This window comes from Rhinolophus sinicus, linkage group LG03, assembly GCF_036562045.2.
Source record: "Rhinolophus sinicus isolate RSC01 linkage group LG03, ASM3656204v1, whole genome shotgun sequence".
NCBI classification, from domain to species: Eukaryota; Metazoa; Chordata; class Mammalia; order Chiroptera; family Rhinolophidae; genus Rhinolophus; species Rhinolophus sinicus.
In genome coordinates this window covers 158,596,447-158,721,135 of record NC_133753.1, presented here as the reverse complement: position 1 = coordinate 158,721,135, position 124,689 = coordinate 158,596,447, and the positions used below count along the sequence as shown (strand labels likewise).

The 124,689-nt window shown below is 38.3% G+C and overlaps 1 protein-coding gene and 1 long non-coding RNA gene across 5 annotated transcripts; one reads left to right on the top strand and one right to left on the bottom strand.

Moving 5' to 3' along the window:
* Positions 1 to 21,579: 21,579 nt before the first annotated feature.
* Positions 21,580 to 114,544, top strand: RGS7BP (regulator of G protein signaling 7 binding protein). 4 transcript variants are annotated; one of them, XM_019743781.2, is made up of 6 exons: positions 21,580 to 22,425; positions 23,327 to 23,493; positions 81,557 to 81,687; positions 96,606 to 96,753; positions 99,791 to 99,861; positions 103,838 to 104,188. In XM_019743781.2, exons 1-6 carry the CDS (start codon positions 22,261 to 22,263, stop codon positions 104,098 to 104,100), a joined length of 945 nt encoding a protein of 314 aa, XP_019599340.1. In that variant the 5' UTR covers positions 21,580 to 22,260; the 3' UTR covers positions 104,101 to 104,188. The 4 variants fall into 4 exon arrangements, with proteins under 4 accessions (XP_019599340.1, XP_019599351.1, XP_019599346.1 ...); XM_019743792.2 differs by lacking the exon at positions 103,838 to 104,188 and adding an exon at positions 114,465 to 114,544 and having other exon boundaries at positions 21,586 to 22,425; XM_019743787.2 differs by lacking the exon at positions 103,838 to 104,188 and adding an exon at positions 108,046 to 111,681 and having other exon boundaries at positions 21,588 to 22,425.
* On the bottom strand, positions 54,051 to 97,211 carry LOC141570702 (uncharacterized). The gene is made up of 4 exons (XR_012495118.1): positions 97,009 to 97,211; positions 65,703 to 65,750; positions 54,302 to 54,510; positions 54,051 to 54,186 (listed from the first exon to the last, which is right to left on the bottom strand). It is a non-coding gene; the product is annotated as an uncharacterized LOC141570702 (long non-coding RNA).
* Positions 114,545 to 124,689: the final 10,145 nt, after the last annotated feature.

Below are 124,689 nucleotides of genomic sequence, written 5' to 3'. Positions count from 1 at the left end.
GAACTCCTTGAAGTAACATTCTTACTCATTTTTATATCTCAGCTTTTAGTATAGTATCAGGCTATTGATAAATATTTTATGGATCAATAAATTTACTAAATTTACTGTATTCTCCAAACCCCATGATCTCTATTTTTCATCTCAGATGACCTTCCCGGTGGGGGAAAAAAACTGGAAATTAAGTAGAATTTCCCACTCCCTGACTTACATTTCTTATCACACTTCTTCCCTGAGTACTTATCAACCCTCCCTCTATAGTTAATTCCTTTAATCATGGACATGATGGGGGGAGGGGGAATTTTAAGAAAAAGTCTAACATACAAGTAATTGGAATGCCAGAAAGTAGGGAGAAAGAGAACAGATCAGGAACAAGGTTTGAAGCGATATGACCAATAATTTCCCAAAGCGAATTAAAAATATCCACCCACATATTCAAGAATTTCAGTTAACCACAAGAACAACACACACACACACACACACACACACACCACCTTGGGACATCATAGTCAACCTGCTAAAAACCAAAAGCAAAGGAAAAAATTTAAAGTGGGTCAGGTGTGGTGGTGATAGCAAGGAAACATTATTGATGGCTGACACTGCAACATAAACTATAGAAGCCAGAAAAGATTAGAATGGCATTTTTAGTCTGGAAAGAAAAAATAAACTGCCAACCTAGAACTTCACAGTCAACAAAAAATTATTCAAAAATGAAAGTGAAATAAGAACATTTATAGATCAAAACTGAGAAAATCCATTGCCATTAAACCTGCATTACCAGAAATATTACAGAAATTTAGGCTGAAAGAATGATTCCAGATGAATACATTGAACTATGGGTAGCAGTTAAGAGGACTGGAAAAGGTAAATATGTGTCTAATAATTTTTAATTGACTGTTTAAAATAAAAATATTGATAATGTCATCACACAATCTGTAACACATTTACAAGGAAAATATATGACAATAATATCACAAAGGACACAATCAGCATAATTAAAGTGAAAGTACTGTCAGGCTCCTACATTGTTCATGAAATAATAGAAGTACTAATTTGAAATAGACTATAATAAATAAAGGATACACACATCACACATTACATGAAAATGGACAAAACATGCCAAATAAATCTGCAGACTGGATTAAAACAAAAAAAGCAAACCCTAAAAAATCTGCTTACAAGAGACAATTTTAAATACAAGGATACCAAAAGTTGAAAGGAACGGTAAAGGAAATACTATAGAAACAATAACTAAAGGAAAGTTTATTTAGCTATATTAATATAAGAAAAAGGTAGACTTTAAGGCAAGAAATATTACTACAGTAAAGTACACTTTTTAAATGATTAAAGTATTAACAAACACATAAAAATCCTACATTTTTCTGTACACTTTCTCAAGAAGTATAAAGCAAAAACTGACAGAGACAAAAGGGGAAATAGAGAAATCTGTGATCATAGTTGTCAAATTAAAAAGACCTCTCTCGGGATGAAAAGACCTGTACATTGAAAACGATAAGACATCAACCAAAGAAAATGAAGATGACACAAATAAATAGAAAGCTATTCCGTGCTCACGTATTGGAAGAATTAGTACTTTCTAAATTTCCATGCTACCTAAAGTGATCTATAAATTCAATGCAATCCCTATTAAAATTCAAATTGTATAAGACAAGGGATATTTGGGCACAGAGTCACACAGAGGGGACAATGTCATGTGAAGAGAGCCAGAGATTGAAATGATGCATCTACAAGTCAACGAATAGCAAAAATTGCCAGCCATCCCCAGAAGCTAGGAGAGAAGCACGAAGAGATACTTCCTGCACAGTGACTTCCTTCCAAAGAGTACAGTAATGGAATGGGTGTGGGAGGAGAGTAACTTTAATGTAGAGAGACCCAAGAAAGGTCAATATCAATAGTGATGTCATGTCGAAAACAGGCACCCATCAGATGATGCGATGAAAATGGTACTTTACCTCTAATAGTCTTCCTTCCAAAAACTCATAACCCTGGTCCAATCATGAGAAAAATACCAAACAAATCCCTGACCGGTATTCCTAAAAACTGTCAAAGTCATCAAAAACAAAGAAAGTCTAGAGAAATAAAATAAAATTTAAAGTTTAATAAAACTAAAATCAAGCAATGGCCAAGAATCAATAAATTTGAGTTCACCACTCACACCAATTACAAAGCCACCACTCAGAGCCATTCTACCTGCTTCATATACCAGTACTTCTCACACTCATCCATTCAAAAAGTATTCAGTATTCACTATATAGCAGACACTATCATGGGTACTAAGAATAAAGTGATAGCAAAAATAAAATCCCTATTCTGAGTAGTTTACATCCCGATGAGAATGCAAACACTGTAGTTCTTAAAGACAATCAAAAGTGTATGCAGGTTGCTACCTGATCCTCAACATACAATTCCAAGTACACAATCCAGCATGTCCAGGACTAGACAGTCTTCACCGAAAACATTTGGGCACGTTAGCCTACTCATACAAAGGGGTACTTAATGGCCCACAAATGGCCAGCACCACAACAAGTGGACTCTTCCAGACAGAAGCTACAGAATTTAAAGAATAGAATTTTCTTCTCAAAATACAGGAAAGCTATCCATGTACAAAAGAGCTTGTAAAAAAAAAAAAAAGCATAAAATACAGGAAAGAAAAAGGATAGCTGGGAGATGTAATTTGCCCACCTATTTGCTATTTACGTCTACCTGCACAGTGAGTGAGTATCCCAAATTCAACTTACTTAATTCCTTTTCCAACACTAACTCTCATCACACTCCTCCAGAAATAGTACAATGCTCTTGCTACCCCATATAAAACAACAGGATTAATGTAGATGCCCCATTTCTGTGTCTGTACACCCACACATTCACAAACGCATCATTCAGTAACCATGTCTTGTTCATCTATCTGCTGTGTCTCTCAAATCCATCTCCTCCTTTCAATTCTCATTGCCCCACCTTAGGCTTATGACTATACGAGTATAAAGGGTCTCTGGATTTCTCCCTTAACAGATTTTGCCCCATTCTAATCTTTTCCACTCAAACCCCCCCTTAATATTTCCAAAACATCTCGTGGGGTCATGTCACAAACACCTTTTTGATCATTCTCAAAAACCTTGACTAGTTCTCAAATTTTCTACAACCACAAGTTTTATATCCCACTACTCTTTACATTACTACACTGCCTCACCTTAGCACCCATTGTGTTTCCCCGTTTCCTAGTGTTTTCCATCTTTAAATCAATGAGAAAAATGTCAGGTGCGTATCCTAACTTAAGAAAAAAAAGGAAAGAAAACGGTAAATAAAGCCCAGAGAGCTTAAAGTGACTTGCCTCATCCCACACCAGTAGCAAACTCAAACAAAAAAATCCAAACCTAGATAAACATAGTTTCCCCCACACTAATCCTGAGTTCTTTCCAGTCTCCACCTATCCACAGCATCTTATCCTTTACTTAAATTCCAAATGCCTTCCTTGGTCACTTCAGGGTTACAAGTTTGTAACAATCTTTGCAAAGAAGAAAAGATGTGCTAAAAAAAAAAAAATGTGTTCCTATTAGTAGTTACACATGTCTCACTGACCCCAAGCAATTTTAAAATACAGAAAGGGAAAAAAAATAAAAACTGGCAATTTAATTAAGTGCTTACACAAACTACACACAGTGATAGATTCTTTGCACAAAAATCCTCACTTAATCCTGATAAGGAGCAAAACAATTCTCATTTTACAAATGATGAAATAGGGCCTAATGGAAAACTTGGTGCCTCTCGTCTCTTAACTTCCTAGGGCACAAGCAGCAGATCTCAAACTAGCAGAGCTCATGGTTCTGGGCGTGTACTCAAAACTCATTGCTTTACAATCTTGCTGGGCGAACATTTTTGTCTATGAACCTTGCACATCTCCTCAGTATGGATTGTGTCCCCTTTACAGAAAAATAGTCCACTTGTCAAGAACTCTTTAAATAAAACCTATTCTGCACCCACTTCGGTGGTTCTGCCCTTCTACCCCAAAGGATTCTTCCATTCATCCATTAACCAAGGTAAACATCCTTTTTCCAGGCACTTGCGAGTGAAGCTGTGGATGAAGAAAACAGAATAATCACAGCCCTTGCCCTCAAGATTACACATCTGCCTTCACCCCCATCCTGGTCCGGATATTTTCAGTTTTTGCCATAATCCTGAAGGCCCTTTTCTGCCTCTACCATAATTCTAATGTGCCTTTCCTTTTACTATTACTTAGAATCTAGGCACTTCACAATTTTTTTCTTTCTCTTTCCTTTTTTTTTCTTCCGCTGATTTACTACATGATTCTTCAACTGTGGTTTTCTATCACATCTATTATGACACTTATGAAAATAAAGGGAAACCACACTCAAATGGACTCAGAAGGCCAGAAGGGGGAGCTCTCACACAATACCACTCCATGTCCATTACAGGAAAAATTGTCCATTGCAGACCCCAACAGAACTGTAAACAGGAAAGGATCACCAATCATAGCCCCTACAGAAACAGATCGTACAAAAAATCGACTACCACAACAATTCAGCCAATGAGAAACTGTGATCTCTCCGAACTCAACATTCTCCAGTGGAATTTCACTCAAAATAACCCCTGCCAACTTCCTCCTGTTTCTCCATAAAATAACTGTTCCTCTCCTTTGTTTGTTTGACTTGCCTATGGCTTTTACCATAGCTTACTTGTCCCAAATTGCAGTTCTTTGCTGTTCTGGAGTAAACCCATTGCTGCTGATAAAATAACTGATTGTTTTATTTTTAAGATCGACACACCAAAATGCTGTCTTCTGTTGTGGTAGGGGATCTGATACTACTTGTAAGAATAGAGTTAAGGGAAAAACTAATGCTTATATTGAATTATATTTTGCAGCAGTTAATTATGAATGATGGAATCCCAATTAATTACTAAAGTACCTGAGTGTACTGCAATCTCTTGGAATATACCCAATTGGTCATTTGTTCAATTGGTCCTGGATTAAATGGATATAGCTAAAAGAATACAAGGTGGCAAATTTGATAAAATTAAAAAACCAAAACTTGAACAAGTATGTGAACATTAAAGAAATTGAAATGGTGGTCAACGCTCTCTCCTTCCAAAAAGCTACAGGCCAAGAATGTTTAACAGACAAATTGCACACAGATGTTCAGTTTATTGCATGAGATTAATCATGATTCCAAAACCATATAGTAACAATAGAAAAGAAAAAAATTGTATACTCATTTTGTTTATGAATTTGGGTATAAAACCTTTTAAAATACCTAAATCCAATAGTACATTTCAACATTACATTGTTTAGAATCTATCCCAAGAATGTAAGTATGGTTTAGCATAAGAAAAAACATCAATGTAATTCACTAATTTAATGTATTGATATAAAAAGTTGAAATGATTATAGCAAAAAAAGTCTTTGATAAAGTCAAGTCATATTTATTAAAGATTTAAGGAATAAAGGGGCCTTCCTCAGCTTGGTGAACCAACAACATAATTTTACCTAGTAAACTAAATTTACATATGTTCCCTATACGATCAGAAATACAACAAGGCTGACCCCTACCACCACCACTGATTAACAAATTATTGGAGGTCCTGGAAAACACCATAAGAAAAGGAGAAAGGAAGTGAGGGAAAAAGAGTGCAAGGGAGAAAATAATTAATGAAATATAGCAGGTTATGAGAATAAATGACAAAACTGCCAGGAAATCCTCAAAAGACACAGAAAAAGCACTTGACAAGAACCCAGTGCCCATTGAGCAATAAAAATGAGATATAAAAATGAACTTGAAACAAGGAAATTTTGTAAAGATTAACTTAGTTAATACGATACTTAATGGTAAGAATATGAATGCTTTCCACTAAGATTAGAAATAAAGCAAGGATGTCCATTCTCCCTGTTTCTATCCAGCATAATACTGGATGTTTAGCCAATGTAATCAGGCAAGAAAAATAAAAGACATCCAGGTTGTAAAGAAAGAAGTAAAATTCCCCTTATCTGTATATATGATTCTGTGTGTAAGAAATTCTAAGGAATACACATATAAAAAAAACTGTTTGAATTAATAAAGCAGTTCAGCAAAATCACAGGATACAAGGTTAATTTACAAAAATCAATCCTATTTCTATATAATATCTATAATCAACCATTGAAAATGAAATAAAACAATTCCACTCATAAATAGCATCAAAAAGAACAAAATATTTAGGAATAAATTTAACGAAAGAAGTGGGAGACTTATATACCAAAATTTATAAAACATTGTTGAGAAAAATTAGAAAAGATCTAAATGAATGGAGAAAGATATTCCATGGTAATAGATTTGAAGATTCAATATTATCAAAATGTCAGTTCTCTCCAAAATGATCTATAGATTCAGTATAACCCATCAAAATCCCCCCAAGGCTCTTTGCAGAAATTGATAAGTTGATCTGCTAAATCAAATCTGGATCCTAATTATGAGTTACACTTTTCTGTTTCTTTGTATGTCTAATAATATTTATTTGGAAACTAGACATTATATAATATTTTGTAGTGACTTAGAATTCTGTTGTGTTCACTTGCAGATTGTCTTCTGGTTGTACTGTTCACTTGCCTGATTCTAAATTTCAAACTTAGCCTTCCCTGCATTATTCAACTCCTGATATATCTTCAGATGGATGGATGGATGGATGGATGGATGGATGGATGGATGGATGGATGGATGGATGGATGGATAGATAGATAGATAGATAGATAGATAGATAGATAGATAGATAGATAGATAGATAGATAGATAATGTAGCTTTATGGCCCAGTATGGAATTGATCTTCCTAAATGTATACATTCTATAGTTGTAGAATCCTGGGCATGTAATGTCAATTTATTGCCTGATATCGATCTACATTATTTAATTTATTAACAGTTTGAGCTATTACTTATTGAGAAAGTTATGTTAAAATTTCCCATTATAATAGTGAGTTTATCCATTTCTTCTTTTAATTAAGTCAATTTTTGCTTTATATATTTTGAGGTTATAGTATCAGATAGCTTCCTAGTAAATTCAAGTTCTTCCCACCATTAAGTGACTCATCTAACATTGATACCTCTTAAAGTCTATTTTTTTCTGATATTAATAAATCTATTAAGTTAATATTGCATGGAACATATTTTCTCATCCTTTCCACTTTTTTTTGTATCTTTATATTTAAATGTATCTCTTATAAACAGAAAGTTTTAAAGTTTTAAATTTTAAAATAATTACAGATTTACGGGAAGTTGAAGAGATATGTGCCTTCACCCAGTTTCATCCAATAGCTATATCTTACATAACCACAGCGTAGTATCAAAACCAGGAACCTGACATTGATACAGTGTGTGTATAGATTTATATCATTTCATCACATGTATAGATTTGTATGATTACCACTGCCATCAAGATACAGAACGATTCCATCATCACAAAGACCTAAACAGCCAATGTACAAGATGACTTAGCCAACTGATATTCGGCAGCCTTTGTCTGTGCTCTCCCATGCTAAGCCCCAGTGTGGCGTGATGGCAGAGAAATGAAGTGGCCATGTTGGCAGACGTGTGCTAGGACTACACTGAGGAATGTCTGTGGTTCTAGAGATGCAAATGATGTCAGTAGAACCCTGTCTTTGCTTCCCTCTGTGGTGGCTTCATTGTCAGGCAGGCTTTCTTTATGTGGTAGGAAAGAGGGCTACATGAAGCTTCTTCTGGTTCCCATCATCTACAGTTAGTAATTCTAGAGAAAAGAGTCAGGACCTCTTTAATTTGTCACCAGGCTAAATACTGCCACGACGCTGAGTCATGTCCCTAACTCCGGACCAGTCACTATATCTAAGGGATGGATGTTCTGATCGCCCAGATTGGGTTGCAGGCCCATCTTTATGGGATGGGAAGTGGGACCGCATAATTGTAGGCCCTTTCCCTGCCAGAATCATACGGAGGAAGAGAGGCAGCTCCTAAAAGGAAAAGAGGTCCTCTGTCACCAAAAGAGGGGCAGGTAGAAACAATATCTGCCACTGCATCAGTGATTTTGATACATAAACTGGGTTGAGAACGACTGTTCCACACATTCTCCTGCAGAAACTTCTATTCTCAGGGTTTATACTTTCACTCCTACCAGGAGGATTCTCAGACACACATTTTGAGCCCTAATCTCTACTGAATTTCAGACCTGACATTTATCATTATCTGCAGGACTTCTTTCCTAAGAATTCTCATTATCACCTCAATTTAACACATCTAAATCCAAGTTAATTATTTTCCCACCAAACCAGCCCCTCTGGCTTTTGATATTTCAGGCAACGGTCCATCATTATTCAGCCTCCTAAATATAAAATTCTGGAGACATTCTGAATACCTCCTACTGTGTCCTCTTTTATAATGTCTTCCACAGCTTGCCCTTTCCTTTCCCACTGCTACTTATGATCTCCAGGCCCTTATGGCAATAGTTTCTCTCATTCTAATGCCTACCTTATCCATTCTATACATTGATACCAGGTTAATCTTCTCAAAATTAGCCTTTCACTTCCAAAATTAAAAACGAAATCAATTTTCTCTATTGTTCATAAGATACAGTCTAATACTTAGCCTAGTGTTTCAATATCTGTTATAATCTGGCTCCAACCCACTTTTCCAATCTACTTTATTATTTGCTTATACAAATCCTCTGATCCAGCCAAACTGATGTACTTATCATTCCCCATAAACACTATGTCCATCTGAACTCTCCTCTTGTGCCTTTGTTCATACCGATTCCTCTGCCTTGAATGTTCTTCCCATTCCTTTCTCCTCATCTAAGTCCTGCCTCTTTTCTTGACGACATACTTCAAATTTGATTTCTCCCTGAATGAAACCTTTCTTTACAACTTCAGCAATGTGCTGGGTCCTCCCCTACAGACATTCTGGCCACTGCTCATTTAATAACGAAGTATGAGCCCCTCCCTTTTGTAGTCACATAAGTCACTGTGCCACAAGCCAGCTCTGCTCTACTCCCAGCTCCCAAGACTCTCCTCTCGAAGGCAGGTAGTACACTAGAAATCTCCGAAGGCAGATGGTCAACTAGAAATCCCCAGGTCTGAAATCAGGATTGTTGCCAAGGCCCGATGCCTGGTACAGACAAGTTCGTATACCAATGTGGTCATTGCATTGCAGCTTTTCTCTGCTCCCAAGAGTGTTGGCTTGGTCCATATCACTGAACTTCTATTTCAAAATTTTCTTCTGCTCTCCAGTTCTTTCTGGAAAATGGAGCCCAGCTCTGTATCTCAGCCCACTTCTCTGTGACCCCAGAATCTTGTTAAGTTCTCATCAGCCTATTTTCCTCTTCCCCTGTCTGCTAGGAGACTCACTCTGAACAGAGTTTACTCACAGATGATACTGTCACCCTCTATATAGTTTACCATTTCTCCTTCTGTTACCGTAAGTTCCTCTTAGGCAGGCATTTATGTTATTTGACTTTGCATCCTCAGCAACTAACACATAGTAGGTATGAGTCAGGCTTCTTAGAACAACAACAAAAATATCCATGAACAAAATTAGACCTCCATGAATATTTAGGCTAATATAAATCACACCAATTTTGTCCTATCTCTTTGGACACAACATAATGGAAGTAAGTTCCTCATCAAGGATTAATTCTCCTCATTCCAATTCTGTCCAGACTCTCTTCTTCCTTACCAGCCCCTACTACTGTTTTCCCAGAATTCCTCACCATCAGGCATGAGTTATGACATGTAGCATTTGCCATCTTAGATTGATGTCTGTTTGGATGGCTCTGAGAACAGAAATTGTGTCATCTAATATCTTGACTCCCTATTACATAACCTAGTGCCTTAAAAAACACCAGACATTTAATAAATCTTTGTTGATGATAATACGAGTTTGTTGTATAAAATTGAAATGCTCCATTGTCTTTTAGTCTTATAATGAAGCATTACCTATCAATCATTCAATACGAGTTTCTTATTCCTCGGTGTATCATTGGATTGTGCAGACTCAGATGCTTCCTCCAGATGTGGATTACACCCCAGTCTAATTACCTAAGAACTTTTCATTACAATTATAACTATGGAATAACAACAAAGATTAGATTCATAAAAAGGAGAGAGTTATTAGCTCCTTTTGATGTGCAAAAAAAAAAAAAAAAACAATAGTCAAGTAATAATAAAACAAAGGCCTTTCCTTTTGAATTTCTTGATACATCAACTTTTATTTATGTCTTATCTATTTTATGCAGGTCTGAAAGCCTATTGTTACACCTCTTCTCTTACTAATATTATCATATAGAGTAAGAATTATCTTATATCTGCCATTTGGACCACAAAGGCAACATAGATTATCAAAGCAGTCATTTAATTTTAAAAGTAGTAGTTAGAGACTCAATGAATTATTGAGATATAATATGAAGGTATAATAAAGTTGCTTTTACTTTAATCAGGTTACTATTAGAGACCTTATTTTAGAGTTTAGTTTCAATTATCTTGAAGTAACAAAAAACGACTGTGTACATTTGTGAAAGAAGGATGAAGAAACAAAATTATTTTTGCCTGGATGGAAAAAACCTGAAAGGTGACTTGATATGACTCTTTAAGGGTGTAAAGGTTACTATAAAAAGAATAGCGGCCTCATTACCCATGGTCATGCAACAAATCAGTAGAGCTGGTGATGGACTCAGCACTGGCAGTTCTGAAAAAGCCAGAGGTACTGCGGCTGCATTTGTTGCCAAACTGGAAGTCAGATACACTCTCCTTCTGCCAGACTATCAGAACAGAGACACCAGGTAAGTCCTTCCAACTTCCACAGGAATAGAGAGAGGACAGAATGAGCCAGACAGAAGTGGCTGGAATCCATCCTAGTCTGATGTTGAAATCTTCATCTCCCAGTCCCCTGGAGGGTCCATCTTATTCCCCAGTTCCCTCAGGGAGGAAAACCCTAGATCCTCTATGCCTTGAAATTAAGAGACACTCTGCCAATCTAATTCTCTTCCCATTTCCGTCAGAGTTTAAAAGACTTAGCTGCACCATCATATTGAAAAGCCAGTTTTTATTTTAACTCATCTATCTTACTTTAAGTCTGGCAACAAATGCTGTTTATTTCCTATACTCACTAAGGAACTGGAATTAAATTGCTCCAGGGAGAAATTTAGAATATACATAAAGAACAATGTCCTGACTGAAAAGTTTGTTGGATACGAGGACAGGTTATTGAGAGAAATTATAGAATCTTTCCCTTAAACCAGCCTTGAGGAAAAAACAGCCAGATTCTGAGCTGGTCTCCCTAGTGGGAAACTCTGAATGTCCCTTACCACCTTGATGCATCAGAATTTCAGTAATTAGGTTGAAAAGTCAAGAGTTTAAATGCCTCAGTCCCCAAAGCCAGGTAATGATGTTATTGTGTAGGTCTTTATTTCTTCAAGAAGTTATTTTGTTCCATAAATAATGCTGCAATGAACATAGGGGTACATATATCTTTATGAATAAATGTTTTCAAATTTTTTAGGTAGATAAATGTTCTTTATGATCTGGAACCTACCATCACCTCCATTTTATCTCTGACCTCTCTTAATCTGCACCATAAGTAATTCAGCTCTGATGAACTGCATTCCCTCACTTTGGTCCTGTAAAGTCTCAGCTCCTCCAGAAAAGAGACCCTGATACCTGCCCAGTCTGTGGGCTTGTTGTACAGGTGCTGTTCGTGGACATTCACTCATCCCTTCTCTACCAGACTTTATGGATGTCAAGACTAACTCTTACTCATATTTGTAAGCTCCATGCTTGTGTTATGCCATTAAAAGAAATGAATAAATAGCAAATTGAATGAATGAAAGAATGTATTCATAATAAAACTAACTGCACAGGGTTGATGTAAAAACTGGAAAAAAAAATTGTTTTAAATTATTTTATTAACATATTCTAAGGACCTAGATACTTTAAGCCTGGATTTTATTTTCAGTATTGAACTGGGATCAACAACCCTGAATTCCTATTAAGCACTCTTGGAAAGATTGTCTAGACTCTTCTCATTTGCAAAAAATCAGTAGATTTCCATTCATTTGCACTTTCTACCACATTCTATCCCCGGATGCCTTTTATTTCTATAATTATGCCCTTTTATTTTTAAAACATCTATCCTTGCGTATCCGCACTGGTTCTTCCCTTCTTTTTCAAACATGTCCTTTAAAAGGCAAACATACACTTACCAGAAGCTGCCATTCTGTAACAACTGTCCTCTTTCTGTCCTTGTCCCATAGGGTGGTGCCTGTCTGCTTCTTCCGTTTCTTATCCTCATTGCTCAATTACAATTTAGGGTTTACTCCTTGCATTCATTAGATACACCAACTTCCCACAATCATTTCTTCTGACCAAAAGGTATTTTTCTAAGTCCCTTTCCTCCTTCACCCCTCTGGGACAACATACATCTCACTCCCTGAACATGACTGTGCCTTTTGCTGTGACACTGCACTCAGTGGATTCTTCCTGTCTTTCTGGCTGTCCCTTCTCTATCCCTCTGCTGTCTCTTTGCCTCACCCCACCTCTTAAATTGACATACTTCAGGACTTAATCTTCATCCCTCTGCCATTTTTCCTTTCTATACTTACTCATTCCTAGAAACACGTCCCTTCTCAAGTCTTCATTGACCACTTTTTTGCTTCTGATTTCTAAATTTACATCTCCAGCTCTCACCTGTTACCTAGTCGAATATCTTCAATTGCCCAAGTCTACCAGGGAAGCTCCATTTTATAATTTATCAGACTAAGAAATTTAAGTTCATCTTTTATTTGTTTATTCTCATCCCTACCCTGCCTGTATTTTTTCCTAATAGTAAGCAACTTGGAAGCCCACTTATTTTGTTTTGGGACTAGAGCGTGTGAATGTGTAGAAGGGATCATCAGTCTACAGAGATTCTTTACTAAGACTGAATTAGTGGAAGCCTGTGAGGTAAAGATATACCTCAAGAGAGAAAGTCAAACTGGCAAAAATTTGAAAGTTTAATGCTATCAAACTGGCCAGTATGTGAGGCAACAGGTACTTTCATAAACATCCAATGGTCATGTAATTTGATATAGCCACTTTAGAAAGAAATTTCAGAGTGTCTCTTACAAATGTAAATGCATATGCACTATGACCCAGCAATTTTACTTCTTCATGTATACTTACAAAATACATACCCTCGTATGAAAAAGAGGGTATGCTTAAGAATTTCATGGCAGCATTGTTAATATTATTAAAAAATGGAAATAGTCTAAATGTCCCAACTAGAGAATGGCTTAGTAAACTGTCATATGTCTAGTACTCTAGAATACTATGCAGGATACAAATTGAAGTACATGTGCACTAATACAGAAGCCTCTCCAAAGACACAGTGTTGGGTAGAAAGAAGAAAGGCATGTTGCAGAATGACACATATATTTCTATAAATACATTCACATATAAAAACAATATTGAAACACTACCTATAATAGAAGATCTCCACAGCAAACTCATGAGAAGGATTATTTCTGGAGAGGCAGAAGAGGCCTGTTGCTGGGATGGTGGTCAAAGAGGACTTTATCCTTATCTCAATGTAATTTTTTTAGAATAAGGAAAAATTATGTTTGTATTAATTATGTTATTATTAGAGAGACAGAAAGGGAGAGACAGAGGGAGAAAAGGAGAGAGGGAGAATGAGAATAAATGAGAGGAAAGAAAGAGAAGGAAAGAGGGTGAGGGACAGAACCAAGAGGAAGCAGAGAATGAAGCAAAGGTGGGAAATGGAATGGCCAGAAATGAGCCAGTGCACAGACGGGTCAAAGGACAGGTAGGAAACTGGTACTGCAGATACAGCCTGTCCACTGCAGTGTTCTTCCAGCATGTTTTTCAGCATACTTGGCAGGCCCAGAAGTGTCCTTAAAGGAACCAAGTTGTGTTGGAGAGAGTTACGACTGCAGACAGGGTTGGTGGGACCAGCAGAAGGAAATAGGGCCAACAAAACAGTAGCTGACTAGTATCTGAGTATGGTGTGGTGCAGATTAGGTTTAGACCAGAGCTGTGATTAGCTAGAAAGAGGTTTAGTCAATGGGCAGGAGGTCTCAGTAAAATCCATAGACAAGACAAGCTGGAGTTTGGCCAATGGTACACGTCTTATGTACATAGAAGGCAGGAATGCTCTATAAAGCCAGAGTTGGATGCAGATTTCACGGATAATAGTTAATGAATTTTGTTATTTCAATGGGAGCTTGAAATACCTGTTGCTTTTTACCTTGGAAAGTTCAGATTGTTTTTTAAACTATCTAAGAAGATAAGGTAATGCTATGTGAGGTAATGCTTTGACCTTCAAACACTATTAAATTTCTCCCAGATTCTTACCAGCACAGAAAGGGACCTCCTCCACTTGGAATATTACAACAGCCTAAGAAATGGTTTCACTATCTCTTCACTCCAATGCATCCTACATACCATTGCCAAATTAATTTTCTTAAAGCAGCATTTGCCTCTTATTAATTCACTTAAGAAATGGCAGTGGTCCTCTTTTGCCCATCATCTAACTCAACCCAGCATCAGGATCCAATGTCTTTGTTTTGCTCTAAAATCTGTAAGTAATGTGAAGCACGCCATTCTTAACTAACATTAACTCCCACTCTACCCATAACTTGCATCACTGATTCCTGAGAACACTGGGGTTCAGGTTCCAAGTCCATTCCTTCAAAAATACAGGAAGTCAAGATAGATAGATAGATAGATAGATAGTAGTCCTTTCGGGTATCTGCTTCCCAATGTGACCTCAAATCATGATTATTATTGCCATCTATCTACTTCTTACCTACTACTCTCATTCCTTTCCTAAACCAAAGGAACCAGGTCATTTATCCTACTTCTGTGACCTCACCCACACAACTTTCACCCTAGCCTTTCTTTCTTCTCTTCAATTCCGTCCAGCCTCTTTATGCATCCCACTTGTGTCTTTGCTCCTACTATTAGCCAACTGTACAAAAGCTCTCCCCATTCTTCCATCTCTCAAGATTCTACAAATATCTATTTCAGGTTGCATTTCTATCATGTAGCCTTTTCTAGTCACGTCAGCCTACAGAGGGTGATGCTGTCACAAGATTCCTCCGGTATGTAGATACATCAGAAAATAACTCTAATATATATTTTATTGTTTTCATAATTTCATATGTGTATATATTCATCTCCCCAGTGTAAGTAACTTAGAAGGAAGAATCATATTATTAATTTTATTGTATTCTCTCTAGTCTTTAACACAGTACCTTGTTTATAGTGGTCACTTAATAAGTACTAGATGATGGGTTGATTTGATGTATTCTATAGTTGTGCACAATTATTCTTTATGTATTATAATAACCAGGACTTTCTTGGTGGCAAGTGGTAGTAACCCAAATCAAATTGGCTTAATTTAAAGGGATTGAGGTGATCTAACTGAAAGTGTAAGTGTAGTTTGACTTAAGGGAAAGCTGGATTCACATGCTCTAATAATATCATTAACAATCAATCTTTCTACAATTGCATCAAAAGAATAAAATACCTAGGAATAAATTTAACCAAGGAGGTGAAAGACGTATAAACTGAAAACTATAAGATACTGATGAAAGAAATTGAAAACGACATGAACAAAAAAATGCTCATATATTGGAAGAATTAATACTGTTAAAACGTCCATACTCCCCAAACCAATCTACAGATTCATTGCAACCCCTACCAAATTCCAATTTTCCACAAAACAAAAAAGAACAGAGTTCTGAAATTTGTATGGTACCACAAAAGATAGTGAGGAGTCAAAGCAATCCTACAAAGAACAAAGCTGGAGGCATCATGCTTCCCAACTTCAAACTATATTACAAAGCTATAGTATTCAAAACAGTAAGGTATTGGCATAAAAACAGACACAGATCAATTGAACAGAATAGAATCCAGAAAGAATCCCATGTATATGTGGTCAATTAACTTATGACAAAACAGTCAAGAGTATACAATGGGGAAAGGAAAGTCTCTTCAATAAATGGTTCTGAGAAAATTGGACAGCCACATGCAAAAGAATTTGTTACACCATACACAAAAATTAACTCAAAATGGATTAAGTACTTGGATGTAAGCCCTGAAACTATAAATCTCTGGAAGAAAACACCGGAGGTAAGCTTCTTGATATCAGTCTGGTGATGATTTTTTTTTAATCTGACACCAAAAGCAAAAGCAAAAAAGCAAAAATAAACAAGTGAGATGGTAGGAAATTAAACAGCTTCTGCACAGCAAAGGAAACCGTCAACAAAATGGAAAGGCAACCTACGGAATGGGAGAAATTATTTGCAAATCATGTATCTGATAAGGGGTTAATATCTACAACATATAAAGAACTCATACAACTCAATAGCATAAAAACAAACAATCCAATTAAAAATAGGCAGAGGATCTGAATAGACATTATTTTACAAACATTCAGATAGCCAACATGTACATGAGAAGATACTCAACCTCAGTAATCATCAGGGAAATGTAAATGAAAACAAAATCAAATCAGCTCACACCTATTAGAATGGCTATTATCACAAAGGCTAGAAATAACAAGTACTGGAAAGGATGTGGAGAAAGGAATTTCTTGTGCACTGTTGGTGAGAATGTCAATTGGTGCAGCCACTATGGAAAATATTATGGAAGTTCTTCAAAATGTTAAAAAATAGAATTACCATATGACCTAGCAATTCTACTTCTGTGTATTTATATGAAGAAAATGAAAACACTAACTCAAAGATGTATGCACCCCCATGTTCATTGCAGCATTAATTACAAAAGCCAAGATATGAAAGCAAACCAAATGTCCACTGATAATGAAGAAACTGCGATGCACGCGGTGGAATATTATTCAGCCATAAAAAAGAATGAAATCGTGCCATTTACAACATCATGGATGGAATTTAAGGGCATTATCCTACATGAAATAAGTCAGGGAGAGAAAGACAAATGACAAATACTGTAGATGTGGATTTCACTTATATGTGGAATCTAAAAGAAAAAACTAAGCTCATAGATACAGAAAACAGATTAGTGGTTGCCAGAGACATGGGGTGGGGGTGGGTGAAATGGGTGAAGGAAGCCAAAGGATACACGTTAATAATTTTAGAATAAAAAATCATGGGATGTAATGTACAGCATGATAACCATTGTTAATAATACTGTATTGTATATTTGAAAGTTGCTAAGAATAAATCTTAAAAGTTCTCATCACAAGAAAAAAAATTCTGTAACTCTGTATGTGACATATGTTAACTCGACTTCCTATGATTATTTTCCAGTGTATACAAATATTGAGTCAATATGTCGTACACCTGATTAGCTGTTTTATACCTAATATACTGTTGGGTGTTAACTGTACCTCAATAAAATTAAAATTTTAAAAATAATCCATCTTGCCCTATCTCTCCCTTCTGATTTCCTCTGGTTTGGCTCTTATGTAGTTTTTTGACCATGAGCCACAAAGGCAGCCTCCAGACTTTGATTTTATCACCCTAGCAACCCAAAGGAAAGAAACTCTTAAGTTAAAAATATATAAAATTGCACTTATGTAGGTCAAAAAATGTGGAATAATGGCAATTTCATATGTTTCAACTTAATAGTTTCAGAAAAAGTCCCAAGGCCTAAAGTTCATTGGTTCAGCTTAGATTTCATACCCATTACTAAACCAATCATGGTGGCCACTAGAATGTAGTACTCTTATTGGCCAGGTCTGAATCATATGCCCCCCTCATGAGCCATGTGACAAAAAATGAGAGAAGACTGATTTCTCAAAGGAAACTTAAGGTGCTATCATCAGGGTAAAAAGACAATAAAGACAGGAGGTAAAATACCAGATGCCAACCGTGCATATAATGTGGAAATTTTCCATGAAGATAGTGAAGCCTAAACTTCAGGGAACCGCTCTTGCATATGCTTCTTCTAAGACCACATATCTAATTTTGTATTTAAATTTTTGGACTCTTTTTCTTAAATAAGGGCCTCCAAATTATATAAGCTTCAGGATCAACAAAACCTGGAATCGCACCTAATAAAAATACTCAAAAATATTTGTAAAATTAAGCAAATGTGTTCGCAATATAGTGTACTTTCTCTTGTTTCTAGTGGAAATAAACTATTTATTAGATGGTGTCATCACTAAATCTTTATAATAACATGATCTCTCTTGACACTAACAGAAAATAACTTGGCCATTCCCTTTGGATCTCCCCAACATCTCAGACCTCAGTATCATAATGTATTTTTTGTTGCCTCTATCACATACCCACACAAATAAGGTCCTTTTTCATCTTTGCCCCTCCTTGAACTTTACTCCCAGATGAAATCTGCCTCCCAGTATCTCCTTTCACAACATGCCAGTCCAGTTTGAGATGTGCATCTCTGGGTCCCACTGTGGTTCTTTATAGCACAAATTTGGAGAAATTTACCAAGTTGCTCACATTCACTCTAAACTAATATTCATATTTTTAAAATTCCAAATCAAAATGAATTCTCTAAAATTACCATAGAGATAACGTGAACCATAAGGTGGATTTTATATTGCAGTGACTCTAGGATGTGACTTGGGTTGAAACTGTATACCTACAGAGGACCCGTTACTGGGGTTGTGCCAAAATTGGGTCTGGATAACCAGCAAACATGCCCTTGTTGTTGGGAACTCCAGCTGCATTCACCCTTCTATTTGACAGCCAGATAGCCCCAGGAATGTAAATTCATGCTGTTTTGAATGTGGGGGAAGGTGAGGGAACTCAGCCTGCCTGCTGCTATTCTGATTACAGCATTTGTCCCTGGGAGAGACAGCTCTGGTCTGGCTGCTATTTTTCTCCCCTCTCAGGAAAATGGCTTGGGCTGACTCTCAGGGAAGGCCAAGGGCCATCTACCAATGAGTTTCTGCTTACTCCCCCAGCAGGTTTCCAAACCTGTAGTCCTCAGATGTGGTACTGAGTTTGACCCATTTATCCCCTTCCTCCTCCTCCTGAAAGAAATATGGCATAGAAACAGGACAGTGCAATAGTGTTGCCTTCCCCCCCTCTTTTCATTTGTCGAAACTGTCTCTAGGCAGAAGAAGGGGGGAGTAGAAACCAGATGGTTGTAGCTAGAGTAGAAACCTACTACTGAGGAGCTTTGAGGTGCTCAAATCTGGTGGCAGTCACTATTTCCCTACAGGGAAAGGGGACGAAATTACAGGACGGTGGTAAAGATGTCCAGAAGCCTGACCTCCAGTGTCCTGTATTCTCTATCCTATATCCATACATGTAAAAGGCAACCCCTTTTCCTTTATTTCCCCAAAGTACCACCAATCTTGGGCTAGAGCAGACTTTCAGTTTGGTGGGGTAGGGGGTGGGGTAAGAGGTAGTTAGTGGTAACAATGGTGTTTATGTCACAGGACTTAAACAATTTACAAATGAGTATTACTCATCCTTCCTTCAAGCCCCTTATCTCCCCTGTGCCTTCTTCCTCAGCAACCCAACTGCTCACTAAATCCTAGAAAATCCCACCAAACCACCTGATGTGTTCCTCAACCTCTCCTCTGTATATACATGAAGTAGAAAGAAAATTGAGGGTGAGGGCAACAGAACAGTCAGAGAGTTGGCTAGGAGTTAACCACTTTTATCTTCCTATATGTGGACAGATTCAGCCAACTGACGAGCCCCTCACCCTAGTCTCTGGACCATCTAAACACCTGGAGAACAGCAGCACACCAAGGTCTGGGGTGGGGGGCTGATGCCTCCCTCCCCGACTCTTTGTTAGAGAAAACTGACCCTCAAATCTTTGGTGAGGTACTATGCAAACGCAGCTGAGTGTCCAACCCGATATCAACCTGTTAGTTTTCTTTTTTCCTCCTCAACCAAATACATGGTGTATTTTTCAACACTACTTCCCTAACTTTCCAACACGAACTAGGCGTTCTATAATTCAATTCAATTCTGACACTAAGTCTCCAGAATTAGTGTCTGCAGACCGCACAAGTTTAAGGGCTCAAGCCCGCAAGACTGCCTTTACTTCCCAGATCAATTACAAGAGTCAACTCCCTAGACTACCCTCACTCCTATTCGACTTGGCTACAAAAATGGAGGGGTTCTCACAAACCCCCTCCCCCTCAGATTTGATCATTGCTAGAATGACTCACAGAACTAGGGAAAGTGCTTCCCTTAGCTGTTTATTCTAAAGAGTACAGCTCAGAAATAGCCAAATGGAAGAAATGCATAGGGCAAGATACGGGAAGGGTAATACCCAGCTTCCACGCCCTCTCTGACCATGCCACCCTCCCAGCTACTCCATGTCTTCAACCCAGAAGATTCCTGAACCCCATCTATTGGGAGTTTTTGTGGAGATTTCATTATGGTTTTTCATGATTAAATCAATCTCCAGACCCTCTCACCTCCCCAGAAGTTGGAGGGTTGGGCTGAAAGATCCAGGCCTCTAACCAAGGCTTGGTCTTTCTGGTGACAAGGGGCTTACCGCCCTTATCATTCAGGGAATTCCAAGGGTTTTAGGAGTTCTGTGCCAAGAACTGGGGACAAAGACCAAATATCTTTCTTGTTATACCACAGCACCCTTAGTTTACCAGGCTTGTAAAAGAAATTCTAAAGACACCCTCCCTAGAGTGTTAGTTAGCCTCCCTGCCCAGATCTGGCTGTCCCTTAGGACCCGCCATGTCCCCTTAAGAGACTAACCAGAAACCTCTGATTTGTCCTTCATTAGGCTTTTCAACACATAATTAGTTCTCCTGTGGCAGACCTCTTTATCTGTCCCCTCCTAATAAATCATTCATGGGAACAAGTATTCTCAATGTTGGAATTGAATACCCACTCTACCTCTCCTCCTCTCAGAGGAATCTTAGGCTGTAAGTGGAAAGGGCAGACTTAAGTGGTCCAGGAACTCACTCCCACCCACTTTCATGCAGGCATCCTTTGCACTTTGTGGGGCCACCTCCATTGTCCTCTGGGTCACTGATGTCCCATAAAAGAGAAGAGGGTAATTTTGAGTGGAAAGGGAGGTCTGCTGGCTCTTATTTGTTAAAGGCTCTATTGGGAAACTCTCAGAGCTGGGGATCTCGAGATGCTGGAATTGAAGACCAAGAACTTTACTAATTAAAACGGAATGAAATGAGGACCAATTTGACTGATGGCCTCTGTGCATTCTGTCCCACTAGCTTCCTGTCCCCTTCCCCACACACACTGAGCAAAGACAAAAAGCAAAAACACAACCTCAGCAAAACCTCAGGGAAACAAAGCTTTCCTCTTTCGTTATCAAGAGATCCTTTTGAAGCAAAAACCTCACTCCCTCCTAGGTTTGGGCTTCGAAAATCTGTGGCCCCAGGCAGTCTCAGATATGAGGGCCTCAAGTCCACACCGGTTGATTAGAAATCCCTGTTTAGATCCCAGCATGTGACAATGTGCTCCACTCTGATGACACTTTTCGTTTCTAATAATAGAGCAGATGAAGTAATATTGCAATTGATGTTCCCAGGGATTTGATTGGATAAGTGCATAAACCGTGGAGGGGAAGGGGGCTGTATGGATGGATCACATTAGTATTCCGGTCCTATCAACGTGCAGAGCCACGAACAACGTCAGCGGGACCGATTCCCTGCGTCTGCCAGTCCCACCACAGATTCATTTGGGATCCTCAAACAGACGAGCCCATAGAGACGCGGGATCAAGGCAGCTGATTAGAGCCAATTGCCTGCTTCGGGGACTGCCAGCCCTTTCAGGCCTGGCAACGGGGGAGGGCGGGGGAAGACAAACCCAGAGCTACTGCAGGAAGACGCTGAAGCAAGAGCGACACTCACCACCCCCTGGTCCCCCCCCCCCCCCCCCATCTTGCAGCACAGGCTTTGAAAGCTGCTCCCCCATCTGAATGGAAACTCGGAGCCGCCGGGTGGCGCGTTCCTTCTCACCCAGCCTTGCAATCCATGTCGAGGGGAAGACGGTGCGAACCCACGCCAGCGCCCAGCTCCCGGGACAGGGCCAGCAATGCTACTGAGCAGAACTTGACCGAGCCCCTTCCTCACTGCTAGTTGAAGCAATGCTGCACGGCACAGCCAGCGCTTCTCCGGATCTCCTTCAAGCTGAAGATTACCCACCCGTGCAGACAGCCCCAAACCTGTGACTGCCTCGCCTTGGGTCCTCGCTCCGGCTGCTTGGTGGCGGCGCGAAGGGCAACAAACGGGCCGCCCGCGCCGGGGCGCACTGCACCAGCGGCTTGGACTTGGTGGATGTGTATGCATGAGTTCTGCACCGAATGGGCGCAAAAAGCGCCCCAGCCGACCCACCCGCTCCTCGATCTTTCAGATCAGCAAGCCCCAGCTGCAGAGCGGGGAGTGGGAACGCAGGGGCAGCGGCTCCGAGAGCGCCCACAAAACCCAGCGAGCCCTGGACGACTGCAAGATGGTAGGTGAAAACTGCACCGCTTTTTTTTTTTTTCTGGAGAGGAAGTGGGGGGAATCGTGTATGTTAATCTTTTGCTTGAGTGCCAGCCACTCCCCCACCCTTAGCTCCTTCATGCCAATTATGTGCACATGCACTATTTTTAAATCTGCTGTCCCTCAGACTCAGGGTGACACTCTGACCCCGCAGAGAAGTGCCACGGCAAGGGTCTCGGGGTCAGCGGTTATAGGTCGTGCCTCTATCCCCTCCGAGAATGGTGGATGCGAAAGACACTGTGAACTGGCTTGCTCACCAGGGTGGGAAGGGAACGGGATGTGGGGTTGCTGATCTGTGGGGAGACAGTAGCAAACAAACCCAAACAGAGCGCACGGGGCGCTGCGGAGAGGACGAAGGTTCCAGTGCAGAGACTGTGGCCGGTCTTTCCATCAGGCTTCGGAGACTGAGCAGTTAAGTGGTCCCACAAGAAGTGAATGGTTTGCCTATTACAACCTACCTTTGGCCTTTCTCCCCGTGCAACCTCAAATCCATATCCTAGCTGTAATAGAGGGGAGCAGTCTATGGTTGAGTTCCCAGAATCGCTCTCTAGTGACCTGGGAGTGGCAATGGTAACCATCCAAATATGCTCTTTCTGGCTCTTCAGAAACTGAGTCTGAATGGGTGGGGCGAATAGGTCTGGAAATAGAGCTTCCATGATCAGACTGATCAATGAAAAATAAACACTTGCCTTGGACAAAGAGAATTTACCATCTTTGTTCCTTAATCTTTAAACTATTTGTAAGCTTTTTAGCTGGAAATTGGCGGGGTGGGGGTGGGGGGTAAGGTGTTAGTGAAAGCCCCTGTTTATGTACACCAAAACAGGAAATTTTCTGATGTGTTTCCTGAAAGAAATTCACTTCTTTTCTAGCTTGTCCAGGAGTTCAACACGCAAGTGGCCCTGTACCGAGAATTGGTCATTTCTATTGGGGACGTCTCTGTCAGCTGCCCCTCACTCCGGGCGGAAATGCACAAAACAAGAACCAAAGGCTGTGAAATGGCCCGTCAGGCACACCAAAAACTTGCTGCCATCTCAGGGTAGGAGACTCTTGGCATTATTTGGTAATTTATATACAGGATGTATATATGCTGACAGATATTTGTGGTGGCCAAGGCCTCAGAGATGAACTCTGCAAATACGGTGTTTTAACCAATCACCATGAAGTCAGAATTCTCTAGAGAGCTATAAACAAACTATAGGCCAAATCAGAATCAAACGTAGTATAACTCTTTCTATATATTGAAGATTTTGGTCAGTGATTTTTTTTTAAATTAACTTCTAATAGGATGGACACAAATTGGAATTGGAAGCTTAAGATATTTTGTAGAATGTTTGGGCATCAAACAGAAGTTATATCATCATGCCTGAAGATTACTTTGTCATCTGCTGCTAAACATCTAGTGCACAAAAGGCCTGTGCAGTAGAGAAAAATCTTTGGTAAATCCCAGATTTACTGAACTATTTATATCATGAGATAAATTCCTACACTACCATTCAAAATAAAACCCTAAAACAAAGTCTTGGATATAAATTACTCTCTTCACTATAGTGTATGAAAGGGAAGTTGTTTTTCTTGTTGTTTGTAATTTCTAGTGCTTTTTCTTGAGGGGAGGGATATAGTTGACACGTAACATTATATTAGTTTCAGGTATATAACATAATGAGTTGATATTTGTATATACTGCAAAATGATCACCACAGTAAGTCTAGTTAACATCCATCATCATACGTAGTTAATTGTTTTTCTTGTGATGAGAACTCTTAATATTTACTCTCTTAGCAACTTTCAAATATGTAATACAATATTATTAACTATGGTTGTCATGCTGTGCATTACATCTGAAAGGAAAGTTTTAGCATAAGAAAACTTTTTAAAGATTGGGGAAATTCACTAATTTAACTAAACCTAAGCTGTTTATGAATCACCCCCTCAATTATTTTTACTACATTTATGGATTCCCAAACTTATTTTAGGTGATAATACAGTGAATGAAAACTTCTCTCCTGGGACTCCATCCACATTTTCCTGATCTCTCTATATTGGAAAAACAGTTAATCTTGGATTTTGTTCATAGTTCCTATTTTCCAATAAATACATCCAAAAAGGAAAAAGGAATTTTTATATAAATACATGATAGCCTTTATCTGTTTATCTGTGTGAGTATGGCTTTATCACCATAGAAGTACAAGTTAGTCAGACACACTTGATAGTGCTGCAGAATCATTACTTGTAGAAATTAAAACTAATTTACCTATTTGAAACAATCACTCTTTGCCATCTCTTATGCCAATAATATGTACATTGACAATTATTGGGGTAAAAAGATCTGAAACCCATATGTTGCCTCTCTCAATAACTACTTTACATTTGACAACAGGCATTTTATATCATGAAAAAAGATACCCTATGCTAATCTCCTTGAAGTGAGAGACAAATAAAATGTTATTTTAGTGGAAAAATTGAGAAGCCTTATCCTTTTTTGTTTTAACTGTTATGCTGTACTTAATAGGAGTGAATCTAGGAGGCAGAGAGGAATTAAGCGTGTTTCTTCAGGAATTGGGGGAAGAAATGCAGCTGTGATACATCCCAGAGAAGAAGGGAGAAAAAGCTATCAAACAAAAGTAGAATAATGATGGTTTAAAAACGATAGAGAAACAATGATTCAGAAGGAAAAGCAGGTTTAGAACAGATAATTTTATGCTCAGGGCTAAGGAGCAGCATCTTTGTAAACCTTGTGTCCAAGAGTGTACTATGGGGTTATAGCCAGGATTCCTTTAAGTTGGAACTAAACTTGATGACATGTTCTAATCAGAGAAGGTGGACTGGAGAAATGAACAAGGAGTTCAATTTAGTCTGTTTACTTTTTTTTTGAGGGGAGAGATATAGTTGACATGTAACATTATATTAGTTTCAGGTATTGTGAACTTGTGAAATTCAGGTTCTTCTCATCATTCAGGAAACAAAGACCTGAAACTCAGTTGAGTTATGAGGATTTAAGGTGGATTTTATGTACTCTGGGGTTTGGAGCCCTTCGCTCCTTGCTAACATGTTATCTGAGGGTTGATGTTATCAGGGGCAGTTTTATCAGTGTTAGTGGGAAAATATTTTGTTCTTAGAGCCTTGCAAAGGGAAAGCCAACTGTATAAAGTGTTCTAGGATAGACTTTGCAACATTTTCCTCCTTAAAATGATAATTAAATACAGTTTAACCTTCTTTCTTTAAAAAATGACAGCAATATAATTGAAGGAAATCCCTTTAGCTCTTCACCCTCTGGGGTTCATTAATGAAGGATGTAATTCCCCTTGGTGGAATTCCGTTCCTAATAGTGCTAGTTATGTGGGATCTCACTTCCACTGGTTCCTTTTAAAATTTAAAGCAGCAGTAAATAAAATAAAGATTCGTGGGTAATATGTAGAATGACTGGATTTGTTGAGAGCCCATTATTTGTTTGCACAATCCCCTTATTCACAGAATCATCTCCTGAGGGAAGGACTGATTATTTCTAGCCTACAAATGGGTCTCAGAGAAGTTAAGAAACTTGTCCAAAGTCACACACCTAAGAAGTGGCATAACTCTGCTTCAGCCTACATTTGCATGCTTCTGAAATCTTTCCTCTATATAATGCTGCCATTTAAAAATGTATTAATGTAAAAAGGAATGGAGTACTAAGACATGCCTACATATGGATGAACCTCAAAAAAATAAACTAAAAGAAAGAAGCCAGTCACAAAATACCACATATTACATGATTCCATTTCATATATGAAATGCTTAGAGGAAGCAAATCTATAAGAAAGAGAAAGTAGATCAGTCAGTTGCCTAGAACTGGGGGTGGGAACAGGAAGTGACTGCAAATGAGCTTGAGGGATCTTTTTGGGGTGATGGAAATGTTCCAAAATTGAATTGTGATGGTTGTGCAACTATATGTTTACTAAAAATCATTAAATTGCACACTTAATATATGTGAATTTTATGGTATGTAAAGTATTCCTCGAGAAGTGCTTTTATAAAATCACTGTAACACTTGCTTTTGTAGTATTTGTTCTTTTCTACATATGTAGCTTTTAGTGAAAGGGATATGAGTTTTAACGGATGGAGAAAAATGAAACTTGGCTGTCCATGCATTCATCAAAATGCCTGCCTGGTAACTAGCACTAAGCTCCAGTGTTTACTCTGTGTAGGAATACAGGTGGGGGGAAAGGAGTAAATGAATTCACTCATTTCTTACCTACACAGATTACTCCTTTGTTGCCTAATACCTGGCTTTGGGGCCTGAGGAGGGAGACAGGGTTCAAAGTCAAGAGGGTAAAAAGAGGATGAGGCAAGATAAACAGGAAAAAAAAATGTGTTAGAATTGAACAAACCGCAAATGCTCCATCCCTTTTGTTCCTGACCAATTGAAACCCTTAAGGACGGGTGACCAATAAAGAAGAAAACTCAGACTGTGTTTTTCACTAACTGGCTAGCGGTAAGACGGCCATCTTCACACACACAATCGAAACACTTTCTCAAATTAAGTTTAGATCAACAGAAGTTCGGACACAGCCTTTTCTTTCAAAGGCATCTGCTGTTTTCTGGACTGAGCCAGCCAGGTGACTGTTAAATCTCCTCTGACTGGCCTGATTTACCACAGTTATTGTAACTTTACAACGCTGATCCTCTCTAGGTATTAAAGCTAAGAGGGGACTAAAAGATCACTTTAGAGTGGTCCCCAAACTTGTTTTAGCAGCAGAATCCCCATCAATCTAAACGTGGAAAGCAAGATTTATGACTCAAAATGGCACTGCTCTGTTTTGAGGGATGGTGTGTGTGTGTGTGTGTGTGTGTGTGTGTGTGTGTGTGTGTGTGTGTCTGGGCCTTGTCTCCTTGGATTTCCTTCCCAAAATCACTTCTGAGACAACGTCAAAGAATTCTTAAGGCTCCATGGCACAGAGAATATTGATTTTGGACAATTACTTTCTGTTATATTTGAGGAGTCTGAGATGCAGAGGATTTAAGTGACTTTAGAGGCAACCTGGTCAAGTATACAAGAAGATGTTGCAGTCAGGCTGACCTGGACTGAATATTGTCTTTTGTGACCTCGATGGAATTATACTTAATTCTCTGAATCTCAGTTTGCTCACCTGTAAATTGTGTCATGCTCTCTTATGTAGTTGAGAGACTTTGGGGAGCCATGTATGTGATGACCAGCCTATCATGGCACTCTGCCAGTCCGAGGCTCCTCTAAGACTAGAACCCAGATCTCTCAATCCCTGGTCTATTGCCTGTTCCATCAACCACACCAGCTCCTGAGAATGAAGAGAGGAATGCACAGCACACAAGCTAGGGGTGACACAAAGGAGCCAATATCCTCCAACAAACCCCAAGAGTTTATGCTATGGTAGTGAGCTGGTAGTTAGGATTTCTTTTTCAATGCTTCTGGAGTGTCTGTTGCACTGGCTCTTCACAGCACTACCTTTTGTTAGCAGCTGCTGGCAAGAGTGAAAGTGAAGTTTAAGTATGATAATGTAAGAGGCAGTGTATATTGTGATGGGAAAGAGATTTGACCCTAAATCAATTAGGATAAAATCTTGGCTTGACCACTTGCTAGGGATACATATGTATTGATATGCAAATTACTTCTCAGAATGACATGGTAGTGTTTTAGCACATAGACTTTGGAGCTAAACTGCCAGTGTGCAAATCTCAGCCTTGCCATTCACAAACTGTGTGACCTTGGACAAAGATACTGTCTTTTGTTGCCTCAGTTTCTTTGGTTAATAAACAATAGGACCAAATTATACATTTTGTGAGAATTAAGTTAACATCCACTAAGCACTTAAAAGACAGCCTACCAAACAGTAAGTGTTATTATTAAGTTCAAATTAATCTTAGTGTAATTATTAATAAGATTTAAAATTGAGGTGGTCAAGATACACTTATATAAAATATATTTATCCATCAAATATTTTTCAAATAAATATTTTGGCTGGAATAAATGCTTACCTTCATTTCTTCCATTATGTTCTGATGAATTTTCCAGGTTGAAGTTTCCCAGATGGCTATCAAAAGACCTCTTCTTTAATACCTTAAAAACAATATGGAGATGTGAGGATTCAAAAGTAGTTAAGCTGAGAAATACTATCTTTGTATAAATCAGCCTAGATTCTTCATAAATCGTATACTATTTATGAAATTTTTTGGCCTAGTTCTGGTATAGGCTCTGTGACATTGACCAAGTCTGTTATATTCTCTGTACATCTCAATGAGTGGGTTGAATTTGAATGCTTTCTGAGTCTTGTGGCTTTATCGATCCAACGTTCTGTTAATTCATGTAGAATCATATACACGTTGCTTACAGAACTGAGCTATGAAAACACACGCACTATGGAGGAAATTTGAAGACTGAATTCCAGAAATAATTTGTCAAGCTGTGAATATACTATGATCACAAGAAGAATCTTAATTTCCTAATGGCGCTCTGGAACAACATAACGAATATCCTAGATAGAGATCCATACCCGCAGATTTCAGGTTTCTTCCTCCAGCAATTATTTTCCTGACCAACATGCCTATGTTTCTCTCCTTTTCTCCATTCCATCTCTCCTCATGTTCGTTTTTCCTTCTATTGTATTTATTGACGGGGGGGTGGGGGGGAAGGGAGGGTTGTTTTAGTTTTGTTTGATTCCTATTTTATTTTTCTGCTCTATTTTTCTACTCTCACTTCTAGCTGGTTCTTGTCTGTTCCTTATTTTGTTTACTAGGTAGTTGAGAGGAATGAGAGAGGGAGAAGAGACCTGCAGCTTAATCAGTAATGCTCCCTTTCAACACTTGGGCTGAGACAGCAGCAATTACGTGTGGTGGTAGAGTACCGAAGAAGTGGTTGGTGACTATGGAGGCAGCTCTTTCAGCTTTCTTTGATCCACATGCTGGAGGAGGCCTTAAGTGTTAGTAAAAGAGGCCTGGTTGGCAGGCATGACAAGCAACTCACTCTGTCCTTTATTTTCCTTTCCTATTATAGGTGTTTTTGCTTTTAATTTTTTAACTCTCACTGGTCAAATAGTGAAGGGTGAGTCATATCTGCACCAAAATAATATGCTATCCATCAGAGATAATGATGGGAGAACAATTCGGTATTAGTTTGCTAGGACTACAGTAACAAAGTATCATAAACCGGGTGGCTTAAACAACAGAAATTTCTTGTCCCACAGTTCTGGAGGCTAGAAGTGGAAGATCAAGGTGTAGGCAGGGTTGGTTCCTTCTGAGGGCTGTGAGGAAGAATCTGTTCCTCTCCTCTAGCTTCTGGTGGCTTGCTGGCTATCCTTGGCTTTTTGAAGCACCTCTGCCTTCATCTTCACATGTCCCTTTCCCCATGTATGTGTATGGGTGTGTTCAAATGTTCCCTTTTTATCAGGACACCAGTCATATATTGGGTTAGGGGCCCACCCTAGTCGAGTATGATCTCATATTAACTAATTATACCTGCAATGACCTAGTTCCAAGTAAGGTCACATTCTGAAGTATTAGGGGTTAAGATTTCAACATATAAATTTTGGGTGGTAGGGGTAGACATAATGCAACCCATAACAAATTTACTTGACCCATCTGCAGTTGAGTGCACACTTTGGGTTGTTTTGCCTAGTATTTTGCCAAGAATTATTACATACTATTTCAACACTTTGGCACAAAAACTTCCCAGTGCCCAGTGTTTTATCATTTGCCAAACTGTAGCTCATATTAGGGGTGGGACTGTGACCATGGAATAGAATGTTTTCTGTATGAAATGGATGTGTTCATCAAAGTACTGAATCCCCAATATGGTTAGCACTTTGCTCTCGCCAATTTAATTACTAGTATCTGAAAGGGGAACAAACATCCAATTGCAGAAGAGAATATGGGGGGAAGCAAAAGAGGCACCTACTCCACAGGTAGGGCGTTCACTTTCTCAGGTGTGCGAGGGAGCAGGTGGTAGTTCCTCCCTGGTGCTGGTACTATTGCTTAAGGACCATAAGCATACTCTCGAGCAAATGACAAACTACTGACTCACACCAGATTAAAGAAGAGTGTTATTATTGGCAACAAAATGAAACATGATGGAATCAGGACAAGTGCTCTCCCATTGCTTATTGAAATTTAGCCATTTTGTTTTGAACAGACCTAATGACTTTCACCTTGTTAGAACCTTCTTAATAGATTTTCAAATTAGAGAGAAAATTGGATTCTAAAACAAACTTTAGGAAAATTCATCATTTTTATACAGGAAAGCAAGGTTGCATTTCATTCATGTTTGCACCTTGAATGGCAAGCTCAGTGAGGATATGTGTGTCTTGTTTGTTCATTAAGTTTACTTGGTATTTTAAAATCTGTTCTTAAAAGAAACTGTCTTGACACAGATTTTAGTAAGAATTGAAAAATTAGATTACATTTTATGAAATTTTATTACATTTGGCTGTTATTTTTTTTGGGGTTGTAACTGTAAAGCCAATATGCTGGTTTTAAACAATGGAGGACTTAAAGAGCACACCTAAGATCTATTTCGAGGCAAGGTGTTTATTATTACAATGAATCGGGAAAGCAGTGTGTATTTTAGAATTACTCATAAAGTAGTTATGCTTAATTGAGGTCCTTGATGAAATATCACCCTACTCTGTCTGCTTGGTGGCTTTGTACCAAATTGTGAAATAACCATTTTACATTGAAACTATCTTTTAAAACCATTCTTTAAACTTTTAGCCCTTAAAAGTTTAGTTGTGCCTCAGCCAAAAAAAATATCTACATAAAACAGCTCCAGGTCAGTAACTATACCACCAGTCAGTTCATTTATTTCCTGTTGTACAAAAAATACTGAAGAACTCTTGAAAAACATTTAATTGCTTGTCTAAATACATATGTTACATATATGTAAACAAATACTAAAATTTGTGAAACAGACTCTTGTGAGGATAAAGTGTCTGAGCCTATACATAGAAGAGCTGATTTAGCAAATAAAGGTTTTCCATCTAATGGGAAACTCTAGACATCGTTAGGTTAGCAAAAACAACTTAACATTTGCAGCGGTAGATATATAGTAAACTAATCATCTACACTGATTTAACTGAGTTGGAGTTCAAGGGAGAAATACATACTAACCCAAAAGTTCAAACCTCTAGTATATTCTTCAGTCACTAAGAATAAGTATCTTGAAGTCTCCCTCTGCCCCGACTCTGTCAGTTACCGAGTCCTGTAGTGTCTTATCTTTTTCAGTGTCTATTCTCACTCCCTCTTCCCCCGCCCCCATTTCTCTGGCCATTCTCCTAGTTCAGTCCCCTCAGGCCGTCAACTACTGTAGCGCCTCCCAATTGGTCTCTGCACCATCAATCCCTCACCTCTTCTTTTCAATGTATTAATTAGATCCAGACTAATCCTAAAATTCTCCTCTGATCTCATCACTTGTTTGCTTTAAAACTTCCAAAGATTCTGCATTGTCTAAAGTGGTGTTTCTTCAAATGTGATCTCTGAATTGCTTGTCTCAAAATCACCTGAGGTAACCTGAGCTCTCAAGAACCAAAATCTCTGGGGAGTGAGGCCTGGAAATCCAATATTTTAACAAGCCCCATCCCCCAGGAGATTCTTGGACATGCTAAATTTGAAGCCTGAAGCAGCGATTCTCAGCACACTGGAATCACTAGGGAAGCTTAAAAAAAAATTGCTGCTGCCTGAATTCCATCCCTAGAGCTTCTGATTTAAATGGTCTGGGATGCAGCCTGGGCATTGGGCTATTATTTTTAAAGCTCCCCAAGTGAGTATCTGTATCAAAATGGACTATATTTGGCTACATTGAACAAAAAATTCAAAATAGCAATTGCTTAAAGACACCAGGGTTTATTCTCTCACAGAAAAGCAGCCCTAGAATGGGCAATTCAAAAGTCGTATGGGGGTTCCATGACATCATCGTTGTGTCGCCCATTCTTAGTGTATGCGTTCCACCCTCAACCTCACTTTATGATACAAGATACTATAGGAGCTCCACCTGTCAGTACATGTTCCAAACTAGAAGAAGGATGAAGGGCAAAAGGCCACCCCTCCCCGCTGGTGTCAGCTCTCTTTAATCAGTCCGAAACAAAACTTCTTCCAGAGCTGCATTGTAAGGTCACACCTAACTACAGGGAGACGGGCAATGCATCCTGTGTCATTGCCACCTTCAATTAAAAGATGACTTTATTACTAAGGAAAAGAGAAAGAATGGATCCTGAGAAACAACTACAGATCCTTGTCACAGCCCCCAGTTTGTATTCCTGGACTTGTCTTTTACCATTTAACTTGTAAATTCTTTACTTACTCAAGTTGGTCTGCTTTTTCCTCCTTTAGTGTGTGTAACAGGATGGCTCTATCCTATGAGGCTACATCTATGGTTTCTGTATGTAAAGGGCTCTCTAGCTATTAAAGAAGTCATTTACTCTCCTGAATGTCAAGGTCTTACTTGCAGTGTCATCATAGCCCCCTATGCTCCTCACACTGAAAACGAGAACAGAGGGCAGGGTCCCAAATAGAATAAGATTTAACTGCTTTTACATGGACTCATGGAAAAGATAAGCAGTTCAGGAACCACTTCGGAGGGCAGTAAGTTGGGCAAGGTGCCTTTGAAAGGGCTCAGATATAACTTTCACAAGGCAGGATGTGAAATGGGATAGGGCTTGCAGGGAGTATAAGTAGTGGCACTCAAGAAATCAATTAAAAAAAAAAATCTACCCAAGGTTGAGTGGGACTCTCTTTTTTAAAACATTAAACTTCCTTTAATAAATTAAAGAAAACATTTCATCAAGAAGTGAAAATCTAATGAGCTGTATTAGGAATAAAAGGTAGGGAGGCAGGGTTCCTTTCCAACCCTGGAAGTTGTCTCCCTTTCTGGGAACCTATTCACGAGCACCCTCCATATGCCACATGCTCTTTTTGGTGCTGGAGATATAACCGTTCTGAATAAAATAGACAAAGTCCTTGCTTTTACGGTGGGGGGGGGGGTGGTGATTAAGAAGTGCTCTTGTCTTAGTATGTGTGTCCCTGCCAGATTCACATGTAGAAATTGTCATGCCTGATGTGATGGTATTGGGAGGTGGCATGTTTGGGAGGTGAATAGATCCTGAGGGCAGAGCCCTCATGAATGGGATTAGGGCCCTTATAAAGGAGGCTTCAGAGAGAGCCCTAGCCCCTTCCGCCATGTGAGGGTGCAGCAAGAAGGTGCCAGCTATGAACCAGGAAGAGAACCCTCACCAAACACAACCATGCTGGTGCCTTAATCTTAGATTTCCCAGCCTCTAGAACTGTGACCAATACGTTTCAGCTGTATTGGTCACATTCATTGGAAATGAATATATTTCCCAATAGGAAATATTGTCATCTATGCTGAATAGATTTATTCATAATTTATGGAATTATGGATTAAATACCACTTATGACCTAACTACTACATATAACATTATTTATATGAGGCAATGAGTTTCAAATTCGTCTCTTAATGATCTCATTATAATCTCGATCATGGATCATCTTGCAGCTTATTCCCATATCCAGTAAACCCTGCCTCCCTACCTTTTATTCCTAATACAGCTCATTAGATTTTCACTTCTTGATGAAATTTTTTCTTTAATTTATTAAAGGAAGTTTAATATTTTAGAAAAGAGAGTCCCACTCACCCTTGGGTAGATATTTTTTTTTAATTGATTCATGATTCAAGTACATCAGGACTGAGATTTCTGTAGTGTTCTAGGCCTTTTCCTCAAGGTGCCAAGATTACTACTTCAGTTCGAGAAATTGTGTCCATGTTCCAGGCAAATAGGAAAGGCAGAGAACAAAAAGCAAAGACATAAACCAATTAACTGTGACCCTAAATCACCTAGTTCATCGTATTTTGTTATAGCACTCAAATGGACTAAGACAAAAAGAAACAATCAAAAGAGACAAAGGACATTTCAGATAGTGATAAATGCAGTGAAGAAAATAAAACAGGATATTATTAAAGAATGATGGGTGCAGTGTGGGTAGTTATTTTCAGAAAGGGTATTCAGAAAGGCCCCTCTGAGAAGGTAACATTCTAACTTGATATCTGACTTTGAGAAGGGACCAGTCATGTGATGATCTGAGAGGAAAGCATTTTAGGCAGAGGGAACGGCAAGTGTAAAAGGCCCTAAGGCAAACCAACCTTGGAATGTCTGGGGGAAAGAAAGAAGACAAGTTTATCTGCTTGGAATTATCTTCATCTGCAAGTAACATAGGCCAGATTTCAGTGAGCTAATTAAACACATAAGAGTTTATTATTTCTCACATAATTAAAAACCCAAGAGTAGGGATAACAAGCACTGGTTCATGATTCAAGTACATCAGGACTGAGATTTCTGTAGTGTTGTAGGCCTTTTTCTCAAGGTGCCAAGATTGCTACTTCAGTTTGAGAAATTGTGTCCATGTTCCAGGCAAATAGGAAAGGCAGAGAACAAAAAGCAAAGACCTAAACCAATTAACTGTGACCCTATTTAAAGGACTTTCTCACACAGCTACTTCCATGAACATCTAGTTGTCCAGGATCGTGTCATGTGGCTTTCCTGGCTACAAGTTTTATGATCTGATTTACATACATCTCTCTCCATACTAGCTGTCCAGTGAGAACAAAAATGCCCCAATCTGTAAACCAACGCACTGCTTCCTGAGGTGTCCTTACTTAGCATGACTCGGGAAACAGGAAGAACAGAGCAGTTGTATGGCAGAAGTGAGGAAAGGGGTGCTGGAATGGGGAGAAAGACGTGCAAGGAGATCCCTCAGCATCTATCTATTCTTCCTGCCAATATTCTTGTTGCTTTGTTTGTTCATTTACCCATTAAACATGGAACCCCTACTATGGGCCAGACACTGTGCTAGGCTTCGGAAATATAAAGCTAAATAAAACACAACGCCTGCCCTTAAGTAGCATGTCAGCTAGCATCTGTGTAGGGATAGATATGTCATCAAATCATTGCAAAACAGTGTGATCAATTCTGTGATAGAAATATGTAGATAATATTATACAGGCACAAAGGAGGCACAAATCAGCTCTGCTTGAGTGGGTGCAGCCAGGAAAAAAGACTTCATAAAAGGCACGCTGCCACTTGGACTGAGCTTTGAAGAGCAAGCAGCAATGTTCTTCCTTTTATATTTGTGTGGCCTTGGGCCTCCTACACTGAATAAACCTTAGGGGAAACTATTTATCTTGAACCAAGGGGAAACAGAAATAAGAGTTGAAATGTGCGGAGAACCAATTTATATGTTGTAGTACCCTTTACACATACTACTTCATGATAAAATGAGTGCACCTGAAATATTTACTTAGAACCCAGAGAGATAATGCTGTTAAAGTTTGACATGTTTGCTAAGAAGTATTTACCAAAAAAAAAGCATTTACCTGCAAGTAACAGAGACTAGCCCACAGTAGATTACTCACAGAGCCAATTATGTAAGTAGGGGGGAACTGGGATTATTTCACCAGTTTAAGCATGGCAGCACTATTGTTCTTGTGATTCCTTTGACTTTTCCCTTATGGTTCCAAGATGGTGGCTCCACCTAAAGCAAATGAGGATCCAGGGCTGTCTCTTGATGAGACATGCCTGGAAGCTTTCCAGAGCACCCAGAATGCTAGATATATATATATTTTTTTTTTAAATCTCCACTGTATAGTAAACTTCCATTCAGAAAGTGGACATATTTAGTCAAGATATTTAGTGGAACTGGGGTATGAGCTCTGGCCTCTCTGAGGCCAGCGTCTTTATTCTTGACGCTATGCTGAGCTGTTCTCCCAGAGAGCCCATTTCTTTCTTGGAGACGCCCCAGGGTTCGCCCACCTGCTTTCTTTCCCTTCCACTGCCTCCAGCTATTATTTCCACTCAGTCTCTCTCCTCCCCTGGACATACTTCAGGACAAGGACCTCTTCAGCAAGCACACAGCTGATCTGAGTGTTTTTAAGATTTGTTCCTCTAGTAAGAAGAGGAAAACAGTTATGAAGGAAAAAATAACAAAATTATGGCCTTACTGAAGCTGCCAGGAGAATATGAACTGATGTTGGCTCTGCATTCTTGAGGCCTCAGCACTTCTCTCCGTGCCCCCAATTTCTCGGACTTTCTCCCTCCATACTATGTTTATTCAAATGGCTCCATCCTTGGTCACCTTCCTTCTTGTTTGTTTGCCTGTGCGAGTACTAGAAATGACCACATCAGATCAGACTCTGACCCAGGTCTGGGTAGGCTGAATTCTGAGTATCAAGAACTGACCCACTTGTTCCCAGTGGAGGACATTTGAGAAGGAGTGGGACATCCCATTAACATAGTGATATTGGCTGTCCAGTGCCACCCCAGGACATCAGTGAGTACAGGGGTGAAAAGAGAAATTGGAGGTAAGGGTGAGAAATCGTACCAAGTGCTGGAGAGGCTCAAAGGCAAGACAGCTTCCACTGGGGTTATGGGAACACTGAAGAAAGTTACATTAAGGCTAGTGAAAACACAGGAATGCCTCATAGGAAATGAGATTGGGAAGAGATTACTAGACCAATCTCAAAACACCATTGCTTAAAATACCCAAATCCCTTGTCAATAAATCCATAAGACTCTTCTTCCTCCAGCAAATGGAGTTTAAAATCATAGTAGTAATCATTGAAATTGCCCCCCTCATGGAATTTCCAGCTTGGGCCAGAATGATGGCTTATGAGAGCTTCAGGCTCTGATTCCCTTCGTGAGTCTAATTTTGAAGCATTCCAATTTGGTTTAGAGTTCTTATTGCCATTCTTGCCATCACTGAGCTGAGGAATTACATAAAGATGATTTTTTTTTCCCTCTCTCAGATAGTAACAGTAAACAAATAGTTTGATTTTTCATCTTTCAGTGTCATATTCCTATCATTCCATTACTGTGGCAATTCCTAATTGTTTTAGAATTAAAGAATAAATCATTCCCCTTCTACTGAACCAAAATATTTCTGATGTAGGATAATATTAGGTAGAAAATATAAATTAATTCCTAAAATTATCCCTGGTATATAGTAAGTAAGCACTTCATGTTTCTTGAATTATACATCTCAAACATTTTGAGTTTGTGTCATTATTTCTATACAAAGGGGGATGATTAAAAAATAAAAAAGTATTGCACTCCATCTGTCCTATTCTGCTATAAGAAGAAGCAGGTAGAGTAAGAAATGAGTAATGGAAAAGTGAGTCAAGGATAAATCACCTTAAGATTCTTGTTCCTGTTCTTACTAGCACTTTATTAACTTTTGTTAAAATCTGTTTTGGTTTCACAATAATCCTCATCTGGGCCCTACTCAAAAATAGTGCTGGTATAGAAAGACCTTCTCTGTGAGGACCACTACAGAAATTTCAACCCCAAATGACTCAATGAGGCAAATATAAATAGTCAGAATCTGTGGTTGTGATTTGGGAATGTATTGGATAAGTACACCTGTCCTCCATGGAAGAGAAATACTCACCCCACTGAGAGATGAGTAGAAGGTCCTTCTCAAACTGGTGTATTAGGGCTCTATAGAGAAACAGAACCAATAGGTAGGAGTGTGTGAGTGTGTGAGTGTGTGTGTGAGTGTGTGTGAGTGTGTGTGAGTGTGTGTGAGTGTGTGTGAGTGTGTGTGAGTGTGTGTGAGTGTGTGTGCGTAAAATGAGTAATTGGTTCACACAATTTCCTATCTGCAAGCTGGAGACCAGGGAAAGCTGTGGGATAGTTTAATCAGATTCGAAAGGTCTGGAGAGCCCCTGGTGTAAGTCTCAATCCTAGGGAGGAAGGCGCCTGATGCCCCAGCTCATGCAGGCAGGCAAGAAGGGGTGAATCCTACCTTACTTCACCTTTTTGTTCTATTCAAGCCCTTAAAGGATTGGAAGATGCCCACCTACACTGGGGAGGGTCATCTGTTTTATTCAGTCGACCAATTCAAATGCTAATTTCTTCCAGAAACATCCTTACAGACACACCCAAATGTTTAACCAGATATCTGGGCATCCTACAGCCAAGTCAAACTGATATATAAAATTAACCATCACACTTGGTCAGTTCCCTTGACCACACAGATGGCTGAAAGCCCTAGAATCCATAATTCTCAGAGTATAGCTATGGGAAACCACCTGTGGACACTTGAGAAGCTTTCTCTATCTGCACAGCCAGAGGGGAGAGTTGAAGAAGCCCCTACCAGTCAGCACACGGTCAGGAATCCAGAAATCATTCACCCCTCACCTGGGAGTAACTGTCTTGGGGAAGCACAGGAATTAAAGGAGATTGCTGTATCTTCTAAACTGGGTGACTCGCAGGAATATTTTTCACCCTGTGAAGTCATGTTTTCTTACTATCTGAAGTTTGAGCTCGAATGGCTGCATCTGTTTGAGTACTATACCATCGCTGAATAATGAGGAGACTGCTCAGATTATTTTAGGCCACAGCACACACCATAATGCAAAATCACTCAGCAAATGTTCCTTCCATGAAACAAGACTTTTAACTGTTTTATATTCATAGATTCAATCTTTTTGTTTTCTGAGGATGAAATATGTTTTAAGCTACCACGTCTGTTCAGACTGAGTGTGGCTTTAAATTATTCTCTAAATTTTAGTATTAGGTTATTGTACAGGCACCAGTGTAAATCTGATGTGAAAATGTGAAGCGAGTTCAGATATCTATTTAGGTGTAATCTTCACAAAAGAAATGTCATCACAGTTCACTCCAGGAAAGTCTTGCTTCACGCTTCAGCATTACAAAGGCACTATCCAACTTCTGAGAAGGAAATTCTGTGGGATGTGAGGGGGAAAGAGGCAGGGAAGAAGAATGATTCAGCTGGAAAAGAAGAAAGAAAATGGGGAAGGACGAACTAATTTGTTCTCTGGGAACTATGCTGATTAAGGAGTTGGTACTGCCAGGAGATAAAGGAATGAGATCGAAGGGAAAATAAAGGGGATATGCAGCCATAGGGTCAGTGGTTGAGGCGGTGTGTGATTCAAGGTCTGCAAATTCACGTCCATCGGGGGGCTCAGATAGGTGATGTGATAAAGTGAAGCAGATCAGGTAGGGCGATAGTGGGGGTGGGGCACGTGGCTCTGAAGTAGACAGCTGCCACCCAGGCTTCACTGACTGCTGATTCTCATGTGGAAATGTGGGCCAAACGTGCTGCCTTTGTGGCTTATTTTTCTTGAGGATCCATAAATTCATGTTTGTATGTGAAATAGCACGATGTTTAAATGTTGGACAATAGAAAAAGTTTGCCAACCAGAAGTGTCCCTCAGCCATTAGTGTCTACCTCTGTTTATTACCCCCTGCTTGCTTGCTCTGAATATTTGCAGATTGTTAGAGAAATGCCAGGATGTCTCATCAGTTTGCATTTGTATTAATAACTATAACCTGTATTACCTTCTTAATTGTTGCTTTCCGCTTGGCACATAGTGGAGTGTTAAAACTTGTCAATACCTGTTAGCTCATTGAGAGAGAGAGAGAGAGAGAGAGAGAGAGAGAGAGAGAGAGAGAGAAGGAAAGGAAAGGAAAGGAAAGGAAAGGAAAGGAAAGGAAAGGAAAGGGAAACAAACACCCACCAAATATATTTTAAAAAGGGAGAATATATTTTGGCTTTGAATTGTTAGTTAATTAAGGCCACACACATGTTAAACATGTCTGGAATTGAACCTAAGGGAAAAAATTCCTTTCCAATACTCAATGTGTCCATATTCCAGACTCAAGGTTTGATGTAGTCCCGTGGATCACCTATTCTTCTCTTGCACTTTCCACTGTTTACCCCTCCCTCCAACAATTACAACTACAGCTACTGGGGCCCCATATTCCTTCCTGGGTGAGATCCTTCTGGCTCCCTACCATTTCAGAGGTTCTTTTGGCCTACACCTGTAGAGCTAAAGTGGGTGCTATATACTATTCCTTGACTTCTTGGAGCCTTAGAGGCACCTAAGAGGTATATTTAACCTTTGCTGAGTAAACAGAACTCGCTATCACTAGAGATTTACAGGATGCAAAGTGCTTCCACAAACATGTCATTTAATCCTTCACCACCTCTTTGAGACAGGAATTATTTTCCCTATTTTATACATGAGGAAACTGGAGCTCTAAAAGGTGAAGTGTCTTGCTTTTGGCCACGTAGCCTGGGAAGGACAGAAGTGGAATGAGAAGCCAGGTCTGTTGCTTTCCCGTCCATGGCCCTGTCCACTGGCCCATGGGATACCACTCTCCATAATCCCCCGTTATTAAGGAATTTTTGGATAATCAGAGCTGACACCATCCAGATTCTTTTATTGCTTGTAAATGAGCACATATCTCTTCCATTTGTACTCCCTCCTTTACCTTTGGTTGGTGTTCTGATGTATTGTGCAGATCTGAGGAATCTAGATCATAACAGAGATAGCAGGGAGTTCCCAGGAGCAAATCCGCCATAAGGAAGAAGGAATCTGCCACGTCACTATAATTTGTAAGCATGGTATTCTGGGTTTAACATGGCCCCTGAATTCTTCCCAACCCAGGCCCTGGGATGGAAGCTGGGGGTATGAACTGAAAGCTGGATCACTGAATGCTAGAGCTTTGCAGTCCAATTAACTGCTTCCAGATGCTTCTCCAAATAAATGGAGACAGAGCAAGCAGTCTTTTTTTAACTCTCAGTCTCTGACCTGGAGGATGGTGGATAAGCTCCACTTTCCTCTGCCTCAGGGTACAATTTCCAGGTCCACTGCAGCCAGGAAGGGGCACTGACAGTGATGGTCAAGTTCTCATCCAATTGGCACCTCAGTGGGACAGTTGGGGCCTGAGGCTGCAGAGGTTCGGGGCAGCTACTGTGACAGTGAGCAGCTAAGGGACTGTTTAGAAACCTACCAGTATTTTGCAGATATACCACCCTGAGGTTCTTGGAAATGCCTGGGGAGCCTGGCTGCCACCAAGCAGGTGGGGGCTCAGAACCTCTGAGAGCCGAAGGCTAATGCTAAAGGGCTGTATAGCTGTGAGTACAGGTGGTGAAAAGCCCAAGACACAGATTTCCCTCAAGCTGCAGCTCCTCATTTGCCCCCAGCCCTTCTGTACTAGCTCTAAAGCAAACATTCTTGTAACCAAAGCAGTTACAAGAATAAGCACACTTCCCTTTCAACTTGCAAGACAAAATACCCCACAAAAAATTGATTAAGTCACCAGAGTAACATATTTAGATGCTGGCAGCTCAAGAAAGAGAATTATGGGATGTTCCAAGGAAGCTCTGCCTTTAACTTGCAGAAGTAAATGGTGATAGGATCCCAGGACACGTCCCTGTGTGATCTTGATTCCAGAAGCCCCATGGGATAGAGCGGTGGTCCTAACCCTGCGGCACACTTAACCCCCAGAGGAGCTTTTGAAAATCCTATACCCAGACTCCACCTCAGATCAATTAAATCAGAATGGCTGTGGGGAGGGCCAGACATGATGTTTTTTTTTAAATCTCCGCAGTTGATTTAAGAACCTGCAATAGGGATTGAAGATGTGGAGGCAAGAAGTCCAGACTGGCGATCAGTTTAGAGTTTCAGCCAAGCTTTCAACTGAGTATTTTGATCAATTCCCATGACTACGCTGGACTATAGTTTTCATGTCTTATCTAAGTTTCCTTTAAGCTGCAAAAATATGTATGTACATTACAGCATCATTTGCAACAATGCAAAATGAGAAATGCTTAAATATCCAATAGAAGATTAAACAAATAACAATATACCCAGGTGCTAAAATACTATGCACACATTTCAAATGACATCAAGTGAAAAACAGATTCTAAAATAGTTTTATAGTATGACCCCATTTTTGAAACAAAGTGAAAATTATATAGCTAAGATATAATTGCAAGGATGTACACCAAAATCTTTACAGTTTTCCTTTCTGGATAAGTGACTTTCATTTTCTTCTTTGTACATATCTGTGTTTTCTATAGTCTCAGTATCACTAAAGAGTCTGTACTAAATATTAAGGGAAAACTTCTATTCACACATGTAAAACCTTGATTACCAGTTTTGAATACAGTTCTAGAAAATCTCAAAAATAATTATACTTGTATATGTAGAGTGCTAGTGCTCATATTTCTTAGGTAGCTATCTGCAAAAACTTGACGCTTTATCTTCTAGGTTGCCTACAGAAATGTACTAGTCTTAGATTTGTTCATGTTTCTGATTTGGAACTAGCAATCTAGAGGGAAAAAAAATGAGTGAAAGCATTTCCTATAGTATTTGTTCTGGGTCCTGACGGGGCTGCCCCCATTTTATTTGGAGAGAATAATTAGAGAGGAAGCAAGAGTGAGAAAGTCAGGAGGACAGGGAGCCAGGAGAGAAGGCTTTTGATTTGTTTTTCTTCCCTAGATCATTCTATCCTATTTTTACCTGGTGAGTTGGTGGTTACGAAGATAAAATGAGAGACATAAGTAAAAGGACTTAGCCCACATTTAGGCACACAAGTCCTCACTCAATTTCTGTTCATTCACTCATGCTTCTAAAAGAAATAACTTAGCTACTTACCAAATGTGTCACCTCAGAGTGTTCTCATCCCCAGCAAGCCTCCATTTCCACCCCTGAAAAAAGTGAGGAGAATAATAGTAGTATTAACCTTACTGTGTTGCTGAGAATCAAACGATGCGATGTAGGTGAAGCACTAAGCAAACACCAAGCACATAATAAGAGTTAAATATATGCAACTATTATTATTACACCTATTCCAGTATTCCTTAACCAAAAAAAAAGAAAAGAAAAAAAACCCTACAGTATTGATAAGATTTTCATTGTAATCCAGAAAAAGAAAATTGTACAACCTTATAGCTTTAATAGTTTGGGACAGGGATGATACAAATAGTTTGGAAGATTATTATTTTGATTAGTAAATGTATTTAAATGTATTTTTTTTCACCATTTCAGTCCTAAAAAAAAAAAAAAAAAAAAAGGTATTACTTCAAGTGTTCAATCCCTCTGTGATTTAACACCACAAATAGAATATTTCATTTCAGAAAGAATGCCTCCGAGAAATGATTAGCCACTGATAAAGGCGGTTACACTAGAAAATGACTTTGAATGTAAGGCAAGTATTTTTCTGTTATGAAAATGATTAGGTCTTAGGAAATATTTTCAAAGCAACATAGTGTGTGCATATAATATAACGAATGTATCTTGATTTTTGTTGTCACATTCAAGGTTCAAGAGAACCAGGACTAGGTAGAGAAATGGGGGAAAAGAAACTTTGACCTTGATGGTTTCAGTTCACAAATTTTATTGGAATAAATAGGGTATAAAAACAACATTGACAAATGTTTCCCAAACTTGTGATGCCCAAAGGAATCACCTGGGTAGCTTTAAAATAATATTAATGCCTGGTTCCCTCCCTCAGAGATTCTGATTTACATGGTATAAGGCATGACCTGAGCTCCAGAATTTATTAAATATCCTCAGGTGATTCTGATGCATAGACAAGTTTGAGAACTACTGGCATAGAGAAAGGATCCACCTGAGCAAACATGGTCCACAGTGTCTCCTCTCCCTTTTCCTCAAGGGGATGTTCCCAGGTTGTGACAATGAAGAACAGCCCACACATGGAACACTCTTTCCTTTCCCTCCTTTTTCCTGACCTCTGCTGCTGGAAGAGTTACACTGACTGCCCAGAAACAATTTATGTTACATCCTCCAAGACCAAGAACCAGATCTCAGACTGTAACCCTCACTGTGCCAGCCTTACTCCACCTCCTTTTCTCTAATCTCTGCCTCAATTTTCACAACCTTCCTTTAGCTGTGCCTGCGTCACATGACCAGAAAACTTCCATTTATGTCCACTTAAGAGGTTTCAATTCTACCCTAACTGGCATCAGTAAAGTGGGAAATCATGTTTTCACCACTAATTTTAGCCCGAGTTCCAATAGAAGCCTTGAAGGATCTGGTGATCAATAGGCAAGTGAGCGGTGGTTTGAGCTCTGCTCCCTATGAGTGTCTGTCTGTAGGAGAATGAGACAAGATGGGTCAAATAGAACCTTAGCTTTGGAATGGAGAAACCAGGAAGTAACCTCCTCATCTTTTCAAGATAGTTTAAGCTTTACTGCTATCGGAATTAATGCGGTACTTTTTAAAACTAGAATTTGAAGCCACCTCCCAGGCTATATCCAAAAAAGTAGCTAGGAAATACATAACAGATGTGGAGTATGTGCAAAATGAGATTATACAGAAGGTTTTGTTGGCCTAGAATTATAAAAATAACTCTAAGATTTAAAACTGCTTTCAGGATCAAAATAATCTCATATTGTTTTTAGAACATACCTGTGCGGTGTTTTTATTCTTGTGATATAGGTAAGAAAATAGAGGCTCGTAGAGATTAAGTTACTGGCCCAAGGTCATGCAGTCAATAAATGGTAGGGTCAGTACTTGATTCAAAGTCCACTAGACTTTCACTGAAATTTCTTAGATAATTTAACTTTTTGCACTTTCCTTCATTTTATTCATAACTGCCAGGAATAGGCTTCACTCTGTTATTGATCAGTAATTGAGAAGATGTATCAATGAGGGGGTTTTGGTTTTGTTTTGCAAGCAAGAGTAGCATGCTCTAGATACCATAAGCAAATAGGATGATTTATTGGAAGCTTATGGGGTGGGAGGGTCATACAATCAAATGGGGAGGCTTGAAGAAGGGCTTGGAAAATGGACATGAACCAAGGAGGCTGCACAGACTACATCGTAGAAACGGGCTAGCCAAGACGTTGCCTTAGCCAGTGCCTGACGGACACTGCTGCCCCAAATGTGTCTTAACCATCCCTTCCTTTTACGACACACACTGTAGCTTCAAGCCTTGGTAGGAATGCCCAATGCGTCATGTGCAGCATCCTGGCTGCAGGTAGGGGGAGAGAGGCTCTCCGCATTTCACCTTCACAGCAGGACACTGTGACCCCTCAGTACCACTGATAATGGGGACAGTTCCAATAGGAAGAAGGGTTAAATGTTGGATGGTCAAAGAAATGACAAATGTGTCCTGCAGAACAACACTAGTTTTTTAAAAAATATATCTCTTTTTCTTGCAGTTTTAGAAAATCTCATAAGGAGGTTTCTAAGGAAAATTGCAAGCTACTATAAAAAGATCTTTTAACTTAAAAAAACACACCTGTGGTTCATCGCTCCAAATCATTGGAGACATCAAGTCAATTTGCACATTAAGCAAAAAACAACGTTCTGCACCTGGGGAGTTTTTTAGTGGGTCTTTAGGGTTATCTCTCTCATTAGCTTTCTAATCCAGCTCTGGACCCATGAGGAAGTTACCCCATGCAGTAGGGTCAGAGCTGCTCTAAGCCAGCATCTGAAAACACACTCCTTGTTTGTTTGTTCACTCAGCCTACATTTAATATGCACTTTCAAATGTGCTGAGCACTAAGATTTTCAGTACCTGGTTCTGGCAAAGATAAAAACTCATAATTCCTCAAAAAAAAAATATTGATTGTGCATGTGTATGGTGGACCTGTCCTTGCATGTGTCCTTTCGTGTGTGTGTGTGTGTGTGTGTGTGTGTGTGTGTGTGTGTGTACTGCAATGAAGGAATTAGAGATGATCTAATTTTTCAAACCGCATAGGGGATTTAGGTAATTTATAGAACCCCTTTATTAACACTGGAGTAGCAGAGAGACAAATATGCCAGATGTGTTAAAATTTTTCATCATCTTCAAAATTCACCTCCTGCTGTATTCTATATTCTATAGTTTCCTACCTGCTAGATCTTTTTTACTCTTTTTTGCTATACGCATACACACCCAACTGAAAAAGAAAAATTCCTTATCAGTAGGTACTGTTTTTAGAGAGAATCTCAGGTCTTGCAAGATTTTGTTGCATAAATCTTTTGGCATGCTTACTCTTTCAGAAAAATAGGAGGGAGCTCACCAAAGACACATTAATACTAAAATCAGTCTAATTTAGGTGATAAAAACTGAGCCGGAGCCATATATGAGAAGAGCTCAACAGTGACTTAATGTTATCATCGTTTAAATCTTTTTCTAGCCAGGGCAAGCACCACCACAATCTGTTGTAATATCCTCTTTTCCTGAAGCTGTACCTGAGTTGTAGCAGCTCAGTGTCTGTTTCCATAAACCAGCACAGAAAGAGCTCCCTAAAACACGGGGCTTAATTTGCAAAGTGTAGAGAAGCAGAATGGGCTTTATAAAGAGCACCTACTCTTAGGAGAAATTGTACAAATGCCTTTTCAAGTGTCAAAATAATAACCTTCTGTTTCTAGAGGTTAAATGTTGGAACGTGGATGTTTGCTTCTTTAGGTATCTAGAAGGCCAATTCACTTAAAAACAATGTCTAATGATGATCTAGTATCCCACTTCACAGAGAAAGTTAAAGCTGCTTTGAGCATGAGGTGTTCAAATACCTCTACGAATGAAAGTTTCTCTAAGTTCCTGAGTCTCTAGGGGACCACGCTTACCTTAGTTCCCATTCGATATTCTCTTTGGAGTCGAGCACTCCCCATGCCCTCACACTCGCTAGCCAGGCCATTCTGCTCTGGGATGTTTGGGTAGCAGGGGGCTACATTCACTGCCAAGTCAGCCCACGCTGCAACCTGATCACTGGTGTCTCCAGACTACCCCCTTCAGTACTGCTCTTGCCTCTTATATCTCTGGATCTTTCCTCACAGCTTCATCCCATACACACACTGAATGAAATCTAGGCTGCCACCCTTATGCCTTAATTTCCCAAAGCACTGCTAACTTAAAACTGCTGTAACCAGTCAATATCCCCTTCTGCCCAATCATCGCCTGGATGCCCTCCCTGAGAACTCTTCCATCTATCGCTGTGGTCCAGGTGACAAGTATACCAGGTTCTCCACCAAACCCACATGGAGCCCTGTTGTTTCTTTTCTCTTGAGTGGATCATCACCCCCCACCTCCATTCACTTATCTTCTCACTGCTTCTGAAATGTCCTCAGCCTTCTTGTTTTCTTCCCAGCTTTAGAGAGACCTTCCCCACTTTAGATGTGGTTGATGATACTGAAACTCGGCCAGGATGAAATAGGCCTTTCCATCCTGGTTGTATTAATGAGTAAGAAGCTGTGGAAACCTCTAATACTAGGTTCTAATGCAACGGCTCTATTTGCCAGATTTCATGGATGTTGCAAAGTATGTTTTATGAGGTCCAAAAATATCCCCTAGAACAGGGGTTCTCAACTGTGTTTGCATATTAGAATCACCTGGAAAGCGTTTACAGCTCTTGATGCTCAGGTCATAATCCACATTAATTACATCAGCACCCTTAGGGTGGGACCCAAGCTCCCCGGGTGATTCAAATGGCTAACCAAAGTGGAGAAACCACTCCCCTTGAAAGTGGCAGGATTAGGAATTAAACATCAAGATCATCACCTGATCTGTTTTCTTCCAGAAATAAATTTAAGTGCCTACAAGAGATCTGGACTTTGAGAACAATTTCACACACATTCAAAGCTCCGTTTTTTGTTTCGTTTTGTATTTAGACACATTGACATAAAACTGTGTTACAGGAAAAGGCGGAGGTGACTGTAATCTTTTTTTCCTCATGTCTACTTTTGAGCGACAGTTACTCTTTCGACAAAGATTTACTAAGCACCTACTGTGTACCAAGCAGCAGGGGGTGCCCCAGGAAATAAAGCACACATGATATGCCCTCAAGGAATTTAAATCTGCTAGAAAACATATGATAAATAAGAAAGCAAATAAACGAGATAATTGCAAAAATGGTATGTGTACAATGTAATATAAAAGGATAACGTGACAGCAAGTGTGTCACATCCAGGAGCAGGGAAAGGGCCGCTGGCCCGGAAAGTAAGTCTCCGAGGGGGTGATGTTTCACTGGAGACATGAATGGTAAAAGGAGCTGGCCATGTGGTGATCTGAGGCAGAACATTCCAAGCAGGAGAAGGAGCGAATGCCAAGACCCTGAGGTAGGGACAAACTTGGCAAGTTCCACAGCCTGACAGACTGGAGTGTGGTGACAGGGTGGGAGAGCAGGACAAGGCAAGGGCACCGAGCAACTTAGACGCTAGCCTGGCAGGGCCTTGTTAAGTCACAGGGAAAGGTCGATTTGATTCAACATGTAGTGAAAAGCCATTGGAGGGTGAGATTTATGATTTTAAAATGTGTGACAGCAAGAGAGAAGTCAGTTGCTCGGGTGATAGTCGCTTATTTTAAGAGGTATTGTTTTAGAGATAAGGCCAGAAGGACTTCCAGATGGATTGAGGGTTGGAGGGGGTGAGGTGGGGGGAATGAGGGAAAGGGAAGAATCAAAAATGAGTCCTTCATTTTTGGCCTGAGCAACTGACTGGATGGTAGTACCACATGATGAAACAGGGACGTCTGGCTGAGGCGCTCTTTGGGGGATGAGAAAGCAAAAATCAAAAGCTGTTTAGACATTATAACTTTGAGATTCCTTTAGGCATCCATTAATATCCATTAGAAGCTAACGTCCATTAGGACAAGTCTGGAGCTCAGAGGAAAGGTCAGGGCAGTAAATTTAAATTTGGAAGTCATTGGCATAGAGATGGTATTTAAAACTTTGGGACTGGATGAGTTCACTTAGGGAGATTATGTCGCTAGAAAACAGAAAACAGTGAAGGACTGAGCACTAAGGTACTCTTATAGTTTAGGAAGAAAAAAGAGATCTAGTAAAGGAGACTGAGAAGAGACCAAGGATTTAGGGTTGTGGGCCCTGGAAGTCAAGAGAAAAAAATGTTTCAAGAAGGAGGGTATGATAATTGTGCCAAGTGCTGCTGAATTGTCAAATAAGAGAACAGAGGGACCAGTGGATTTTGTGGGAGAGGGGTTTTCGGTGACTTTGACATGAGAAGTGGCGTCAGAAGTTCAGACTAGTAAGTTAAAGAGACAATGGGAGGTGAGGAAGTGGAGACGGTGGCTATTGACAAGCCTACCAAGAAGTTTTTGCTGTGCCTGGAGGCATGCACTTACTCCTTATCCTGATGTAGACCATCTGATAGGCAGACCCATTACAATGTGCACACTTCTCTTGTCAGGGCACAAGTGGCCACATTAGATGACTGATCCCAGTTTGAATGTCATATATTCAGTCCATCCCCTGATTGGAATAATGGCCTCAAGAAACTTGAAGGAATACTTGGGGTAGGGCCGGTTCTGTTCTCACCCCATGCAATAACTTCTGGAAAGACGCTTCCTACCAGCTTCACCTTTCCAGCTAATCATCATAACCAAAGAGCAAAATATATGGTGAGCTTCCAAAGCTATAAATAAAAGTTGATTACAAATGACAGGAAAGGCTACCTAACATAGAGAGCTTTAATCTTAAATAGCCTACAGTAAGACTTCCTCACATTCCTATTCACTTCCACTTAAAACTTGAACAAATTCATATGGCTTTTGGATGAACTAGATTTTCACCTTCCTTGCATAGCAGATAAGAATACACACATTCTCCTTCATGGAGATTAAAGGGTCCTGCCAGCACGTTTGATGTCGTGGCCTTAAGAAGCTACTGAAAGTGTTTGGCCAGTTACTATCAGTGCAACAGCTTAATATCAGTTTTTAAAAGGCCAAAATCTAGTCTTTGGGAGAGAATCTTGGGACTCAAAATGGATAACACAAAAAAGTTTCAGAGACTTAGCTCTCTGGGATATCCATCGAGACAGGCCCCGTGGGGTACAGTCACAGTTGAAACGAGTTACTAGAGAGGTGCCAACTTAAGTCTCTACTTTACAGAGGAGGATAATTTGTAACCCTCGAAGTCAAAATACCTAGCAGCTCTTGCCCTACCTAGCAACTCTTTCAGAACTGGAGTCCAGAAGTTTCTTCAGGTAGATAATATCCTCATTAAACATTAAGGAACAGCCAAAAAGTGGCTCATAATCTAGGAGCAAGGTCAAGTTTGAAGACAGAAGCCTGTGACCACAGCAGTAAAAGGAAGATCGTTCTGATTTCTGTGGACAAACCTCAGTTGGGAGCAAGAGATGGTGATCATGGTGAGAAAGTAAAGAAGTATAGGAAGTTCTGTTCAACTATTTGAGGAATCCAGTGGGCATCAGCTATCCCAGGTGGGGGGAGCCTGGGGAAAAAGAAATTGTGTTAATCAGGATGATTGTGTTCCTTCTGGTGTTTATTTTCATGTACATTCACAGCAAAAAAATCCAAATATGTTTAGTAGTAGCAGTGGTAGTAGTTGTTGTAGGATGAAAACCTTGATCCTGTTTATATTTATTCCTGCAACTCACCTTTGTGCAGAGAGGGGTTGATTTCTCATCAAGGTAAGGAATACATGTTACATGCTTTACTTTTCAAGACAAAATTTATATAAAGCAAACATGCAGTCTGTCAATCAACCTACATGTCAAGTACTATAAGTATTCATTACTGACATTCAGTTATTTGAGTCATTGGAGTAAGGGAAGGTCTCCATTCTCTCTGTAAAACTTACTAAAACCCACCTTGGACTGCTGCCCCAGTAGTTGGCTTGTACTCTTATGCTTATCAAGAGTCAGTTATATTGGTTTCCAAATCTGTTTGTGTTTATTCTGTAATTCTAATTAGGTAATCTGATGAGAGAGAAGAGACAGAAAGAAGCCTGTGAGTATTAAAAACTTAAGTAGTTGAATACTTTAGAAACTGATCATAAAAGTGAGCTGGTAAGAAAAAAAAACACTGCTATCAAATTAGGTGTGAACAAGATAACTGTAAAAGGCTATGAACAATGATCATGAAATTCTAGGAGGACTCTGCACTTGATGTGCATCACAAGTGTCTTTAAGTTCTTGCTGCACTTTAAAAAAATTAAAAATGGAAATTGGAGATGATACAGGATGGGTGTGGTTTTGCCAGATGGAGAACCCCAATCAATGGATCTATACTCAAAGAGAAGACTTTCACCAGAAAACTGGTGAATGAGTGTATATTTATCAGCTTAAAATAACAGTTTAAGATAGAGTTATAGCTGATTAATTAACTACCCAGTTAGTTGTCCATCACAGTGACACTGGGCAAGAGAGTTTCTCCTGTATCTGCTAGGGATGTTCATTTTGGGGACTCTGAGCTTTACTTCTCACTAGAAGCTTACCTAACATTATTTATATTTAAGAGAGATATCCTAGGAATGTGTTAGCCATGAGTTCAAGTTCTATCCCTGATCAGTCAGATCCTCAAAAAGCTACATCACACATCACTTTCCTCTGGATTATGATGGAAATTCCTTCACAGATATATGATTTTAGTCTTAGACTCCTGACTTTTATTGAGGATCCATAAAAGAGATGATTGTATGACGAATATTTCAGTCAAACTGCTATCTAAGCTTTCTGACATAGTATTCAAAGCCTGGTACACGAAGAACCACAAGATAAACTTCATTCAGTGTTATATGCCTGAAGGCAGCCGTGCATAGGAAGAGTGGGGAAGACAGGAAAGGAAGAGAGAAATTGTAGCCTTAGGCCTGTCTCAACCAATTAAATATAAAGCTCCTTTTCCCTCTGCTTTCACATGTTTTCTTGTGGATTTACGAATTTTAAAAGTTGATAAACTGAATAAATATGCACTATTTTGTCCACACAAACCATATATATATACATATATATATATATATATGTGTGTGTGTGTGTGTGTGTGTGTGTGTGTACATATACGTATATATAGCTAATTTTAATATATCAAAGTTTTGAATGCACTTATAAAACTTAATTTTTTTTCAGCCTCAGCAATCAACATTTCTTAAACTTTTCCCTTTGAGTCTCCCTGCTTTATTTTTATTTTTTAATCTTTTAAAAATGTATTTAACCTACATATAGTAAAATTCAACTTTTTTTGTGTATTTCTATGAGTTTTGACAAATGTATAGAGCTGTACAATCACCACCAACATCAAGATACAAAAGAATTCCTTCATCCCCAAAATATTCTCTCATGCTGTCCCTTTGTAGTCACACCCTCCTCCCATCCCCAGCTCCTGGCAAACGCAGATTTGTTCTTTATCCCTCTACTTTTGCTTTTGTCAAAATGCCATATAAATGGGATCATACAGCATGTAGCCTTTTAAATGTGGCTTCTTTCACATCTTTCACTCATCTGAGATTCTACTTGAGATTCATCCATGTTGTTGAATGTTCATTCCTTTTTATTATTCAGTAGCATCCATGGTACAGATACTCCATTGTGCAATTTGTTTATCCACCCTCCAAATGAAGGACATTTGTGTTGTTTCCAGTTTGGGTGATTATGAATAAAACTGCTTCAAGCATACACATATAGGTTTTTGTGTGAACATACATTTGTATTTATTTAGGGTAAATACCTAGGAGTGGAATTTCTTGGTCATATAGCCATCATGTATTTAACTTTATAAGAAACTGCCAAGCTGATGTACCATTCCAACCAGCAATGAATAGGAATTAAAATTTCTCTGCATCCTTGCCAGGACTTAGTATTGTGAGCTTGTGTTTGTTTGCTTTAACCATTCTAAAAATACATATGGGTATCTCATCATGGTTTTTATTTGAATTTCCTAATGACCAATGATGTTGAACACTTTTGAATGTTTATGTGTCATCTATGTATCTTCTTTGGTGAAGTCTGTATTTAATTATTTTGCTTATTTTGGGGGGGGGGGTTGTTTGTTTTCTTAGTGTTGAATTTTGAGAGTTCTTTATATATTCTGAATATGGGTCCTTTGTCAGATATATGATTTGCAAATACTCTTTTCAGTCTAAGACTGTATTTTCAATTTAACAGTGTCTTTCACAGATCAATTTAAAATTTTTTTCATGAACTCCAATTTATTAATTATCGTTTATAAATCATGCTTTTGGTATCTCATTTAAGACCTCTTTGTCTCACCCAAGACAAGGATTTTCTCCTGTTTTCTTTGTAAAGTTTTATACTTTTATGTTTTATATTTGGCTCTGTGATGCATTTTGAGCTAATTTTTATATAAAGTATGATGAATAGGCTGAGTTCATATTTTTTAATACAAATGTCTAGTTGTTCAAGCACCATCTTATATTGATTTGCATTGTTTCTAAAAATTAGTAAAATCTAATTTTAATGAAGATTACTTTTAAGTTTAGAAAATTTGAAACATTCAGGAGAGTAAAGAATATTATTCATAATATCATTACTCAAAGAATAACCACTAATTGTATTTTGATATTTTTCCCACTTGTTTTAAAAATGCGTATATAAGTGTAAGTTAAATAGCATGGATTTTTGCCATAAGATAATGTGTTTATTATAGAAAACTTAGAAATTACAGGAAAAAAAGCACAAAGAAAATTAAAATTATATCCTTGACTATATACTTTGTTCTTTTGTCTAAATGTATATTTTAACAAGATTGTGTATACCACTTGTAATCTTTTTTTCATTTAAAAGTATAATTAACTTCCCATGTATACTATTTTATTTCATAGGATATGATAATGTATCAAATCCATTACCATTAGTTTATTATCATTTTTTTATATTTGGATTTTTTAATATTTCAACATATTTTTATAGTTATTATAAATGTCAAAGAATCCTATATAAAATTTTATAAATATATCTCTTTATTTCCTTGGTATCAACTTCTAGAAGTGAAATATGGGTCAAAGCATATTATTATTATATGACTTTCAGAGAGATTATACTAATTGATTTTCTTCAGTTTGGGTACTCTAGGAAACAGACACTAAGATGATATTAGAAATGAAAGATATTTATTGGGAAAACATCTGTAAAGGAGTAAGGGAAGAGGGAGCAGGAATAACAAGGGAGCGCATTCAGCGGGACTGACACCTGTGAAAGAAGAGGGGAAAAAGAGGAATGGGTAAGCAGAGCTTCAAAGTGCCCGTCCAGCCAGGCCGTTGAGGAGTTCCCCCCTGCTCCCCCCACCCCGCCCAGCAAAGATGACCTGTTAGAGGAGTCCTGCATCGGGCAGAAATGGCCTGGTTCTAATGGCCCCACCATGCCTGCAAGCCTTGGAGAATGCAGCATTGGTACAAACACTTGGGTGGGTCCCAAAGGTGCTGCGGAGAGGCGTGAGGTAACTTTCTTGCTTCCATGACGACCGCATTTACTTCCCACAGGCAGTGTTCATAACAGCAAATGTGTTCCAGGGTCCTGGTCAGCATCACAGGGTAGTAACTTTATTCTTAAGAAGGGCCAATGTAGTATATAGAAAATAGTATCCTTTTTTTTCTTCATTTATTTTGAGTTTTCTCGATTAGTGATGTAGTTGTACTTACGTTCATTGACATAAATCAAAATTTCTGCTTTTGGCAATTACTTATTCGTCACCTTTGCCTTTTTCCTATAGTGGTATTAACTTTTTCAGTCATTTTTTAACTTCTATATATTAAATCCACCTTTGTCAAATGTAGTGCAAATATATGTCTTCAATTTGTTCTTTGTCTATCAATCCTTTCTCTACTAGTTCAATTTTTGTTTCTTGTTTTTTTTTTTGTTTTTGCTTAGAGAGAGCTTCCCTAAGTCAAAATCAGAAATATTTTCATATATTTTCTATTTTATTCTAGTTTTTTTATGATTTTCCCTCCTTTTTATTTATTTATTTTTATTGTTGTTATAGTATGTAACCTAAGGAAGGAATCCATTTATCCTAAATATTTACCAATTTTCACAACAGTATTTTTATAAATAATCCATCCTCTCTATTCTGAAATGCCACCTTTATCAGCTTATTTCTTATATATACGCGGTGTGTGAATCAAAGAGTTGAAAGGTCAAAGTAGACTCATGAGTATCATATCTTATCCAACACCAAGCTTTACTAACGATACAAGGATACTGGCATAGAACCCAACACAGACGAATCACTCCTTTCAGAGAAGCCTGAGGACATCACACACAGCTTCCCCAAAACTGTCCCTTTGCCCTGCATTAGGGTATGTTTTGATTTTATGTTAAAAGCCAAGTTCTGAACAATTTATGTGAACATGTTGTTCTCAAAAAAAAAAAAAAAAGTCATTTTGGTTTTGGGATTTCCAGTTTTATACTCCTTGAGTTAGATAAAAAATGTTTACATGAGCATTTTCCAATCTCTAGCAGGCCATACCCCAAAAACCCCATAAATAAAAGGTTATTTACGATACACAGTCTAGACAGACAAGGTCTATGCTGCCAAAAAGTGTTATTTTAGATAGGGACTCTCTGGTAACCTTTCCACCAATAAACACCATTAGCATGTTTATAAGGAGCTCTGGGTGAGGTCATTTTACCCTTCTAGGGAGGGAGGGAGTCTCAGGCCTGCTATTAACTCTTTAGTTCCTATGTGGGCATCACTCAATTTACCAATAAAGGAAACATACATTATTTCTTTTATATTCATTTTACATATTTCCTTCAGCACCATGAATTAAATAATCTGATCTCTATGTCTAAAATTCATCAGCATTTTATGGCACCACATTTTCACACAAGAATGAATAAATAAATGAAAAGTCACTAAGCACATGATGCTCGTCTCTTGTACATGCATCAGTCCATTTGGCCTCATACAACTCTGTGATGATGACGCTGGGGGAGAACTCCTGTACCTCATTCCAGGTGTTTTCTTCCATGTGGAAGTAGCCTCACTGATATCATATTTCCAGTCTTTTGATCCAAATCAGGAGGTATGTCCTCATTTTATAAATGATACGGCATTGATATTTCATAATAGTTAAATGGAAAATACTTAAAGTACACATGATATATGCAGGAAAATGTGTAATTCATTTGATAGTGTGTGTCTTAAATATAGAAAGTCTACTGCAGTGTGAATACTCAAAACACATTTAGATTTCTAAATTAAGCAAATGATTCTCCATGTCTTAACTCTGAATAAGGAAGCATTAGTATAAAAGCACTAGACTACTGAAGAGAGTCAATATACATCAGAAAAAACAAATGCATTGAAAAATCATCATCATTTTAGAGTCATAAATATGGTAATAACAACAAGTATTTTACAAACAATTTTCCTCTGAACAAGGAAACGGGTGGAGTCAATCTGTGGACATATACACGAGGTTTATGCTAAGAAAGACCTCTGCTGGTAGAACATAACCATATTATCTATAGTTTGTGTAGCGGTTATTAACCAGATTATCGGATTTTTCGTAGCCTTCTTAGGGTAATGTCAGCCAACACAGAAACAGAATTTGAGCATTTTATTCTAAATAAGATAAGAGTCTTTTGGTAGCAAGTGACAGAAACTAACATGGAACTAGCTTAGGCCTAAAAAGAGAACTAATTAGCACAAGAACTCCATGAAAGTTCTGAAACCAGATATGGGAAGGATAGGTCTTTGGGTGGCTTTCAGGAATAACTAAATCCAGAACTTAAACACTAGGAGGAGTCTCTGTCTGTCATTTCTGTGACAATTCATCCCCTCTCACTCGAGACCAGCAGCTTCCACCTAGAAAGAAAAGTAAAAAACAATAACAAAAACAAAAAATCCCAGAAAAGGAAGAGATTTGCTCCCATCTGTAGACTAATTAGTTGAGCACAAAGGGTGGGTACTATGATGATACAGTTTAGGTCTGGTGTCCTCTCTAACCAACCACCTGTGGCTAGGGAAGCAGGGTCATGAAATAAAATGACAGGTTTATAGAAGGTACATGAGTGGAGCAGGGAGAGGAGTTGTTCCCAGGGAGAATCTGTGCTCAGATAATCATGGAGGGTGTGTAGGGCAAATGCAAAGGATGTCTACTCCATCCTATCTGTAAAAGACAAAAAAAAGAAAAATAGAGGTGGGAGTGCAGAGGCCTTTAAGCCATCGTCTTCAATTACTAACTTTAAGTCCCGAGTTCTAGTTTCTGTGGCCCAAATGAAGTCCCGGTAGCTCTGTTCAACAGGTATACTGTGTGTATTTAAAAAGAGAGAAAAAAAAGAGGAAAAACTTTTGCATAGGGTTCCCTTTTCAGAAATGCTATTAAAAAAAATAGACAGCCCTGATTCAGTACTTCCTGTTAATAACACAATTATACATGTAAGTATACTAATGATATTTAATATATAGTACTTTAGAAATAGTTGGTTTATCTTCATTTAACATATTTCGAGCCAATATGTCAGACACTGTATTAGGCACCGGGACAAAAAAAAATGAATAAGACACAGTCCCTACATTTATCAAGCTCACACTACAGTGGGAAACAGAGAGAAGCAAACAGTCCATGATAATGTGGTATGAAACGTCATTCTAGGGTTAGGTATAGGGTATACTGGTACCTCACAGGGATAGTATTTAAAACTGATTAGGGATTTTAGGGAGAATTTCCCAAAGACAGTGATGTTGATATCTAAGATGAGACTTTCAGAATGTCTAGGAGTTGGAGAGGACAAAGGAGTTGAGAAATGTGTGACAACCAGAGGAAGAGCACGTGCCAAGGCTCTGGGATGCCCCAAATCATGGCATATGTATTTTAGAACTGAAAGTGGTTTTGATGTAAGGCCATAGTGTAGGACTCGATAAGCACAAGAGAGAGATTAGGTAGCAGGGGTAATCCAGAGCCACGTTGTAAGCCATATTCAGCTGTTGCCTTTTATCCCGAGGACAATGGGGAGCCACTGAAGAGTTTTAAACAAAGGAATAATATGACCCAATTCCCCTTTTAGAAAGTTTACTCTGGCTATACTGTGAAGAAGGAGTTGGAAGGGGTCAAGACTTAGGAGGATGTTGGTGTAATTTAGTGGGCAGTGATGTTAACCTGAACGTTGTTAGTGTAGTGAGAATGGAAAGCAGAAGGAATTGAGCCTAATTCAGAAACTAGAATCAAAGAGGTTAATTGCATCTGAGGAAAGAAAGAGGAGACTAAATTAAGGATAACCCAGAAAGTTCTGGCTTGGTCATCTGAGTGAATGGGGGTGCCATTCGTTCAGATAGGGAATACAAGAGGAAAAGATTTGGGGGAAGATAATAATATTGATTTGGGGTACCTGTGGGAAATCAAAATGGAAATGCACAATAGGCTGTTGTAGAAATGGATCTGGACTTCCAGTAAAGTGGTCTGGGCTGGAAGTCAATGTTACAAGTATTAATGGGAGTAACGGGAATAGATGTGATGGATGGGAGAGGTGTAATGTGAGATGAAGAGTGCCAAGCAGAGCCCCAAGGCACCCCAACATTTAGAACAGACAGAGATAAAGAGCCAGCACAGGAGACAAAGACGCAGCCCCCTAAGAGGTAAGAGTAAAACCGCAAAAGGCAGCATCACAGAAACAAGGAAGAGAGCCTTTCAAAGAGGAGGGAGAAGTCAATAGTGTGGAATGCTCCAGAGAGGTCATGAAATAATGGAAAATTGTCCATTAAGTTTGGTCGCGAGAATGTTAGAGACCTTGGAACGGACTATTCAGTTAGGAAAGAGGACAGTGTTTGGAGCAAGATTGGGACATTAGAAATATCGTGACTACAGAAATCTTTGAAAGAACTTTGTCTATAAAAGGAAGGACAGATATAGGCAAGTATGGGAGGGGACACAGGATCAGGTTCTTTTTTATGATGGGAGAAACTTGAATATATTTATTCTAGCCTTCATACAGTTACAACAATCAATAGCAGAATTTTCTTCCCATATGAGGTAGTAAATAGAGCACAGCGAGTTCATGTACTAATCTTAAGTGTACAGTTCCTTTAATCCCTACATGTGTGTACACCTGTGTAAACACCACCCAGATCAAGATGTAGAACACTTCCTGTATCCCAAAATGTCACCGCATGCCTCTTCCCACTAGACATCAACGCAGGACGTAAATAACCACTATTCTGATTTCTATTACCATAGATTAGTTTTGCCAGTTCTTAAACTTCATTGAAATGAATTCATAAAGTATATCTGTGAGTTTCATCCATGTGTTTGCATGGAGCAATCTTCTTAATGTACTACGATTTATCTATTTCCCTATGGAGTGACTTTGAGTTGTTTCCAATTTGGGGCTATTATAAATAAAGCTACTACGAATATTCTTGTTTATGATTTTTTTGGTGAACATAGGTTTTCAATTCTTTTGGGTTAATACCTAGGAGTAAAATTCTGGGTCATAAGATAGGTGTATATTTATCTTGAGTAAATAGAAAATATAGCCACAGGTTTTTTTTTAAAGGGGTAGTACCAATTACACTCCCAATATCAGTGTATGGAAATTCTTCTCACAAATGCTTAGTATTGTCTTCCTTTTTAATTTTAGCTTTCTGATGAGCAGACATTTTGAAAGTCATACTTTCTGAGATTATATAAGCCACAACTTCTCAGTTGGTACTGACAAAAATTTCAAAGCCTTCTACCTTAAGCATTTTCCATTATTGGCTACTGCCCTTCAGTAAACCAAATCTAACATTAAAAACATGTAAATGGAATTCAGATGTTTCATAAGAAATGGGTACTTTAATTTGCCTTTAAGGTTAGCTAAATTATGATATAATGATCAGGAAAATCCTGTCAGAAAGAATCTCACTCCTAATTATGAAGATTTAGGAAATATTACTATCAATGTCCTAATAAGAATCGGTGGCTTATATGATGATGAAAATTCTTCCTTGTTACAATTAGTCCAATGGACATTTTGTATAAGTGAGATAATGGCTGTTTCCTCTTCTCATTTTCATTTTAATGAACTATATTTAAAATCATCATTCCTGGTGATCAGAATTATAGACTCCCACTATTTTGAAGAATGCTAGTGAGTCTTTTGGGGGGAAATAATAAAATAGAGTCAGCTATTGGCATAAAATTGAATACTGATTATTTTGAAATTTGACTGACAATCTTTCCCTCTCTTTGATGCAGTTTCTGTTTGATGCAATATCTGAAACCTGATAATAAATACACGACATTCAAATAATGTTATCTGAATGATTTATTGTTACATTAAATAAATATTTATTCATGATAATATTACACACAAAGTTAGGTGGTGGCCAACATCACTAGCTGATAATTTACTTAATTCTCACAAGTGCCGTGGTATATCTACTTAGAAATCTGTTCACACATTTTACCATACACTTTACAGATTTAACTGTAAATCTGAAGTGATAAAAGAAAACAATAGTGATACATGTTTATATAATTGAGTTGGGAAAGGCCTTTCTGAAAATGACACCAAAGCCAGTAACCATAAATAAAATGCCTGACACATCTGACTATATAAAAATTAAAAATTTCTGTATGCAAATAAAATAACACCACAGAGAAACAAGTCAATTCAGAATGAGAAACGTATTTTATTGGACAACTGACATGGTCTCTTCAAAAAAGTCAATTTCATGGGAGGAAAAGGCAAGAGACTGTTCCAGATGAAAGAGAGATGAAAAAGACTTAAACTTGTATGAGCCTTAATTAATTCCTGGTTGTAAAAATTTTTTAAACATACTTAGGGACCATTGAGAAAATTTGAAAACAGATCATAGTAAGAATGTTTTATGCATTAATTATATAATTAATGTATTTATCACTTAATTTCTGTAGTTATTTATTTGCAATTGAAGGATAAGCATATTAAGAAAAACATTTTCAGTAAATGTTTCAGAAGTTGATAACTTTCCTTGAAAACTCTTACAAAGTAATAGAAAAGACAAATGCTTCATACATAAAATAAGCAAAGGAGATAAAATTCTAAATCACGAAAGAAGAAATAAAATAATCAAAAAACATATGGCAAATTTTCCTAGCTTGTGGTAATCAAAGAAATGCAAATTAGATTGCCAAAGATGGAAAAACGTTCTGAAATCTACATATTCTCAAAAAATGGCTGGTAGATGACATAGATTAGTTTAACCTTAATGGATAATTATTTAGCAACATTTATCAAAAGTCTTAGAAATATTTCCACCTTTCATATACCTATTGGCCATTTGTATGTATTCTATTGAGAAATGTCTCAACATCATTAGTCATCAGGGAAATGCAAATCAAAACCACTTGAGATATCATCACCTCACACCTGTTAGGACTGCTCTTATTAAAAAGACCAAAGATAATAAGTGTTGACAAGGATGTGAAAAGGGGAGGCCTTTATACACTATTGGTGGGAATGTTAACTGGTATAGCAATTATGGAACACAGTATGGAGGTTTCTCAAAAAATTGAAAATAGAACTACCATATGATTAAGCAATTCCACTTCTGGGTATATAACGAAAAGAAATGAAATCAGTATCTCGAAGAGATATCTAGACTCCCATTTCACTGTAGCATCATTCACAATAGCCAAGATATGGAAACAACCTAACTGTCCATGAATGGATGAAAAGATAAAGAAAATGTGATATATATACATATAATGGCATACTATTCAGCATCAAGAAAGAAAGAAATCTTGCCATTTGTGACAACATGGATGAACCCAAAGGACATTATGCTAAATAAAATAAGCCAGACACAGAAAAACAAATATTGCATGATCTCACTTATACGAGTATGTGAAATTTTAAAAAATTCAAATTCATAAAGGAGAGACCAGAATGGTAGTTATCAAGGGCTGAAGAGTAAGGGAAAAGGGAGATATTGGTCAAAAGTACAAGGTTTAAGTTACGTAGGATAAATAAATTCTGAAGATCTAATGAACAGCGTGATGACTATATTTAAGAATACTGTATTGTATACTTGAAATTTGCTGAGAGTAGGTCTTAAGTATTCCCACTACACACACAAAAGTGGTAACTATGTGAGGTGATAGATATGTTAATTAGCTTGATGTAGTAATCATTTCACAAATGTACATGTATATCAAAACATCACATTGTACACCTTAAATATGTATAATTTTATCAATTATACCTCAGTAAACCTGTAAAAAAATTTCCCACTTTTGATTCAGAAATTCCAATTATAATGATTTATCCTAAGGAAATAAACATGTATTTTAGAAGAATTTGTGGATAATTTTTCCTTAAAATTGAATTTTGTAGGTATACTAACATGGAAAAGTGTTGACAATGTAGCATTATTCTAAAAGCATGTTACAAATTACTTGACTTGGAGCTAATGGGTCCTGGCAAAACACACTTAAATAAATAAAAGTTAATAGAAATAAATAAATAAAAGCATGTTACAAAATACTATTTATATGATCCCATTCATTCTAAACCTGTGGGTTTTATATATTATATATTTACTAAGTAAAATATCTGAAAAATACAATAGATGTAAATTATTACTGTGGGGGATTCTGGGTGTTTTGTTTTGTTTTCCTTATTCTGTTTTCCAAAGATTCTATGATGAGCATTTATGAATTCCTTTTTATGGAGAAATGTTACCTTTAAAGAGAGTGATCTGTTAGGGATCTGTTAGGTAGTTTTTCTTTTGAGAAGAGTTTGCCACACAGAAAAGTGTTCAGAACCAACTCGAGTATAGCTCCTGCTACATTTCTCTCCATTTTAAATCTATATTGGGAAATATGAAATACTTTCCCACATATTATCTCCACAAAACCCTATGAAGGCATTCGAAATAAGTCTGATCTCTTATAGTTAAACAAGAGGAGGCCATCATGGTGAACTGGCTCCTGTCCTTCTGTCAGAGGGGAGTGGTGGTCAGTGGGGGAACCAGGGTCCTGGGCTTTTTCCATGGACCCTGAGGAGTTGCTTTTTAAACAGTTGTTAATATAGTTCATCATGCTAAGAAAACCAGTTGTGACTGAATTGTTATTTTTAGGGATTGACTCATTGAACCACCACAGTTATATTGTTTATTAAACCACCTTTAATAAAATGGTGAATATTGTTTTTTAAGTGAACTTCAAAACAAAATAATGTTTATAAATAATTTTAGACTTACAAAATGTTGCAGGAATAAAGTTAAAGAATACCTGCATATATATTGTAAATATTTTATTCACTTATTGTAAATATTTTATCCTATTTGCTTTATCATTTAATATATAAGTATCATTAAATATATGATTTTGTGTGTGTGTGAATCATTGAAGGGTAAGTGGCCCTTTACACCTAAGCATTTCAGTGTGTATTTCCTAAAAATAGAGGTATTGTCTTACATAAATATAGTACGGCCACTAAAATCATACATATATACCAAAACAATAATCATCTAATCTGTCCATATTCCATATTTGTCAGTTCACATAATACTGTCATTTACAGCATTTTTTTCCCCTTTCCAATATAGGCTCCCCTTTAGGTCAGGTTGCATTTAGTTGTCATGTCTCTTTAGCTTCCCTTAATCTGGGCTATTTCTACAGACTCTTCTTTATCTTTATTGACACCTTTGAAGAACATAGTCTTCCCGTTTTAATTATGCCCTGGCTGCCATAACAAAATACCATAGAAAGGGTGCTGAAACAGCAGAAATTATTCTTCTCAGTTCTGGAGGCTGGAAGTCCAGGATTACGGTGCCAGTATGGTTGGGTTCTGGTGAGGACCCTTTTCCTGGCTTGCATATGGCCCCCCTTCTCACTGTGTCATTACCTGGTGGGGTGGTGGAGGAGGGAGAGAGAGAGAGAGAGAGAGAGAGAGACCTCTCCAGTGACGCTTCTTATAAGGGCACTATCTCATCAGAGGGCCCTGTCCTCATGACCTCTCCTAACCCTAATTATCTCCCAAAGGACCCATCTTCAAGAACCATCACATTGGGGGTTAGGGCTTCAACATATGAATTTTGAGGGGACACAAACATTCAGCTCATAACACAGAACATTCCTCATTTTGTAAAACAAATGTACTTTTAAATATATTAAAAATGAAGTGGCCTACACCTATGAAATCGTTATTTTCTAAAGCCATTAACTCAGAATAAAATTACAGCAGCAATTTCCCAAATTGAATGCTCACTAAACTGGTATTTTATTTCATTGAAACCCCAGTCATTACCACCTCGTCTCTGTATTGGGTTTTCCATTTATGTGTCACCCTCGTTCAAGAATGTGCCCCCTCTGCCAACACAGTATTAAAATAGACAAAGATTACTCACTACAGAAACATACTGTGTCTCAAGGAGTTTTGTGAGAGTCAGCCTGTATCAGAACCATAGAGTGTGCTTCTATTCTTTTTAGATATCAAGTGTTCAGAAAAAGTATATCAGATCAGCACTTGGCTAATAAGACCAAAAGGGATTTTTCCGTGCAGCTTCTGATCTTTTTTAAGTCAGCACAACATCATATATTTCTGCTGTACTTTGTTGCAACGCTGCATCTTTCTTTCTTTTCATTATGTGTTAAGCAGTTATTAACAGTGAATCAATTAGTCCATTACATATTAGTCTACTATCCTTTATCGTTAATCTAAAATCTTTTACTTTTTAAATTTTAAGACAATTTTCCCATTGTTCTAATTAGGTATCATCTGGTTCACATATCTTTTCTTTTAAAAATATATTTGTTAAACCAATACCCTCACAATGAGTTTACCTGTGTACACAAAACAGTGCCAGCTTAGCTTACCAACTCCGTATTTGATACTGTGCAAACTTGATCTTTCCTCATTAATTGGAATTAGAATATGCACCTTTGTTAAATATTTTTGGAAAATTAAAGCATCTCTTCATCTCTTATGTACAGAATTCGTTTTCCTCATTTTCAAGATATATTCTAAAGTGAATTACCTCTAACACTCGATAAAATATGCCCTTTGGTGATCACTAAGTGTTGATAATGTGGTCTAAGCTGAAATAGTCTAGAGAAATTTACCCCCTAAATAACAGTTCCCAAAATGATATTTTAAAATGTACGCATTAGGAAAATTCTTGGTTTTCATTTATTACTCCTTTTTTTTCTACCAATTCTGATTATTTCTTCCAAAGTCAGTGATATTTTCTAAACAGCTTTCCAAAATTTATCCAGTTTTTAGACTATATTAGCTACTTCTGACATTTTCTTAATTATTTAGCCTTTCAAATACGACGTATGCTACTACGTTCTAGGGATTTCTTATTTCTTTGTTTTTGTTTTTGCACTGATTTCTCAACAAAGCAGAATTTTCCTTTGCTTTTGGAAAACGAAAGTTTTGGGAGATAAGTAACCTGATATACCTAACCCAGCTTCATTTTTAATTTTTTTCTCATGTGAAGCAGCTATATGACCTGATTCAACATTATCTGGAATCAGAATTTCTTCTCTGTGCTCTACATCAACTCCTAACACCTGGGTCTGAATTGAAATTGGGAGTTTTCTGGACTTTTAAGTGTTCCCTTTTGTCCTTCCATGATGTCTGTTGACAATTTATTCTATTTGGAGGCTTTTGATTCTGTTTTGAAGTCATATGGTCATGGCACAGTTGTAAATGCTCATATAATCTGAAATCAGGATATTTTATCTCATAATCTTATATTGTCCAAAGGAAAATAAATGATTAAGACTTACGTTTTTTCTTCCTTAATGATGGCTTCCAATGTCGTTGTCAATTCATACCTGCAACTTACAATACTTTAAGTTTAGTTCTTATATTAGTGATTCTCTGATATTCTTGTTTTTTTAGCCTATCTTTCCTTTTTTGAGCTTTACAGTTAATCTTATAGATTCACTCTCCTTCCTTCCTTCCTTCCTTTCTCCCTCCCTCCCTTCCTTCCTTGTAAAATGTCAGCCACCACAGCACACCCGCATCCAATGTTTAGTGCAATAGGAAGATCCTGGACTTTAGAGTCAGCATTCCAACCCCAGGCTTAATCACTCTGTGATCCCTGGGAAAGTAACCCAGCCTCAGTTTCTTCATCTTTAGAATGTTAATAATATCCACATCAGAGTCTTGTGTTTTCCATTTCTGGCAATGCACCGAGTTAGATAACTCTAAAAAACATACAAGACAGATAAGTTATATAAAATATGATAATCACTCTTCTAAATGTATAACTGATGTAGAAATAAATACTCATATAAAGTCATGTCTGCTCGTTGTCCATCCAGATCCACTCTGGCCTTCTCCACCCTATCACCAGGCTCCCTTGTCCTCTAGCTTCCAGGTGGGCTTAGTCAATGGGAACCCCTGGCCAAAGTTTGGAGGGATGGGGAAGAGTGAGGTCAAGGTATTTATTCTTCTGTTTCCTTCCATATGAGGTCCCTTTGAACTGGCTGTGTCTGATAACTGCCAGTCACTGTTCTACCCAAGGAGACCTGCACTACAACAGTACAACTCTTTCTCCTGTAAGGTCCCAACAACTTCTCTCTCTCTCCTCCCATCACTTAGTGCCTAGGAGTGGTGAAAGTGTCACATGGTCAGCCTCAAATTCCTGTTGGTTCCCATTTGCTATCCCTACCATTGTAATCAGTCCCTATGTAAATAAATGCTCTTTGATTCATCCCTTTCTTTCCTGTTGGGATTGATACTAACCGAGACACTCAAAGGGCTACATATTTAGGGAAGAGGTAGACCAGGGAAAATGTGCCACCAGCACAAGGAGATAACTAGGACGTTTGCTTGACTCTAAGAAATTATAACCATGCTTTACATGGACATTGTAGATCAAAAGCAATGCTTCTCAGGAATCTACAGATAAAGTCCTCTGAATAGGAGATCTCAAGCTTAAGTAGTAAAATATATAAGGAAAGAGCCTAGCAACAGTAAGCAAGCATGTGCATGCAAAATAAACAGTAGGATTTAAGTCTCCAAGAGCTCTAGTTAATAGCATTAACTAATCACAAGTTAGAGTGTGTCTTAAATTATTAAAGATGCAAAAGAAGAACTTAAAACACAAGACAAAAGAGAATATGTAAAAAGACCAAACATACTTGGAGAAGAACTCCAGCAATGAGGAAACATAATCATTCAAACTTAATGGATAGATTACACACAGCCAGAAAGGAAAAAAAAAAAAGTAAACTGAACGATAACTCTGAGGAAAATGCTAAGAATTCAAAAGAGAAAAGTATAGAAAATTTGAAAGAGGTGTTAAGAAGATGCGAAGATTAGAATGAGAAGGTCCAACATATTTCTAATAAGTGTTTCAGACCGGGAAAATAGAGAGAATGGATGGAATGATACCACAGGGTATCATGGAAAAAGGACGATCTTAAAAGCATCCAGATAGAAAAGACATTACCTACAGAGGAACTACAATTAAATTTCTCCACAACAAAAATTGAGGGCAGGTGACAATGGAATAAAATATGTAGCAGGTAACAGGCACTCAGTAAATGAGTAATAAACCTAATTCACTTTAGTTGGTGGTTCTCTTATAAACCAAATGAGTTCTTCACACTTTGTACAAACATATTTGTCTGTTTTACTCAATGCAATTCAGTGTTTGCATCTTTCTTTTGTTTTAATAGTTTAGTTTTTACTTACTTGTACCTGTTAATCTGAACTAAAGTTGTTTTAACCTTCAAAAGAGAAACTATCAGTGAAAATACAGAAATATTTTAATGCTAATTGAAAAATACAATGGGAAAAATTGTACTGAAGTTCTAAGAGATACAAATTAGAAAGAAATTGAGGAATATATAAAATTGGTAGTAACTATTGCTAGAAAAAGAAAAAAGAAAAATACTGCCTGGAATTTATAGCAAAGACATTAGCTAAAAATGGACAAAGGGGATAGGCACACAACTGGAAGAAGCAGACACAAGGGAAAATATTCAACTCTGTTAATAATTTGAAAACCACCTGGTAAGACAATTTTACACACTGCAAATTAACAAAATGTCAAAGAAATGATTACATCCAGTCCTGGCAATTCTGTGGTGATGTTGGTATACTTATATACTGCTAGAGGCATAGACATTTACATCGACATAATTAATATTAAAAATTCAGCTCCTAAGTCACATTAGCCTGTTTCAAGCTCTCAAAAGATACATGCAGCTAGTGGTTACCACACTGCTTAGCAGAGAAGACTGCTCCCCTCATTGTAGGAAGTTCTGTTGAGCAATGCTACTCTAGGACAAACACTGGAGTAGAACCGATGGGGGTGAACATACACACTTCACTGTACTTGATGCTTCACAGTGTTCTTCAACGGTTGTGTCGATTCACACTCCTGGTACATGGCTCCAGCTCCTCCGAAACACTTGGTATTTTCAGTCTTTTGCTTTTCTAATCTAATGAATATGAAAAAGCTATATCTCGCTGATTAAATTTGCATTTCCCTGATTACTAATGAGGTTGAGTATTTTTTCATGTATTTATTATACTTTCTTATTTTCTTTTCTGTGAGTTTCCTACTTGGTTTTTTTCCACATTACCATGCTGCAGTTATTTAAAATGGGGAAATGTTTATGATAGAGTGCTAAGTTTAAAAAGAAGAACACAAAATTGGCCTACAGTGATTTTAACTGAGTAAATGTAAATATCCAGATGATCAAAGTTTGGAAAATTCTGTCACAAAAGTTAACTTAGATACATTAAGATGTGGAATTTGGGGGTAATTTACTTTTCATCTAAAAATAATTTTAATATTGTCATAATACTATTTTGTCATTTTCAAAGAGCGAACAAATATAAAATTGCTTGATGTTTGGGAAAATTGCCTAAAACTTCTTACTCTTTGTTTTCTAAATCTTCTCTTGGCTCCATGTAGACTGAGTGATTATTTTTCTTTATCCTTGCTATTATTTTTATTTGGCATTATTCCTTTCTGGTAGAACACTGTGTGCTTGACCTAAAAAAAATAATCTGTGACGTGTATGCATATGCGTGTGTGTGTGTGTGTGTGTGTGTGTGTGTGTGTGTGTGTAAAAGCAAAGATAGAGTGGTGAGAAAAGAAAAACATTTCAAGATTTGTATCTTTAATTAGACGACATGTTTAAATTGCAGTGGAAACTGCGTTTCATAATTCACAGTAGATGGAAATGAGTTTGTGTGTATATCTCGTGGAGACATCACACATTCATGCTTGGAAATGCAACTTAAGCACACACTCATCTAAGCAGTCAACTTGGAAAATAAATGACATTGTCTAAAATGTGGAACCGCATGGTTTAAAACAATAACAAAAACAAGACAGACACAATAGTACAAAAATTAAATAGAAATTAATTCCTGTCCACCTAAATCCTTGGGAAAGAATGGACTGGATCGTCTATGTTTCACTGCAGCATTAGCAGCCAGCATGTGTAACCTTCCTCTCGTGAAATGTAGTTAAGTTCCCAACATCCCCAGGCAGATTTGTCCCCCATCAGTCCTTTCCCTTGCCAGGCTTCTTTCTATTATTTTTTCATTTCCTGCCTCGATCAACTTTTCCAATTTCCCTGTTACACTATGCTGAACAATGACTCCCACCCCTGGTTGCAAGCTGCTTTTGCAGCAGGTCAGAGAGCACAACCAGGACCTTTACCTTTAACAGACAGACAAGAGCTGTTTATAGTTTTTCCGCTGAGACTTGCAGGCCCCAGTGATGCTGCAGCCGCACGTCCTTCAAGCAGTTTTCGTCAGCTGTAGGAGCACTGGGTATCTGCCATGGATCTCTAGAAATGTAGTACTGTGAGCTGTAGTGTGTCTTGGTGCATTCTCTGCCTTTCCCACTTGCTTCCCAGTCAGCGCCCCTGTAGATAATTTGTTCAGAGCAGAAGGCAGAGAGCTTATGAATTTATCATTCTTGTCCTTACTCAGAACATTTCCACTTTCCAGTCTTCTCACCATTTGAGGCTATTTGTTAACATGTCCTAATTTGTAAAGTAAGTATTGTTGCACTTCCTTTGATTTGCAATAAGATGTCAGTTCACATTAAGAGTGTTGCAATTATAAGTTCAAGGACAGGAAATGAAAGAAGGCCAAAACGAAGCAAAACTTTTAAAACAAGATGTTTTTAAAATGAGGACGAAATCTTACTCAGTAAAACCTGGAGTGCAAACCAAATAGGATTTGCAACTTGAATGCACACCCTCCAGGAGGCTTCTCAGAAGACTGTGCCAAGCAACTGCTTGGCTTCTTGGGGGTGCCTGTCATGTGGGATGCCAGATCACTGTGGTCCTGGAGCCTCCCATGGTCTCTTCCATCTGCTTAAGTTTGAGCTAACATGTGGGTTTGGATCTACTTACTAAGGTTTCCCTAATGTGTATCCTGAATGTCATCTGACAACATTTTTCTCTCTATGTGACTGGAATGTACTTGGATATTTACTGAAGCTACTCTTTTCCTTAATGGAATTAGCTCTGTGGCCTTGTGTTATGATTGGGGATACTCCATAGGGTCGTCTGCTTTAAATATCAATCAGCCTTACCACTGGCGTGCCAACATTGTTGCTTCTTCTCTTTGGAGGCTAGATGCCTTCCCTAAGGGATATGGCTGTAAAAAGCTAACCCATTGCTTCTCAAAGTGATTCCTACATCAGTTGGCAACTTAAAAATCAAATGATCAGGCCCCAGCCTAGACCCACTGAACTGGAAACTAGAGACAGAGCCCAACGTTCTGTGGTTTAACGTGCCATTTAAGCGATCTGAATGCACCTTAAAATTTGAGAACCTCCAATCCAATCCTGTAGGCTTCAAAGTAATGTGCAAGATGATCCAAAAAAAAATAATAATAACTTTATATTTTATAGTCTCCTTTTCTAATTTCTACTTTTGTAAATTTTTAGTATATTCAGCATGTTAATATCATTGTATAAGAAAAATTTATCAACAAACACATGTTGTGTATTAGGAATGCATGTTTAATTTTTTATTGCTAGGGATGCATGATATACAAAGTTTGAAGCCTGCTTGTCTAAGTATAACACTTAAAAACTCTTATGCTCTAAATCCAACTGAGCCATTAGCCATCAACAATGTCATATTTGCATTAATATATTTATCTCACTGCTCACTTATAAAATGCTTTGCAAATAATTTATAGTGTTTGTTCTTTCATTTGTGCAGGCAACTCTCACATTCCCAGTAGAGTGGTAAACAGAGGCCTCTGCATTGCATCCTGGATGCTTTTTCCTCTCCTCCGGCAAAAGACAGAATAATAATGGCCTATGAACAGCACCAATGGCACCTTCCCCCTTACTCCTCAGTGCACTCATTTTTGTGCACCAGAAAAAGGGACAGACAGCTAGGAAGAGGATTCTATGCCCAATCCGTACCATGCCTTTTTTCATTCTCATTGCTCTGCTTGGATGGAGGGATCCCTGGGAGGCTGAATGGCAATTTCCCCCCCTACTCCACATACACCAGCTTGTACTAGCCTGGTATGCCTCCTGTGTTACACATTTATGCTCCCTTTGTTCTATGCATTTCCTCGAGCTAGGCAGGAGGAAATTATTTTTATCATTGTAAAGTTATTATAAATGGAAAAATGGAGGTACTATGAGTAGAGCTGAATTTTAAGCCATAATAATTTAGGGACTCAACAACGAAAAAGTTTAAAAATGATTATTTCATTCCTAGCACAATATTTTGCATAAAATATGCCCTCGATAACTGTACATGGAATGAACGAAGAAACATATAAATATAGGTCAACCTGAGCACTCAGTTCTGATAATATTATGTAGCAATTAAAAGCATAAATTTAGGTTTGAGTCTTATAATTCTCTTTACTATTTTGCGTGACTTTGAGCAAGTTCCATAACTTCTCTTAAGCCTCATTTCCTTCAATCTGTAAATTAAGCATAAGGACAGTAACTACCTCGTAGACTCACTGCAAGAATTAAATGAGATGTAAGTGCTTAGCATGGTATCTGGCACATGGTAAACTCCCAGTAAACGTTAGTTATATTGCATTTTGCTAATGCTGAATCAAATGCCAAGAAATAGTAAAGCATGTTTCTACCCTTAAGCACTTTGTCAGTAAGCTCATTAACTCCCCCCCCCCAAGGGCTCATCAGCTTACATAATTTATGCTATTTTGAAAATCAAAAGTAATGCCTCTATTGGAGAGACTGACCTACACATTTGTTAATCATTATCTCCTCCTGCCCATATGTCTGTCTGCCTGGAAGAGCTATTTCTGTCCTTGAGCTAACTATTGGCAAAGGTGCAGAGTCCTTTCATTTTGTTTCACCTAATGGTACATTATACCTCATTATTAAGAAAGAAAGAAAAAATTATATGTAGATCTCCAGGGTGGTGCCAGTTAGTTGAAAATTTGATGGCAGTAAAATACCACATCAAGGAAGGAAAAAAAGATGGCAAGATTTTTATCACTGTTAAGAAAAACTAATTTATCTTAGAGGAGACGTACAATCTGTTATCATCAAATAAAAAAAATAGGATAATAATGGGAGTTTCCATGAACTCTTAAAAAGGGACTCCAGAAAAAAGTAAAACTTTCCTTTGTTTTCTCTTCCAGGTTGTAAATAACAGGAAATCAATAAATATTATTTGAATTAGTAATTGAGTAGGAAGCAAGCCTGTACCAAAGGTGTAAGTATGTCTAGACACTACGTGCACATCGCCTCCTGGGAACCCTTCCCCCATTCATTTGTGCTTGTTATGAGCAAATAGTTCCCATACATTATTTCCCTTACAGCTTTTCACTAATGCTATGAGGTATGTATTACTATTCCAGTTCCATACTTGAGGCACCAAGAGGTTCAGAAATTTGCCCAAGGTCATATGTTACAAGTCATGAAGTCAAGATATAGCAAACCCAGAAATATTTGACTCTAGACCACTTACGCTTCATTGTAGAAGGTGGGATGTGGCCTTTATGTTACTATTTTTTCCTTTTTCTGGAAAATGTGAACTACTGCAGGAAATTGGGACTCTCTTCCTCCTGCAGTCAGATTCCTATTGCTTCCCTTCACTGACTAGAACACTCTGAAGTACCAGCCTTGCCCCTTTGAGAACAGTACAGGTATCACTCAGACTCATACTTGAATGCTCAGTGTGGTTCATTTCAACAAACGTGGATTGAGAGTCTCCAATGAGCCAGACACTCTGCTAAGTGTTTGGGAAACAAAAACAATGGATAAAACTTCCTGCTCCTGGGAATATTTATCTGGAAGGAGATTTACCAAACTTTAAAAATGGCTACCTCTGGTACTTTCCTCTTTTCACTTATCTGCATAAAATGTCAGTTAATATGTTTTAGGTAAAGAAAAAACGGGGGGGAGGGGCTGCAATAAAAGAAACTTTCAATAAACCCATCTCTAATGGTGAAATGGAATAGGCGACTACATCCCAAGCCTTCTGACTTTTCACATCACATAGTCACTATTTTTTTAAGCCACCTTGGGGAACCATTTTATTGAGAATCTACTGTGCACCAGACAATCCGTTAAGTGTTGCTGGTTATAGAGATAAATAAGATAAACCTTCTGGCCTCAAGGACTTTATAATCCAGTGGAAAAAAACTCGTGGTGGAATATGATATTTTCCATGTCTCTAGACACTGGTTTGTTCTGTTTGCATAAAGCTTTTGCCTTTTTGTAGAAAATAGCTCTGACATCTGTTTAGAAATGCACATTTCCATATTGGCATGAAGTGTCATCTTCTGAGTTATGCAAAAATACAAATTATCATTGCATGTCAATAGAAAGACAGAGTAACACTACAGAATCCTATTAAATATAATATTTAAAGAACCTCTAGTGTTGGGTAGGAGTCTAAAGCTGAAAAGTAAACTGCAAAATGCCAGAAAAGTTATAACTCTTCTCTAAATCCTTCATATAAACCAAAGAATGTACCAGAGAATAAACTAGCAGCACAGAAGCTGTGACACAAAGAAGCTGTATGCATTTGCTGTTGTTATTAATATGACAAACAGATGCCATTTTTCTACCTTATTCCTAACCTTCTTCAAAAAGCTTGTCTGCTTAAACACTTTTTGAGCCTAAAAAATAGAATTCCAAGCCTGTGTCAACCATATTTTGGATTTTCTCAGATCATTGCTCTAGATGAACAGACTCTCACATGTCAGAGAAGGCCATTGGCCTTGGATTTGACAATTAGCTATTCTATAACTATACAACTACAGTGTTATAATTAATTTTTAAAGTATCGATCAACATTTTGTGCTGTTGCAGTTAAACAAGATGTGGAAAATTCTTTTGTTTATCAAAAACTCTCTTTGGAGTTAATTGAATGAGTTTAATTTTGTCAGCCCTCTTATCTCAAGTTGCTTTAAAACTGTCATTGTTTTGGCAATATTGAGGAAGCCTATATAGCTTTAGCTAAAGAGAAATACGTATCACCAAACTTAATGACATAATCAAAAATGAAGAGCTAAATACCATTTAGATAAACCAACAGCTCAATGTATTGAGCCCTACAATCCCAATGGATATTCATGCTGCAATTAATAACCCAGACTTTAAATATAATGAAAATAAACAAGCTGAATTCTTTCCAGTGTATTGAGTGATAATTGATCTTTAAAGATCATTGGAATCAGGTACACATAGTAAGTATCAGAGGTTGAAAATCTTGATTTTAGATGCAAAAAAATATTTTCCAGATTAAAATGTGGAAACAGATATATGCTTCTCCTATATATGAACAGAGACAGATCCTAGTTACAGTCAGTGGGAAAGGGCTGCATTCCAGCCACGTAACCCATGGTGCTGATTGTCATCCCAGTGGAGATTCAAGAATCCAAGACGCAGACTCCATCAGCCACAGGCCTTTCTCTGCTAGCTGTGAGAATCACAGCCCCTGGTAGACCAGGATCTAATGAGCTGTTTGCAGACCACATATGTCTCCCAACAGAAAACCATAAAGGGAAAAACACTGAGAGAATCAGAGGGAAAAATGGAAAGGCCAAGAGGCTCTCAAGCCAAAAAGGATAGAAGAATGAGGGAAGAGGCCAAAACAGAATAAGAGAAATACTTTACTTAGGAGATTGAAGAAATAGTGCCTTGTATGTAAACGTTAGTTTTCTCCTGATTCATAAGCAGAGTTTTAAGTATCAAGATAAAGAAGTTAGAATGTGCAGCCCATTAACTCTTTCAACCTCTAATGCCCTGAGAAATTCCCAGAAAGACGCCTCAGAATAGCCACAGGTCACCAATATTTCCCAATGCTCCCCAGTAATGCCGTAAACAGTAACTTTTAAGATAAATAAAAGATGATATACAATTCAATAGTAATATTTTTAGTCTTATTTTATTATATGTATCATAATGTCAGGAAACTGATTGTTATTGATTTTTTTAAGTGTTTAAATCTGTTTAAATATAGATTTTACTTTTTAAATGGAAAAAAAAAATGAATAAGGTGTCAGTAATGCTACCCATTATTTATCAACTCTCCCAACTGTGTCATGGGGAAATGTCAAATGTCCTGCCAGAGGGCAAAACAGAAGACACAGGGAGATGTGTGCCATAATACGGCCCTAAATCGTAACAGGGCTAAATCGTAACAGGGCTTGGCCCAGTTACTTTCCCACCAAAAGATAATTCAGTTGCACCTCAGGTTTCACTTTGTTGTTAAAAGTCGATTACTCTCTGACTGAGCCCGGATAGCTCCAGGGCAGAGTTTGATCCCCAGTGATGCTCAGTGGTGAGGAAGTCACCGAGCCATATGTTCCCATAACAGGACATGCTGTGAAGTTAGGGGAATTACTGCAATTACTTTTTTAAAGGCTCCTGGAGAGCCAAACTTGCTATGACTCTCTATAAATTAAATACAGGAGGTTTCCACCTAATTCACAAGTTTCTCAAAACTCACCAGAAGAAGATTATGAGAAAAATGGAGACAACAGGGAGACTCAACTATTCTACCTACAGGTACCTTGAAAAATGTCTTGTTTCTATTTCTTCTCATTAACTGGGATTCTCTTTTTATTGCAGTGCTTATTTTGGTATAAAATAGTGTAGTCATTTAGCAGGTACCTGGCATCTGCTCTGTATTTATGAACTTAGATAGACCCTGTAATTACCTTTAAGAATTTGAAAACTAAAATAGTAACTGGGTCACATACATACAGGTGCACGCGTGCGTACACACACACACACACATTTGTGTCCTCCCTGTCCTCTCTTGGTCATGAACACTCACAGGGCCACCTTGAGAATTCTTCTTCAAGGATACCATACGAAGGCTGGACTCTGAAGCTGTCACTGAATTTGGCACAGAATAATGGTGTATCTTTGTAAATGTAATCCATCTGGAGGAAACCACTGAAGGTATTAGAAGAGATGTCCTGGAAATCATAATCCTTGAGTAAATCATTTAATCACTTTGCTCCCTAGTTACTTGCTCTGAAACATAAAGCAAATGACATTATCCCCTTTCCTCATCCCACTTGACTTCCTGAATCCTAGTCATGTGGCTTAAGAGCCACCAACAGAATTGGTTGGGGAAAAAAAAAACTCGAGTATATTTGCTGCAACAGGAGTTCTGGTTTCTATCTCTGCTAGCTGACAAACCCCAAGTGTTTATGTCATCACTAAAGTCTGTGAAATTCCTAATGGTTGTCTCTGGGGTCACACCTATTTTTCTCAGCCTAATGGCATGTTTATTTAACCAAAGTCCACATTTAGGAGCTGTAAGCAAATAAAAAAATGTTATAGAATAGCAGATAATTTTTAAAACTAAAGACTCTACGGCAAGTGTAAGGCTAAGTAAACACAACTTTGATGTGTTAAGATGGATTGCAGCCAACCACTAACAGTCCCTCACAGTTTTTACTTGTTTTCCCACACATGATCTCATTTGATCCTTGCAACAACCTTGAGATACTTCAGTCACAAAGAGTTGTTATCCATGCTTCACAGCTGAGGAAACTGAGTTCCAGAGAAGTTAAGTGGTTTTCCTAAGATCACAATTCTAAGCAGCAAAGTCTATATATAGAGCTGAGTTTTCTGACTCCAGACCCATTTTCCTTTTATTGTATCTTGCTGCCTTCAACTAAATATATAAACCGTTACATGAGGGACAGACTTTCAAAACGACAAACATTTTGCTGGTTTCTAAAAGCTATTAGCAGTTGCACAGAACACCAAAGTCTGGCAAACTTGGCAAAAGAACAGATAGACTCAGGGCCAAGGCATTCTGTAACCAAAATCCCCAATATGTTGTTCACTTCTGAACTTGACCTTACTAGTTATAAACATTCTCAGTTATTTTGTTCCATCTATACCATGTAATTATTTGGGGGAAATGTAAATCCTTGAACATCAAGGAAATGCCCATCACCTATCTTCTACAATTAACATTTTATTATACTTGCTTTACCTCATATCTACCTGTCTGTTCATCCTTCTGTCCAACCAGCAATCCACATTATTTTTCTGAAGTTGCAGACATCAGTAAAATTTACCCCTAAACCATTCAGCATGCATATCATTAACTAGAATTCAATATTTTCTTATGGTTTTCTTTATTTAGGTGTAATTTACATACAATCAAATGCACAAATCTTAAGTGTACCACTCAGTAAGTTTTGCCAAATGTATACGCCCATGTAACTCAAAGCTCTATCTAGATACAGAGTATTACCCTTACCCCAGAAAGTTTCCTCCCTTCTTGACCATTCTCAGTCAATTCCTTCCCAACCACTATTCTAATATTTGTCACTATCAATTAGTTTTATCTGTTTTACAACTTCATCGAAATTGTGTCAGACAGTATTTACTCTTTTGTGTTAAGGATTTTCTTGCTCAAGATCATGCTTTTGAGATCTATCTGTGTTGTTTTGTATATGAGTTTACTCCTTTTTCATTGTTCAGTATTATTCTGTTGCAGGTATATACTAATTGCTTTATGCTCTTTCCTCCTGACAGATATCTGACTTGTTTCCATTTTGTGGTTATTGTAATAAAACTACTATGAACACTTTTATAGAAATATTGTTGTGAATATTTTCATTTCTCTTGGATAAATAACTAGAAATGAAATTGCCAGGTCATCGGGTAGGTGTATGTTTAGTTTTATAGGAAAGTTCCAAAACTATTTTCAAAGGACTTGTACCATTTTAATCCCCACCAATAATTCCTGAGAGTTTCCGTTGCTCCATATCATCATTTGGCATGGTCAGTCTTTTTAATTTTAGCCATTCTGATGGATGTTCATCATATTCATTTTTGATTTACAAAATAAGAATATCCACAATAGAAAGCATTTCCATCATCAAGGGACAACTTAGGCAATATATGTATTCACGTACCCCTATTACTATACCAATTCAGGTTTCTTAAACCATATGATTAAGACATTAAATCCTAATTTTTGTCCTTAAAGAGTTGATTGAAAAATTCATAATTTGGCAGTTATTTTAAATGTTTTTGCATTCAACTTGAGCTCTAAATGGCTGAGCTATTGTTGAAGTTCATTTTATGGGTGTTTTGCTATCAATACTAAGGCTTTCAAAATAATCAAAATGATCAGGTTAGCTCTTGACTTACACATAATAGAAAAATAAATAAGTAAATAAATAAATAAATAAATAAATAAATAATCAAAATCTAGTCACTAACTCATAAAATTTCTTTGACAAAATTGAGTGAGCATCACCTCAGGGGTGAGTCTCATAGACCTAAACTTTGATGAAGAAGAGGGAATCATTTTAGACTAAGCATAAGTAATATGTGTTAAAGTTACCTCCAAGTTAAGTTGCTTCCAGTTCCTGGAGGACGTCCATAGGCCTAATTTTATTTTAATGTAAATGTTTCCTTAGGCTTTATAATTTATCCCTAGGAATTTTCAAGCTTTTAAATTGCTATTTTCTTGGCTTTTCCTCCATTCTCCTTGTGCTCACTCTTGGTCATTTGTTAGGAAAATAACCTACTCTTAATGATTCTCAGAAATGTATATCAGTCCACTGCTTATAACATTAGACACGTTATAACCCATTTGACAATTTGCCTTTTAATGAACTTTCAGTAATTAATAGCTGTAATACAGCTTAGTGCTTTAAAGTGGGAGAGAATTTATAAGTCTTGAGGTTATTGTAACCTGATCAAGGCATTGTGAAACACTGACATGAAGGATAACTTAGCCCTAGCTCTTTAACTAGTTCCTTTCTTTCCCTATACTTCAATTTTCCCAGGTATAAAAGAATAATCTCCAAGTATATGTATCAATCTTTTAAGCAGAAAATTTGTAATGAAGTTTTAGCATCAATTAATTTTTGTTTGGCAGATTGTATTTCTGGAGGTCCTGTTTAATTCCTTCCCATAACATTTAGAAAGGGCAAAATGGTTCCACAGTTACTAGAATCTCCATTGATTACAGAGGCATTAGGGAGATCGCACCCAAGGCAATGTTATGAATTAGGCATTTTAATCTCTGTTTTGACTTACCTTTTTAAGAAGCACTTAATACATTGCTTTATCTCTCTCTATCTAGCTATAAAATAATAAACACAATATGCTGACTCTAAAGATATGTTAATATGGTAGCTATTTCTTTAAATTACATAAAATGTCATCTATATAGGAGGTTTGCATATTTTTGGAATTAAGCCACGAGGCACGTATTTTGTACTTTTGAAAATAAGAATACTTCATGGCTTGGGATGACAATGTACTGCCTAATTGTCCTACTTATCAAATATACATACAACAGATTCATTTTAGGTGTTTTTTTTTTCTTTTTTTTCGTGTTTTTTTTGTCTGCATATGAGCCACCAGGGCCAATGTCATGCGTAGGTGAAAATAGGCAGCTAGGATTGGAATGATGAAGCAGCACAGAAAAGACCTGCCTGCCTTAAAATATTTTCCTTCCAGCCTGTCTTTGGAATAAGACATAACCTTATAACCTTCAGATTTTTCTATCAAAATCAATGTATTAGCAGGTAATAGCCCAGGATAGCTTTTTATTACACAAACCATTAATGCCCATTATCCCTTCAGAGTCTAGCAGGGCAATGAGAAGATGGGACATAGTCAGAGACATTTTGAAAGGCTGAAATGATATGAAATAGTGAGATGCTGTGTGTGTGTAGCTGGGCAGTGTGGGGTTGGGGGTAGGGATGTGGAGGAATTCCAGGTATCAGGAGGACAGCTTAAGGGTGGAAGGCACCTGTGGGAGGAAGTTCAGAAAGAAAGTCCAGGACTTTTGCCATAGCTTCCAATGCTGGCCTAGGGCTGGATCTGTGAGACACAATGAGAAAATAATGTAGTCTTTTATTTTTCAGGTAAAGCCACATTTTGCATGTAAGCTCTTTTGAGTCACTTTGTTCTTTCTGACACAGGAAAGACAGAATGGTTGTGCAGTCATCATTGGTACCGAGGCAAAGAATTTTGCATTTTCTGGTGTTATATAAGCCACAGTTAGACAAACTGCTCGTCTACTAAATAAGTACTGAAAATGAAAACTGTCATTGTAAAGTGATATGTAAATACAAATTGTTTTTACTGTGATTCCAGAACTTAAATAATTTTTACCCAATTTTTTTCCTGATAATTACCTCTGACATTTTGCCACTGGCCCACTTTGCAAAGGAATCAAGTCCAAACACTGCATTATTTAATCAGATTTCATTGCATTTTAAATGAATGAGGATAGAAGTAAAGATGACACATTAGGACAACTGACAAGGATTCATTTTTAGGCTTCTTCCATTTCTAATCTATCTCTAAACTTTATCCTTTTTGTTTAGTTTGCTTTTTTCAATACATGCTAATTTAGTTGCATGTAGAAGAGTTTTATGGACAAGTAACTCCTTTCTTCTTAACCAGAAAAGAAAAGTGATCACTGCATGTTTTAGTATGTTCACATTTACGTTTTATCATCGTAGTTAGTAGAAAGGTTCGAGGACTTCAGAAAAATATGTGAAACATAAGTTTAGTGTTTATTTAGCTTTAGATTATTAAGCATAATTATTAGAATCTTATTACTTTTCTCTTCTCATAAAATTTTTATGTTTTCATTAAAAACATTTGGCCTCTCATAAATTAACCATAGCAAACAATAAAGAACTATCCTTTAGACTGAGACGAAAGTCCTTTATAAAAATAATTTGTCTTTTGGCTCTCTAATCATATTATGCTAGGGTCTTAATATTAAAGTGCAATCTTATAACTGTGATTGAAGAGCTCTTTATTAGTTTCTCTGCAAATAAGAGTTTTTAATCTCTTTTGCAAGCAAGAATATTTTTACGGTTTAAATATATTTTGGAATTTGTTCCAACATTTACATTGAAAATTACTTAAAACATTTGTGATTTTAAGCTCTCAGCAGAAATCTGCTGCTGAAGAGGGAAAAAAAATTAAAGCAGTTAGTCAGAAAGACACTTATGTAAGAACTATGACATTGGTCATTGGTTTGAAAGCAGGAAGTCCTGTGTTGAAAGTAGGAAGACTCAAAGCTTTAAAGAAGATTTATTGAGCATTTTTCCCCACAGAGCTAAGGTAAATGGCTGATGAGTGAAATCCTGAGAATGTTCACAGCGTTTTTCTTTCATTCTGTTGCAGCCCGGAAGATGGTGAGATCCATCCAGAAATCTGTCGGCTTTATATCCAGCTGCAGTGCTGCTTAGAAATGTACACAACAGAGATGCTAAAATCCATATGCTTGCTGGGGTCTCTTCAGTTTCATCGAAAAGGTATCTATCTACATTTAATATATTGCCTTAAACACTGAGGAATGTGAAACAAATACTCATCTTTTGCAAAGTACCTATATGCACTATATGTCTATCTACACACAATTAGAATGGATGCAAATTTTCAGGAAATGTTTGATATAAATTAATAATATAAGTCAATATCAGTACTAAGTGCATAAGAACACTGATCACCTTGAACAGAAATTGTGGTAGAAACAGTTCTCAATTTCTTAGATTACCACTTGTGAACAAGGCTGGTTAGAATCAGCACAGACATCAAAATATATATAATGATCTTATTAGGCTAGTAAATGCTATCCAAGCTTGCTGCTATTTCCCTAAATGAATTAGCTTGCAAGAAGACAAATTACATATTGTATTCCAAAGATTTAAAAATAGGGGAAACTCAACAAACAATAGGGAGACATATTAATAACAGAAAATCTCATTACCACGCTTAAACTATAAAGGGAATATATTGGCTGAAATGGCTGAAGCCTCCAGCATTGGCAGTGGCTTCAGCATGGTCTAATCAGACTATTGACTCCCATTCTCAGTGATACTCTGGCTTCTCCTGGGTGTTGGCTTTATCCTCAGGCTGCCTTCCCCCACATTAGCAAACTCATTGCATCAGTTCCAGTCATCATATCTGCATACCACGGGATCCATAAAAAGACAAAACTTCTCCCCACTATAGACTAGCAAACATGATGAGCTTCATTCTGATTGGACCAGGTCAGATCATGGGTCTTCACTTGAACCAATCACTATGGACAGAGGGATAGAATTATACTGACCAGTTTAGACAATCAAGGCCCATTCCTGGAACTAGGAGAGGGTCAACCCACCCATGATGGGAGAGGGTGCAATGGAGTGGATGCTGGGAGGAAGCCAAAAGTTTCCATTACTGAAGGATTCAACTATATTTTCTTTAATTCATTGAACAATAATTTATTGGGAACTCCTGAATGCAAACATTTTATGCTTGAGCTCAGGAAAATTGGGGGTAGATAGAATGTGATACTTGCCTATGATTTTAAATTCAGAGATAGGAAAGGTCAATATACTCTAATACTCAGGGGAAATCTTGTAGAAAGTGTAGGACTTGAGCTGGGTTGTGAAGATAGGGTTCAGGTAAGGAAAGGAACAGAACTAACACTTGTCACCCCCAATAAACTTTAATTTAAAAAAAACCAAAGATATTTCAGAAACAGTTGAAGTAGAGATTTGAAATCAGATGAGCATGCAATTTTGTGGGGGGGGGGCGCGAAATGACATGATAAAGTACTTGTAAAAATCAAATCTTGTGTATACACATACGTATGCACACAGCAGGATAAAAAACAAGATTATGCTATTTTGCATAATCAGTGTACCGCCAATCACCCAGTGTCCACGTTATAAACCTTTCTTTTTTTCATTCATTCATTTAACACATATTTATCAGTCAACTACTATATGCTACTAGTCATCCTTGAGTTCTACTACCCTAAACCCCAAATTTAATAATTTATAATTCATGTTGACTATTAGCTTCTAATATCTCCTTAATCTTTTTACCCATTTCTACTCCTAGGCCACCATCAAGTCTAACCTATGTTACTACAGCTTTATCCTCCTGGCTTCCAGCTTCCTTTAGAAAGGAAGGGAAGGAGGGAGGGAGGGAAGGAGGAAAGAAAGAAAAGGAAGGAAGGAAAGAAAGCAGGTAGGAAAGAAGGTAGGAAAGAAGGACGGAAGGAAGGAAAGAAGGAAGGAAGGAAGGAAGGAAGGAAGGAAGGAAGGAAGGAAGGAAAGAAGAAAGGAAGGAAAGAAGGAAAGAAGGAAGGAAAGAAGTTAGGAAGGAAGAAAGGATGGAAAATAAAGTCAAATAGTCCTCAGAGTCTTAGGGGAATTAGTGACTCCCATTCTAGCCTGTAACACTAAAAATGTCTTTCTGCTTAGAATCTCTTTCTGGTATGTTTCCTTTAATGCTATGATAAAAACTGATGTTTTGGTAACCTTTAGATTAGCGCATTTCTTCTCACTCTGTGTGAGTGTTACAGGTTGGCCATTCCCCTCTTCTTCACTATTTCTTTTCCATCAAGAAAAGGAAAGGAATTATAATCGCATCATTAAGGTTGGCTGTGTATGAGAGTCTCTGGTCAATTTTTCTTTGAGATTAGATACTGAAACCAAATTGTTTCACAGTTATCTGTACTTTTAATTTATTTTTATTTCTAATCACTTCCCTGGCTATCACCAGAAGTCCAGAAATTATCATATGTCACATTTAGTTTTACTGTTGCATTGAGTAGTCATGAGTTTACTCTTTGGAGAAAAAGGGGACACAAGGTCACTGTAGGGACAAAAAGTATGATTTCTTTCTGGGAAAAATAAGCCTCAAATCATTTGAAAGCTCCTTCAGTGAGCATGAATTTTGTAATGAAGATTGTCCTTCTCTGCCACTTAAGCAAATTATAATTATCCCTAGTCCTTAATATCTTCAGTGGATCTTCATGCTTATTCCATGTGCAATGCTTCTGAATGTTTGCTGTCTCATAAGTTTGATTGGTACAACCCAGTACTTGGAAATCTTTTATACTTTACAACATCGTGGTATTGCAAAAAAGAAAAAAGAAGGAGAAGGAGAAGGAGAAGAAGAAGAAGAAAAAGACTACTAAAATGATTTCCTTCTTTTTCATGGCCAACAAAATTAAATTACCAAAATGTGAGGTAAAATCCACATTTTATAAAGGCTATTGGGTTATCCCATGCAGGGTGTGGTTTTGAAAAACTGTTTGTTTCAAGAAGATGACAAATGAGTATAATTTTAGACATTTTATAGTTGCATATTCTAACACTTTAAGTTGTAGATTGTACCATTGCTTGACAAAGTTTAATTCCTATGTTTACAGTGAAAAATAGTTGCTCTCACTCACAGTTAGGTTGGTAGGAAATCTTTTCCCATAACTGAGTCCATGTATCACATTGACCATTAATGCCTGTTTCCTGCCACCAGAGGAAATGAGATTGCAGGTTTCATTCATTCTGTTGGCAGAAAGTGGAGCCAGGTTTCTAAGAGAATTGAATGATCTTGCTATTGTGGCCATGGCTTTCCTCTCTCTCACATTCTCTCCCCACTCAATCAGTTTTGGCAACATTCCCATTCTGAAAGGAGCACAGACGATGGAACACTCCAGTGCAACTCCCCTTCACATTTCACCTTTCTCTTTCCACCTTTGTTCTCATCTTACCTCACTTGTCAGTGGCCCTCTCTGACTCTGCTCCGCCTTTCTGCCATAGCTTACAGCAAAATTAATTATCCCCAGGTCCTTTGCAGGTCTACCACTTTCCCATCCTCCTCCAGAAATAAGGGATTCTTCTCCTGAAATGTACCACTATGAACAATACAAAGATAAAAATATGCAGAGGAAATGTAATCATAAAAGGGAAATAAAAATGTTAAAAGTTGAAAAATCTTAATTCAAAATCTAGTGGGAGCTGAGAGCTCAAGATACTCTAATGAGAAATTAATGAACTGCTATCCAGCAAAATACAGGATGAACTCAAGACAAAGAAGAGAATATGAGCAGTAAAGACTCCAGTGTTTTCAGCATCACATTAAGAAAAGGAAATGACCCACACTAATAAAAGAAACAAGCAACATATAGACAGAAATGGAATAAAGCCATAAGACTTTCTTTTCCAATGTAATGAGGCAGTTGATACTAAAATAGAACAGTAGGTTAGAAGAAATGAAGCAGAATAAATCTTAAAATAGACTATGATTCCAAGTCTGAGTGGAAACATGCATTCATTCTTTGCACAAATACTATTGAGCACCTATCATATGTAAGGCACTGTACCAGGTACTGGGAGGCAGCGGTGATCAAAGGTGAAGAGATCCCTGTTCCTGTGGAGGATATAGTCACGTGCAGAGAAATAGTTTCAAAAAATCAAAGGTTCAGAAATCCAAAATACTAACAAATGCAATGTCAATAATTAGAATAGGTGATGTAATAGAAAGTGACGGACTGGGTGGCTACTTTATCAGAGATGGTCAAAACTCTGAGGAGATAGTTTGTAATGCGAGATTTGAAACAACCTCATAAACATTGGTATCTAATGTAAAGGACCCAAGACCATAACAAACTTATGCTGCTTGAAGAATGTAAATGAGACCAACTTCTGGAATCTAAGGGGGATCTGAAACCATCTATTATTACTCTATCTTCGTGTCTTCGTATGCCAGTTAGGAGGACACCATATTTATCGTCTTTTGTCAAAGCAGATGTCAAGTGAGGAGCAGAATAATAGCAATGATAATAGCTTCCACTGAATGTATACCTTCTATTTGTCAGGTACTTTTTACATGGTATTTCATTTTTCCTTCAGCATCATTTCCCCCATTTTATAGATGAAGACCCCACAGCTAAAAGAGGTAACTTGCCCAAGGTCACACAACACACTTCTCCTGGTGCAAAGTTTGTGATTGTTCCTCTCTACCAGACCATTTCCCATTAAGCTACATTGGAGAAGGGCAAGAAAACATATCAAATGGAGAAATGCAGAAGAGTATCATGGTTGATTAAATTTTATCCACAGATTTGGCTTATTTAATGATTAGTGTGCATGCCTCAAAATACCATGTTTAATGGCTAAAGTCCATTGTATTTAACTTCTTACCAAAATAGCACTAAGTTCAGAGAGTTACTTTTAACATAGGAGGGTAAGTTACCTCCATAGATCATTTAATGATTTATAAAACATTTTACTTGGGGTAAAGAAGTTTAATTCTTACTAAGAAATGATTATATTTAGTGAAAAAAAATAAAAAGCAGTATTCATGTGATACAAAAGGAGCATGATTTAGCCTTAGATACCCATTACAAGAAAGTTGAAATTAATTAATTGTACAGTAAATACCACTTGCAGATTGTTCTGCTTTACAATAAGAGGCGGAAATGGCACGATAAGAGCCTCCTTTCTAAATGTGTCTCCCATGGCCTGCTCTTTTCCTGTGCTACAATGGTGCCCTTGCATCTGCTTTCTCCATCACCTACTTGCAGCCACCAAGATGGCTGAAACTTTGGGAGCAGTGATGCAAGTTTTGTGCCATAGGAAGCCCAGAGTAGGATTTAGGGAAGTGGGAGCGAAGGGAAGCTCTGTATCTTTTCCGAATTGGAAAATGTTCACTTCCCTGTATATGGGCAAGAATGGAGCTCTGTATATAATTATTATTTTCCAATATGTGTTTTATGGCACTGTGAATAACTTCTTTCCATGCTATAGAAAAGCATTTGAAACTACTTCTTAATATAGGTAAACAACTGAATTAATGTAACTTATTTCTATTTAAATTACATGCTTTTTAGAAATGCAAGAGAGTAAAAGCGGATTAGTTAACAGCCTATATTTCCCGTTTGTTTCACAGTGTATGGAATTGCAAAGTACCTATCAGTTATGAAAATGCATGAGAGTGAGAATAACTACTTGGATAAGCTTCCATGCATCTCATGTAACCTGTGTTTATTTTGTTGTTCACAGTCAGTATGAAAATTGTCCTGAAAGCTGCCCTGGGCGTAGTATCAGAGCAGATAATATGTCGGGAATATAAAGGACATAGGAAATTTGCCCCTGCCATCAAGGAAATGATAGTGCAGAGATACGTTATTGGCTCAGAGAAGATTGGTTTGTTTTGTTTTGATTCCTGGGGAAACTTATGCAAATGTATAAAACTGACTTTGCTGGACACTAGAGGCCAAACTCAAGGCCTCCAAAGAGACACTGTCTATGACAGAATTCCCTTTGTCACTGGGAGGCTGAACACTAGCAAGAAAGCAAGAAGGAATGGAAGTGGGAAAAAGAAAGAGGGTGGGAAAAATAAGTGATCAAGAGACGGAAAGTTGGTCTCTAGAGTGAAGTGTGGCAGAAGATCTCCACTCTAAATGACCCCAGCCCCATCTTCTGGGGTCACTGCCTAGGATTTCTCAGGCTGAGGGTGCTTTGTGGTGCTCTGGAGGCTGCCCCACAATCAGATGTGTTTATATTCCTCCTAAACTACTGACCATTTCTCACGAATATAAGAATAACCAGGCTTCCAAACTGGTATGTGCTTCATGGGTGGTTTCCCTTAACATTTCCTCAAACATGCCTATTATATTATCCATAAACAGGCTAAAAATACATGGAAATCCCAAAGGAGCTGGAAGCAGAAAGCTTTACAAGGCCCTGAGGAAAGCGGCCAACTTTTGGCTGTCTTAGTTCTAAACAGTGATGAAGCCAGCTTAGAGTTATTTCAAGGTGCTCTAAAGGCTCTCCTCCCCTACCTCCATCCCCTCTCTGAGCAAATATTTGTTCACTGAGGCCTGAAATTGATTTTTCAGGGGACAGAGATTTTCATTTCATAATAAGAAGTGAAATGATTTTAAATGCATATTCACTTTCTTGGATGAAATAAAATTGACTTGAAGATACCATTTGGAAGAAGGTTGACCCCTCTCCTAAGAGCCCACCTGATGTCAGAGAACAGGTGCTCGATTCTAAGGACAACTGGTCAAAGTGGGGAAGCTGAGGATGCAGAACTCAAACTGGCCACTGTCTACATTTGTGGGGTACTCCTCTGCCGACTCCTTAATGTGGTTCAGAAGAATCTATGAACTGACCCTCTAATCTCTAATTATCTGTCACCAGCAATGCCCACCTACCTGCCCTCCACCCCATACTCTGCCTTACCACACTCAAGGCATCTTGAACTACTTGAAAGAACCTTAAGTTGCAAGTTCTTTCCAGTTGCACCCTCTGCCTGGAACAGTTTACCCACGTTACCCCACCCCACACCCATCTCATTGACCCGGTCTACCTCTTTGCTTCCTGTGGCTTGTAACTGAGGTGGGACTTCCTATAGAAAGCTTTTCCTGGCCTTCCCAGGCTGGGTTGCTGCTCACCCAGTGTGTCCCCCAAGCATTTCCATGGCACAGATTATAGCACGTACATATTGAGGGGTAATTGCCTGGTTTCTTGTCTGTTGTCCTCTAGATTTGATCACCTTGAATGTATCCACCATTGTACCCTCAGCATTTAGCACAGTGTCTGGAGCAGAGTAGAGTTTCAATTAATAATTATTGAACAAGTGAGTGAATTGCTTTCATTCTGTATGGGTTGTCAAAAGAAAGGGAGTATACTTGGAGGAAAAGCTTGTCTAGAAATGTTGGTCTGAACTCATGCATATAGTATTTTCCCTCCTCCTGAGAATCCATTGAAATAATGAGGGGAAAGATATAATGAAAAAAAATAAATCCATATTATTTCTTATATTTGTCAGGATATAAGATATTTGCTGCATGAAACAACACCAAATCTCAATGGATTAAAACCATAAGAGTTCATTACTTATCCATGTCACAGTCCAATGCCAGAGCAGGGGTGGGGTGGGCAGTGTTTCTCTTTTTATTCTCCACATCCATTCAATGGCCAAGGGGAGAAAAGAAAGCATTAAAATCCTCATATGAGAGGATTTTTAGGAGCCAATCTGTAAGAGGCATACATCACTCCTGCTTAGAATCTATTGGCCATAACTCTGTTACATGGCTCCTCCTACTTGTAAGAGGAAAAGAGAGATTGGCAAACACAGAACAATCTCCCATGCCCCTGAAAAACACGAAGGGTGACCAGAACTTTTGAGGAATTTCTCAAAGCTAGAAAGTAATTGGGATTGGATTGGTGGATATAAATAGAGGAAACCATAGCTGATAAGAAACTCAAGAAGAAACAAAAGAAATTCATACAGGAGAAAATTACTGCAAAAATGAAATCAATTCCAGAGCTACTTCAAACTTGGAATCAACAAACACAAATCACAAGAAATTGGAACTGTTGTCAGGGAGATTAGTGTTTGAAATTGTATCAAGGAAAAGCTGGGCTGCCCCACACTGAGCAACACAGAGCATCACTGTGTGCCCCAAGAGGACGTCTGGTGTGTGTGTCAGGACTGGGCAGCAAAGCAGAGCAGAGTGTGAAATAACTCCAAGTCCCTAGAAGGACAGCTATAGAAGAAACAGAAAGTAAGCACATGACTCCAGTGTTTTTTCCAGGATAAGCTATTCAGTATATCTCATTGGAGTAGGAGCTTTAAACAGAAACCTCAGAGCAGGCATCAGCCTCCCGAAATAGGCTGAATGCCCAGGTCTCTTATCACTAGAGATGAGAAGCACCCAGAAGACAAGCTTTAAACACACATTGTCCAGCCAAACATCCTGACCCTTCTCCACAATAACCAGAAGGAGGATACCGTAATCAGAATGACAGGCAAACAGAGGTTCTCAAAGTCAAATCTGAATAGATACATATCCAGGAAAGACTAGATTTTTTAGGAAAAACCAACACCCTGACGGGGAGATGCCAAATGCAACAAATAAACAACGAATACTTGAAGAACAAATTTTAAAGTGGAAACAGATGAAGAATTTTAAATATATGTAATCAATAGTCTCAAAGTGACTTATGAGTCTCTCATACCCATAAAATAATAATTGTCTACAATAAAAAGGAAGCAGCCAGGTTTGTTGTAAATAAAAATGTTATCAATCAAATAAAAACTCAGTAGATGGATTACTGTTGGAAGACAATTCTCCTTCACTCTTGTGCATTTCTGCACGTCTTTCAAAGCAAGGCACTGACTGCCCTTTGTTTTACACTATCTTTTCAAGGATGTTTATTTAGTGAATGCCTTGGAAAATAGAGACAGTGTCTCCCTCCAGAGCAAGGCATGCTTACTATTCAGTGTAATGAAAATATTTCCCTCTGGAGAAAAAAGCAGACATGCTTATAAAAGATTCAGGATCCCTGAGCTCAAGATTCCTCGCCTGTCACACAGCCCCCTGTGTCTACAGGTATTATCTGGCCCTTTTTGTGTCTCCTTGTGGGACTCAAGAAACCAACACTGATACTTCGGCTAGTGCTATTGTGTGAGTAATAAACTGTCTTTGTCTCTGACCTCAAGTCTCATGTCTGTTTCCAGTATCCATGAAACTGTGGCCGGCTAACTCACAGGTAGAGTGAAAAATCTCACTCAGACCCTTCACAGTTCTTAAGATTATAATGGAAACACTGAGAGCCTAAAATAGTGAACTGAAAGATCAAATCAAAGTATTCTCCCAGAATTCAGCTCCCAGAATAAATATGGAATAGGGGGAATAGTTAAGAAACATAGATGATAGATCCAGAGACTCCAATATGAAATAGGAATTCTGAAAGAATAGAGATAATAGAGAGAGAGAGATAATCAATAGAAAAAAATTCCCAAACCTAAAGAAAGATTTAAATTGAAAAAGCCATAATATATCAATGAATTACTCCACAGTCTACTTAATAATTACAAAGGGAAAAGGCTGCATCTACAACGATAAAAGCTCACAGAAACCACCTTAACCAAGAAATCAATAATACTTTTAACTAACATCATGAATAGTGTGACAAACTGATTCATGTGCTTTCTGACACAATGTACTAAGAAGGATACAAAATCGCATCTATAATATCTTTGCCAAAAATGTTTATTCTGAATCTAGACATGTGGAAATAATCAGACAAATCCAAGTTAAAAGACATTCTATAAAACAACTGGTTTGGACTCTTCCTTCAATAATATTAATGACATGAAAGACAAAAAAAAAAAAGACAAGGATGCTGTCCTAGATAAAAGGAAAATAAACAGATCAACTAAATGAAGTGTATAATCCTTAATTTGATCTGCTGAGTTTAAAAAACAACTATAAAGGACATTATTGGAATAACTGTGGAAATTTGAATATAGACTATATATTAAATAATAATATTGCATCAAATTGAATTTAATCCTATTTAATCAAAGTTAATTTTTTTGGTGCGATAATTGTCAAGATGTTATGTAGGAAAACACCCTTGTCTTCTAAGAATTATATGCTGAAGTAATAAAAATAAAGTATTATTAATGTCTGCAACTCACTCTTAAATGGTTCATGAAAAAAATATATATTATATATAATTTTATATGTGAAAATTATATATAATCAACATAATATATATGAAACCTATATACATATACATAAACACACACATACATATATGTATATAAGAAAGACATAGAAAAAAGACAGAGAGACTGAAAGAGAAAAGAAAATATGGCTAAATATTAACAATTGGTGAAACTAGAATATTTGGGTACCCACTGTATTATTCTTGCAAATTTTCTGTAGGTTTGCTAATTTTCAAAATTAAAATGGAAGGGAATTTATTGGAAGTGCCAATCAAATGCCCAAAAAGATTAATATAAAAAGAACACATACCTCGACATATTTAAAAGCCATTTCATAACTCAAAAATTTAAAGATAACATCCTAAAATTTTTTCAGAGAGCCATAAATGCATCGTATAATGCATCACTGGATATAGATAGAAGATGAGAAAACAGTATCATCCAAGTTCTGAGAGAAACTTAGCTTAAACATAGATTTCCATATCCAGCCAATTAAAATTTAAGTATGAAGAGAGAGGGGGGTGGGAGGGAAGGAGAGAGGGGGGCAGGGGAAGTATTTTCAATCATATAAAGACTAAGAAATTTTGCATTCCACAGATCTCCTCTGAAATAATTAGTCAAGTATATGCTCCAACAAAATAAAAACTGAATCCAAGAAAGTGGAAGATATGGAATCCAATAAATGGTATACAAAGAAATTAAGAGTCCTAAATATACAGCATAACATATGTGAAACAATTATAAGAGAAAACCATATTCAACTTTATACTCTTAAAAATGTTATGCAGTAGATGATCTTCTAGGCACATGAATTAATAAAATTAACTCAAGAAAAGCAAAAATTTTGAATAAACCATTAAACCCAAACAATACTGAAAATGTAATCAATGATTCATCCCTTACTAAAGGTCCAACTCCCAGATGGTAGTAACTTATAGTTTTACTTACAGTGGACTCAAAAAATATTTTAAAGAACAATGAAGGAGAACTTTACCTACCATATACTAAAACCATGATAAGTAAAATATCATGGAACTAGCATAAAGATAAACAAATGAATAAATATGAAATAGAAGAGTATGGCCAGAAAAAGACCCACATTTATACTGGAACTTAATATATAAGAAAGAGCAGAAACATCAATAGTAAAGTCAGTAAATGGGTTTGGAGCAATTGATTCTTTATTTGAAATACAAATTTAGATCACTACATCATACCATAAGTAAAAATAAATTACATATGAATTAAAAGGCTGACCATTTTAAAACTGTATAAGTATTAGAAGAAAATATAGATAAAACATAAAGCCAAAGACATAAAGGAAAAAGATGAGCAACTTTGATCATAAAAATACTAACTTATGTACACATATATTATAAATAAAATTAAGACATATGATGCTAAGAGATATAAGCAGTATATATAACATGATCAGTATCCATTATATTGTATCATTTATTATAAAAGAGAACCCTTACAAATCAACAAGAAAGATAATCCCATTGTTTAAATGGGCAAATGATATGAATAGAAGTGTAAAAAAGAAGAAATATGAGTGGCCAATTAACATACAAAAATAAATTTTATCTCAATAGTAATTAAGGAAATGAAAAATAAAACTGCAATAAGATCTATTTTCCTCCATCAGATTACAAAAATTAAATATTGATAATACGATGACGTTCTGGCAAAGGTGTGGGGAAATGGGTCCTTTCATTTACTGTTGGTGAAAGTGAAGTGTAAATTAGCATGAACTTTTTAGAGGTCAGTGTGGCAATATATATAAACTACAAACTGTGAGTACATATGCTTTGTCCAGTTTTCTACTTCAAAGGATCTGTCCTATACAAATACTGGCATATTGCAGAGAAAGGGAACAATTACAATCTAAATTCCTTACTACGGAATACTACTCTATCCATTTAAAAGCATGAAATCAATCAAAATGCACTCACATGAAAGTATCTCTAACCATACTAACATGGCAAAGCAATGTGTACAACATACGTAGTATAATTAACTTTTTAAATGCTATATTTCTATTGAAATCCTACTATGTATAAGGCTTGGCTCTTCATAGTGGGCTTCTAGAATTGAAGAAAACATGAAGTTCCTAGCCTCACAGACTATACATATCTAGTTTGGAGATGGGAGATGAGGGTGGGGTTAGGGAGGGCATCCATAAACTACTTAGCAAATACATTAGTTAGATAATTTTTGATAGTGATAAATTCTGTAGTGGGAAGGGATGCCCAGCACAAAAGTGTTATCAATAAATGACAGCAATTATCTACTTGCAGATAAATCTTGACTCCATATATATTCTGAAGTTGAAAAACCTTTTAAATTCATATTGATCTCTTCTGTCTTTGAATACGTTTCAGTCAGAGAAGATACAATATGATCAAAATTCTGCAGAGATTTTGTAAAGTGACAGAAAGTACTAAACTGCAAGTCCAACATCCAAGGTTTTCATTTTTGTTCATCCACATTAGCAGAGCTAGATCTAGTCACTAAAAATGAGGATATTACTGGCCATTGCAAGCTCATAGGCATGTTTCAGGAATACATGAATAGTTGTTTAACTTTGTAAAAGTTACAGAATGGTATTTGTCTTATATAAGTAGAATTATTGCAGGCAGTAAGTATAAACAAAGTGGTTGTGGATTGGATTCTCTTCACGCCTTTCTTGTAAACGGTGTATATGTGAAGAAGGTAGAGAGAGGACTCAAAGAAGAAACATCACACCACACCAGCTTGTTTCCTCCACTGTTCTCATTGGAATAAAAGCTTTGGGCTCTATAGTCCGGACCAGAGAACTGGGGCCACTGTGGCCTCAGAGCCCACAGAGCAGAGAATTCCATCTGAGAGTGAATTGTTTTGCTACCATACTCCATTCTCCGAGACATTTCAATCCCACAGTAGTGTAATATGAGCCACGTATGCTTTCAGATGGCCCTATCCTCCTGAATTTTGAAAAGCAGAAGGCTGTTTTGGGAGAGCCCCCTTTTGTCCCTCTCTCAGATCTCAGAAGCCCTGGCTCAGACTCCCATCAAAAGGCTGACCCTGCCCAGAGGTGGGTAGCAAATGGACTGCATTTGCTGTACTCTACCAGGAAGCATACTACAAATGCTTTTAAGAGGTCAATGCCCTCCAACTGTGAAATGTAATATGCTAAATTATGTGCTTAATTAATTTCTACCCAACAGCATACCATAAAATTAGAAAAGCAATTCCATTACGCAGGATCAATGTGCATAAAATACCCACAAAAGGATTAAAAGTTCTCATCAGTAAACTGGTGTTTGTGCTTTGGCTGAATATTCAGAGGTCCATATCTACTACAGGCTGATGAATGGTGTACAGTTAATTACCACTTAATTGCTTGTCTCTTTCTCCTTGTGTTGCTACCATATCAGTTAGCAATTACGGGGATGAGATTTTTGCTAATTCCCTTCAGATTGGGAATCAAAGGGGAAAGCTTCCTGTTAGATTTTACTATGAACAACCATCCTCTTCACAAGTTTGTTTCATTTTCTGTTTATTTGTTTTGTTTTTTAAAAACATGCAAAAACAATCCCACCAGGATTAGGGAAACTGAGTTAAGAGGTAACCAGGTGTAACTGCTGTATCACGAATATTCAATGACATGGGCTGTAGCAATTTCTTACCTAGTCTAAAGCTGTATCCACATAATACAAATAAAACAGGATGACCAAGTAAAAGAGTATAGCCATCCTTTTTTTCCAGGCTACATAATTTATATAACAGAGTTGTATTATTTGTATAATTTTTTAAATCATCTATCCAGCTCTTTACACTCCATGAGACAAAGACTATGTCTGTCTTTCATCTCTATATCTCTAGCATCAAGACCAATACCTGGTACTTAGCCGACATTCAAAAAATATTTGTACATGAGTGACTGAATGAGTGAGTGAATGAATGGCTGACAAAGGTAGGTTTAAACCCCAGTTCTCAGGTCTCATAGGCCATTCCCTTGGTACCAGGATACCCGAGCGTGAATGCACTAAGGTTCAAAGCAGAAAAAGACATTAACAGAAGACACCTAAGCCACGTCATTTAATTTCATACAAATTATGGCTGAACAACTTTGGAGATTTGTTGCCAGAAAAACGTTGATTTATTCACTTGAGATCAGTCCTGGTAAATACAAGTCTTAGTGGATTGGCAATGCATTTCTATGGACCACTCCCCAGGACATAGCACTTTAGTTGATGGCACTTCATGGTCTCAGCAGAGTAAGGCTAGATCTTGAGGCCTGGCTCTTTCCTCATAGGAGGATACACTAAAGAAGCAATGGACGGCTGGTCCAGTCTCTGCGCTTTCCACAAGAGAGCCTGTGTCAGAGTCAGAGAGAACAGCAAGAGCTCCCACTCTTCCTGCTGGAGTCCCTGCTCCTGGCCCTCTTACCTGCCCCTGCACCTGAGGACCAAAAGCAGCACGGTTTCCCAGATTGCATCCCCCACCCCAAGCTAACCTGGTCAAACTCACTAAGAAAGGGTAACAGAGCACCAATATTCCATCAAAGACAGAGCCCTTCCTTTTATCTTGATCTTCAGGTTGCATTGACCTCAAGCTATCTTTCCCAGAATGTTGTGAAAACATGCCACACACACACATACACTATATATATGTGTATATATGTAAGTGTATGTGTATATATATGTGTGTGTATATATATGTGTGTGTGTATATATATATATATATATATATATATATACATATATACACACACACATATATACATATATAAATTATTTTAGTATTTGGAAAGTTATTAGTGTTAATGGAGTATTTGACTCAAAGCATAGCCAACCTTTGCAACGACATCTTGGGTATGCAAGTTGCATTTATGATTTCTTATCCCCTTTTCTTTACCAACACCCCCACCCCTTAGGAAAGGAGCCTGGAGGGGGAACCAAGAGCTTGGATAGCAAAATTGAGGAGAGTGCTGAAACACCTGCTCTAGAGGACTCCGCATCATCCCCCGTAGATATTCAGCAACATTGCTGGCAGGTTTCCACAGACATTGAGAACACTGAAAGGTAAGTGGGAAGGTACCCTAAATAGACTGCCAATCCTCCTCCACTTAACACTTTTCGGGGCTACAAGGAGTCAAGATTTTCTCAGAAACAGCTCTCAGGAAACTGAGTTGTGGGAAGGGAAGGGGTCCAGATCCTGCGCGGAATAGTAGCACGAGAGCGGACTCCCAGCGCTGCGCTCACCCACTCCACCCCATTGCGTCTCCATGGAAATGAAAATGTGCTTCCTCGGAAGGGGAGAAAGTTGGATCTACATACCATCACAGCTCTCTCACTGGGCCGGGTACCCAAATTATGCAAAGACGCCGGCTGTAAATTCTCGGATTTCAGGTGCATGGAATGGCCTGCTTAGCAGCTGCCAGTCAGGGGCGGAGCGTTCTGTCTAATTTCCTGAATAGCTTTTCACAGGACTCCCTTCTCTTATTCTCCCGGAATGTAGATGAGGGCCCCTTAGTGGTCAAAGCGAGTTAATGCATTTGTCTTAACAGTTACTCTCAGAGGGAGTTTCTTGGGAAGAAGAAATTCTACAATTATTCCATTTCACTTGGGGGAAAGGGGACAATGATAATACAGTAAGTGTCATGTCTCATCTAGATGCTAAAAATGCCATTCCATGAGGCAGAAGAACGAGGTCCTTGTTTATTGGCCTTCACACTAATATCTTGTCCTTTGCTGCTAATGTCCCCGGGAGTCAGCACAAAGCAGCTGAACGAACACTGGGCAGTCCCACCAAGTGCTCTGTGCGTGTGGGGTTGAGTCATTGACAAGATAATGAACATCTTATTTTTCTTATTTTTAGAAATGTAACACACAAGGGCATTTATAGCCATTGTGGTTCTACTTTCAGATTGTAATATAATTCTAAACCTAATTACCAAATTTCTGTGTTTATAGAAAATTGAAGCATGTGGTAATTATGTACTATTAATAAAACTTGGATTTTGCATAAGCTTGGAAATCCAACAATTCAAACAATAAAGCTGTTTGGCACGGTTTGATAGAACTATAGACAAATGACGAGGGAGTGATTTATTCTAATTTATAAAATAGAAAATGCTTTGCTCTATTCCCAGGAAGAAATATCTGCCAGAGTGCCATGGTCAGGACATAATCCATCCGCAAAGCTTTTTTCCTTTTCAGAAACCTTGCACAGAAGCTATATCCAAGCCCTGCACGCTTGTAGAAAACAAGTTGCGGCTGGCAATCAGAATAGGAGAATATAGCCCACAGAGTGGCAGTGTTTCACTTCTGCCTAAAAGCCTGGATTCAGGTTCAAGGAGATCGGAATGACTGAGAGACGGCGACACATAGACCTGTCTGGGAAGGTGGTTTCCTCAGTTCCTCGGTCTCTCTGCCCTAAGAGATCAGTGGCTCTCACACTGAGCTGCACACTAAAATCACAAAGAGGGCTTTTTAAAAACGTTGATGACTGAGTCCCACTGTAAACCAACCAAATCGGGCTCTCACGGGGCGGGGGTGGGGGTCGGCGGTGGGGGCCTCAGCATAAAGTAAATCTCGCCTGTAGCAGCCAAGGCTGAGAATTAGTGCTTTCCAGGGAGACCTTGCCTCAATCGCACATATTGCATTCCTAGCCCTTTCCCACCTTGTGCCTCCCGCTGCCCAACCATCCCATCTACCCTTGGGAATTTTACTGATTGTGTCCCTTGCACTTCTGCCCTCCTTCTCCCTCCTCAGCCCCTCCCTACTCTCCTTTTAGAAACACCCTTTGGGCCTTGTCAGTATGCAGTGCTCCATTGACACATCCTCCCAATTGGGGGAAAGCATTCTGAACATTGTTACAGGTGTATTTCTACCGATCCGCAGCTGCTTTCCCCTCCTTTTCCAATCCGCCCTTCCTCTTCACCTATTAGTCTATCCTTGAGGAGGAGACCCCATGGGGTCTCTGGTCTCCCTAAGACAAGTGGTCCTCAAACCATGCTCACCAGAATAGTTGTGTTTCATGAAATGGACAGAGGAATTTTAAACCTCAAATTAAACGGTGGCTCTCTTTCCTCAAATGGCAGAAGAAAAATCTGTTCACAGATAGAATTTCCTCAGATTTAGGATCATCCTACCCCCCAAAGTTTCTTAAACTCTTGGTGCTTGCTATTGCTTGCCTATTTGAGAATTAACTAAAAGATGCATGTGCTCTTTTCAATGAATCTACCACTGCCCCCCGGGATTTTAAGAGTGCTAATTCCATTGGACAATCACCTCAACATGTGGGGAACCACTGTGCCAAGGATTTGAAAAGTCCAACTTGCCCCCTATCCCAGACTAGAAGCCCCCTAAGATGGCATCCTACTCTATAGTTCTGCGGTTTTTATGATCATACATACTCTGAGATGAGAGAGGATGTTGGAGGTGTGCAGTGGCACACATATATGTCAGTGGCTAGAAGAAGACCCAGCTGTTCCAGGTACCCCTCTCTCTCCATCTCTCTCTCTCTTTCTCTGTTTCATCCACTGACAGTTTTAGAATTTGTCATACTCTCCCATCATCCCAAGTCAGTTGAATAACTGTTGGTCCTATAAATGCTTAATACCTGTGCTGCACCGAATTCCAATCATGGTGACTTTAGCCAACAGCGAGTGAACCTACACAACCACAAAAGCTGTCTGACCATAAAGCCTTAGAGCATCATCACCCAGTCTCAGCTTTGCCCAGGGTAACTCCTCCCTCTGTTATTCTGGTTGTGTTCCCTTTGCCTCCCCTTGGAAATCTGAAGTATTATCTTCATGATCAGAAGCTCTTCTCTAATCTCAGCCAGATCCAACTGAAGACAGAGAGATGAGGGCTCCTAAGCAGAATGCCCTATGGAAATGTTTGCCAGAGTAGCTCTCTTCCCTTCCAGAGCCAACCTATCTCAGATGTTTTTCTTATAAAAGCAAAATAAATTCAATATTTGCCTGTTGGAAACTAGAGCTAGTACAATTTAATCACAGACTTTTATCCTTTAGTTGTCTCATAGAACAGAGTGTTTGAGATTGCATTTCAAAAATTTACAGCTGATTATTTTTTCTTTTTATCAATTTTACAGAGACATGCGAGAAATGAAAAACCTTTTAAGCAAACTCAGGGAAACTATGCCTTTACCACTGAAAAATCAAGGTGAGTCTTGCCATTTCTTTTTGAGGCAGAGGATGTTTTTAACGTGATAGCCTTGGGTCTTGTTTCTAGAGGAATCAAAGCAAGTTTTGTTTTTTTGGTTTTTTTACACAAACAATAGAAAACACTGAGCATGCATTTGTCTTTCCTCAAGAAAATGTGCTAATGAGAGTGGAGTCCCTCAGGTGAACACAGTTTTGCCTGAGGGTAGTAGCTGAGATATACTCTGACCTCAAAACAGACACCTTCTCCACTGGCCCTGTCAGTCAAGAGCATTGATTTATTGCCCATGCTGTGGAAAGCACTATACCAGGTGTGGCAAACACAAAAGGAAGGAAGACTTGGTCCTTGCCTCTAAGGAGTTTACAGCCTAGTGGAGGAGATTTAAGACTACTGCCAAAGGAAGTTCCCTAACATCTACACATTTAATTATCTAAAGAAATAATAGTAATAATGAACATACATTGAGAACTTACAGTGTGCCACTGTGATTATGCAGCCAATTCCCATGTGGCTTCCATACTACCAGGCAAGTCTCCGATGCCAGCTGGGTGTCCTACAATTCAACTGAATTCTGACACTACCTGAAAATAAAAGCAGATCCCACAAGTTAAGGGCTTTGTCCTAGAAGATTGCCCCCACACATACACACTTCAAACACCAATTGCAAATCCAAGTTGTCACCTTAATTTGCTAGAGCAGCTCACAGAACTCAGAGAAAGATGTTACTTACCAGATCACTGGTTTATCATAAAAGAGCATAACTCAGGAACAGCCAGGTGGAAGAGATACATAGGCAAGGTACGGGGAAAGGATGAGAGTTTCCGTCTCTCTCTAAGTGTACCAACTCTCCCCAAATCTCACCATGTTCACCAACCTCGAAGCCGGTGGAACCCCATCCTTTTGGATTTTTATGGAGGTACACAGGCATGATTGATTAAATCATTGGCCCTCGGAGCTTGAACTCAATCTCCTGCCCCTTCCTCTCCCTTCCCTGGATGGGACTGAAGGTTCCAACCCTCCAATTGGTTCTCCTGGCAACCAGCCCCCATCTTTAGGTGTTTTCTAAAAGTTGCCTCATTAACATAAAAAAAGACTCCTTTTGGGCTCTGGTCACTTAGGAAATTTCAAGAGTTTTAGGAGGTCTGTACCTGGAAGAGGAAGATCAAATACCTATTTCTTATATAAATCACAATATCACAGCCACTATCCTTAATACCGTAGATTATTAACTTATTTAATTCTAATAACACATTTGAGAGAATTGCTATTAATGTTTCCCAATTTACAGGAAACTGAGGCACAGAGAGGTTAACTAACTTGGCTAAGGTCACACAGACAGTAAGTAGAAAGGCTGGATGTGAGCCCAGGCAGGCTATCTCCAGAGCTATCCTATAGGAGTATACATCCTAACACAGAAAGAGAAAGGGGATATTCACTAGAATGTAAGTTCTGTGGGGAAGGGGCCTCTAAGCTTCTGTTAACTATTGTATCTCCAATACCTAGAGCGATTCCTAGACCATGAACAATAAATGTTCGTTAAATGTGGACCCAACTTTGCAGCCCCAGGGTCTGCAGCTATGTACAAAGGACTAAAAATAAGCACGTTTACTAAGCATAGGTGGCCGGAGCAGCCTGAAGTAAAGCATCAGTTTCAGAGAGTGGTGCACAGAGGGTGGGGAAAAGGGTTTTAGAGGCAAGAAAGAAAGTCCTTTGCTTCCACTGAGCAAAGCCTGGGAGTGGGGGAGCAGGGTGCTGCCTGCCTCCGAGCAAGGACGGAGAGGATTTGGCAGCAAAGATGGAGTGCCTCTCAGCTCAGGGAACAGCGTGGCAGAAGGTGGAGAAGTAGAAGTGAGAACACCAGACGAAGATGCCAAGGTGTGGCCTGATTCGAATGGATGGAGGCAGCATGTCAGGAAATAAGAGGCAGGGGGTGCGGTGCATCAGTGAACCAGAAGCACCCCTGACGGGCCTGCTGACCCAGGCTGGCTGGTGTGAGCCATGGGTGTAGTGTCTTGGAGACCTGTCATATTTTAAGAAAGCAGTGTTTTACTATATGTGACCCCAGCATGCAAGTTTGTTACTAGAAATAAGCATTGGTTGGGACCAGGGACTCTAGATTAAGGCTAGCTTTGCGTCTGAATGCTGGCTCTGCAACTTACCAACTTTATGCTCTGGAACGAGTTGTTTAACTTCTGGAAATTTCCATTTCCTCATCCCTGAAAAAGAGATAATAGTATCACTTAGTTCAGAAAATTGTTGTGAGGATTAAGTGAAACAATCCATGCCATATATTTACTACTGACATACAGAGAACAAACATTCAACACATGCTTTGTTGTTGTGGTTGTTGCTATTATTTACCAGCTGGCCCATCCAACCCAGCTCAGGAAAACTCCAAATCATTATCAAACAGAACAATCTCTGCTCTGAACCACTCGCTCTGAAGCTAATTATGGGGGCATAGTCCATGAAAGTTGATCTTCAGCCTGAGGTTCAGAACACTGATCCCCGAGACTTTGGATTTGGGGCTCATGTCTGAAGCTATCCTTAGTGTCCTAATATGATGTTTGGCAAGTCAACCCCTATCAAGAGCTCATGGGCCCTCACTGTACTTCACATTCTGCTGCCAGGAGAGTGGCTGCCCAGGGTGCTGCAGTCTGAATTTTGGGTATGCCTTATAGCACCCTGTTCTAAATCAAGCCCTCTGAAACGTTCCCTCTATATTTAGGGAAAATTCATCCAGCAGTGTTTGAGCCATGCATTAATGGAAAAAGAGAAATTTCATTTTGTTTCCTTAAGACATTTTTATCATCATAAAAAGTATAATGTAAATATTTTTATGTAACGTCGTATTACTTTTACAAACAGAAAAATAATTTGATTTGAAATACCTTTTAAATATAATAGTAATTAAAGATTGATACTGTGAGTAAAAACATGAATGAAAAGGGAGTAGTCGTTGAAAGAAATGATCCCAAGGGCTTCAACCCTGAATTCATTTGGGGAACGAGAAGGAAAAAGCTAGGAGATGCCAGCACTTCTTTAGGAGGGAGTGATGCAGTAGGGTTGTAAAATAGTTTTTTTTAAATTGAGGTGAAGTCTTGTGGGTAATTCAGGTTTCTTGATTTATGAGAGAAATGGGAGACTGTAGCATGTAAAGGTACACCACTGCTCTCTACATGTTTACTGGGTACTCACAGCATCACGTCACTGTGAGCTGACCCGTGGAGAGGGGCAGATGTGAATCTGGACTGCAGGGTCTGAGAAGGGCTGAAGGAAGGAGAACAAGCCTCTTTAGTCCCTCTGGGAATATTTTTTAGCAGATGCACATGGCACTGTTTTAATAAACAAACCAGCCAGATTGCTCTGTCTGACTATATATACCAAGATAGACCATGAGGACTTCTCCAGGACCTGTCTGATGTCTTTCCAGGTGATTCGTTTACTGTATAGCTAGGTTAATATATGCAGGAAATGGTATTGGGTAAAATGTAGAAAAACTTATTCCAGTTCTTTTCTGTAGGACCTAATTGTCAAAACACAATACTAACTGGATGAAAATCATTATAGAAAGCCATCTGTTTTCTTTCTGGCTTCTTGTTTTCTTTCTCTTTTTATTCCCTTTATGTGTGTGTTTGAAGCAGAGAGAGGGGGAAAAAGAGGAAAATATATGACTCCTGGTCCCTCTTTTTCCTTCCTCAAACCCTGACCATGTGAAAATCCTGCCAGGCAAGTGCTAGGAGAGCCTACACTGGAAATGCTCAGATACCCCTGTTCTCCAAGCTCCATCCAAGTGCTCGAAAAAGGAACTGTTCCACATTTATTTTAGCATTGAAAGGTTTAATCAGATCTTGCCCCCTTCCTCCCACAAGCAAAACTTGACAAGTATTTGCTTTAAATTGATTTTCAGTGGCAAATAAAGGAAGGTAGCCAAGAGGAGGAATTTTAATGGTTAGTGATTATACCTTCGTTTTAGACAGGGCCTCTTTCCCATCCTTCCAGCTGAAGATTGGACACAACGAGGAGCACAAAGGAAAAGCGAGCCGCCCTTGTTTGCTCCCAACACTGTCCAGACCTCCTGGCTCCCAGCCCACTAGTCTATCCACTGCTTCAGCACCTCTCCTGTCCTACATTCTGGGTCACCGCAATGCTGTAGGGCGCTTCATTAATTATGATAGCCTTGCTGTGTCAAATGGATTACAAATAGAACCACCTGTGGTGAGCCCACAAGGTTACTGACAAAAGCTGAAAGGAGATTGGAAAGTGAAGGACGAGCATCTTCCAAATGCATGTTGTAATCAAGCAAAAAATGGCAGAAACAAATTAAGCCCGAAAGACGGGTTCACCTTTTCAAAAATTCCAACTTAATGTATGCTGTGGGGTGTGTTGGCACACTTCATTCTTGCCTAGAATTTGGTTGTTGATACAGTAGGATCACCCTAAAGTGGATCCGCCAGGAACTGGATCTGTTCTAGAATGGGTACCCTCCTGTAGACAGTCCTATTCCAGACTAAATTGGGTCTAGGGACAATGCCCCAGACTCATACCCCTGATCCACCTCCATCTGGACCCCCATAGCCAGAACCAACCAGGTTTTTGCTTAATGCGGTGGTTCTCAAAGTGTCCTTTAGGAACCAATAGCATCAGCAGGTCTGGGAACTCTTAAGAAATGCAAATTCTCTGGCCCCACGACAGACCTACTGCCTCTAGAGGTGGGGCCAGCGATCTGTGCTTGAACAAGCCCTCGGATGATACCAATGCAGCTCATGTTTGAGAACCACTGGGTTCGCTGAAGGTCACTTTTTTTTTTTGGATTGGAAACTTGCCAACTGCAGTTCTAATACAAGTACTTCTCTTGACTTTACCTAAGAGCATAGCTTTAAATTCAAACACTCAGTTTGTTATTTGAAAACTCATTTTCATGTCCTTCTGTTTTTTAGCATGTCACTTAAGTAAGACACCTTTTATTAGCAAAAGAAATTTGAGCAATAGAGACATTGTATTATTGTGCCTTAGGGGACTCTGGTGTCCCTAGCTTCAGAAGTATCCAAGGATGAAACACTGAATGACCGAGGTTTGAACTTACTGATGACTGAATTTCCTAGTCTTCTTTTCTCTCACTTTTTCCTATGCTTCCCTTCCTTCCTTTTCCTTTCTCACTTTTTATTTTCACATTTAAAACTGTCCAAAGTCACAGTTGTCTGAGACTATGTACTTTGGAGAAAAAAAATGCTACAAAAGTCTCAAACATTCGCAATAAATATCAAAAATGTCCCAACAATGTCAGGTGGATTAGCCCAGAAAGCTTAGAATGAGTGGGGAAACAGTCCATTTACCTCATATTCCTTTGGCAACCCTTTACTTCAGAGACAGGATTTCAATCAATGTGAAAAGACATTTTTCCTTGGAGTTGAATTCGCTTCAAACTATTCCAAGCACACTTACTGCTCCGTGAATTTCAGCATTTACTGCAGGTGTCAGCTTCCTATGGTGTAGAAAGCTGCTCTGACTTTCTGCCAAGAATTTTTGAGCTTTTGTGTCACCTCAGCCTTAGGTGATGATGAGACAAGCTCTGAGCTGGGCAAAGTTGTCATAATACTCTACAAAGATGCCCCAAACCAGCAGTCGTCCTTAACAGGCCGCCTGCTCTTTGCTTAACATCCTGGCACTTTCTCATCAAACCTAACAATTCCGATTCGCTTTTGAGTGCTATATATGCTTATGTGTGTGCGTGTATACACAAAAGAAGACTGAGTGGGGAGAATTTCAATAGCACAAAAGGTTTCTAATTCACTGTAATGAATGCACAGATACAAGGGTCAGTCTTGATACAAATCTCATACCTGTCTATAATACCTGTGTGCTTTTAATACATAAAAAAAGAGAGAGAATGGGAGCAAACATACCACCACAGCAGACAGATACCACAGCACACATATGCCCACTTTCTTTGTAAATATAACATTATAGTGGACATTTCCTCATGTAGTGGAAACCAGAACTGCTTTTTATAATATATAAATACCAGTAAGGTCACTCCCCAAATCTCTTAAATGTTTGGAGAAAGGGAAAGATATATGGGAATTCAGGAAATAGATCTGCTAAGTCTTAAAGAACTAGAAATACAAAGATTTTTCGTCCCTATAAATATCTTCATAGTTTGGTTGATTCTGTTCCAAGGCAGCGTTGAATTCCAGATGAACTTGAGTTTCAGGAAGTATAGTCAGTATGCAAAGAGATACTGAAAAGTAAAATACTTTACCCTTCAGAATCTCCTATGTCTTTGCCATGTCTAGTTAGGTTAAGTTCATTGCTCCTTTGGTAGTTAAAGAAGTAAGAGTCCTAAAATGGTGAGAAAGTAGGTTATCTTTCTGTTCTAAATATATCATGATTCATCTCTGAGAGATTATTCTGAGAAATCAGGCTTATATATAATATCTCAGATTGCTTTCAATGTCTTAACTATTGGGGGCAAGTTTAACTATAAAAGAGAGATGTCCTATTTTTAGCTCTCAAAATGTTGACATCCAGATCATAGTGATTTATATTTCACTATGTAAAGGACAAAGAGAATCTTCTTCCCCCCACCCCCATGCTAGCAGAATATGAATCTTAAGAGAGGATTTTAACCTGTGGGGACTGGGAGAGTGGACTGTGTTTGATTAATTTGATGTGCCCCGCTGGGGTGCCCATTTTTGTCCCCGTCTCCTATTTACTACTCCAGTTCCATCTAAATATACAAAGTAGTGTTCCATTCCAAGGAACACTGTCACCTTGGTGGTGATGCTAATTTATTTAAAAGTATGACACCTGAGAACCTTTGGGGAAGGGGAGGAAAAGCTTGGGCACTTGATTGACACAATTTATGTAAGAGGACCAGAAAACGAGGACGCATTGCTGTCCTTGACAGTTTCTGAATGTCTAGGCTCAGTGATCAACAGAAAACAACCCTCATCTACAAACCAGTTTTAGTGAGGTGGGATACATTCTTCCCTTTATCCATGTCTTCACCTAACTCCTGATTCTGGGCTCTTTCTCAAGGTCCCGTCTGCTCCAGAGCTAAGCTCTGCTCTGGAAGGGCAGTGCAACTAATCCTGGCAGAGTTTAGGTCCATAACCGTTGCCAACACCAACTAGCCATATGGTTGCCCCTAGGTCCAGTCTGATATGTCCTAGCACTGCCCTAGTTGGCAGATTCCAGGTTATTTCCTTGTGGTCCTTCTCTAGCCTCTGGGACCCACACTGGCCAGTTCTGCTCCAACACAGTATTTCTACTCACCCTTTCTTTGGACTGCACTATTTCCTAAAAGCCCAGCTCATTAAACCAGATTTGGTTTCCTGGCTTATTTCTTCCTCTACTTGTCATCATGCTAAAATTTTCAAACCAAAACATCAGAATTCCATAGCTGGCAATCTTCTCGTGATGCCCTTGTTACAGAAATCTATAGAAAGCACTAGAGAAAGACTCAACAAGTAGTTGAAATGTCTTCCTGGGGCATGAAGTAAGTGAATGGAGTAAGTGAATGAAATAAGGCAATGGCCCTATGTAAAGGGAAATAGTTAATAACAGCTATGTTTACTGAGTGTTTCCTCTATGCTAGGCACCAAGCAAGGTATCTACCCAAGCTAAATATTTCTCATTGACTATTTCGTTTAATCCTCACCTACTATTAAACCCTACTTTACAGATGGGAAAACTGAAGCTTAGTAAGCTTAAATTGTGTTCAAAGTCACAGAGCAAGTCAATAGCAGAGGCAAGTTTAGGAAAGAAGCCAACCTTACGCCAAAGCATGGGCTTTTTCTAAGAAGCTATACTTCTCCCCACTGAAAGATTGCCTCTACACAGTTAATCTTTAATCCTAAACAGTGCTTCTCAGCTATGGGCTGTTTGCCCCTCCTGTGGGGAATATGTGTTCATATCTGGGGACATTTTTAGTTGTCACAACTGGTGTGTGTGTGTGTGTGGGGGGGTGTTACTGGCATCTAGTGAGTAGAGGCCAGGGATGCTGCTAAACATCCTACAATGTTCAGGACAGCCCTCCACAACAAAGAATTATCTGGTCCAGAATATCAATAGTGATGATGTTAAGAAACCTTGATTCAAAAGATGGTGGATTTTTAAAGTCAATTCATAAAAACAAGGTTTTGTCTGTATTTTACTCATATGTACTTTGTCCCATCACAGATGACAGCAGCCTTCTAAATTTAACTTCCTACCCCTTGGTTAGAAGAAGGAAGAGAAGGTTCTTTGGGCTATGTTGTCTCGTCTCAAGCTAGACAATTTCACCTGGAACCCACCACTGGGGAGACCTGAAACAAAATCACAGAAGCCAAGGACCTCCAGACAGCTGAATCACAGTTACTGGTTTTGACTAGGTTTTCTATGCTTCCTCATTCCTTTTATCTGCCTCCCCTTCCCTTTTAAATGATTTTACATTTGAAAGTAGCTGCTGTCAAGGAAAAAAGAAACACAGAATCAAAAAGCAGGCTGTTTTTAAAAGGATTTTTAAATCTGACATTGTGCATGTCTGCTTCAAACCATACCATGACAGACGCAAGAATTATGATTTTTAAATGACTTAAAGGTTTTTTTTTAATGTATTATACAGAGAAACATTATTTCATGTACAATAGTATATCTATAGCTCTTGCTGATCTCACGTTAACAATTGATCATATATGGAAGAAGTCTTTAAACATAGAAATCTATTTAAAACTGAAAAACTGTTAAAAATCCAATATATCAATATCATTAGAAATAATATTATAATCAAACATACCACCTCACTATTGCTTTCTCTGCTTTCATTTACATTTAGTCTTCCATTCTGTCAGAATCTAAGAGCTTCAACAGAAAAAATATCTTAATTTATAATGCACAAAAACCATATATGAAAAGTATTTAAATTTTGTAAATACACAATAATCCTAAAACCTTCATACAACGCATACAGGCAACTAATTTCCTTTTGATCCAATGGTGTCTTTTTCAGCTTCTTGGAGAATGAAGTAATCCAGTTAGGAAATGGTGTAGTAACATATACAATTACCCTCAAATGTAACATTGAATATTATCACATTTTGTTCTAATTGAAATCTGAAGCATGATGTCTGCACATCAGCATAGTGTTAACTCTTTTAGGGCATGCTGGAATTAGCTCAGATCGTTAAAATATTTAACATTTTACATTGTTAATAAAATCGTTTTAGTTAAGCTAAGCTTGTCTCTTTTTAGATGACTATGCAGATATGACTTTTCCAATGTGTACTTGGTGTCTTATCTTATGCTTAGAATCTTGAAAGCAGGCCACATGAAGCAATACTATATTTTAGAAAGGAGGAAGCCACGTGCTTTGTTTTCCGGGCTTTCTTTTTCTGCTCACAGCTTCGGTGTGATCTTCCTCCACTAAACTTGTAACATGGTACAAATTTTGTTGTATTTCCCCCTGTTCTTACTTTGGCCCGTTTCCCAGACAGAATTCCCCATGGGTTGAGAGATCAGGCATTTGGACTTTTCTTGTTTTCCATTGTCTGAAAAATCCTAAAGTCTGACAAGAGGCACTAGTGTTTCTTAAAATGATGAGCTAGATGCCTATAAGTGACTTATCCACGATGCATCTTTAATCCCAACCCTATAATTTCTCTGTACTTATGTGCACAGGTGTTTATATGTCCACCAATATTTTGACCTGAAAACTAAATATATTAAAGCCTTTTGCTTTAGTGAGGAGGAAGACAGGTACAGACATATTACTGGAATAATTATTGTATTAGGTTGAATTTTATGAAATTGCTGATATTTGCCTGTTTTGACCTAAAAATGAGCAATTTCATATAGTTCAAACTAATATCTGACATTGTGGAAACTATCCTGTGAATTGTCTTCTATCTTTTTTGACTGAAAATGAAAGGATTGAATAGTTGGAAGAGATTTCAAAAGGCAATGCAGGTCTCTATTTAGATCATACCAGCTGGTTGTTGGCCTGATTCTTAGAGCCCAAAGTTGTGTTCCAATGAACTGGTAATTGATGTGTGATTATTATAGGTCTGTCTGGCTTCATATAAAGAAGGACCCTCCAAAATTATATGAGAAAAATCACAATTTTCAAAATCACATACTTGGAAAACATTGTGGGAATATGCTATTTAAAGATTCCATGAGTATATACTCCCCTGCAAAGCAGGTAACCACGCCAGATTACCTGATTTTCATAAATCAGGTTTGATTAAAGATTAATATCCTTTCCTGAATGCAGTTCATTTTCATATTCTGAGGTTAATTAACTTGAGGTCCATTGTTTTAGAAATTATGAGGTAGCCCAATTTGGCGCGTTCTGTCTCTGCCCTCTCCCATTTTCATACCATATTAAACCCATAGTTTCATTCTAGTTCCTACTAATCCATGCAAAGTTATTAACTGATAAGTTTAACCGTGGTGTTCAGCACTTTCTTCTAACTGCCTGGCCTAAATCACTTCTGCTTGGTTAATTTGTGCTCACTCTAGCCTTAGTCTCAACGTTGAAAGTGACACTTACCTTCTGTGCAATTGTCCTTTGTACAATTGAAGACTGTTAATAAATTCAGGTCTCACCTCCATGTACGGGAGGACTATAGCAGCATTTCATGGAGATGGGAATTTGTCTAATTCCCCAACTAGACTTTCCATATCTAAGATAAATAAATTCAGCCACTTTATCTTTTATGCATAGTGCCTGTTTCCCAGCCTTTGATCAGTTTTGTAGTTCCCGTAGACACACTCCAAGATTTATGGACTTTTTTTTCACTAGCAGGTCCTAAAATTAAATTTAGTGCTCAAAGTCTTGATAACCTACACTGGCTCCTAGTTGCAATAGGTAATTTAGTATCTCCCATTAGGCCACTGTTGATGCTACTCTCCTCTCACCTACCAAAGGACTTTCTCAGGTGTCGTTCCATGAGATGAGAGTTCTACTGTCTCAGCTTTCTGCTAGAACTTTGCTTTTAGATTAGCAATAACACTGAGCTAATCTCTAGGGATAAGGAGAGACACTGAACCCATGTTGTTGCATGTACTCACATGCTTGAAAGAGAAAAGGACGTGAACTTTTTCTGGCACACAATCATCCATGTTACCACCATATTTTTAATACCCCATGTTGATTTTTTTTTTTTTCCAGATTACAGAGACAATACATGTTCTTTGTGGGAAATCTGAAAAATACTACCAAGTATAAAGAAAATAAAAGTCACCTGACTCCCACCACAATTACTTTGTTTAAAACCACATTTCCAAGCTTTAAATCCGTCAGTGGTGGGGCCCAGAGGCACTTTAGGGTAAGGTTTGTAAAGAAATGCCCACAAGGCCAAGGTGTCGCTTTAAAAACATCTGACAACTAATGTTGTGCACACATCTAGGAACAGATTCACTGCACCCATCTGGTTGTGCCATTGTTCAAGGGTAAAAGAAGACGTTAGACGTAGCACAGCCCTGATGTCTCCTCTAATGAAAGCTCTTGGGGGAAATTATAAAATCCTGCCAGATCATTGTGTTCCTTGGTGCTTCTTGTAACATTGGGATACTTACTGTTTGGCAATACTGCCACCTACTGAAAGCTGAGCTTTAGAGTGAGAGGGGACAACAAATACAGAGTATCAAAGTATCTAATTTATTTAAGGCAGCAAACAAACAAACCAGATTAACAATAATCCCATATGGAATTTAAGACTCTGGAAGTCTTAGAGTTTAAATGACTAAGGGTATCTCCTAGACTAACTTCCCACCCAACACACAGACCTAAGCAATGTCTATCATCTGTGTTCTAAAACATCACCAAATGCAAAATGCTCAACGATCAGGTAACTATAGATAGAAAAAAGGAAAGCAGTGATGCTATTGGCCCAAAATAAATCATGAGAATTAAATATAAAGTCCAGAAATAAACCCCAAAACATAGAAGATCTGAGTACAGCATAAAGGTGACATTTCAAATCCATGAGGAAAATTTGGATTATTAAGCAAGTTATATTGGGATAATGGATTAGCCATTTGTTGGGGAAAATATTAGATCTATGCCTCATAACTTCCATCAAAATCAATTCTAGGTGCAGTAAAGATTTAAATGTTAAGGCACACAAATAAACATATAAAAGGACTACCTGACAATATTCATGAATATTTGTGATGTTAATGTAGGAAGAAAATAGCCTTTCTAAGCATGACCCTAAAGGAAGAAGCCACAAAGGAAAAGGTGGATGGATTTGACCAATTAAAACTGCAAAACTCCAACACAGTAAAGAATAAACCAAATTAAGAGAAAACAAAATTTCAAATACATGTGACAGAGTATAGACCTCTAACATATATCAAGAGCTTAAACTCCACTACTTGGTGAAGTTTCTATGATCTGCAACCCCCTGCCCAGCCAAATATTCCCATTTCATTATTTTCTTTTTTTACTGCACTGTTTTCATTATTGCTTATTGAATTGTCTATATCCACTAAACTGGAAGTTCAAGAAGGCAGCAACCATGTCTATTTTGCTTACTGTTATATCCTCAACACCTAACACAGTGCTAGACACAAAGCAAATACTGAAAAAATATTTATTGAATGGGTGAATAATGAATTCATGAATGACATTTTATGACTCAAAAAGAATCAAACTTTCAAGTAGAAAATTGAGCCAAGGACACAAACTAACAATGTACCATAAATTTAAATAGTGCACTAATAATAAATATGAAAATGTTTCAATATGCTAGTAATCAAAAATGCAAATTATTACAATATATTCCTTTTATGTATCAGAAAAGCAAATGGTATAAAGAAGTTAAAGTGCCCAGGAACAGAAAGAAGTGTGGAAATGAATATTCTCTTCCAGAATCAACAAGAGTGTAAACTGAGTCAATCCTTCTGGAAAATATTTTGGCAATATATTTTACGTATATGCCAAGTAATTACACTTTAGGGAGATTCTCATTAAAAAGATCAGAAAAAACAAACTAAGATATGTTCATTCATTATTCAAAAATATATGCAAGAAAGGATGCTTATAGCAGCACTATTTGGAAAGATGGAAAAAATGTAAATAAGTCTACAGTATATGGTTGGTTAAATATGGCATAACCTTTCAATGGAATACTGTGTACCACTTATGAGTAAGCACCATCTGTATATTTATGGAAATGAAGAAGCTATACTGTCAACTGAAAAAAAATTTACAGAAGAAATCAATAGTGTAATTCCATTTTTAAAATATACATATACATGTGTGCATTAAAGGGTCTGAAAGGATATTTGCTAAAATGTTAACAGCATTTATCTCTGGGAGGTGAGATTTGAAACAATTATATATTTTTTTTGCATATCTGTAATTTCTGAATTTTCCACAATGAGCATGTAGTATCTGTATAATTTTTCAGGGAATAAACAGCAATGTTCACAATATATATTAAATTAAAAAAAACATGTTATAAAACAGTATGTATAGTATGACACAATATTTGTAAAAAAGAAAATTATATATAAATATATCTCTGTATGTATATATATGCATAGGAAAGCTAGAAAGACATACATTAAATGTTAATAGTAGTAATTTATGGGTAGTGGGATTATGGGTGATTATTTTTTTCTTTTTGCTTTTGTGTGTTTTCTAATTTTTCTACAATGAATATGTATTACTTGTGTAATAAAAACTAATAATAAAAGTTTAAAAAATAATGAAAAAGTGAAAGAGACATTCTGATTCACCACTTGCCCTCATCCTCCCCATCCCCTGCCCCCCACACCCTTGACTTATTCCTGTCACTGCAGACAGTGGCGATATGGAGAGGAAACACCAGGGCGCCATGACTTTTAAAAAGAAGAGAGGGAGAGGTAGAAGGAGAGGTGGAGGGAGAGGCGGAGGGGGAAGCAGTGGGAGAGGGAGAAGGGGAGCAGGAGGGAGGGAGAGAGATTTGATTGATTGAGAGAGAAAGAAGGGTGAGGAGGAAAGAGAGAGGGATGAAGGAGGTAAGGAAAAGAGGGAGAAAGGGAAGGAAAAAGGTAAGAGAAAGAAAAGTGAAAGTGAAGTCAGTGGAAGAAGGATTAAAACAGGATTTGGAAACTTTTTGACTCAATACTTAACAAGTTCTCAACATTTAGCTCAGTTTTCTGAGAGTTATAACAACAAAACAGTGAGTTAAATAATTTGATTGTCTAGTAAAAGGAAATTATATACATGTCTAGAGAAACATCTAGAAATTACATTCTGACAGGAATGCATCTATCCCAAGAAGTTTTTCAAAAGGAGAACTTTGAGTTCCAGCTAGTTGTCAAGGGCTGTGCAGTACAGCGTGGAGTTATACAGATTTTTGTCTAAATCTCAGATCTTCTGCAACCAAGTACACAGCTATGGCTCACAGTTCCAATATCCATTCCCTCTTTTTATTCCTTTAAAAACAGAGATCTCAAATTTCTGCAAGACACTAGCCACCTAAAGACTCCATTTCCCAGACTCCCTTGGTTGTAGGCTATATAACTGAATGCTAACCAATAGGATATGAATGGAATCATGCAATTTTCAGGTAACATCCCTAAAATAATGGGCATGAATTTCCATGCTCTTCCTCTCTTCTCACTAGACTGCAAGAGCATGAGGGTGGGAGCTGAAACAACTGTCTGGGACCCAGCATGAAGATGACAGACATGCCATAGCAGACCTGGATCACCTATCTCCATACTGTCATCAGCGCAATTAATTAATCAACTAACTTCTATCTTATTAAAGGAATTAATAACATGAATCTTTGTATAGAAAAACTTGTTCACTAAATTAACTCACTTCTGTAAGCCTCAAGTTCCTGCGAGTAAAATGGAGAAAATAATATCAACACGCAAAAGGTTCAATGAACTACCTGTCCAATTACTTTCCTAGTATCGAAGCTCTTTTATGAGAAAAATCAGACAAATGAAATGTTGCTTGATACTGTGTTACAGAACAGTGGAAAAAGGAAAATCTTTTAAATAAATAGTGTTTTTAAGCCAAATGGTCAATTGATTTGCATATGGAAAAAATTCAACTTCACCTTTACTTCATTCCAAGATGATTATTGACCTTAAGGTAAATGGTGAAACAATAAATCTCCCAAAAGATAATACAGAAGAATATCTTCATACCCACAGAGCTGTGCATTAGTATTTACAGGATGCAAACCACTTTTGAAAACTGTTTAACACTGTTGTAGAACATATGTGTAGTTTCACTCTTAGGTGGAGACCCAACCAAAATGTACCATGTTTCCCTGAAAATAAGACCTAGCTGGACAATCAGCTCTAATGCATCTTTTGGAGCAAAAATAAGTAAAATATTTATTAAAATATACTATAGTAAAATAAGACCGGGTCAATATAATATAATATGACATAATATAATACTGGGTCTTATATTAATTTTTGCTCCAAAAGACACACTAGAGCTGATTGTCCAGCTAGGTCTTATTTTGGGGGAAATACGGTATGTGTGTATATTCAAAGACAGGTAAAAGAATATCCATAGTGGCATTATTTGAAACAGCCAAAACCCATCACCAGTTCAAAGGTCTAGCAACAGAAGAATGGAAAATTGTGTTTCATTGATAAAATTGAATACTATAGAGCAGTAAAAAGAAATGAACTCCATTACGGCTACATACAACCAGATGAAAGAATAAAATCATTATAATGTTGAATGAACGAAAGCTAGGTGTGAAAGAATGCACACTGCCATTACCAGGCAACATTCACAGCAGCTGAGAGATGGATGCTATGGCTCAGTAAAAGAAATCTGGGCAAGCACCACAGCACCCATTGCAGTTCACTCCCAGCAATGCTCAGATCCACTTGCTTCTCACACTGATTTACTCCAGCCAGGTATAGCTTCTTCTGGATTCTGTTATTACAATTCACATATACAAAAAGAGGGATCATGGGACAAACCACAGCTTCCACTTATGGAGCTGGTCCCAACACTATATAGCTGATTCCCTTCTCTACCACCCATTCTAGATTCCCTCCATCCTAGTCTGGCACTTCTGAGTTGACTGGTACAATGACCTCACCCCTGAGTGGTCTGAGACCCTGGTTATCATACCTTTAGTAGATTGTGGTTGCTGTACTTGCCCATTTACAGTTAAACCTGGGCATGAGCATAACTAGTGGTGCCCCAGTGGGTCATCTGAGTGCCAAACATTCTCCTCTGTGCCCTCATTATGTTGCAGTAGCTCTCCCTCCTCATGATGATCAGGGCCAACAACCTCTCTCAGTATGGTACCTCTTTTATTTGCCTACTAGTTTTCTGGCATGAGGAACCTAAAGTGACCAGATAGCAGTGGTAGCTTAAAGTTTCGTGGTGATCTTATTTTCTTTGCTCTATGACCCAGGACCTCCAGACACACAGATTCTAGACCCCTAGATAGGAAGCATAAATTCCTCAGTGGATCCCTATAAGAAGGAGGCAGACCACGGGAGTCCTAAAAACTTCACTGATGTAGCAGGCCTCTTAATCTTTGTAAGATGTATCTCCCATCCTCTGGAGTCGGTGTGTCTTACCAAGGCATGTGGAGTCCTCACTACAGGTAACATGATGTCATTTACATAGTGCACAAGTGTGATGTCCCCTAGAAAGAATGCTCAGACCAACAGGATCTGCCTATGCTCTTGTGACGCATGGTGAGGTCTACTAGGGACAGAGAAGCCTAGTCCCAAAAGGTCATATGAGGACATGGAGTTATGCTAAACCCCAGGCACCCAACCACTCAATGATTAGAACAAATATTATACAATGAGAACATACAGTGCTGTAGACATGTGAGGTCCACTAGAGATAGAGAAGGCCGGTTCCAAAAGGTCATCTGAGGAATGGAGTTGGGCTATACACCCAGGTACACAGCTGCTAAGTAATAATATTATACGATGAGTACATAGAGTTCCATTCTCTATGTTCTCATTGTTAGATAAAAGCCTGTAACAATCTGGCATAATTTGTAATAGTGCCCAGGCACTTGCTGGTGGCTAAAACTCATACTGCACTTTTAGGGACTTCCTCTCCACCTGCCGCCTTTAAAACATCTGCTGGGGACAGTTAAGGATAGTGAATTTGTTGCCAGGAAGCTAAAAGTAGCAACTGTTATTAGGGACCCACAACATCTCTAGAACCTTATCCTCTTCAAATTTCTTGTATCTTTTTTCTGTCTAATAAAACACAATTACTAGTAGAGACCTTTGGAACTATGGTGAAGTCTTATGACACATACCTGAGGATGTATTAATCTGTTCTGGTAAAAATAGCACATTCAGCACAGCAGCTATTATTGGGGCTTCTTGGATAAGTTTCTGGCAGTGTACTTCATCTGCCACAATCTATTCAGTTTCTGAAGGAGCCAAACTGGTGAATTAAGTGGGGAATGTAATAAGAACCACCACCTCTGAATCGCTTTCATTATCCTTGATTTGTAGTAACGTTTCTGATTAACTGACTTGGTGAGGATGGAAGAAAGTTTCAGAGACTTCCACTTAGCCTTTCCTACTACAACAGCTCTTCCTTTACATGTTAAGCAATCAATGTGATGGTACTGCCAATTGCTAAGTAGGTCCATAAAATCGTATGTTTGGGAACTAGAGGAATGATTACCAAGTGGGTCCATGTGGGACCCACAGCTGACCCGCTGTGAGGCAGACATGGGCCAGGGCTCCATTTATGACCTTCCCTCCACTTGTTCTACCCCTAATAGATGTTGGGTCCCTGGGTGTCAGTGTCAATTCAGATCCTATATCTAAAGCCCTAGAAAGATCTAGATATTCTCCTCTCCCCATTGTTTGGTTACCTAGGTAAATGGTCATAGGGCCCTTGGGGGAAGGACTAGAGAACTCACTCCTGTATAAATGTATTAGTCTTGCAGGGACCAGCTTAATGTCCATGCAGCTTCTCCTTCGGTAAACAGGTTCATGTTCAGATAACCATCTCAAGTGTGGAAACTGGATAAGAAATTGTCACTTTCCTTTGAGAGAGCTGATGTCAGCCTTATGTTCATCCATTCTGGATCTCTTCAAAATCTGTGTATTAAGTAATACCCTACCCTCTTGCCTTATCCCCAGCGATACCATCATCACCATTATTAGCCATATCCCTGCAGGTCAGCCTCTCCTGCTCCCCTCTGATCTTGCCACCCGTTACACTAATTATGCCCAGCCTGCCTCTGATGGTTAGGTTGCTCTCTCCTGGCCTTTCCTAATCCAGGACCCTATCATCCCCATTGCCACTGGGAGCCCAATACAATAATAGCATCTGTAATGAGCCCTGGCCTATAGAGGATGGACACCAACCAGCTCTTTATTGATGCTGCTGTTCTCCTCATTAGCACGTCCCTTATTGCCCTGGAAAAATAAAGTGTCCTCTGGGTTCTCCCCAGGAACAGAGTCAGCTAGTGGGTTTTCTAGCCTCATAGTGGATCCATTTTAGCAAATCTCTTCCTCTATACTCTGCCATGGGAGTTCTGGAATCTCAACTTTATTTAACATGAACCATCATTTTTTTAAGCTTCCAAGTACCATATTAAAATCTTCTTCCAGGGCCCTTACCAAAGTTTTAAATAATGTCTTATTGGAAGAGTGTCTTCATATCCATCTTTTATATTCTGTCACCCCTTGATCCAGCAGCCTTTGGATCCACTCCTAGGCATGCTCTCCTCGTTTCTGCTGGTACACGTGAATCAGCTCCTTTGGTGTATAATTCTTCACCTCCCTTCCTAAGCCCAACACTTGACCATTGTACATCTGACCCTAGTTATTGATTTTTACCCGGAAAACTAAATGGACGCAGACCTCGACAGAGACTAGCATGTTCTCATAAGGCCCCTATCTCATTTGAGGTGTCTACATCATCTTCCAAAGTGCGGATAAGGCCTCTATCCCCCACAGGGTAGAATGTCTGCAGGCCGGGAGGATTCAGAACAATCTGTGGATTCAGTACACTCACGTGAAAATACTCAGAAGTTCCCTTTCCAGATCTCTGGTGTTTAGAATTCAACCTGTTCTAAAATTCTGCCACTCTTACAATTACACACACACACACACACACACACACACACACACACACACACACACGGAGTCAACTGATGCCAAGACAATGCAATGGAGAAGGTATAGTCTTCAACAACTGGTGCTGGAACAATTGGCCATTTATATTCCAAAAAAATGAACTTTGACCCATTTCTTTCACTATACTCAAAAATTCACTCAAAGTTTGAAATTCAAGTGTAAAACCTAAAACTGTAAAATCTAAAACTTTTAGAAAAAAATAAAAGAAAATATTTGGGTTAGGCAAAGATTTCGTAGATATGACACAGAAAGCACAAACTATGGAACAAATATTGATACATTAGAATTCATCAACATTAAAAACCTGCTTTTTGAAAAAATAAAAATCAAGTAATAGACTGGAAGAAAGCATTTGTAAAATACGTATTTGATGAAAAGTGGATAACCATAATATATAGAGAACTCTTGAAATTCAAAAAGAAAACAACCCCATAAAAAGGCAGGCAAAAATTAAAGAAACACTTGATCTAAGAAATACACATAGCTAATAAACATACAAAAAGAAATGCTCAATATCATAATCATTAATCATTGGGAAAATGCAAATAAAACCACAATAGGACACTACACACCTCATAGGAGATAGGGGGAGAAACAACTCCCAAGGATATGAAATACTTGGAACTCCATGCCATTTTGGAGAACAGTGTGGCAGTTCCTTATCAAGCTAAACCATTCATTTCTTTGCTGAATTTACCACAATCTGGAGATCTGAGTCTCAGTCTTATAACTTCAAAACCTGATTTGTCAGCAGAGTCTCCGGAGAATCCCACTAACACACTAAGAATCACATTAAGTTCACAAAAATTGATGCAAAAACCAGAATGCCAATTGATTAATCTGTAATGAGAAATGGAATTGCCAATGTTAATAGATACTTATGTTTTCTGGTCAAGTCATTCTCTTCCTGTAATTATACTTCACGGAAAACGAAATTATAATAAGATATTTATCTTGTGATCATAGCATCAGAGTACGGAATGTTAGTTGTAACATGAACATCTGAAAACATCAGGCTGAAACAGCCTGGTCTACCCATATCCAGAGAAAAGAATATTTCTGCCACCAGGAGGAGGTTCAGGCATGCTTTCTCCAGGACAGGTGTGGCTGGGCTCCACCAGCACTGACTGCTGGGACTCATTTTCTTCAGCATAGAAGGATGGCCAACCTCCCTCTGGCTGATACATCCTCCTTCATAAATGCTAATAACTTCAATTGAGTCATAATTGAGTCTGGCAGACCTGAGAACAATTCAGCCTCCTAAAAGTAACATAGCATTCTGTGCTGTAATTTATTATGAGTTAATACTATAATTTAATTCTTAGAGGGCAACTTCATTTCTCTGTCCCTAGGAGAGTTTACCTTTTCATTTCCTTGTACCATCTACAAAGTGGTAATGAATAATATGCAGTCATTCCCTACATTGTTTTACAAAACATAATCTTGAGCATGACTTGTCATAACCCACAGACATGACCCCCTAAGAAAAGTAGCATGTTATAATAGAGAGCACTCAACTGTAAGTCAAAAGTTCTGGGTTTCAACCTTAGCTCCACCTGCTATGTAGTAGCAGGTGAGACTGAATGTCTCGGCTCCTGGCAGATGACCCTTTCCCAGCAGCTCTCTTATTCTACTCTACAGCCCTGGCAACAACCTCCCACTGGTACCAGCCCTGGGGTGCCACACTACCTCTTGTCATTTTCCTATATCCCATCCATACTTTATAAGTCCTTTTTGATTAAACGCTCTTCAAATCAACCATCTGTTTCCTACAGATATACAGTGACCTTATGGCCTGTATCTTATAGTTGATACAGAACCCTGAGGATCTCATGCTGAAGGCAGCACAAAACATTCATTCCTTCAACGAATATTTACCAAGAGCCTCCTTTGTCAGGCTTTAGGCAGTGCAGCCATGAACAGCATAAAAAAATCCTCTCCCTCTGTCCTCACATTGTTCATTAGGGAAGATTTCCTTGAGGAGAAGACAATGAGGCAGAGTTCAGAACTTTCCAGACAGAGGGATAAACAGGAGTAATGACTCTAAGGTCTGATGACAAGATTGGCCTTTAGAAGAATAGATATAAATCCCCGTGGCTGTAGCAGAGTGAATGAAAGGGATAACGATAAGAATGGGAGCGTGCCTGAGACTTCGTAGGTCATGTTAAGGAGTGTGGAATGATTCTGAGTCTTATAGGAAGCCCTGGGATTGGGGGGGGTGGTTGAGCTTGGTAGTAAAATGATCTGATTTACATATAAAAGATTCATTGGCTGCTGTGTGAAAAAAGACTATAGGGCAAGAGTGGCAACAGCGACAGATAGACAGCGAGAGTATTAAAATAGCTGAGGGAAGAGATAATGGTGGCATGGATCAGGCTGGTGACAGCGGGAGATGGGGAATAAGTGGTAGTACTCTGAAAATATCTAAATTTGCTTATGAATTGGATATGGAATGAGGGGAAAAAGGAATAGAGGATGCTGCTAAAATTTTTTGTCTAGGTAACTCAGATGCCATTCACTGAGATGTAGGAGCCTGGGTTTTTGCAGGTTGGGGTGGCTATAGATAAAAAAGAATTTGTGTGTCTATTTGATACCCAAGTTGAGATGCTGAAGAGGCAATTGAGTATGAGCCAACTCTTAGGAAAGAGGTAAGAGTTCAAGACACATATGTATGAGCCACCCACATATGGGACTGGATGAGATGACCCTGGGAAATGGTATGGCTGAAGATCAGGTACAGGGACTGAGCCAGGAAGAGCAGCTGGGATCAGAGGAGCTGGCAAAGAAGTCTGAGGAAAAGCACCAGGAAGGAAGATGATAGTGACGGGTGTTGGAGGATCCATGTAAGACTGAGGGCTCCATCACCTTGGGAAAGGGTGCTCAGGAAACATCAATTGTGCTAAATGTTGCTGAAAATTAGAATAAGTCACAGCTGAAAATTAAATCATTGGCCTTGCCAACGTGTAGGACGGTGATGCTTTCAATGTTGAATGATAGAGACAAAAGTAGACTGATGAAAAAGTTGAAGGTTGTAGAATGGAGGCAGCCTACTGAGCTTTGCTGTGTGGGTGGCAGCAAGAGGAAAGGGTGGCGTCCACGGAGCAGCTGTGACTAAGACAGAAGGGATCAGACATATTTGTATACTGATGGGACTTCTCTAGCAGAGACAGACAAACTCATCATGTAGGAAAAAGGGGAAGGAAAAAGGTTTTGAGGAGATGAAAGACAGATCCACTTTATAAGCACAGGAGTTGCCCATTTATAGGAGCTCAGACATTCTAAATTCTTGGTTCTAAATTCCACCCACATATTAGAATCCCTTGAGAATTAAAAAGAAAGAAGATGTCTCACACCAGATTAAATAATTCAGAATCTGTAGGAGTGGGATTTGGGCATCAGGATTTTTAAAATTCTACATATAGCTAGCTCCCTTTGATAACCACTGATTCATTGAGGCAGGAGCAAAGAGAGAGACAGAGTACAAATACAGGTAATTTGATTGCATTGGTGGCTGGATGGTGAGACAGTTTTCCTCTGATTGCTTCTATTTTCTCAGTGAAATACAAAGCAAAGCCTGAGCTGAGAAGTCTGGTTAGTTTAAAGAGAGAGAGCGTTAGGGTATGAAATAATTTTAGGAAGTAGGAAACCAAATCTACTCATGAAATATAATAGGATTGTAAGGCTTTGCAGAGAGCCGATTTGAGATTTGTGGTGATAAACGTAATGTGAGACTAAATTAGCACAGCCATCTTTTTTCTCCAGCTCCAGCCATCCGGGTGCAGGCAAGGAGTAGGTGGAGATGTTCTTTCTTGACATTTGAAACAGTTGGAACTACTTGACTCCTGAGTAAAGTTACAGGGTAGAGGCAAGTTGTCTTTGGAAATTTCCTACCTCCTTCCTGCTTCCTAAAGTAAGATACTCCAGGCTGATCTAATCCCTACTGTTACCCCACCAGAATGTTATTTTAAAAAAGCAGCTAGTAAACCCCAATAGAATTCTAATTGGTGGAAAGTTTGAGGGAGAGGAAAGGAAATTTTAACAGTATCTTATTGAGCCACAATTTACATGAAGTAAAAATGTACAAACCTTAATGTGAACTGCTTGACAACTTTGCCTATTTATATGACCAATATGTGATCACTACTAGATCAAGATAAAAAAAAAAAAATCCCATCACCCCCACATAGTTCCCCTCATGTCCCACTCATATTCCTAGGATGAGAGACTCTAAGGCTGATTCTGATTTCCACCCGGTGGTGACAGAGCCAGGAGCGCAGTTTCCAGGCTCTTGGGCTCACATGGAAAGGTGCTGGCTCAGGTAGTAAATGACCATCAACTGTGATTGGATGGCCATCAGCTGTGGCTAGTCGTGTGAATAACCAGTGAGCCATTGGCCACTAATATAACTGCCGTGGCTACACTAGCAGAAAATGGGGGCTGGCAAGAAGATGGTGGCTGGCAAGCACAGATTGCAGTTAACACGGTGGATTGCAGCTAGTGAGTCTAGTCAGTCGGTTGGCAGAAAAGCCGACAGCAGGTCGCACGTCGTGTGAATCCAGCCTCCAGTGAGACTATAGTGGTGTGACTCCCCTACCTATGGCTCCATGGGTGTTCCTTTTTGGCCTCACCACATCCTGTGTTCTTATGTGGGGGGAGCGGGAGCAGAGACCCCGCAGGCCGCCCTGCATGACACACCCTCAACCCAGATAGAGTTAGAAAGGAATAGGACCTGACACAAGAGTTTCATTCATTCGTTAATTCATTCATTTGTATATAGATACATAGATGATACATACATATAGAGCATGGATGTCTGTTGTCTCTCCCTTGTGCCAGAGATTTGCCTATTCCCTCTTTCTGGGCACGTCGCAGAACTGAAATCAACTACTCTTTCTGTTGTTAAATCGCCAAGTTGAGCTCAGGGGCAGCAGTCAGGAAGCCATTTGCAAGGACTGACTTCTAATGTTCCTTCCAACTTTAACAACTAATCATTTCAGGAGACCAGCTTTATCCTCATCGTAGCTCTGTGACAGGTGTTAGTCATTGCTGATTCACTTCCTTATGATTGATCTAATAGCTAAAAAGCCTTCAGGCTCTGCACTGGTGACCACAATCACTGCTGCATATACATTTAAAACGTAACTACATTGCTTTTGAAAAACAATTTATTTAAATGCACAAGGGTGTAGTTCAAAGTATGTCCCAAAGATGGCAGTACAATAATACTTTGTGTTCCACTGTACTTCAAATATATTTTTTAAATTGTTTTATTAAAAATACAACTTACATACAATATTAGTTTCAGGGGTACACCAGTTATTCAACATTCATGTACCTTAAAAAGTGACCACCATGGTAAGTCCAGCAACCATCTGACAACTTACTATGCTATCACAATATTATTAATTATATTCCCCATGCTATATGTTACATCCCCATGACTTGTTTGTTTTATACCTGGCAATTTGGACCTGTTATTCCCCTTCACCTATCCCTCCCTTTTAAAAAAATGTTTCAATTACAGTTGACATTCAATATTATTTTCGATTAATTTCAGGTGTACAGCATAGTGATTAGACATTTGTATAATTTAAGAAGTGATCCCCCTGACTAGTCTAGTACCCACCTGGCACTATGCAGTTATTATCATATCATTGACTATATTCCCTATGCTTTACTTTACATCCCCATAACTGTTTTCTAACTACCAATTTGTACTTCTTAATCCCTTCC

Excerpts from the sequence above, each read along its gene's own strand:
- RGS7BP (XM_019743781.2), top strand. The coding sequence starts at position 22,261 with ATGAGTTCTGCACCGAATGGGCGCAAAAAGCGCCCCAGCCGACCCACC. Across the intron at positions 22,426-23,326 it reads CCCTGGACGACTGCAAGATG|CTTGTCCAGGAGTTCAACAC; the intron begins GTAGGTGAAAAC and ends CTTCTTTTCTAG. Across the intron at positions 99,862-103,837 it reads TTTACCACTGAAAAATCAAG|ACAGGGCCTCTTTCCCATCC; the intron begins GTGAGTCTTGCC and ends CCTTCGTTTTAG.